The 106,407-nt window shown below is 40.7% G+C and overlaps 3 protein-coding genes across 10 annotated transcripts; 2 read left to right on the forward strand and 1 right to left on the reverse strand.

The window, feature by feature from the left end:
- Positions 1 to 7,130: 7,130 nt before the first annotated feature.
- ppp1r13bb (protein phosphatase 1, regulatory subunit 13Bb) lies at positions 7,131 to 63,488 on the forward strand. Of its 3 annotated transcripts, none has more exons than XM_078406481.1 (17): positions 7,131 to 7,838; positions 22,026 to 22,173; positions 27,254 to 27,373; positions 30,088 to 30,161; positions 40,382 to 40,483; positions 44,372 to 44,546; positions 49,763 to 49,959; positions 51,023 to 51,187; positions 52,550 to 52,751; positions 54,473 to 54,648; positions 54,992 to 55,514; positions 55,620 to 56,350; positions 57,599 to 57,736; positions 57,847 to 57,980; positions 59,921 to 60,087; positions 60,990 to 61,189; positions 62,464 to 63,488. In XM_078406481.1, exons 1-17 carry the CDS (start codon positions 7,830 to 7,832, stop codon positions 62,503 to 62,505), a joined length of 3,303 nt encoding a protein of 1,100 aa, XP_078262607.1. In that variant the 5' UTR covers positions 7,131 to 7,829; the 3' UTR covers positions 62,506 to 63,488. The 3 variants fall into 3 exon arrangements, with proteins under 3 accessions (XP_078262607.1, XP_078262609.1, XP_078262608.1); XM_078406483.1 differs by having other exon boundaries at positions 49,766 to 49,959; XM_078406482.1 differs by having other exon boundaries at positions 52,553 to 52,751; positions 62,464 to 63,487.
- Positions 63,489 to 64,146: 658 nt separating this feature from the next.
- zfyve21 (zinc finger, FYVE domain containing 21) lies at positions 64,147 to 81,778 on the reverse strand. 3 transcript variants are annotated; one of them, XM_078406485.1, is made up of 8 exons: positions 81,653 to 81,778; positions 78,820 to 78,870; positions 77,379 to 77,547; positions 74,018 to 74,093; positions 70,259 to 70,350; positions 69,674 to 69,727; positions 68,159 to 68,301; positions 64,147 to 65,262 (listed from the first exon to the last, which is right to left on the reverse strand). In XM_078406485.1, exons 1-8 carry the CDS (start codon positions 81,776 to 81,778, stop codon positions 65,227 to 65,229), a joined length of 747 nt encoding a protein of 248 aa, XP_078262611.1. In that variant the 3' UTR covers positions 64,147 to 65,226. The 3 variants fall into 3 exon arrangements, with proteins under 3 accessions (XP_078262611.1, XP_078262613.1, XP_078262612.1); XM_078406487.1 differs by lacking the exon at positions 81,653 to 81,778 and adding an exon at positions 81,390 to 81,646; XM_078406486.1 differs by lacking the exon at positions 69,674 to 69,727.
- Positions 81,779 to 82,177: 399 nt separating this feature from the next.
- Positions 82,178 to 101,577, forward strand: xrcc3 (X-ray repair complementing defective repair in Chinese hamster cells 3). 4 transcript variants are annotated; one of them, XM_078407150.1, is made up of 7 exons: positions 83,336 to 83,458; positions 86,088 to 86,225; positions 88,431 to 88,643; positions 93,797 to 93,951; positions 95,961 to 96,173; positions 98,925 to 98,971; positions 100,498 to 101,576. In XM_078407150.1, exons 1-7 carry the CDS (start codon positions 83,404 to 83,406, stop codon positions 100,745 to 100,747), a joined length of 1,071 nt encoding a protein of 356 aa, XP_078263276.1. In that variant the 5' UTR covers positions 83,336 to 83,403; the 3' UTR covers positions 100,748 to 101,576. The 4 variants fall into 4 exon arrangements, with proteins under 4 accessions (XP_078263280.1, XP_078263276.1, XP_078263279.1 ...); XM_078407154.1 differs by lacking the exons at positions 83,336 to 83,458; positions 86,088 to 86,225 and adding an exon at positions 82,178 to 82,331; XM_078407153.1 differs by lacking the exon at positions 98,925 to 98,971 and having other exon boundaries at positions 100,498 to 100,748.
- The last annotated feature ends 4,830 nt before the right edge of the window (positions 101,578 to 106,407 follow it).

Raw genomic sequence — 106,407 nt, forward strand, 5'->3', positions numbered from 1 at the left:
GAGTATAATTACATAGTTCCTTGTAAGTGGCATCACAGGTAGACATGATGGTGAAGGAGTGTTCTGGCACACTGCCTTCATCAGTCAGGGATTTGCATTCAGAAGTTGGGACATAATGTTGCGGTTATACAAGTTGTTTGTGAGACTGCACTTGGAGTATTGTGTTCATTTTGGTAATTCTGCTACAGAAAACATGCAATTGAACTGGAATGACTGCAGATAAGATTTGAGGATGTTGCCTGGACTTGGGGGACTGAGTTAAAGAGATGTTGGGCAAGCTAGGATTCTATTCCTTGAAACATAGGAGACTGGGGGTGATCTTGCAGAGGTGTGTCATGTCATGAGGGGCACAAATAGGGTAAATGCACAGTCTTTTTCCAAGTAAAGGAAATTCAAGAACCGGAGACTTAAGGTGAGAAGGGATAGATTTAATAGGAAACTAAGGGCTGGGGGTGGGGGTGGTTGTAAGGGGGGCAGGAGGGGAGATGAGAGGAAGAATTACAGGGCACCATTTTAGCATGAGTCAGGGCAGCCCTTTTGCTTTTTTTGGCCTTTGCAGGTGTGGATCCATGTGGGCTCAAGCTCATTTTAAGAATAAGGCCACAGTTTAAGAATAAGGGGTAGGCCATTTAGAACGGAGATGAGGAGGAACTTTTTCAGAGAGTGGTGAAGGTGTGGAATTCTCTGCCTCAGAAGGCAGTGGAAGCCAGTTCGTTGGATGCTTTCAAGAGAGCTGGATAGAGCTCTTAAGGATAGCGGAGTGAGGGGGTATGGGGAGAAGGTAGGAACGGGGTACTGATTGAGAGTGATCAGCCATGATCGCATTGAATGGCGGTGCTGGCTCGAAGGGCTGAATGGCCTACTCCTGCACCTATTGTCTATAGTCTATTTTGTCCACTGGTAGCACTTGAGGATTTGTCCTCAGAACTGCAATGAGTTTTTTGTCTTCACCCATGTTGCAAGTGGGGGCATGAACTTATGAACTTTGGTAGTAATAATTGTGTGGTTGGATATTTTTACCCAAATAGTCGTTCTTCAACAGCACTGAAGTCACTGTCTGGGGCAGAGAACAATGATATTGCTAAGAGTTGTGTTCAGTTTTGGCTGAAACACAATATCTAGCATGTGTGGACATGATAAGAAGAACCCAAATAGTAAAATGCACTATAATTCTGTTTCATTAATTAGTTTTTAATCATCTGTCTTTGCACCCCTTCAGCATGTTTGCTTTATACATTGGTGTTTGAGGCAGGGCAGTAAATCTGAAGAAATACCTTGTGGAATTTGAGCATGCAAATTAGGCTAATATTTTAGATGCATCCTTTGAACGACAGTTTAAGTTGAGACTCTAATGTTATACAAGATCCTTAATTGCTATTAGAAATATTTGGTAGATCACTTGCTCCAGTGACAGCACTTCATTGTATGATTAAAATATTCTTTGGACTTTAGAGATACAGCGTAGAAACAGGCCCTTTGGCCCACCGTGTCTGCACCCATCAGCAATCACCCTGTATATGGCACAATCCTACACACTAGGGATAATTTACAATTTTACCAAAGCCAATTAACCCTTAAACCTATTCAATTAGTAACTGGGACTTTTGAATTGAAATCTCCAACTGGTTAGTTGTGGTTCTAAATTCAATAAAGAATGTTAGGCATTGATCATGAAACCTGCTGGACTTTTGCAAAAACATAACTGATTTTCTATCATCCATGGGAAGCAAACCAGTCTCCTCAACATTACTGAGGGTTTATTAACCTGCAATATAAACTATTTATTTATTTGTGGATACTGCATGCTCTCTTACTCCAGCATTTTCTATATGCTTCAGATTACAAGCAGACATAGTATTTTGTTTTGCATCAATCTCCTTCCCATCTGGAGTCACCATATGACTCCAGATTCACACTTATTTGTTGGTTCTCAATGCCCCAACCAATATTAAGGTGAGGCCTATCACAAATTAGTCGAGATGATGCTTCCACCTGGACAGCTTACATTTTGGTGGTATGTACATATCCCACATGCACTCTCCTTTTCCACCTAGATTTCTTCTCCCTTTATTCACCTTTTTCATTTCCCTCCTTACCACCACACCCCCTCCCCCAAAAACATCCAAATTAATCTATCACCTTCCCACCTCTGCCTCTTACATTTGATAATCTTTCCTCTGTCCTAATGCAGAGTCTCAACCCAAAAGTCAACACATACCTTTGCCTTTGAAGATGCTGTTTAACTCACTACCTTGCATTTTCCTATCTTTTTTGCCCCCTATCAAAATGGATTGTTAATTGATTAACAAACATTCCCCATATTCGAGGGTGAATAGAAACAACCAACAATAATTCCATGCTCTGATACTCTGTCACATTTGTCCACACGTCATGTCATTTTGAGCATAATTAATTAGCTTTCAAACCCTTTGGGACATTGAGAATGTGAAGATGATGTGTAAATAACTTTAATCTTGTGAAATGAATAATTCAACAATGACCTTATGGATTTTCCCGAATGTTCTGAAATCAGTCTTTTGGTTCTTTTTGCACAACGATTCATATTTCCAAATTCATTTAATTTGCAGAGGCACCAGCTTGCATTTATCTATCAACAAACATTAGATTTGTTTGAGTGCAAAAATGGAAGTAATGTTAAACAATGGAAGCATGTAGGAATGTAGCAGCTTTGCAAAGTTGTTTGGCAGTTGGAGAGGCTGCCTGGATCATGCGTAGCAGCATCACAAACCAGTGAAATAGTACTTGTTTTCAAGGGAGAGGAGGACTGTTTTATCAAAGCAAATTATTAATGGTGTTAGTAACCAGGAACCAAGAGGCAAATTAATAACAGCAGATGTCTGGTGTAGATTTGCAGAGAGCATTACGAAGTATTCTAAAATATAATTAATGTTTGCATTGTCTGCACTAAATATGAATCAACGTTAGTGTGGGGGAGGAGTGAGTTTTCTCATCTCTGCACCAAAGTGCTTTAATCATTTTGGGGTTATTCTTCATCTTTGTTAATGTTGCTCGTTCCTAAATAATTCCTCATGACTTAATATTGAAGTGTGCATATAAATTAGAAACCATTGAATGAAATGAAGAAATATTTTATTTCCTTGCTGGTGAAAGATTGGCAAGTTAATCAAATGTCCACCAATGACAAAAGATTCAACACGTCATAAATATTTTTGTTTCCAATTCTTCCTCCCCATTTTCAATATGGCAAAACTACTTCATTTTTTTGTTGAGATAAAATGGTAACAGAAGTTGTATTGATATTTCTTTGCCACATTTAGAATCTTCCAGTCAAGGACATTGATGCAACCAGAGGCTGTGAAATCCTGTAAGCCCATCACTGATTGAAATAGTTACAGAAGAAGGAATATCATCTGGAAGAATACTGCACGTTTTGTACAAATGTGATGTCCCCATGCATGTTTATGCAATGAAAATAATAAAATGTTGCTTTAGAGACACAATTTGTTTTTAAATGCGCATCTACATCAGATTATATTGAATGCATGGCATGAAACAAGCTGTACCAACACTTATGTTACACTCCTTTTCTTTTAAATCGAAGAGTATAACTTGTTTTCTCTCATCTTTGTCCTGCCTTGCTTTTCTGATATTATCCTCTGTAAATCTTCTCTACAGCCTCTCCAATACTACCATCCATTTTTAAATATGAGAAACAGAATGTGTAATTCGTAATCATTATCAATAATCTCATCAAAAGGAATTGGCCATATGGCAATTATCATTCATTATCATGGCTGATCTCCTGTTGGGCTCGGCACCATTTTCCTGTTTTTCCTTTAATCACAAATCCCCAAGACCATAAATTTGTTTATCGTACCCTTGAATTTATTCTGGCAAAAATTTCTTGCCTCAGATTTAAATGGACAACTCTTTATGCTGAAACATGGCTGCCACGATCTAAATACGAGAGGAACATTCTGTCTACCATAACTTTTTTTTTTTTTGCCATTGGGGCAAACTAAGTTTATAATTTCCTGGACAAGTTATCTTTCTTCTCCCTTAAATAGAGCTATCTGCTAGTCCTCCAGCATTATACGCTTCTGTCAGGAATTTGTAATAATCTTAGCTCTTTCCTAGATTGTTTTAAAATGCACACATGTAATTAAATGTTTGAAATATTCTCATACCATTATTTATCTTGTGTTTATTGGTCCCATCTTCCTAGTAAAATACCAAATCAAAATTCCCAACCTTATCGCTGCATCTTAAATAATTTATGTTTCTCTTTAGTTTTGAGTACTTGTCTCCTACTCCCTTCGGGTTTTAAATCATGAACTTTGCTGTCATCATAGATTGCCTTTCAACACTTCTGCTTTCCTTAGACAATAATTTTTGATTAATTTCCTCACATAATTGCAGAAGTAGAGGCAAGTTGTAGATATTTGGTTTTGGTTTCCATGATCTTATTGTGCAAGATTGGGTGGGAGTACTTGGGTGTTCTCAATTTCATGCAGCTCTTCACATTGTTCAGCTATTTAAAAAATGTTTATCCTCCACCCAATCCTATTTTTAGCAAAAGATTAAGAAATGTCAGTACAGCCAAAGCTGCATGTGGTTATTGCAAATAAAAATATAACTTTTTTTTTTACAGACACGTTATTTTGTAGGCACAGTGGAGGAGTGTTTGGTTAAGTGTGCTTTATCTAGTCCTTACAAATAAACCAATTTGACCTAATCTGCGAAGGGCACAAAGTGCTGGAGTAACTTAGCGGGTCAGGCAGCATCTCTGGAGAACATGGATAGGTCGAGGCCCTTCTTTAGACTAGGATCTGCCTCTTTCTCCATCAAATATTTATGTACCCTTTTAAAATTCAATCCACTTCAAAGGTTTTTTATTGTCAGGTGTACTAATTAAGGTACAGTGATATGGGGCGGTCGCAGCTCCTGCGGCTTAGAGTTCCCCGAAATCGGTCTCTAACCAGAGACCACGATGTTAAAGTCTATAGACACTCACGGTTGGAGCTCCGAGGTCAATCCCTGGCAAAGGGATCCCGAGCTCCGTGATGGTAAGTCCGCAGGCTCCCGCGGTGGTGCTCCTGGTGGATCTCCAGCAAAGGCCACCAACTCCTCGATTTTAAGCTGCAATGCGGACGGAGATACGATACGGAAAAAAATCGCATCTCCGTCAAGGTAAGTATTCAAAAAAGTTTCCCCCAATTCCCCCCACCCCCCACATAAACAAGCTAAAGAACACTAAAAACATACATTAAACATACGTTTACTATTTAAACACTGAGAACACTTGTATGAGTTTCAGTAAGAGCTTTCCAATTCATGACAATTTTATCTTTGACTCTGAAAACAATTGTGTTAAATTTGTAATTTCAGATTACTTACAGTCTGTTTTAATTACTGAAGGTGTCCCATCTTTATTCATTGTGAGATAAAGTGCAGTTGCATGGAATTAGCTGGGCAAAGAATTATGCCTTGGTTGCAAAGGCAACTGAAATCCATTTTCGTTACATTTATAATTTGTAATTGGGTCAAGTGGAGTTTGTGTTTGTTCTGCATTTTAATGAACAAGAATGAGCACGATCACCAGCTACTTAAGAATTCTACAATCTTATTTTTGTTGTCATTGGGTGCTATCCAGCCAAATCATACATATATGAGTGCAACCAAGTCATTGTATGAGTACAACAGAAAAATACCAGAGTGCAGACTATTGTGTTACAGTTTGAGAAAATGCAGATAAAAGGACTGCAATGAGTTCATATGTAGGAAGGAACTGCGGATGCTAGTTTATATCGAAGATAAGATACAAAATGCTGGAGTAACTTATTGGATCAGGCAGCATCTCCGGAGAAAAAGAATAGGTGACGTATTCTGTGTCTAACTGCAATAAGTTAAGTTGGGGGATCGGAATAACATCCTTAGGGTACGAGAAGACTATTCAGCATTTTGATAATAGCAGGGAAGAAACTTCTAGACTGTGGTGGTAGATGCTTTCCAGCTTTTATATCTCCTGCCTGATAGGAAAGGGGAGAAGAGGGAATGACTGGGATGTAAGTAGTCATTGATTATATTGGCTGCATTCCCAAGGTAGCATGGAGTGTAGATGCAATGTTGGGTGGGGATGGTGTGGATTTTTTGATGGACTAAGCTATATCTACAATTATGAGCAGGTCTTTACTTTAGAGATACAGTGGAAACAGTCCTTTTGGCCTATTGAGTCTGTGCCGACCAGTGATCACCCTGCACACTTGCATTATCCTACATAGGGGACAATTTACAAAAGCCAATTAATCTTCAAACATGTAGGTCGTTGGGCTGGAAACCAGGGCATCCGGAGAAAACCCACGTGGTCACAGGGGGAACAGAGAAACTCCACAGACAGCACCTGTAATCAGGATTGAACATGGCATGGATGCTGTAAGGCAGCAGCTCTACCGCTGCACCCCTGTGCTGCCCAAACCCAAACTGTTTGCCAAACCAAACTAAAAATTCCTCTAACATAAAGACCATTCCAATAAAAGTAGTGTGAATGTTAACAAAACGTCACCAAAGTGCTGGCCCAGAAACAGGCCCTTCAGCCCAACTTGCCTATGCCAAACAAGATGCCTCATCGACACGAATCCCATATCCCCCGAAACCTTCAAGATCCACGTACCTGACCAAATGTATTTTAAATGGTGTTATTGTACCTGCCTCAACTACCTCCTCGTTCCTTATATCCACTACCCTTATCCTCCGCAGATGCTGTCTGGCCCGCTGAGTTACTCCATCTCATTATGTTTGACACGAATTGGGTAGATTTAGAGGGATATGGGCCAAACTCGGGCAGGTGGGACGCGTGTAGATGGGGACGACTTGGTCAGCATAGGCAAGATGAGTCGAATAGCCTTTTGGGCTCCACTGTCTAGGATCCTATTCTTGATTTAAAGTGTCTCCAGACAGCAGATGGCGAGCTGCGTGTCAAGGAGTCGGCGACGATGAGATGTTACAATGCAATTGTTCCTCTGCTTTGCACAGCCCTCCAAACCCTCAGGGAGAAAATTGCTTCACATTCCAGACATGCCGCACGGGTGCGCAATTCGTGGCGGCGACTGGTCTTAAAAAAACCCCGAAACCATCGCCTGCGCAGAGCAATTGGTTTCAGCGAAAAAGACGGGGTGCGGCACTAATCCAATTCTGACGAAGAGTCCCGATCCGAAATGACACCCCCTCTTCCTTTTCTCAGGGGCTGCTGTCCGACCCGCTGAGTTACTCCAGCATTTTGTGTATATCCGGTTTCAACCAAGTGCCTGCTATTCCTTCCTATATTGTGCCGATAAGGCTTTGTGTTGGGAGACGGTGTGAAATGGGATCCGAGCGGCGAGCATTGCTCCCCCTCCCACCTGCCTCCCGTCCGCCCAACTGCCGATGACGCCACGAGCCGGGGGAGGTCAGCTGACCGTGCGCGGGCCTGGCGCCGCCGAGTGTTGGTGCTGAGCGAGGGACATCGTTCGGGAGTGTGCGCGCCTGCGTGCAACCCGGTGGCCGTCGACCGACCGACCGTGAGCGTGAAATCGGAGCTTGTGAGAGGAGCTTCCCCTCGTCCGAACGACGGCTGCTAACCCACTTTCGTCGATTAGAGCACTTACCTTTAATTTCCCTTCTTTAAATCGCCGCCCCCTTCCCCTCCACCTGGAGTGAAGCCAGCAGCGGCCTGGAGTTGGACTCGTGTCCCAGGCAGATCAACCCCTCTCCACCCAGCTACCTGCTGGCGGCCGCTGAGGTCGACCAGGGAACACGACAATTTTTTTTTAAAATTTGCATCGTGGGATTCCACTGAGACCTCCAAAAAAATGATGCCGGTGAGTATTTGACGGCTTGGATTTACCAATGTGAAATGACATGATTGCAGCTTCACAATCCTTTTCCAAAATATTCTCTCACCCACGGAGGTGAGATCAAAGACACGGTGTCTAACAAAAATACTGAGGAAAATAGTATAGAGAACTCCTTTTTTGCTGATTGTTGTCTGTTATTTGGATATCGTTAAATGACTGCCTAGTATTTGACTAAATATTCATTTCAAAAACATTTAAAAGAAATTCACATTCGCCTGCTCTCAGTGAAACCATTTACGGGGTGATTAATGTACTTGTGATCTATTTTCTAAAATGTTTCTGCGTAACTTTAATTTATGAAGATTTTAAACGTTGGACAAAACACTGAACAACTCGAAATAATAACTGGAATTGATGTAAGGTTATTACAGATAGCTAAAACTTTAGGAGTGGAGAAGTAGAAATTATCGATTGCAAGGATTGTAAACTCGTGTTATGATGTTCTTGATATGCGAGCAAATAAAACTAAAATGACTGGTTCTGGTTATCCCTCTGAAGTAGAATGGGAGGATTGTAAGCATTATATCATAATTTATCACCAGGGCCCTGGTGAGACTGCACCTGGAGTATTGTGTACAATTTTGGTCTCCTAATTTGAGGAAGAACATTATTACTATTGAGGGAGTGCAGCGTAGGGTGGGTCGACTGGGCTTGTATTCGCTGGAATTTAGAAGGATGAGAGGGGATCTTAGAGAAACATAAAACTCTTACAGGATTGGACAGGGTAGATACAGGAAAAATGTTCCCGATATTGGGGGGGGGGGGGGGTCCTGAACCAGGGTTCACAGTTTAAGAATAAGGGGTAGGCCATTTAGGATTGAGATGAGGAAAAACTTTCAACCAGAGAGTTGTGAATCTGGAATTTTCTGTCACAGAAGGCAGTGGAGGCCAATTCACTGGATGTTTTCAAGAGAGCGTAAGATTTAGCTTTTAGGGCTAAGGGAATCAAGGGATATGGGGAAATGGCCGGAATGGGTGCTGATTTTGGATGATCAGCCACGATCATATTGAATGGCTGGCTCAAGGGGCCAAATGGCCTACTCCTACATCTATTTTCGATGTTTCTAATTTCTATGGTACGTTATATTACTCTCAGAAATGTGGAAATATCTGAACAGTATCGTAAAATTCATTACTTATGATTCTCTTAATAATATATTTGTAGCCTATGTTTATTAATTTGTTGTGAAATTCAGTAATTTCATTCCTGCATAGGGTTTTAAACCTGAAACGTTAACTCTCTCCAGAAGCTGCCTCAGCTGCTGAGTGTTTTTGGCAGTTTCTGTTTTTATTTTGTATCTCCTTCATCTAAGAGTTTTTTTAAAAAATCATGGACTGTTTGAGGAGCAGATAGTAACTGATCATTTGGTAGTAACTGATTATATAGATAGTAGCTTTTTATAAACAGTGATTTTAATTTGTGCTTTTAGTAAATGGCGCAAAAACAAGTAAAATAAAAACGCCTTTTTTGACGACCTTGTTTATTTAATTTATTTCTCTTTTCTATCTATTTAAAACTGCTCTACCATCACTTCAACAGAAAATTTAGGCAGAGGACAAACTGAACTTCCATTATATTTGGGAAAAGTAGTGGAGAGATTCTATTTGTATACTTTAATGTTGCTTCGGTGTGTCCCTTTTTCTCATTGATTTTCTTCTTGTAGAAGGATGTGGTTTATCTATCTATATTACTAAATCTCTTTGTTATTTGTTATGATGTGCATATGTTCTGATGTATATATATTTGTTATCAGCCGTGTATTTGTGCCCCTGTCACACGATATAGCGCCACAATTTTAGCACCACCTTAATCACTGTCCTGGCGACCGTTAACAACAAGTTTCATTCAAATTGGTGTTGTATATTTAAAGTTAGAGAGATTTTAAAGTTTAAAAATCTCCTTTTAAACTGATTTCATTACAATCTCAGGTGTGTGATGTCACAATGGGGAAACGCACGAGTGCTAGCCAATGAGGGAAGGGGGCCAGGGAGTCGCGGCCAATGAGGGGGGGAGACTGACTTTAACAAATGTGCACTCTTTTCCCCCCCCCCCCCCCCCCCCACACATCGTTCCCCGCAGCTCGCTGACGAACAGTGCTGAACGTACGGGCCAGGACCCGGGGGATGCTCCCTGCCCGCAAACGAGTGCATGCATTGGTAGGATTGATGAGCGCGAGCCGGCGGAACGCCAACGGGTCCGCGCTTCCGCAGTTGGGGCCCGTTGATGTTGAGAGGGGATGGGGTGGATGAGTGGGGAAAAACAATTCAAAATTTTTTTTAAACGTTAAAAAAACGTTTAACGCTTAAACGTTTAAGTCTAACGCTTCACAGATTAGACTTTTTAAAAAAAGGCCATTTAAAAAAAAGTTAACAAACCCGAAGAAAATACATTTCCATTAAATTTATTTAAAAAGAGATCCGTGTGCAGCTCGGGGGGCGGGGGTGGAGTGGGTGAGGGATGGGGGGACCAGCGCCCGTCCTGGTGTGGTCTGCGCCCGATCTTCCTCCCGTGGTGCAGCGGATCGTTAGTTGGGGGAGGGTTGCCGGGGCCATAGGAGTGGTTTGCACCCAACGGGTTCCCACAGGAGAGATTTGGACCTAACGGGTCCATGTCAGTCTAGTTGATACTATTATTTGGGACTGATAAGATGCATAGTTTGTGTATTGCTGACGTTTTATGTTCCTGAGAGCAACAAAAAAACAAACTGTTAGTACAGACTTGATACAATGTTGTCATCTCAAAGATTGACTTCCATTGATGCTGCCTCTCCTGAGTTTCACCAAAAGATTGTTTTTGCATCAGATTACAGCACCTGCAACCTTGTGTCCTTCTTGCATTACTGTGATCCAATCTGTCTTTCAAAAGTATCTATATACAAAAATAGTTTGTCCAATTCTTCCAGAAATCTATAGTTTATGTCAAAAAATGATAACCTATGAAAGTGCATTACAGATGTATCATAGAAAGCATATATGTGGTTGCATCGTAGTTTGGTTTATGGAACAGCTCTGATCAAGACTGAAATTGCACAGTTGTAGATGTAACCCACCCAATCACACAGACCAGACTTCCCACATTTGACTCTGCCCACACCACTCTGCCTCAGAAAAGCAGCCATATAATCAAATTCATGTTCTAGCCCGTTCATTCCTTTTCCTGGCTTCTGTCTGGCAGAAACTTGAAAGTGCACACCACTAGACTTGGGAACAGCTTCTTCCCCCCTGGTATCGGGCTTCCGAACAGACCTTCCCCAAGCTAGGGTATAGTCCAATTTACCTCTACTCCATTGTTGACATTGGACTTTGTCTATAGAACTGATGTGCCACAATGCTGAGAATTATATGCTGCACTCTGTCTTCCCCTTTGCTTGAATTGATTGTATTTCTGTTTAGTATATCTGATCTGTTTGGATAGCATGCAAAACAAAGCTTTTCACTGTATTTCAGTATATGTGACAACAATAAACCTATCCCTAAAGTGAAGGGGACGGATAAGAGATGAGTAGTCTGAGAAAGATGGACGGTCTTTTATTTGTACAGCTGATTTTGTTGGCAGCTAGAATATTAGTAATACCCAATGTTCACTCAAGTTCTGACCTATTCTACAGATTAAATTGCTTCTCCTTGCTGGTCAGTAATGAGGAATTTCTTGCCTATTTTTGTGAGTGATGTGGATATCAAAACAACAGGGAATACTTTCAAGGTGAGAGAGAAAAGGGGTTTAAAGGGGATTTGAGAAGATCATTTTTTTTACAGGCGGTGGTGGAGTCGGATACTAACTATCACTACATTTAAGAGACATTTAGACAGACACTGTAATGGGCAGGGCGTAGAAGTATAACATGCGCTACAATGCTAAGAAGTATATTCCACACTTTCCCTTTGCTCCACCTATCGTACTTCAGTTTGACTTGATTGCATTTATTTATGGTATGTCTGATTTCTTTGGATAACATGCACAACAAAGCTTTCCAATGTATCCCAGTACATTTGACAAGGTTTCTAAGGTTTAAAATGTGGATCTCCTCCAACATTGAGCCATCGTCAAATGTATATGTAAATCTAAGCGTAATTACTTGGTTTGCTTATGAATATAATGTGTTTCTATTTGTGATGTCGATCTAAAACTGGGAAAATTGTTTTGATATTTACTACTAGTTTTGAAGGACATGGTTTAATATTTGCATCAAGATATGTCTTGCTAATTTAGCAAAGACGGGATCAATGAGTGTGCTCTCAAGAATTATTTAATTCTTTGGGACGGAAGTTATAGGAAATGGGTGAAAATTCTACACTTGTTGGCTTTTACTCGCAAATCAGAAAGCTTAAGACTCTGGCACAAATGCAGAAATCCTATATAAGTAGTCTTGAGTTCCACTGGCAATTTTGCTGGCTATACATCAACACTGGACACTGCATAGGAGTCCAACGGCCTAGCATGGACTTGCATAGATTTTTTTCTTCAGTTACACTGGGGAGTTTGTCCACTGTACCATGCCAGATCTAACCTGACAGTCTACTGTGTGCCACTGGTAAAATACTGCTGTGTGTCACTGGTAAAATATTTGGAATGCTATTAAGGAAGTAAGAGTTTTAGAAACTGGTAATACAATTTAAGCAAAGTTGCTTGTTTTTTGAAAAAGGTTTGACCAATTTATTAGACCTTGGAAATGGATCTAGCAGGGTAGTTAAAGAACCAGTGGGTGAACAGTATTTACATTTCTACAATTCATTCATTTGAGGTGCCATAAAAGGATATAGATCACCTCAAGGTTATGAACAGACTTATGTACAACCTGCACATATGAACAGGTGTTTTGGTAGGCTGGTGGAATGCCTGTGACTGCAGAGCTATGTGTATCCTCTGCCACATGAAACTCTGCTTGCAGCTACCTTACTGACTTGGAAACTATCCGGAATATGAAGAGGTCATGGGACAGAACCCTGCTGTATCCTGGGGACGATCTGTACTATAAACAATAGGGACTCATTCTAGTGGAGGTGATCCATTGGCATGTATTTGTTACCTAACAGAAAACAGCTAGTACTGGGAAATGAAATATAAATCTGGTCAAACAGAATCTTTGGAGAGAGAAACAGTTAATGTTTCAGGTAGATGACCTTTCCTCAGAGCTTACTTGTTCAGCCTCTACTTTGTCTCAAAAATTGTTTACAGATTTCAAAAGCTTAATATTGCATTAATGTGCCAAGGTAGAAAATAAGATGCTGTTTCTCAAGTTTATGTTGATCTTTCATTGTAATGTCATAGGAACCTGATTACAGTCAGCATGAATGTTGGAAGGGGAAGGAAGGTTCACTTTGAAAATGGGATGAATAGAATTTTCAATTGAATGTCAAGGATGTGAGTAGGAAGTAATTAATTAAGAGGGTAGAATAAATGGGATAAGTAAAGGCTAAAACAGTAAAGTTATCAGGGTAATCCTGATTGTGGATATTGAGAAGGAAGTGGGTAATGTTTAGTGGGTGTAGAGAACATGTTAGAGGAAAGGAGGTCAGTGGCTGGCAGTGGCCTGATGTTCAGTGGTGAGCCAATAGACCAGAGAGATGTATGAGGAAGTGTCGGAGCTAATCAGTCTTTGCAAGGTTGAAATCAGTTCAACAACAAGAACTATACTGTCTTCATGTGGACTTTTGATGGCCACGTTGAGGCTGGTTTTCTATGACGCTTGAGGGGGATAAGATTGAGGTGAGTGGTTAACTTGAAAATTATCAATATCTTGCAGTAAGCAATGAATGGTTGCAGAGAGAGTAAGAGGCTAGAGGGAGACTTCAGGAAAATTGAGAATTTGGGGGATGGGAGAAAGTTTTCACAGTCTGAAGTGAAAGACAATAGACAATGGGTGCAGGAGTAGGCCATTCAGCCCTTCGAGCCAGCACTGCCATTCAATGCGATCTGGCTAAGGAAGAAAAGGTGGCAGGGCTTCGGAGTCGGAGCAATTTTGGTGCTGCTGGAGTCAGTCAGAGTCGAATACACAAGAAATCAAGGAGCCGGGGCTGGGTGTTTTGGGTATTGACTCCACAACCCAGGGCTGTGGAGTCGGAGTCTGAGTCGGATACACAAGAAATCAAGGAGTCGGGTGTTTGGGTATCCACTCCACAGCCCTGTTGTGTGGAACTCGGAACTAATTGACAGGAGGATTTGAGGAATGAAATGGTTGCCCTGAGAACTGATCATTTGGAATTGAAAGGACAATGACAACATAGCACAAGGCATGGTAACAAACAATCAGCTGGAGGAACTCGTCTGAAGAATTCCTCAGTCTGAATAAGGGTCTCGACCCAAAACGTCACCCATCCCTTCTCTCCAGAGATGCTACCTGTCCTGCTGAGTTACTCCAGCATTTTGTGTCTAGCTGGAGGAAATCAGTAGGACAAGTAGCGTCGGTGGGGGAAGGAATTGTTGACATTTTTGGTTGAAATCCTGCTGTGGGGAGGCTGATGAGACATGGCAATAAATGAAGTATGATGTTGGATAGCCAGATATGGGGGAGGTGTGGAGGTGAGAGAAACTGGCAAGTGGATGATAAATCGAGGCAGAAAAGAACAGATGGTGTTGGTGGAGACAGCGTGGAGGGGTGGGGTGTGGTGGAAGTGATGAGCAGGCCAACAAAGGCTATTGGTGCTGGAATCCGATAAGCAAGGAATGTGATAACATTAACTCCTCGGGGAGAGGTGGACAGGTGAAAGCAGAACCAGATGGGAAAGGAGTGGGAACCAGTGAGTAAAATGGAACATTTATGCCTACATTTTTAAAAAATAAGTCTTCACCATGCAATTCCATGTATTGGAATCCCTAACTTCCTTTTTGTAGCATCTATTGGGAATCATTGTGAAAATCTTTGCACCATTGGTTCTACTTTATGTACTCTATTAGATGAATCTTCAAAGGACTCTAATAAAATTTGGAAATATAATTTCTACCCTGAATCATTTTATTAATTTTCTTAACATATCTTATTTTACGTTGGAAGATTCCATGATGTTACCGACTTCTGATCCCAGGCTAACTGGTCAGTAGCTCTCGGTTTTTTCTCTTTCCCTCAAGTAATGGGATTATGTTTTCTACCCTCCAATCTGTAAATATAGTTAGAGAATCCATAGAAATTTGGAGGAAGTAAACCAAAGTATCTAATATTTCTGTAGGTGCCTCTTTCAAGACAGATGTAGATCATCTGGTCTTTGGGATTTATCAGTTTTGAGGCTCGCAGTTTATTTTGAGCCAATAATTTATTTTATTTCCATTCTTGTATTAGATCATTTGTCCTTCTGAGAGATTTTCAGAAGACATCAAAAATGTTTCTTCAATTTCCTTATTCCCTATAATAAATTATCCATTGCTGTGAAGGACCACATTTGCCCCCGCTAGTCATTTCCTTTTACACAAGCTTTTAATAGCATTTATTTTTCTTAATAGTTTGCTCTCATTCTCTCATTGGATGGGAAGAGATTTGCATTTTAGAAATCAACACATTCTGCAGGAAAAATAAGTAAAGCTTAATGCTCACTTGTATTAAAATAATTCTCAGCTACATTGACCCGACATGTCAGTTAAATGAGGAAAATAGGAAATTATTGTTGAAGTGTTCCTACTCCAAGCAAAATGCGAAATGTATTTGGGGAAAGTAGGTCCTTTTGGTATTACCAGTAAATTGTCCATGGAATTATGCCTTAATTACTGCAAATCAGTCATTTGAGTCGGAAAATCTGTTATCATCACTGCCCCCCATTCAAACAGTAATTTGTCATAGCATTGTGGAAACTTGATGTGTATTCTGATGTAAGTACTTTTGCAATAACATGGAAAAGGGCCTACTTCCCTGCTTTGTTACTTGGTATGCTCCAAATCCACCCCAAAACAAAAAAGTTGTTTCCAGGTATTGTGTACCTGTAAATGTCTGTATATTTAACATTTAACTTGTGTGCTTTTTAAATTCCAATAATCTACAGTATTTGTGTTTAAAGAAAAAGAAGTGAAAGTGAAATTCATGAATACACAAATACTACATACAGTGTTATTGTCAGCTATAGCCGTAGATGATCTAACAGTGCACCTGATTAGAAACTTCTGTTTTTGCTTGGGTGCTCATTTCCCTAATTTTGATTGTTTTAATGAGCTGAAGGATTTTTTCACTTTTCAATTCAGGCGATAGGTTCAGGGTCAACTTCATTGTCAAGCATGAAGTTGACAATGTACATCATGGAACACTGTTTACATGCAGGTAAAGAAATTCAAGTGGAAACTGCTTCATTTGGAGATGTAAACATAATACAAAAAGTAAGGAAATTTGTGTTTGGTAGATTATTTCTTTGTTGTAACAATGCTTCTTGGCAATAAATCTTATACTGTTGGAAAACCTGTTTATTTCCCTTTTAAATGGCGCCACATTTGTAAGGAACATGCATTTGTGGGATGAGCAGCAGAGCTGAGTATATGGGTTGCGCCCATGAAAAATTTGCCAAATCTTCTCTGCCAATGCCAAACAGCTTATTCTGCTGTTGCTATTGACTCTTGTTTTGAGCTTCTGGTACCCCCAGGTGCTGACAATCAGGTGCCTGATTGGCACCTGATTGGCAGCATCTGTGAACATGGGCCCTGCTACAGTAGTCAGTAGGTGTCTGCTCCAAGAATCGGCATGCCACGTTTGACTGATCTGGATAGGGCCAGTGCGATAGGGCAACTTCAAACTGGTGTTCCGCAAAACCAAGTTGCGGCATTATTTGGAGTGAGCCCTAGTAACATCTCCAAAGTGAAGGCCAAGTTCCATATAACGGGGGATGTCAGAGACAGGTTGCAAAGTGGGCGTCCCAAGAAGACGACACCCGAAGAAGACCGTTTCCTCACCCTGTCAGCACTTAGGAACCGTAGGCTGTCTTCTACAGATTTGCAGTCAAGATTTGCAGGACGATATGGCCGACGGCTCTCTGCCCAGACAATTCGGAACAGACTGCACGCAGCCGATCTCCGGTCTCGTAGGGCTGCCAGGAGGCCTGCCATGACTGCCCTTCACCGTCAGGCCCGTTTGCGCTGGTGTCGGCAACACGTGCACTGGAACCTGAACATGTGGAGGAACGTTATGTTCAGCGATGAGTCCAGATTCTGCCTACGGCAGTTGGATCATAGGGTCAAAGTGTGGAGAAGACGCAGAGAACGCTATGCTGATTGCTGCACCGATAGAGTAAAATCTTTTGGTGGAGGCAGTGTGATGGTGTGGGGCGGCATCTCCCTGACTGGAAAAACGAGGCTTGTCGTCATTGGAGGCAATCTCAATGCAGAGAGATATCGAGATGAGATTCTGCAACCAGTGGCAATCCCATATCTCCACAGTCTGGGACCGAACTCTATCCTCCAAGATGACAATGCTCGCCCCCACAGAGCAGGGTTTCTCAGAGACTACCTCCAGAATTTGGGAGTGGAGAGGATGGAATGGCCTGCCAGCAGTCCTGACCTCAACCCCATTGAACACTTGTGGGATCAGCTTGGGCGTGCTGTTCGTGCCAGAGTGACCAACACAACCACGTTGGCTGACTTGCGACAAATGCTGGTTGAAGAATGGGATGCCATCCCACAACAGTGTGTGACCAGGCTGGTGACCAGCATGAGGAGGAGGTGCCAGGCTGTTGTGGCTGTGTATGGCTCTTCCACACGCTACTGAGGCTCCTGTTTATTAAATGAATAAATTGTTAAATTGCCAATATGTCCTGTTTCTTCAGACTTCAATCATCCAATCCACCAAACAACACCGAACAAGAGTCAATGGCAGAATAAGCTGTTTGGCATTGGCAGAGAAGATTTGGCAGATTTTTCATGGGCGCAACCCACATACTCAGCTCTGCTGCTCATCCCACAAATGCATGTTCCTTACAAATGTGGCACCATTTAAAAGGGAAATAAACAGGCTTTCCAACGGTATAAGATTTATTGTCAAGAAGCATTGTTACAACAAAGAAATAATCTACCAAACACAAATTTCCTTACTTTTTGTGCTATGTTTATTTGCTTGTTAAGACACCTAGAAATCTGATTAAAACTCGACTTGACTATGGTCTGTTACCGTTCAAGAAACTCATTGTAGCCTTTAGTCATCTTGTGAACATTCCAAGAACACCATCTTTTAAATAGTGTTGCAAGTCAACAAAATACATTCTGGTGGCAGAGAGAAGAATGGAGGAAATCTGAAAATGTGCTATTTATTCCGTTTTATATATTTTTTAAACTAAAGGACAGAGAATAGTATTTATTTCACATCTGTGATGGAATTTTAACTGCCTGGAATATTTTTCAAATCTACATTGTGACTAAGAATCAGTAATCTTCTCATTTGTGCTGTAACCTGTATGTCATTTGTATGCTGAGTGCATTCCTTGCCAGTTGAATAATAAACTATTCATTTGAAGTTACATTACTACTGGCTGCAATATAGGATTCCAACTTATGGCAATATTCCTTTTGTGAATAAGTTTTTGTCAAGCCAAATTTTATTTAAAGAATTTTCTTTCATTAGGTATACCTAGTGTACAGACAGATGCTCATTTTTGCAACTGTTATAATGCCACCAGAACACTCCACACATGGGGTAGGGGAGAAGCATTTTGCAAAGAGTGCCTTTTTACCATTCACAAGCGTGATGGTTTTAGAACTTGTTTTTAAAGTGTACAAAATTTCAAAAACGGCAGTGTAACATTCCACATTCATGTCTAGCCTCCCATCTTCCACACTCTAATTTAAACATATCCCAATTCTGCCCATGTCCTATTCAATATGCTTGTTACCCCCGTGTCTGCCAACATGAGTAACAGCTTGTTCTTGGTTGTTGACTGTTCTGTTGATAACTATAATTTCTTGAGGCCTTCCATGATATCTGGTCAGTTATATTCATCGTATTTTAGTCATACAACATGGCAAGCTGAGTCTGACTAGCAACCAACCAATTTTTACACGTCCTAGTTAATCCAGTTTTTTACATTTTCCTTTCATCACCAACAGCTCAAAAGCCACTGTCAGCATTAGAGGTTGGGATTGAGCCAGGGGCTCTGGCTCATCGGCTGTACTAATGTGTTGCCCAGGTTTTGTTGGTTATCAAGCTAATTAATCTCGGCAACAGAACACAATCTATCTATATACTAAAACTCTTGTTTGTTCCTGAACTACTGCCAAAATGGTACACGATAGCGCAACAATTTTAGGCCCACCTTACTCACCATTGGTGCTAATGGAAGAAGTTTCATTGAAATCAGTGTTATATTTTTTAAGTTATTCACATTTTAAAGTTTAAATCTATCTCCAAGGGAGGGAGGATAAGGAGGGTTGAGGGGGATGGAGTGGGGGGGAGGGAAGAAGGGGAGGTGAGGGTGCTGTACCAACGCAGGAGAGGTTTGGGCCGAACAGGTCCACTTGGTGTAGTTTTTTCTAAAACTCCATACCCCTTCTTTTCTATTTAGCTCTTTAAAACCAATTTCTTTGATCAAGTTTTATCATCTGCCCAAATACATCCTCATTTTATTTGATAGTATAATTTAGAAGTGTTTTGGGATATTTAACTGCCCTCTATAAATGCAGTTGACATGCAAAACATTGCATATTTTTTCAACGTGAAAGCCAAAGTAAAACTTCTATGGTCGGTCAAAATGCATCTCTTTTAATTTGTGTTTGGAATTCCCAGCCCTAATGTAATTTGTAAAATTGGAACTTAGCACACAATGTGGGACATGTTTATTTTCTTGATATTTTAGTGGTATGATTGTGTACCTCTGGGTTGGGAATGAAGGATCAACGGTATTAGGGCGGCACGGTAGCGCAGCGGTAGAGTTGCTGCTTTACAGCGAATGCAGCGCCGTCGACTCAGGTTCGATCCTGACTACGGGTGCTGCACTGTAAGGAGTTTGTACGTTCTCCCCGTGACCTGCGTGGGTTTTCTCCGAGATCTTCGGTTTCCTCCCACACTCCAAAGACGTACAGGTATGTAGGTTAATTGGCTGGGTAAATGTAAAAATTGTCCCTAGTGGGTGTAGGATAGTGTTAATGTACGGGGATCGCTGGGCGGCACGGACTTGGAGGGCCGAAAAGGCCTGTTTCCGGCTGTATATATATGATATGATATGATAGGTGTTCTGGAGTGCCAAACTACTAGGTTTTGGCTCTGCTATATTTGTTTCCCCACTCTGCAAAACTGGATATTTTTGTTAAACCCCAACATGAGAGAATTTGCTCTTGAGTTTAAAAATGGAGCAAGATTGCAGTCGCCGGTGTCGATGGCGAGAAGCAGGTCGTTGTATACCTTCAACAAGGCACACTGTGTGCTGTGGTGGGCCCTGAAACCTGACTGGAAACTTTCCAGGATGGTATTTTGGTATAGATAAGGCAGTAGTTGATTTAGAACTACCTTTGCCAAGGACTTTTGACAGGAATGGCAGTTTGGAAATGGGTCTGTAGTTGCTAGGCAAGGTGGGGTCTAGGTTAGGTTTTTTCAGGAGGGGTTGGACAACTGCGTGCTTGAAGCAGGTTGGAACAGTGCCAGTGGCCAGAGAACTGTTGATGATAGAGAGGATGCTGGGACTGACTATTGCAATGACATCCTTCAGAAGTGTTTTGTGACTTGTTTTCATGACTTGTTTTGTTACAATAGTGCTCCAGGGTATAAGTTGAGATAGAAATTTTGGCTGAACAAGAAAATTGGACATAAATTCTTTTGAGAGGAAGGGGAATTTTAGCCATGGCAAGATAGAGTGTATGTATTGAGTAATTCTTTGAGCTACTATAATTTCACCTCAAAGTTTATGAATGCTTGCTTTGTCTCGTTGAAATGCCTTCAAATGTAAGTTTCAATTTTTTTATAAATCACCTTTGTCAATTGTTGGCAGTCTTAGAGGTTTGGCAAAGCACAGTTTTAAACAGTGTGTGGTCCTGTTATTGTTCGTGTTCTGATGAATCCTTCATTTTGTGCAGCCTTTGAAGTGTGTGGTGCATTTTAATAATGTCGCTTCAATTTGGTTGAGTTTCCCCTGATTAGTATGCCATCTTAAGTTATGCTGGTATGTGCAGTATTTTCATCCCCTCAGTTGAAAGCCAAAGTGTCATAAATAATATATTTTTGTAATCATCAATTTTCAACATTGCACCTGAAGTGGCAAAAGCATTTTTTTCAACTTTCTATTTCCCTACATTAGAGTTTGAAGGTAGTCAGCTTACCACATAGGATTAAAACTGACTTTAAGCCTCAGCTACCCAATATAGAAATAGTCCAACTTTAGTGTTAATTTCTATTGGCTTCTAATAATTCCTTTTTAATTTGGTTTATTACAAAGAGAGGTGGAATTACAGTCTACGCATTTATTGAATCAAATTCATTCAAACTGATTTTTTTAACGTAGTTTGTATAAATTGCAAATTAAGATAAACCAAACTTACTGATACTGCTGTCTAATGTTACTGAGATCAGATGTTTTGATTTTAAGAAATATATACTTTACAAACTACTTGACTAGAACCAGCCTATGTATCTTTAATAAAATTGTTTTTTGTTTTTGTTTGGTGTACATAATAGAGAGGAGCATTGTTGTTGCAAGTCGCTGCTAATATTAGCATTGCAGTGCACATAAAAGAATGTGTAATTGTTAACTTTTTAGTTGCTGTGCTGATGTACGGGATCCTTTGGTCCTCATTATATCTGTATAAACATTTTGTCAGCATTTAATGCATTAGCTGGTATTAGATGATGTCTGCTGAGCTGGCTATCCTACAGATTTTAATACCTATATAAAAATTACTGGAAGACATTCCCATTTCACGGAAATGTCTTTTGCCGTCCACTTTTAACTTTATTCTTCCAGGTGCATCTAGTTGAAATTAGCATAGCTCTATTTGAGGGAATACAATGGTGTCAGAAAGGGAATGCATTTATGTCAATATAAACTGGTTTGTCAACTTTTTTGACAAGTATATGGGTGCACACTGAATGTATTTCTCTACATTTGATAGCAGTACGCCCTATTTATGTGATAACATACATACATACATTTGTTTTGATATGTTCTGACTTTTTCAATGTGTGGTAGCTTGGTATTTTTCTGAAACATTACCAGAAACGATAAATACTGAATCATGTATTTAAAATTATCCTTTTTGTTTTGCAGATGATATTAACTGTTTACTTGAGCAACAATGAACAGGGTTTCACGGAAGTACCCATAACCCCTGAAACAACATGCCGAGATGTTGTTGAATTTTGCAAAGAACCAGGCGAGATTGGTTGCCACTTGGCTGAAGTGTGGCGAGGGAATGGTATGTTTTGCACTTGTATGCCATTATCTTACCTACATTACAATACCTTTTTATTGTATTTGTTTGCCCCTCTTCCTTCCCCATCCCCTCTTTTTCTTTGGTGATTCACTGTAGATATGTAAATTCTTATAACATGAAAAAAGTTAAAAGAATAGCACATGATCCTCCGACATTTTCGCCACCTCCAACAGGATCCCACTACTAGCCATATCTTCCCATCTCCACCCCTTTCTGCTTTCCACAGAGACCGTTCCCTCCGTAACTCCTTGGTCAACTCGTATTTTCCCCAGCAAACAGGAGATGCAACACCTGTCCCTATACCTCCCCCTTCGACTCCGTCCAAGGACCCCAACAGTCTTTTCAGGTGAGGCAGAGGTTCACTTGCACCTCCTCCAACCTCATCTGCTGTATCCGCTGTTCTATGTGTGGTGTCCTGTATATCGGCTCGGCAATCGTTCCGCTGAACACCTGCTCAATCAGCCTAAACCTATCTGATCTCCCAGTTTCTCAACACATTAACCCCCCTCCCATTCCCACACTGACCTTTCTGTCCTGGGCCTCCATTGTCAGTGAGGCCCAGCACAAATTAGTGGATCAGCACCTCCTATTTCACTTGGGGAGCTTACACCCCGGCAGTATGAACATTGACTTCTCTAACTTCAAGTAGCCCTTTCTTTCCCTCTCTCTCCATCCCCTCCCCCTTCCCAGTTCTCCTACCAGTCTTACTGCCTCATACTATATTTTATCTCTGAACCGTCCACTCCCCTGACATCAGTCTGAAGAAGGGTCTCGACCTGAAACATCACCCATTCCTTCTCTCCAGAGATGCTGCCTGTCCAGCTGAGTTACTCCAGCATTTTGTGTCTATCTTGTAAATTATCAGACCTCTCTCACCAACTGACAGGCAGAGGCTTTAATCAATTCACATGATCAATAGACAAGTAGTATAAGAAAATAACTGCAGATGCTGGTACAAATCGAAGGTATTTATTTCACAAAATGCTGGAGTAACTCAGCAGATCAGGCAGCATCTCAGGAGAGAAGGAATGGGTGACGTTTCGGGTCGAGACCCTTCTTCAGACTGATGTCAGGTGTGCGGGACAAAGGAAGGATATAGGTGGAACTGGGAAGGGGGAGGGGAAGAGAGGGACAGAGGAACTATCTAAAGTTGGAGAAGTCAATGTTCATACCACTGGGCTGCCAGCTTCCCAAGCGAAATATGAGGTGCTGTTCCTCCAATTTCCGGTGGGCCTCACTATGGCACTGGAGGAGGCCCATGGCCGGGGGGGGGGGGGGGGGGGGGGAGGAGAGAGTGCATTTATTAAAGTTTATATACACAAACAAACCAAATGTTTTAGTAATATATTGATAGATAGCACTTATTTGCAGAATTCAGTAGGCACACTAAATTCTCAAGGGGTGGGTCGGCTTAAACTACATAATACTTTGTAAAATTTATTTTTCTACTAATAATGGTAGCAACGTGTAGCTCTGACTGGGAACCTCAAAAGTAGGCTGGTTCCTCAAAAGTAAGTCGTCATTATTCAACAGGATCCAGACAGTGGGAAAAAATACCACGACGCTACTTTGATTTTTCCCCCCATCACATCCAGGCTGGAAAAAGAAGACTCTCTTGGAGCAGGCTGACTGTCTGAAATATCTACAAGCCCATTATACTTCATGTTCTCTGGCCACTAATTTGGGGCTGTATGCGCTGCTTCACTCTTTATGTTAAACTTGTACATCTTCCGTTCTCCTGCTCTGTTTGTACAAAGACAACCATCTGCTAAGAAGAGATACTTGGTCTGTGAAACACTAAACAAGGTGGTATCCAACATTAATGGCCCAAACCATCCCAAAGTGGGGTAGCATTTTTATTTGCAGTCTTTTCAAAAATGAACTTAAATAGGCTATAAAAAATATTAATAGTTCTATGTGATGTAAAAATCTATTGCAGTGCATTTGATGCAAGTATATGCCTCATTGAAGGGAGGTTGATTTTTGTTTATAAAATGCTAGTGTGCTGCCTAAACACGACAGTTCCATTCCTAAGAATAATAGTCAGTGGGGGAAAAGAGAATTAGGTGCTAGAGAGCTTCAGACTCGTAATAATAAAATTATTTTTCCCTACAGGATTTTCAAAATTGTTTTTTTAATAACTAATTTATTTGTTACTGCAACTTACTAAATTTAATGTAAATACGTTTCATTTAATAGAGTAACACTACACGTTACGAAAGAAACAATGGCATGTCAATTTCAGATAGCTCCAGTGAAAGAAGCAACTGTGTTCTTAAGAGACAACAGTGTCTGATCACTGCAGGGAAATAACATGGAAACTCCACCCCCCCCCCCCCCCCCATCCCTGATTTATATTTTATTTGCTTGATGATTTCCTAAGTAACTAGAGTGGTTTTCTATTTCCCAGTCAAAGCCGCCACAGCCAGACATAAAAACAGCTTTTTCCACGAGCAGTAGCTCTACTCAACAACCAAAAGTCTGTAACCTCCTTTTGCTCCAGTATTTTATTTTATTCTTCACATGTTTAAATTATAGTTTTATTCTTAATTATTTACTGTATATCGTGTTGTTACTTGCGAGCAAAGCACCAAGGCAAATTCCTTGTATGTATACATACTTGGCTAATAAAATGTATTCAATTCAATTCAATCACATTATAACGAATTAGTCCTGTGTGATCCAAATGGTGTTCCTAATTCAGCAATTGCGATGCATCCTATTTGTGTTATGGAAACTTGTTATAGGAGAACTACCTGTATCCGGTAGAATATCTATATTGATATATTTAAAACGCTGCCTGAAAATCTAATGGTTTGAGTGAGTAAGAGATTGCTTAAACCAGTTGGCTTCAAATGATCTATATATTGTAGCATTTGTAATGATAATGAACCATGCTTGGGATATGTTTCAGTGTGATTGGAGAAGAGGTAATCATCCAGTACTTCAATCTGATTTGCCATTCTAATGAATACCTTGCATTAGACAATGCAGTCCTTTAGCTTGGAGTTGTGTTAATTGATTCCATACCAAAAGACATTTTGGTAGATATCTTCCTTGCTTGTGTTAAAATACTGTATAGAAGTACAATACAATATATCTTTATTGTCATTGTAAAGTACAATGAGATTAAGAATGCCACTTCCATATCAATGCTATAAAATAAATAAAACACGGCAAAAACAACAAAAAGGGGGAAAAAAAGAAATAAGGTAAAGTGCAAAAGGGTTCATGCAGGGTCAGTTGTGCCAGATGACCATGGGGGCAGAGACAGATCATGGGGGGCACTCAGCAGGTCCGATTCAGAGCAGCTATAGCTCTAGGAATAAAGCTGTTTCTTAGTCTGGAGGTGCGGGCGTAGAAGGCCTTGTAACGTCTACCAGATGGAAGTAGTTTAAACAGACGGTGGCATGCGTGTGTGGAGTCCTTGTAGATACTGGTGGCTTTCCTGAGGCAGCGTGCTTTGTAGATGTCCTCCAGGGCTGGTAGCTGTATCCCAATGATCCTCTGCGCTCTGCAGACGACCCGCAGAAGAGCTCTCCTATCAGCTGCCATGCAGCTGAGATACCACACAGAGATGCCGTATGTTAATATGCTCTCTGTGGTACAGCGGTAGAAGGTCATCAGCAACTGTTAGGGCAGACCAGCCTTTTTCAGCGTTCTCGGGAAAAACAGCCGCTGTTGTGCTTTCTTGACCAGCGCAGCAGTGTTAGTGGACCATGTGAGGTCCTCTGAAATGTGTGTGCCCAGAAACCTGAAGCTGAACACTCTCTCCACTCTGTCCCCGTTGATGAAGACTGGAGCGTATTCCTTACTCAGTGACCTTCTGAAGTTGATGATTAGCTCCTTGGTTTTAGCTGTGTTTGGGGACAGGTTGTTCTCTGAGCACCAGCTCGCCAGGTTCTGCACCTCCGTAGGCTGGTACACCTCCGCAAGCTCTGTAGGCTGATTCATCACTGTTGGAGATCAGCCCGATCACCGTTGTGTCATCCGCAAATTTGACGATGTTGTTGGTGGCGAATGCAAGAACACAGTCGTGTATGAAGGAGTAGAGGATGGGCCAGTACTCAGAGTGGTAGTGGTCGTGGAAGTAACTCCTTAGTGCTGGATGCTTTGAACAAATAGATTCTTGGTAAAAGTCTATTTGCATATATGTACAGTATAATTTGATTCAAGAATACCGATAGTGAAAAGGTATTTTCCATAGCAGCACTAAACATTTTGTTTAGCTATAGAACCTGCTTAATTATTTTGCAATTAGACAATAGGTGCAGGGGTAGGCCATTCGGCCCTTAGAGCCAGCACCGCCATTCACCATGATCATTGGCTGATCATGCACAATCAGTTCCCCCGTTCCTGCCTTCTCTCCATATCCCTTGACTCCGTTATCATTAAGAGCTCTTTCTAACTATTGAAAGCATCCAGAGAATTAGCCTCCACTGCCTTCTGAGGCAGAGAATTCCACAGCTTCACAACTCTGAATGAAAAGTTTTTTCCTCATCTCTGTTCTAAATGGCCTACCCCTTATTCTTAATAAAGAAAAGAACCATAGTCAGTGATGAAAGTACTTGGCTGAAAATTAATAAATTATTTTTAAATGTTGCTTGTTTCCTGGGAAGGCTAGTATTTGCAATATTTTATTTCAAAAATAAATTGCCCGATTCTTGTTTCCGTTGCATCCTTTCTTCATTGAAGTTAAAAGGCTTGCTGTTCATGTGCTGTGTCTGTTCCAACATGTGTTCATAATATTCCCCAGCAAAATGAAAGTTGAGCTTCAGCACTCGAGAAGTCCAGCAAAGAAATAGTTGTTATGTTTTACCAGCAAATTCTTAAATTCCTGCTTTGTAGATGCATCCCAAACTTCTGTTTGCAGGCTAAATGGTGGTGATTCAGAAAATTCAAGCAATTGATGCCATCAGAACCACTTGAGTTACTGGGCTGTAATTTATTTCTCTTGCATTGTACAAGGGAAAGGGTAAAGATGCATTCTGTGGCCAAATACAATTCTCAAGTTTGTTTTTTGCAGTACTTTGGGACTAATGTTCTCTTTTTCCTGTGACAGAGCGTGTTATTCCTTCTGATTATATGATGTATGAACATCTGCAGAAATGGGGGCCTCGCAGAGAAGAAGTGAAATTCTTTCTACGACATGAGGATTCACCTAATGAGATTAGTGAACAAAGTAAGTAAAAACTGAACAGTTTTAAAACTGAATATGAGGTGCACAGTGGGAGCTGAACCTTTTAAGTCTCAAGGCTCTTGTTATGGAGAAGTTTAAAGATACAAGTCACCTGTGTGAATGTTTTGCTTTTATAGAAACAGGCAAGAGATCATTTGGTCTATTGTGGAGTGTCCTGACGCGAAACATCACCTATCCTTGGTCTCTATAGATGCTACCTCACCTACTAAGATGCTACCTTACCCACGGCCTTCTGTCCTTTTATTTGGCCTGTTGTTTACTCTGGTTTTTAAGAGAAATCTCCAGCATTTTGTGTCTACATTCAGTTCATCCTGGCTTTTCACAATGGTGTTTTAATCTGACTTTAGTTACTTTTTAAGATTTTGAATGGAGTGCCTGAGTATCATGTATTTGGGTGATTGTAGCAAGAGAAACACTTTATATTACAAGATATTTTGGCACTTTAGTATAAAATAAATCAAATATTAATGTGAAATGTCATGCCTGTTCATCTTTTTTGTGGTTGATTGAAGTGAAAACCAGATGGGATATAAAATGGACCTCAAATTCCTTTTCTCCAGAGATGCTGCCTGACATCTAAGTCATCCCATTGCTATATCAGAGATCAGAATAAAACAAAGTTGAAGGAAATAACTTGGATCTTTTTCAGCCATTCTGAAAGCTTCATTTCTGAAAGCTTTTTGCATCTTTGTGCTTCTAACAATTTCCAGATTTTTACCTCTTTATTTGGATGATCATAGTAATATAGCCCAGAAATAGGACCTTTGGCCTACTTGTCGATGCCGACCAAGGTTCCTATCTGAGCTCATCTCATTTGCCCCTCCCTCTTTAAACTTTTTCTAAACATGTACCCATATAATTATTTCAATTATCGATCATTTTAGATATATTTTTTTTAGATTTAGAGATACAGCGTGGAAACAGGCCCTTCGGCCACCGAGTCCGCGCCGCCCAGCGATCCCCGCACATTAACACTATCCTACACACTAGGGACAATTTTTACATTTACCCAGTCAATTAACCTACATACCTGTGCGTCTTTGGAGTGTGGGAGGAACCCGAAGATCTCGGAGAAAACACACGCAGGTCACGGGGAGAACGTACAAACTCCGTACAGACGGCGCCCGTAGTCAGGATCGAACCTGAGTCTCCGGCGCTGCATTCGCTGTAAGGCAACAACTCCACCGCTGCGCCATCGTGCCACCATTTTGAGTCGGAACACTTGTATATTCCATCTCCTACATTCTGTAAACATAGAAACAAAATGCGTTTCTGATCTGGAAGGGTTCCGATCCGCAACCTCTTTCTGCAGAGCTGCTGCCTGACCTGCTGAGTTACTCCAGCATTTTGCGTATCTTCACAAAATATAGGAGATGGAATATACTATGTTGGATTCCACATTTGAACTTGCCTCATCACATTGCGATTCAATTTAAATGAAACATAGATCTTTCATTTATAGTTTTTTTATTTTTCACAACTCGTACCATAATGCAATGTCACTTAAATATAGATCTGAAGAACTGGACCAGAGGATTGTTCCTCCAGCAATTTTGTTGGTGCTCCGTTCTACACTGAGGTGTTAACCCAGGTGGAGCCAACGCTCATACATATGTCGTGTTCATGCCTATTTAAGGCAAAAGAGTAGATAGAAAGACCAAGAGTCACGATAGTAGAATGGGTGCCACAAGGATCGTTGCTTGGAGCTCTGCTGTGTGAATTGATGAAGGAACCAATCATATTGAGTAGTGAATTCTGACAAAGATGAGGCATGGGTTGGGTGAAAGACTGAGGACAGTCTGTTAATAGTTAAGTGAGTGGGTGGAAATTTCACAGATGGAGTATAAAGTTGGGTATGAAAATAAATATTTGAATGGATGAAGTCTCTAGAATGTTGCATTGCAAAAGCACTTGGGTATCCTCATTTGTGAACTACAAAGTTAGCATGGAGATTTTGCAAGACCAAAGCAATGATGATATTACAAAAGTGATGAAGCATGAAAAATGAAGTTGCTGTAACTACCATATATTAGCAAGCTTGCACTTGGAGCACCTTTTATGATTTTATCCTCTTATTTGAGGGGGGATGCTCTTACAATGGAAACATTTCGGGCAAGATTCATCTTAGGATCTCTGCTATGATTATCTTGACAGTGAAGATTGGGCCTATATTTACCCGGAGCTTAGAATGAGGAGGCAATCTCATTGGTATAGAAAAGATTCTGAGGAGATTTTCCCCTTTTGGAGAGAACATTTAGAGCTCTGGGCATGTTTCAGAATAATGGGTTGTCAATTAAAGAGCACGCAAGTTGGACTTTTCCCCCCCATATGGCTTGTTTAGCATTCTCTACCTCCTCGAGCTTTGGAGTTCGAATTATTGAATATATTTAAGGTTGATTGGACAGCATTGAGATTTTTGGAGAGCAGGGCAAGAAGATGGTACAGAGGTAATGCTCTGATGATCTGTGATCTTATTCACTGTTGGAGCAGATTTCGGGCTCCTATTTACATTTTAAACATTTGTCAATCTTGTACCCATGACATGAATGTAACTTGTCATTAAAAGGAAAATGTTTATACGTGCAGCTTCTGGTACTAAGTGGCTAAAATTTAAAAAATAAAATATTTGATCACACTTTGGTTTAGCATGAATATTCAAGTCGGCTTATTTTAAAGTTTATCTTTTGTCTTTGTAGGTGAGCGTCAATCTCAAGATCAGTTAAACAGATGGAATGGAATAAACCTATCTGCCGAGCGGTTTGAAAATGGGGTATGTAGTTTCTAGCCCTCGACTTTTTGTTCAAAGATTGGTCAACAGGTCTCTAAAACAAAGATAATGAAGAGCAGCTTGAATGCAAAACTTGGAGAGCAGGAGCCAGGACTTGGTTCTGGCATCCATGATGGGCCGGCAGTAATAACTGTTTGATGGCAAAATAATTTATTAAGATTTTTTTATTTACCCAATACAGATAATTTAGCAGTAATTTATGAAATTGTTCCATGCCTATTTTAGTCAAGTGCGAAAGATTGATTTTTGGAAGGAGCTTTTTGAGCTGCTGACTTCTGAAATGAGTATTGTACAACATCACCAGTTGCTCTTGTGGTTACTTGCTTTATTGGCTCTTCCAAATGTAGCCTAAGCATGATGTGAATTTACGGTTGGAATCATTGATCTATTTCTGTTCTCCCCTAATCCCCAAGACCTGTTAAATATTGTTGACAAAATGTGTTTCTTCTGATATCCAGCAGTAACCGCATTATTTTGTATAACTTAATTGCCCAGATTTGCATCAAACAGGAAAAACTTCTGCTTTTAAACTCTAGTGCATGATGTAATTATAGTGTAATAGCTTGATCATAATGTGGAGATGCTTATAGTCTATTTTAGTTTTGGAAATTTGTGTGGATGTTATCTTGTAATGATCTCTGAAGGCAGCCATTCTGTTTTTGGATCCTCTGTTCTCAGGGGAACAATCCCATTAGTACCAATCCCGTTCCCTGTTTCCACATGCCCTAGGAACTTATTCTCTCCTGCACATTTTATTTCCCCTTTTATTATTCCTGCCATTAATGTACCCAATAGTGTAATTTACAATATCTAATTAACCCAACCAGTCAGCACAACATGAGAGTGTGGGAAGGAAGCAGAGCATGTGGCAAGGAAGCAGAGCATGTGGCGGTAACCTACTACCACAGTACATGTCACAGTGCAGAGACTGCACCTGGGGGACTGAATTCTGGTCCTTGCAGGTGTGAGGTAAAACCTTAATTGCTACTCCACTGCAGATATTTTCAAAGCTTTATTTCCAAAACCAAACTACATGGTTTTACTATGGCTCATTTGACAACATTTTTGCCTTTTTGAGCAAAGCTGGTGGCTTCTTGCCAGGCTCTCTTTGTACCATTCATGAGAATTGTTGCATAATTGAATGCACAAGCACAATACATTGGACTTTGCATGTGGTGCAAATGGAGAATTCGTTTTCTATGATATCCTGAGAGATTTTCTCTGAAATTCAAATTGAATTTTCATGACAGAAACTTTTTCTCCTTCAAGTATTTAAAGGGGGCTTTTAAAAAGTACATCTTGGTTATGTGCAGAATCTGTCATGGTGGTACAGTATTCCGCAGTGGTTTGAGTAAAAGGCACCTCTTGCAAATGAATTCCTCATTGGATTAATAGTGTGCCTTGACCTCTAGTTGTCAACTGTCCCACTACTGTCTTACAAGTGGGAACAATATCTTCCATTTTGTAACCATTCCTATTGGTATAAGTATAAGAAGGGCCTCGACCCGAAACGTCACCCATTCCTTCTCTCCCGAGATGCTGCCCGACCTGCTGAGTTACTCCAGCATTTTGTGAATAAATCGATTTGTACCAGCATCTGCAATTATTTTCTTATACCTATTGGTATCCTGTCAGCCTTGTCTATTCTAGCGAAATGTCCCAGTCTGTTCTTTCTTGATGGTTCTGATAATACCTTTCTAAATCCATTATGTGCTCATGCAGTACTTCCGTAATCCTAAAATGCATTCACCTGGTGTATGGCTCGGATTTATTTTTGTTCTCCCCTCGTATAGCAGCCTGGGTGAACATTCTACCTGCAGAATTTTCCGCGGATTTCCGCGTTGTCCATTTTCTGCACTTTTTGCATGGTTTCAGCGTTTTTCACTTTGCCAAATAAACGGAGAAATCCCAGATCGAAGAAAAGAAGAAAAAAAAAAAACTATGTATAGACTAGTAATGAACACTAGGTTTCGCTAGGGGTTCCACGAGAAATCCCCCGTGCCGTGGAAGTCTTCCCGAAAATGTGGCACCTAGGCTGGGCAAGGCAGCCAATCTCGACCTCATCGGGACTTCCACGGCCGATCGGTGGGTTGAATTTGCAACCTGCGGCCGGGGCTCTGGAACTCCAGCCCAGCTGGAGCCAGCAAATCTATCCGCTTAGCTGAAATCCTTGGCCTGCTGGATAAACCAGCAAAGCTCTGGAACCAAGAGTGCCAGAAAATCAGTGGTGGAACTGTAATGTGTAAATATTAAATTTAAGTGCAAGATTATATAACTAAATTAATTAAGACAGGGTTAAATTAAAATACATCAGAAAAGCAGAAAAACCTTTTTGGGCTGATTATCAATTAATGTGCGAATTTGCTTTCAAAATGTTATTAGTGTACAATGACATATTCACATTATTTTGTAATGTCTGTTTTTACTTTGAAATGCACTAAAAGAGGCTTGAAACTTGTAATTTTGTGTGTAAATTTTTGGCCCCCATTGTACCTCCATCAATTGACCCCCGCAAGCACTCGGATCTTTTCCTGGTTCTTTTTTTGACCTTGCTCACATGCCTGTATCTGCCACCTATAAAGTTCCAGTTTTGCAGAATCAGAATCTGTAAGCCTCAGCTTGTCCTGTGTCCACATGATTTAGCATTCAATTTAGTGTCTGTCCATCAGTAGAACATTTTTGGTCAATAAATTGTTGTAGGAATATTTCAATTTGAAGAACAACTGGTCTCACAGCAGGGGGACTAAGCTGTGCAGTTAAAACATTGGTGTATGAGTTGATCAGATATAATTCTTGAATATTCTGGGTGCTAGGGTGACATTTGATGGCTTGCTTTTAATTTTTTTTTCCTTTTAACAAAATCTTATCCAATTGATATTATTGGAACAATAAGGTAACTTATTTACTTGTAGATGAATGATTTAACAAAACAGCTACCAAAGTAGTCAATACTTTGGAATATGTAAACTATTCTTTGCTGAGGGAGAAATATAGAAGTGTCAAATAAGGCTGTATGTTTGATGTAACCTACATCACATTACATACACCAAGGCATTTGACAAAGTAGTCAAAAACGTAAAATGCCAGGGGATCAAGGGCACAGAGGGAAATTGGATTTAATTGAAGGGAAGAAAAAGATACTCATTTTTTGTAACTGGAATTCAGTTTCCACAGGACTTAGTACCTGCACTCCTGTAATGTATTTTGATCAGTCATACTTAAATGTGGATTGGTGGTTATGATTTTTAAAATAAAGTTTGCCATTGAAAGAAGTATTGACCAAGTGGTGGAAGTTGACACAATGCTTTAGACTATGGGAGATGTAGACAGTTTGGTCAGTTGCTCAGAAAATTGAATTTAATCCAAAGGGGATGCATTTGGGGAAAGATCCAATGAATGGGAAAATTTAGTGTGTATGCCCACAGATGATTAAAGGTGACAGAGCAGGTCAATTAGAGTTAAAAATAAATGGGGAATGTTTTCCTTGAATAGTGGAGGCATAGCAAATAAGCACAGGGGGGTATCCTAACAATAATCAGGATCACAGCCAGTGTACTGCAAACAACTCTGTTCACCATGTTTCAAGAAATATACGGAAGTATCCATTTTTTAAACATAGCCTTTAATTTATTGGTTAAATAATTGACCAGATTGGTTATGATCAGGGTTTACAAAAAAAATGGAAACAAATATTGGCATTCTTTTAGGCTTTTTAAAACAAATGACTGCTAAACACTTGCCAGTGTTCCATACAAATAAATGTTAGACTCTAAGGCATGAATCTTCAAGCCAAATCATTACTTACATGACTATTAATTGAATGCTGGTTGATAAATAATGGATACCTTTTTAAAGAAATGGCATTGGGCTGGAGATTCAGTCATTATCGGCACTGAAATACAACAATGCCTTGAATTTGCCAAATGATCACACATATAAATTAACATTAAACTTAGGTGACAGCTTAATTGTGTAATGAAATGTATCAGCAAATATGATGTTAAAAAAAAACCATTTATCTAAATAGGAAGTTGAAAAAGATTTAAGGTTTAAGATTCTGTAAACCAATGCAGAACAGATTAGATAGCTAAAATATTTTAACTATTTTATCAAATACCTGAGTATCTAACTCTCATGCTGTGGATGTATCGTCATTCATGTTCCAATTTGATCACTGTTTTAAGTGTGGTAAGCTTTGCACGCAAGAGCCACAAGAGTAGTTCCTAGTATTAGGGTACTGGGATGTGAGGAAATGCCAGAGACGAGATAGAGGAATCTAAGAGATGCCTCTCTGCATTAAAATGACAAATAGCATTTGCCTTCTAAATTGCATGTCATGCCTGCATATTAATTTGGTGCCATGTACAAGGGTACACAAATTCCCCAAATACTGGCATTTAATAATTGCTCAGAAGAATGTAATTTTAGCCATCCATTATAGACAATAGACAATAGGTGCAGGAGTAGGCCATTCAGCCCTTCGAGCCAGCACCGCCATTCAATGCGATCATGGCTGATCACTATCAATCAGTACCCCGTTCCTGCCTTCTCCCCATACCCCCTCACTCCGCTATCCTTAAGAGCTCTATCCAGCTCTCTCTTGAAAGCATCCAACGAACTGGCCTCCACTGCCTTCTGAGGCAGAGAATTCCACACCTTCACCACCCTCTGACTGAAAAAGTTCTTCCTCATCTCCGTTCTAAATGGCCTACCCCTTATTCTCAAACTGTGGCCCCTTGTTCTGGACTCCCCCATCATTGGGAACATGTTATCTGCCTCTAATGTGTCCAATCCCCTAATTATCTTATATGTTTCAATAAGATCCCCCCTCATCCTTCTAAATTCCAGTGTATACAAGCCCAATCGCTCCAGCCTTTCAACATACGACAGTCCCGCCATTCCGGGAATTAATCTAGTGAACCTACGCTGCACGCCCTCCATAGCAAGAATATAACACGGACATTGGCCCTCGGCCCAACTGATCCACGATGACCAAGTTGACCAATCAGGCTTGTCCATCTTGCCTGGTTCATATTCCTCCAACCATTTCCTTTCCCTGTAGTGGTCCAAGTGTCTTTTAAATGTTGTAACGTTACCCGTTTCTACCACTTCCTCTCGCAACTGATCCACCCTCTGTCTGGGAAAGGTTGCCCCTAAGATCCCTTTCAAATCTTTCTCCTCGTGTCACCACCATTCACATCCAAATCATTAATATGTATGACAAACAACAGTCAATCCAGCACCAATCCCTGTGGCATCCCACTTGTTACAGGCCTCCAATCTGGAGGGGGGGGAAACAATACCTCTGCCACCATTTTTTCTCCTACCTTCAAGCCAATTCTGTATCTGATTGACTAGTTTACCCTGGATCCCATACAACCTACCATTCCATACCACCTACCATGCCAAAGGCTTTGCTGAAGTACATGTACACAACGTCTCCTGCACTGCCCTCATCAACCTTCAGAACATTAAACCATACTCGTGAAACATTTTCTCCCATGCACAAAGTCATACTGACTATCATAATCAGTCGTCGTCCTGCCAGCCTAGCTGATTGTCCCTAATTGGTCCTTGCCTTTCCATTGTTTTTATTCTTTCCACTGAAACAAATATTTTCATTTCTAATTATTTCTGCTCTAATCTTTTTTCCAGTCTTTCTTTTAGAATTGTATACACAATTTATGTATCATATGTTTTTGTGTTCATCTGAGCCCATGTACCTACTATACTGCTGCAAGCAGGTGGGGACCTGCTTTTAAAAAAACAAGCTTCTATCAATTATCTTACTACTATGGACCTTTTAACCCAGCATCAGACAGTTTCCTGTTTTCCACCTCCCTCTGTTAGTGAATGTTCAGATGAGTGACAATTGCTGCATTGGCCATATGCCTGTCTTACTCTCAGGAATGTAGCATAACCTTACACATCTGCAATTCTGCCAGTGACCTTTGTTACATTGTGGTCAGTTCAGTGTGAGATATTGCATTCAACAATCGTATCCTTTTGGTCTGCTTGTTATCTTCCAAAATATCTGCTGACATGACTGCCTCAGGAAACTGGGCTAATTAACTTAACAGCTGTCATAGGAAAGTTGTTAGCTATTATTAAATGCATTGCAGCAGGACACTTAAAGCTAAAAGTGATTAGCGAAGGCAACATGGTTTTGGCATTCAGTTTATTAAGTTTGTCCACTGTACGTTACTTAATTGCATGAAAATAAAAGTTCATAATGTAGGAGACAACACATTGTCATGGATAAAATGTTGGCTGGGTAACAAAATATATTAGGCAATAAAGGGTATTTTTCTTGTTTAAAAATGTCACGAGTAGATGCCTATGGGATTGATGCCTGCACCTCTTTTTTTACAATCAATAGGTATGGTTGCTAAATTTCCTGTTATCAAGAAGTTAGGAAAGTTGTGAATAGGATATAAAGAGGCTACAAAATAAAACATGAACTGGTTTTGTAAACCAGACAGATGCTGGTTTACGAAAAAGACACGAAGTGCTGGAGTAACTCAGCAAGTCAGGCAGCATCACTGGAGAACATGGATAGGCGACGTTTTGGCTGATGGTAATAGGGGGGAAGTGAAAGTTGGAAGAGATGTGTTGACTAGTTACTAACCATTTTCACTCCCGTTTTCATACCGACTGTTTGCTAACTATTTTCATTAACCTTCCCATACCAACCTTTCTGTCATGGACCCAGTTGCTAACCATTTTAATTCGCGTTCCATTTGCATACTGATGATTTTTCTGTCCTTGGACTGGTTGCTAACCATTCCCCTTCCTATTTCCATACTGACCATTATGCTCTGGGCCTCCTCCATTGCCAGAGTGAGGCCAAATGCAAACTGGAGGAACAACATGTTCCACTTGGGTAGCTTACAAACTAACGGTATGAACATTGAATTCTCTAATTATAGGTAACCAACCAACAGCAACCTTCCTCCTACATCCCTTCCTCCAACACATTTTGCACCTCTTCTCTCCCTATCTCTGTCATATCTTTGTCAATCCTTCTACGAATCAGAACCCCTTCACCTGTATTCACCTATCACTTGCCAGGCTTTGTCCCACCCACATCTCTCTTCCAGCTTTCTCTCCCCTATCCGTCTGAAGAAGAGTCCTGACCTGAAATGTCCTCTATCCATGTTCTCCAAAGATGCTGCTTGGCCTGTTGAGTTACTCCAACGCATTGAGGCTACGAATGAAAATGGACTTAATTTAAGTGAGAAAGATTTGGCAAATAAAATATTTTTGCATGGTGTCCATCGAACTACTGGTCAATGACAAATAGATGGTAAGGAACAGGACAGTTGATTGGAGAATTAAGATTGTAGTTGCTGTTTTCCATCAGGAGGCTCTTTTTTGCAGTGTGTGCCCAAAGGGCTTTCTGGATTTCTGCTCCCCAGCCGCTCCTTGAACAATGGTGGCTAGGAAAATTGAGTGTATAAACTGACTTGCCTTGTCCAGTGTCACAAGAGAGCTTTTAATATTTATAACAGAAATAGATTTTAATTGTGTAGGAAGGAACTGCGGATGCTGGTTTGCACTGAAGATAGACACAAAATGCTCTAGTAACTCAGCGGTTCAGGCAGTATCTGTGGAGAAGATGAATGGGTGATGTTTTGGGCCAAATGGGCCCTTCTTGCAGAATGAAGAAGGGTCTTGACCCGAAACGTCACCTATTCCTTTTTCTTACCTTTTTCACTACCTTTTTCTTCAGAGATACTTACTGCCTGACCTGCTGAGTTTCTCACACATTTTGTGTCTATCTTAGATTTTAATTGTCGGGCTTCTGAACAGCACAAATGTGCTGTTAACTGGCTGACATTTGCTATCCATTTACAGGATGATAACACTGTGAGCCACGTCCTAGAATAACGTCATTGAAATTTGTTATTGCTAACTTTTGAATAGCTTGATAGTAAATGCAGAACTATTTCCCTTGGACACTTTGTGTTATCAGCTGGTACATTCCTGGTGCTTTATCTCCTTTTATAGAATGTGAACAATGCTTGTTAAACTGGCATTGTGAACCTAGAACGTTCTGTCCTGACAAAATGTGAATCTCAATGTTAAACAGTAATCCCTTCAATACTAAATCATTTCAAGGACACCTTCAAACACTAGCAGCTGTATTTAATTGTACGTTGTTTTTGGAATTAATTAAATGGAATATTAAAATTGCCTTCTGATGCTCTTTTTAAAAAAATAAGCTTTTTTGTACAATTGAGTTCAGTCTTATTTTATTTTTTTGAACTTCATGTCAGTCAATAACATTTGTCAATTATACTTTGATTTAATTTCACTAAATGACCTCTAGTGTTTTCTGACCTTTTTGTGTTGGTGCTGTTATAAATGTAATGTTCAGGAGTAAAGACAGCATGTTTAATAGCATCATAAAAGATTACTATTAATCTCTGGTACTTATGCCTGCATAAAAGCAGGAAAGTTGAGTTTTAAATAAAAACAGTGCAAGCACAAGGGCATTTTGGGAATGTTCTAAGATGACAGAAATTTTAGCCAAATAAACCCATTTTAATTTCTCCAAGAATTCCTCCCTTTACTGAAATATTTTTCTGCCGTAAGAAAAAAACAGAGCTGGAGGAACTCGACAGGTCAGGCAGCATTTGTGGAAGGTAGGAAAGGATGGACTGTCAGAAATTATTCTTCAGAATGGAAATGTTCAAAATTAGGGGCATAGCTATAAGGTGAGAGGGTGAAAGTTTAATGGCGATGTGTGTGGATTTTTTTTTTCCACAGGATGATAGAGGCTTGGAACGCATTGCCAGAGGTGGTGGTGGAGGCAGATACGATAGTGGCATTCATGAAGCTTTTGGATAGGCATATGGACGAGCAGGAAATAGAGGAATGTAAATCATGTGCAGGCAGCTGGGATCAGTTCAACCTGCTAGGCATGACGTTTGGCATGAAAATTATGGGCTGAAGGGTCCATTTATATACTGTACTGTCTGTCCAATGTTCTATGAAATGGGCAGACGACGTTTTGGTTTTCCAGGCTGATGTCCCTTTCCCTCCACTGAGTTCCTTCAGCACTATGTTTTGTGCTCAGGATTCCTGCATCGGCAGTCTCTTGTGCTTCTATTCTAAGGCAGTGGTTTATTTTAATAGGTTCTATCATTTAACATCATAGCTCTAACTATTACATTATGAATGTGAAAGTAAAGAACAATATTCTTGATCCCAAGCTTGTATTTGCATGACAATCATGTGCGCATACTTCAGTAGAAATCACCTTTGCCACTCATAGATGCAGTGATGCTGGTCGATCTTTTTCTCTGTGCTTTTCAAAACATGTATCTGATTATAGAATCAGTCCCGTTTCTTTTGAAACCAGACAATTCAACTTAAGTTAAGTTAAACTTAACGGCCCAAACTTAAGTTAAGTTAAACTTAACGGCCCAAAGTTATCAATATGGGGAACTTTCCTTGTGATATACAATACACAAAATGAGGTCATTAGTTAAGAGTTCAAAATTGACGAGTATCATCTTACAGTAATGTTAATCTGAATAGCTTTTAATTAAGGTGCATATTTTTAGCGCTTAAAAAAAAGTCCTATCAGAGTCCAAGTATGGATTATTTAATATTCTCTCATGTAAACAAATGGGAAGCCACAACGGAACAACTCTGAAAGCAGAAGAGTTTCAACATTTTGATGAACATACCCAATATTTTATTTCAAATATTATAATTGAACAGCAGTAAATCATCATGCAAGGGCACAAGGTGGCACAGTGACAGCTGGTAGAGCTGCTGCCTCACAGCACCAGAGACCCGGGTTCAATCCTGACCTCTGGTACTGTCTGTGTGGAATTTGCACGTTCTCTGTAATCATGTGTGTTTCTTCTGGAGGCTCTGGTTTCCTCCCACATCCCATAGACATGCAGGTTGATAGCTTAATTGCCCCTATAAAATAGCATCTAATGTGGAGGGAGTGGATGAGAAAGTGAAATAATATAGAACTAGAGTCAACAGATGATCAATGGTTGGCGTGATCTCGGTGTGTTGACCTGTTTCCATACTGTATCTGAAAACCAAAAAAAATCGAACTGGTCTTGTACTATGAAGTCATACTTAAAATCATCCTTCATAACCAGAGATAAACAACATTTAGAGTTTTAAATTCCAGAATACCTGTAAGAGCTAACAATTTCCTTTTAACACCCTAGAGTGGTAATCCACGGGTAGAGATGACCCTTTCTGAGCTGCAAGAAATGGCTTCAAGACAACAGCATCAGATTGAGGCGCAGCAGCAGATGTTGGTCGCCAAGGTAGAAATTCAAATCCAACTGAAAATATCTCAAAGAAATAATCTTAATAGAAAATATTTGGAATTTATCGTAAATTATTCTGTTGATATTTAGTTATAAAATTATTTTCTCTGACATTTTAACAAAGAAACTGCATAAGATTATGAAAATGTTATTTTATCATCTATAAGTGCAACTTTTACAAGAGCTAACTTTTCCTAAAGTTCCTTTGTGACACTTCAATTAGATTTGACGCCATAAATTATATCAAATCGGGGTGCCCCCATTATTGTGCTTCCGGTGCCGTTATAACTCCTTCAGTTCAATCCTTTTTGACAATTCAGCAATTTGATCGAAACATATGAGCCATTGCAGTCTTTGTATGGAGGATAGCTAATGTTATAACTTTATTTAAGAAGGTCAGCAGGGATAGGACGGGTATCTGGAGGCTAGTGAGTTTTACATCAGTGGTAGAGAAGTTATTGGAGAATATCCCAAGGGATAGGATTTATGTACATTTGGAAAGCCAGAGTCTGATCAGGGCTAGTCGGCCACAAACTTGTCTCTTAACTTCACATCCAAGTTACTAATATATCACCATTGTCATTGCAGTTTTTAGATCCCCAACCCTCCCTGTAGTTGAGCAAGCTTCTTGTTGTCTCCTTCCCAGTTCAGAAAAAGACTCTTTGACTTGAAACAATGGTTCTATTTCTCTTCTCACAAGTTGAGCTTGACCCACTGAGTATTTCCAGCATTTTCTGTTTTTATTTGGGAAAATGTGGCTGTGCAGAGTAGTTTTACCAGGATCTTGTTACAACTGGAGTTATGGGAAGAGATTAGACAGGCTGGGTTTCTCTTTCCTGGAATAAAGAAGGCTGAAGGTTGACTAGAGAGAGAGAGAGAGAGATAAAATTATAAGAGGCACAAGGTACATAATCAGCATCTTTTTTTCTCTGGGAGGAGTAATAAAAACAAGAGGACACAAATTTAAGATGAGAGGAAGGAGTTTTAAAGAGACTTTCAGAGGAAACATCTTCAACACTGAGTAATTGATATCTGGGACTCGCTGTGATGTTTAAGAGATATTTTGACAAAATATAGGATACTGCCCTAATGCGGGCACATGGGAGTTTAGAAGTTTGAGGTAGGACCTCTAAAACATACAGAATTGTGAAAGGCTTGGATAGAGTGGAGGTGGATGGAGAGGATGTTTCCACTAGTGGCAGAATATAGGACGAGGTCATAGCTTCAGAATTAAAGGAAGTTCTTTTTGGAAGGAGATGAGGAGAAATTTCTTTAGTCAGAGGGTGGTAAATCTGTGAAATTCTTTGCCACAGAAGGATGTGGTGGCCAAGTCAGCGGATATTTTTAAGGTGGAGATAGATTCTTGATTAGAACGGGTGTCAGGGGTTGTGGGGAGAAGGCAGGAGAACGGGGTTAGGAGGGAGAGAGAGATCGGTCATGATTGAATGGCGGAGTAGACTTGATGGGCCGAATGGCCTAATTCTACTCCTTTTCCTTATGACCTATGGTTAGTGTAAATGGTTGGTTGAGATGGATGAGATTTCTGAGCAGTACAACTCTGGCACTATTTAATTCACACTGTGCTGCTTTTATGGAAGTGCTAACTGGCAACTAGCTTGTTTCTCGTGGAAAGAATGTGTAAATCAAGAGTTAATCTATGTTGAACCCAAGCAGCAGATTGCCTTCCAAGCTTTTATGTGGGTACCAAAGGAGTTTCTCATTGTACTAAAGTCAAATATGCCTAAATTATGTACATCCTCAATAATGATGAGAACAAAATGCTGGAGTAACTCAGCGGGACAGGCAGCATCTCTGGAGAGAAGGAATGGGTGACGTTTCGGGTTGAGACCCTTCTTCAGGCCCGAAATGTTATCCATTCCTTCTCTCCAGAGATGCTGCCTGTCCCATTGAGTTACCCAGCTTTTTGTGTCTATCTTCGGTAAAAGCCAGCATCTGCAGTTCCTTCTTGCACAAATGATGAGAACAAATCGGGAATAGAATTGAATATTAGAATTCTGTGACCAGAATGTAATCTGCTGTCCAGAAACTCAAGGCTGAGACATGCTGGACTGAGTCACCTCGCCTCTTCCCCTTACCACAAAAAGCATCAAATTTAATGTTTGTCCTGGTTCTAATTCAGATGAAATGTCATGAAGATTGATCTCTGCTCAACAGAAGAAAACCAGGACTTGAAAATTCACATTTAAAAGAACTGCATTTTGATTTTCTGAAGCTTTGCTACAGACCACAATGACTTTAAATTTGGGACTTTCTTTGATGAGATAGTATTTAAAATGTTTAAGCAAATATTGAATTGTTGAACGTTATTTTTTTAAAAATCTGAGCCTTGGATAGTAGTTAATGTTCTGCATCATAAGCATATACATTTAAATCAGTATTTAATGTTGGTTTAAAAGGGAAGTTCTCTTGTTGAGGAAAAGAAATTAGGGAAGTTGATAGTTTTTGGTATGGAATGCTGCTATAGAAATTCTTATCTGCAAAACACAGATTTCCATACAGGATCTGTGTCGTCGTGGCTATCCCTCGAGGTTGAGGATGATGGTCTACATTCCGTTGTAGCGATTGAATCAAGTATTCACCGCTTCCATGCCGGTTCTTGACTAGGAGCTTCCAGCCACCACATGGCCTGCTCCCGTCACCCTTCCCCGATCGCCGAAAGTCTAAAGTGAAGTTTTGTGCTGCTCACTGAACGAAGACGCCTGTGCGTGTGTTTGTTTAACGTGGTTGTTGATGTTGCACTTCAAGAAGGACACGGTCCTTCACAAATCAATCAACTAATTCCAATGGCAAGGAAACCAAGACGATTGGAGCTGATAGATCTGTTGCAGCCTTCATCCGCCTTCACAGCCGTTGAGTTCAAGATAACTTTGTCCGCCTGGTCCGCCGTTGAGGTCTTGTAGGTTGGATCTGTGTATTTATTGTGGGAAACTGATACATCGACAAGGAGACATTTTTAAATGGTTTGGATAGTCCAGAGGGATTGCTGGTGTATTGAAGAAAAAATCCGTTAAAGCTGTCTAAGGGCAATTGAATGTAAAATATAAATGCAGGTGTCTATTGCTGCAGTTAGTAATATTTTTTTGCAAATAGAAAAGGAAATTAATTTGGACAAAATTTAAATGAAACAACGTGTCACAAGATTATTGTAATTTAGATCCTGTCAAATGCAATGACTTGATTAAGAAGGGTCTCGACCCGAAACGTCACCCATTCCTTCTCTCTCGAGATGCTGCCTGGCCCGCTGAATTACTCCAGCATTTTGTGTCTACCTTTGATTAATGAAATTGATTATTCGTATCTCTTTTAAGAGTTACTAAATAAATGATAACTTGATTGTTACCAAGAGAAACAGCATTATTATTTCATTATTTCCCTTTTTAAAATACAAATGTTTAACTGATATATTTTCTAATGCCCTTTGCTAAAACAATGCAATGACCTGTTTGTAATTATTTTACCCATAAGCCTACCTAATCTAGACAAGCTGCTTATAATGGCTTAATGCATAAATGTTTAAACATTTAACTGTGACAAATGTCTCCGTCATATGAAGTTCACAATGACTTCGTAAATTTGCTTTTCCGCTTTCCTTTTATCTCTCCCTCCTGCCTTCCCTATTCTCCATCCCTTCCTCTCATCCCTTCCCACACATCATCACCATCCAAATCACTATATACAGATTGGGCCAAAGGGCCTGTTTCTGCGCCATATCTATAAAGTCTTAAAAGTAAAGTTGGAACTTTCAACATTCCTTTTCGGATGCAAATTTTCTGATGTACAGCAACCAATTGATGTGATATCATCATTGTTACCTGGATACTTTGAACAAAAATGAGTGATTATCTTATTACCTTCCCTCAACAGGAGCAGCGCTTACGTTATCTCAAACAACAAGAACGGCGCCAGCAGCAGTCCATTTCAGAAAGTGACAAATTACAAAAGTTAAAAGAACGAATGGAGAGCCAGGAAGCAAAGCTGAAGAAGATACGAGCCATGCGAGGGCAGGTGGACTACAGTAAAATTATAAACGGAAATCTTTGTGCGTATTACATTTTTTCCCAATAATTAATTAAATGCATTAGTTGAAAGTGGCAATTTGTAATAGACAATAGACAATAGACAATAGGTGCAGGAGTAGGCCATTCAGCCCTTCGAGCCAGCACCGCCATTCAATGCGATCATGGCTGATCACTCTCAATCAGTACCCCGTTCCTGCCTTCTCCCCATACCCCCTCACTCCGCTATCCTTAAGAGCTCTATCCAGCTCTCTCTTGAAAGCATCCAACGAACTGGCCTCCACTGCCCTCTGAGGCAGAGAATTCCACACCTTCACCACTCTCTGACTGAAAAAGTTCTTCCTCATCTCCGTTCTAAATGGCCTACCCCTTATTCTCAAACTGTGGCCCCTTGTTCTGGACTCCCCCAACATTGGGAACATGTTATCTGCCTCTAATGTGTCCAATCCCCTAATTATCTTATATGTTTCAATAAGATCCCCCCTCATCCTTCTAAATTCCAGTGTATACAAGCCCAATCGCTCCAGCCTTTCAACATACGACAGTCCCGCCATTCCGGGAATTAACCTAGTGAACCTACGCTGCACGCCCTCCATAGCAAGAACATCCTTCCTCAAATTTGGAGACCAAAACTGCACACAGTACTCCAGGTGCGGTCTCACCAGGGCCCGGTACAACTGTAGAAGGACCTCTTTGCTCCTATACTCAACCCCTCTTGTTACGAAGGCCAACATTCCATTGGCTTTCTTCACTGCCTGCTGAACCTGCATGCTTCCTTTCATTGACTGATGCACTAGGACACCCAGATCTCGTTGAACTCCCCCTCCTCCTAACTTGACACCATTCAGATAATAATCTGCCTTTCTATTCTTACTTCCAAAGTGAATAACCTCACACTTATCTACATTAAACTGCATCTGCCATGTATCCGCCCACTCACACAACCTGTCCAAGTCACCCTGCAGCCTTATTGCATCTTCCTCACAATTCACACTACCCCCCAACTTAGTATCATCTGCAAATTTGCTAATGGTACTTTTAATCCCTTCGTCTAAGTCATTAATGTATATCGTAAATAGCTGGGGTCCCAGCACCGAACCTTGCGGTACCCCACTGGTCACTGCCTGCCATTCCGAAAGGGACCCATTTATCCCCACTCTTTGCTTTCTGTCTGTCAACCAATTTTCTATCCATGTCAGTACCCTACCCCCAATACCATGTGCCCTAATTTTGCCCACTAATCTCCTATGTGGGACCTTGTCGAAGGCTTTCTGAAAGTCGAGGTACACCACATCCACTGACTCTCCCTTGTCAATTTTCCTAGTTACATCCTCAAAAAATTCCAGTAGATTTGTCAAGCATGATTTCCCCTTCGTAAATCCATGCTGACTCGGAATGATCCCGTTACTGCTATCCAAATGCTCAGCAATTTCGTCTTTTATAATTGACTCCAGCATCTTCCCCACCACTGATGTCAGACTAACTGGTCTATAATTACCCGTTTTCTCTCTCCCTCCTTTCTTAAAAAGTGGGATAACATTTGCTATCCTCCAATCCACAGGAACTGATCCTGAATCTATAGAACATTGAAAAATGATCTCCAATGCTTCCACTATTTCTAGAGCCACCTCCTTAAGTACTCTGGGATGCAGACCATCAGGCCCTGGGGATTTATCAGCCTTCAGTCCCATCAGTCTACCCAAAACCATTTCCTGCCTAATGTGGATTTCCTTCAGTTCCTCCATCACCCTAGGTTCTCCGGCCCCTAGAACATTTGGGAGATTGTGTGTATCTTCCTCAGTGAAGACAGATCCAAAGTAACGGTTTAACTCGTCTGCCATTTCTTTGTTCCCCATAATAAATTCCCCTGCTTCTGTCTTCAAGGGACCCACATTTGCCTTGACTATTTTTTTCCTCTTCACGTACCTAAAAAAACTTTTGCTATCCTCCTTTATATTATTGGCTAGTTTACCCTCGTACCTCATCTTTTCTCCCCGTATTGCCTTTTTAGTTAACTTTTGTTGCTCTTTAAAAGAGTCCCAATCCTCTGTCTTCCCACTCTTCTTTGCTATGTTATACTTCCTCTCCTTAATTTTTATGCTGTCCCTGACTTCCCTCGTCAGCCACAGGTGTCTCTTACTCCCCTTAGAGTCTTTCCACCTCTTTGGAATAAATTGATCCTGCAACCTCTGCATTATTCCCAGGAATACCTGCCATTGCTGTTCTACCGTCTTCCCTGCTAGGGCCTCCTTCCAATCAATTTTGGCCAGCTCCCGCCTCATGCCTCTGTAATCCCCTTTGCTATACTGTAATACCGACACTTCCGATTTTCCCTTCTGCCTTTCCATTTGCAGAGTAAAACTTATCATGTTGTGATCACTGCCTCCTAATGGCTCTTTTACCTCTAGTCCCCTTATCAGATCAGGATCATTACACAACACTAAATCCAGAATTGCCTTCTCCCTGGTAGGCTCCAGTACAAGCTGTTCTAAGAATCCATCTCGAAGGCACTCTACAAACTCTCTTTCCTGGGGTCCATTTCCAACCTGATTTTCCCAGTCTACCTGCATGTTGAAATCTCCCATAACCACAGTAGCATCACATTTTTGACACGCCAATTTTATCTCCTGATTCAACTTGCACCCTATGTCGAGGCTACTGTTTGGGGGCCTATAGATAACTCCCATTAGGGTCTTTTTACCCTTACAATTTCTCATTTCTATCCATACTGATTCAACATCTCCTGATTCTATGTCACCCCTTGCAAGGGAATGAATATCATTCCTTACCATCAGAGCAACCCCACCCCCTCTGCCCACCTGTCTGTCTTTTCTATACGTTGTGTACCCCTGGATATTCAGTTCCCAGCCCTGGTCCTCTTGTAACCATGTCTCAGTGATCCTGAGCTGATCTCGTTGGTGTCACAACAATCTAAAGTAGCTCCCTATCCAAGTCCTTTCTCTACTCTCTTCAAATAACCCTTGTTTATGTTTTAATTTTTACATATTCACATTTGCTTCTACTTTGGGCCGAATCATCTTTGCCTTGTGTTCACCTTTTGTGGATGCCCACATTCACGCTTGCCTTTTGCAGTCATGAACCTCCAAATATAATGCTGGCTTCGCTGCCAGCTCACAAGGTGGAGTGGTCCACAAGCAATGACTAGACCGTTAGCAGTAGACTATCTGATTAGAGACATTTAGAATCTCTTTGAAAACATGTTATGAATTTCCTTGTTATTTAAAAGAAAATTAAAACCCTATTCAACTTCTGTAAATTAATTTAAAACTTTTTTTTAAAGCTGCCTTATTTTTATTCAAAGTTGGTGACTCCATTATAGAAATTGAGGCTCTGTTCTGCTGGATATGTCCATTGTGGTTAGACTATAAGACATAGAAGCAGAATTCGGCCCATCAAGTCTACTCCGCCATTTGATTATGGCTGATCTATTTTTCCTTCTCAACCCCATTCTCCCGCCTTCTCTTCGTAACTGTTGCTCGTGATGGGTGTAAATCTGTGCGGCCAGAAACTTTTGGGTGGAAGAATCATGAGAATTAATATTCATCTTTGAAGTTGATGGGGTAATTTAATACACCAATTAAAACTGTACTAGGCATATTTAATTTGTAAATGGAAACGATGAAAGCAATGGTCGTCAGTCATTCTAAACCTTCTGCCAATCTGGTTGTTCTGGGCTAAAATATTTTGTGAATTTCTGGATAGGGTGTTAAAACTTTGGAGAAGGCACAAGAGGCTGAGGCACTATAAGGCACTGGTCAGGCTACATTTGAAGTATAGTGAGCAATTTTGGGCACCATATCTGAGGAAGGATGTGCTTGCCCTGGAAAGGGTCCAGAGGAGGTTTACAAGGATGATCCCAGGCATGAGCGGTCTAACTTATGATGAGCTTTTGACGGCACTGGGTCTGTACTCACTGGAGTTTACAAGAATGAGGAGGGACCTCATTGAAACCTACCGAATAGTGAAAGGCCTGGGTAGAGTGGATGTGGAGAGGATGCTTCCACTAGTGGGAGAGTCTAGGACTAGCGGTCATAGCCTCAGAATTAAAGGACGTTCCTTCAGAAAGGAGATGAGAAGGAATATCTTTAGTCAGAGGATGGTGAATCTGTGGAGGCCAAGTCAATGGATATTTTTAAAGCAGAGATAGATTGATTCTTGATTAGTACACATGTCAGGGGTTATGGGGAGAAAGCAGGAGAATGGGGTCAGGAGGGAGAGATAGATCAGCCTTGATTGAATGGCGGAGTAGACTTGATGGGCCAAATGGCCTAATTCTGCTCCTGCCCCTTATGACCTGATGACTTGGTTATGTGAATTGGATATCTGTTGATATTCAAAAGGAGACATTTAAGGGAATTTATCAGTTTAAAAAAACATGTGTTCATAAATTAAAACAAGATGGAACTCGTAGAAAAATTGTTTCCTCCAGAAAGGAAGCCTGGAATCAGAGGGCAGATATTAAATAATTGTCAAAACAACCAGCAGCAAGCTGAGAATTCATTTCATGCATGTGGTTAACAGCATATCGGTAACAGATTCCACTGAAACGAGAAAGGCGGTTTTACATTCGCATGAAGAGAACTAATTTACAGGATTATGGAAACAGCCTAACTGTAGGTCTAAATTAAACACCTCTTTCAGAGAACTAACAAAACCGTACGGCGGCGCAGCGGTAGAGTTGCTGCCTTACAGAGAATGCAGCGCCGGAGACTCGGGTTCGATCCTGACTACGGGTGCTGTACTGTACGGAGTTTGTACGTTCTCCCCATGACCGGCGTGGGTTTTCTCCGAGATCTTCGGTTTCCTCCCACACTCCAAAGACGTACTGGTTTGTAGGTTAATTGGCTGGGCAAATGTAAAAATTGTCCCTAGTGGGTGTAGGATAGTGTTAATGTGTGGGGATCGCTGGGCGGCGTGGACCCGGTGGGCCGAAGGGCCTGTTTCTGCGATGTATCTCTAAAAAAAAAAAGCGCATGTTGGGCAATGATGACCACCTATATTGTAGGATTCAGTTATGATTAGTCGTCTGATATGGCTTTCCATGCAAGGACGCTTAAAATAACGAAATCCACCGTCCACTTTCTTTCCCCTCTGCCTTATATTAAAATATGTTACTTCCCGTACTGATAACTGCTGAAGTGAAATCTAAATAATTGCAGCAGATTTTAACAGCTGGCATATTCACACGCTCAATTATTTTTTTAAACTTTATTTCCAGCAGCTGAGATTGAGCACATTAACACTATGTTTCATGAGAAGCAACGGGAGTTACAGTCGGCCGTGTTGAAAGTTGATCAACTGACCCAGCAACTCGATGACCTGAGGAAAGGGAAAACAAATGGGTTGCATTCTTACAATGGACAAGTGCCAGGTCCTACTGCGCTTGAATTAAAGAAGCTATATCAGGAGCTGCAGGTGAAGTGCATAAAATGAACTAAAACCTCTAATGCTATAATTGCAGTCAAAGCAAAAACTGTAATCCATCTGCAAGAGAGTCATGATTCTTAATTGAAATTGTTAGCAATTACTCAGCTAGTAGGGCAGCATCTGTGGAGATTAACAGTTGGTGTTCATGTCATTGGACCCCCAACAGATTAAGGGTCGTTGATCTGCAACATTAACTCTGTTTCTCTCTTCACGTGCTGAATGGCCTGCAGAGTATCCGAATATTTAATGTTTCCAGCATTTGCTGCACTTTGTTTCAAGCCATGAATCCTATGGTTTTGATTTACCAGCATTGCAAGGCTGTCTTAACTGAAAAAAAACATCCATCTTGTCTCAAACTAAGATAAACAGCTTCAGTTGGGCAGCACGAGGGGGCAGAGGTAGAGTTACTGCCTTACAGTGCCAGAGACCCCGGTTCAATCCTGACTACAGGTGCTGTCTACACAGTTTGTACGTTCTCCCGGTGACCACATCTGTTTTCTCCCGGTGCTACGGTTTCCCCCCACACTAAAGACGTGCAGGTTAATTGATTTTGGAAAAATTGTAAATTAGCACTATCCAACACACAAGTGACAATGTACAGGGATCGCTGGTTGGCATGGACCTGTTTCTGCGCTAAACTAAATTAAACATGACAGGAGCTTTTTTGTAGGAGTTTATTTTAGAATTTCTTAATGCTTCATATTACTTTTGTATATTTATGTTAGACAGTGATTAAGAAGCCAGGCAAGAGAAATCGAACAACCAACCAACTGACTCACAAAAAACAGCCAATTGAAAAAAACATTTTTTTAAATGTTAGCCTGGCATCCAGCCTTACCAATCTGGCACCTACAGTTTGGAGTTGGTGCTGACTACACAAAAGAATTGTTGCTGGGTGCTTGCACTGTTAGCTCATGTCTTGCATAACAGAAAAGCAGTAACTGAAAAGTTTTCTCTGTGCAACAAAAGAAGGTTAAGTTGAAGTAAAAGTTTTTTAAAAGATTATGAACCCAGACATTTTAACATTTTATGGATTTGCTGGCCTCTCTAGATTCGTAATAAACTTAATCAAGAACAAAATACAAAACTTCACCATCAAAAGGAGCTGCTTAACAAACGCAACATGGAAGTGACGATGATGGACAAAAGGATTAATGAACTTCGTGAACGCTTGTGGAAGAAGAAGAGCGAAGCCCGTCAAAAGGAAAACATCCCTGTATGGCCCTAATTTTTATTTTACCTTTTGATATTCTGAACAATGCAGTCTTTTCCTTGTATGAAATTAAGCGAAATGTACAGTGTGCAATGATGAAAGTACATCAGTTTTAAAATGCTGTGTGATTTGTCACTTCAGAACCCTTCCTAGCAATTTTTTGTAATATTTTTCAGAATACTCCTTTTCAAAGCGGTGAATGTTTAACTAATTTTACTCCTTTACCACGTAAATGATGATACCATGCCAAGTTGTTGTTGTTGTACTTTAAATTTCTCCGAGATACTCTGCAAACAAAAAAAAGTTGGCATTGGAGCACGTTTTCTGTGCTGAAAGGATTTGCATTTAACCAACCAACATCTAAGTCCATCAGAGGTTATTTTCACTCGCTGAATAGGAAAGGTTTTCAATCGACAACTGCTAAATAATCATTTTATTCACAATTACTCTTCAATTAAGTTGATTGACATTTCAGCAACCAAACTAGCACCAAGAGAGCTGTGTATAAATATGCATAGTCATAGTCAATCATACAGCGTGGAAATTAGGTCCAACTGGCCCACACTGACCAAAATGCCCCATCTAATGGGACTCACCTGCCTGCATTTGGCCCAGTTCCCTCTAAACCTATCCTATCCATGTACCTGTCTAAATGTTTCTTAAATGTTGTGATAGTACCTACATTTAAAAAAATAATTGTAGTCCTGAACAGATGGTTAAGATACACATAGACACGGGAGAAATTCCCATTTTAGGAGCGCAGACCATACAAATACTAGTTTTTTTCATTTGTTGCCATTCTTGTCTAACTGTTCTAGCGTTTACCAGTCTCAGACTGATCTCCGCATGCTTTTTAATCCAAGCCCAGTGATTTTGTTTTCATTTCTAGTCCAACTTTTCTTGCTCTTTCCTTCCTTCCTTCAGTTTAGTTTATTGTTACATACAGTGAAAAGCTTTTGTTGCATGCTGACCAGTCAGCGGAATGTCGATATATGATTACAGTTGAGCCATCCACAGTGTACAGATACATGATAAATGGAATAATGTTTAGTGCAAGGTAAAGTCTGATTAAAGGTAGTTAAAGGGTCTCCAGGGAGGTAGATAGTAGCTCGGGACAGCTCTCCAGTTATTGATGGGATGATTCAGTTGCCTGATAACATCTGGGAAAAAACTGTTCCATCCCATCCCTCTACACTAGCACGGTGTCATCCATTGTAATCAGAGGATGAAAAACTAGCTATTGTAATAACGTTAATCATCAAAGTTGTCAATATAAGATCTATGATAATGTAAAGTTACCGTGATAGAGCAGTTGACCAGGATATTTAGCATTACTTACCTAACAGATGTTTGTTTCCCCTCCAGCAGCTGAGTCAGATTAATGGCACACAGTCATCCCAGACCCACTCTAATAGCTCTGGGCGTGTCGCCGCTGTGGGACCCTACATCCAAATATCTACTGGAACTAGACTAGAATCTAATCAGTCATCACCTGCAGAGATGTTGAAACCTCAGACTTTGACTGTAACTAGCAATGCTGGTCATACTCTACCAAGAGTAAAATCTGGTAAGCTGTGAAGTAACTACTTTAAAATAATTGTGCAGATTTTAAAGAATAACATGATTGAGCTGAAGTATTGAGGCAAGGCTTAATCCATGTTTCAAATTGATGCATTAAATCAAGAACGTAAGCAATTAAAAAAATATAAACATTTGTATTCCTGGACAAAATAACATTGATGGATAACATTGGATAACAATAGGAATTCATGGCAGCATTTATGCCAAATAACCCCACTCATCTCAGTTCCTGTCATCCCATCATTTATTCTGGAATGTATCATGAAGATGATTTGCAGATAACAAGTCTGAAGAAGGGTCTCGACCCAAAACGCCACCCATTCCTTCTCTCCTGAGATGCTGCTTGACCTGCTGAGTTACTCCAGCATTTTGTGAAATAAATACCTTTGATTTGTACCAGCATCTGCAGTTATTTTCTTGCAGATAAGAAGTGTATTCCAAGGCTTGTGAATTCTGCCTTTGAACAGCAACTAGTGTAACATATATTTATTTTCTTTCTACTGTTCTCCATTTTCAACTTTGTCTTGCCTTACTACCTTCAAACAATGCTGAACCATCATAAAATGGTTGCTGTTAGATAAATGCTCATGTACCATCTGGCAAATTTTCAGATTAAATTTAAACTAGCTGGGCCTGTGGTTGTCTCTAGTAAAACAGTTAGACATACATACTGTTGCAGAAAATCACCCTGAACATGCTTAAATTCTGCATCTGATGCAGCATCATCATCTTGTCTGCTTATCCCCTTAGGCATGCATATCTATTTTTACAAAGTTTATAATTACATTCAAAATTCCCTGCAATGAATAATAGGCATTAGTAGTTTGCTCTACAGCTGAAGACCAATCAAAACATGAAGACATGTTGTCTGCAGTTTATTTCTTTATCACTTCTCAATGTTTATTCTCTGGGTCCTTTTTAAAATTGCCAGATTTTCTTGTTCTGATGCTTGTTGAGAATATTGTAGACAAATAAAAGATGTCCTATGCTTTTTGGGAAATGTATAATAAAATTATGACAAAATATCTTGATTGCATTAATCATAAAATTTGTGTAGTCCAACATTTATAGAAACATTTTCCAGTTAAAATTTAACGAATAGAACAACACCATTTTAATTCAGATGCTTTCTATTATTTTATAGCTGTCATTATATTATCTTCTATTCCTCCTTGTTGCTCAATCTCACCACAACAGAATCATAGAAATAATTGTGATTTAATCTACTGTCCATTTCTATGGGCCAATTAAGATATGTTACTTGAATTTATTTGAGTACTGGCAGCTAACCATACAAAATTTGCAGCATTGTTAAGATGCTAATTCAGTAGATTTATGCAAGTTCTTCAAAGTAGATCATTCTTTTTTGTTAGATCATGTGTGTCAATTTGTATCATGTGGCAACTAATATTGCTTGGCATTGTATGCTTTCTGGGCAAATATGAATTCAGTATTGTTTAGTAATGACATTCTCAACTGCTTTCACGTGTCACATATGCGAGTGGTATTGGGGAACTTTTTTGATGATCCCAAAATGGCCTCAAGTGATTGAACAGTACTTGGTACATTTCCTTCCACCCTGACCCACTGAATGGGAAGGCTAGAGTATTTGCTAAAGGGGGGGGGGGGTTGTAAATTTAATTAAAATAAAGTAACTTAAAATCATCTTTTAAATTAATGTATTGCATTTTTTTGTATCCTAATCAGCCAATGATGGGAACTGGCCAACACTCCCTGCGGGATCTGTTACCACAGGGAAACTACCTCCAACAGCAAAAAATGACTGGAAGGAATCCAACATGGATACAGTTTTGAAGCCAGGAACTGTGCCAAATCTGCCCTTGTCCACCACTACAGTAGTTCCAAGCAGTGATAAAATGGTGGTAGGTTTTGCTTGAACTTTGCTCTTCTGAGCCATTTAATTTTTTAACCTTTTCCTATATGCCAAAGGATAATTTCAAGTTTAACTTTGCTTTGTAATGTCCTGTTTCTTCTCCAGGGCACAAAACTAACTTGTTTCCTTTAAGAGTTCAGAGTTTTATTTGAACATTCAGCAGTGCCCATGTTGCTTGAATCATATGATCACACTAGTTATTTTTATGCTTTCAATTAGCCACATATTTTCTCAAATAGCCATTAATTATAAATCGGTTAAATAATGCATAGGGTTGTTTTGATTGTGTAAGATGGTTAAGAATAATTTTAACCATATATTCTTTAACTTAGGGTATTGAAACAGGAAGAGGACCTGCAACAGCACCAAATGCAATAAAGCAACTGCCTCAATCTTATGGACCTCACACAAAATCTTTCTTGGCTATTGGCTCTACAAATTCACTGGAAAGAATAAAAGATACCAGTCAGCCTCGGCCCAGTATGGGTTCTGTTTCTAACATAACTGCAGAAACCTGGCAAAGACCTACCCAGCCCCCAGCACCCGCAAACACATTTCAGACTGGTGCCTCGCAGCAAATTCAGCAGAGAATTACTGTACCTCCGAGTCCAACGTACCAGCCTGTCGGTTCACCAATGTTCCCTTCTGGAGACAACAGATCTGATCCACCACTAGCAGTGGCTGTAAGACCATTCTTGGCTGATAGAGGCTCCAGACCTCAGTCCCCACGAAAAGGGCCTCAAACTGTGAATTCTAGTTCAATTTATTCAATGTATCTTCAACAAGCTACACCACCAAAGAACTATCAGCAAGTTGCATATAATACTCTAAACAAATCGCATACTGTTAAAGCAAGTAAGTAATTTGTTAATTGTTTGATCAAAACTATTAGCTATTATGCAGCTGCTCAGCACTGAATTCTAAGTGCATTTGGTTAACTAAAGTTTTTTTTCTCTCTAGTGTATGGGAAGCCAGTATTGCCATCTGGTTCTGGTTCTGCTTCACCATCTCCATTGCCTTTCGCTCATCCCCAGCCTTTCCATGGTTCCCATCCTCAGGCCACTGATGAAATCCAAACAAATGGAAAAGACCCAGAACACGAGAGCTCGCCAAGTACCAACTCTAATGTTGAGAACATCCCACGTCCACTCAGCCCTACAAAGCTACTGCCCATTGTGCACTCACCGCTACGTTATCAGAGTGATGCTGACCTGGAAGTCCTGAGGAAAAAACTGGCTCATGCGCCAAGACCTCTAAAGAAACGCAGTTCTATAACTGAGCCAGAAGGCCCCAGTGGACCAAATATTCAGAAGCTGTTGTATCAACGCTTTAATACGCTAGCAGGGGGGATGGACAACACACCATTTTACCTCCCAAGTAACTCTCAAGACTTTGGAGGTGTTTTAGCAGATGTTGATAATGGTAACACCAGCCTAGTGGAGTCTGGTTCTGTCCAACCCGAACCAATTACTCAGCTTGAAAACCAACCATCATCGGATGCCAATGATAATCAGCTACCTTCTCCACCACATTCTGAACTAATTCAGACAGATAACGACATCCCCTCTACAGTGGAGGACAACAACAATAATCCCGCTGTTATTCAGACAGAGCAGCTACCAAGCCCTGAACCAGAGACTTTGTCACCAGAAGATGTTCCTCCACCATCTGCTCTCCCACCACCCCCTCCTGTAAGTTTTGCTACACTATCAGTCTGAATATGTGGGTGGTGTTTTTAGGGCTGCAATTCTGAGTGATTTCACAAATTAGAATATTGTCCTTTGAGCTGGGGAGGAACTCCGACTGCAAAATGAAGGATCTAACTATTTGGGTCAGAACTGATGATGTAGGACAATAGAAGAAGTTTGGCTGAAAGCATACAGTGATGCTAGGATCTACATTTAAAATATAGAACCACAATTTTAATAAACTGGATTACTATGAGGTTGCAGGGTGACTTGGACAGGTTGTGAGTGGGCGGATGCATGGCAGATACAGTTTAATGTGGATAAGTGTGAGGTTATCCACTTTGGTGGTCAGAATAGGAAGGCAGATTATTATCTGAATGGTGTCAAGTTAGGAAAAGGGGACGTACAATGAGATCTAGGTGTCCTAGTACATCAGTCACTGAAAGGAAGCATGCAGGTACTGCAGGCAATGAAGAAAGCCAATGGAATGTTGGCCTTCATAACAAGAGGAGTTGAGTATGGGAGCAAAGAGGTCCTTCTGCAGTTGTACTGTGAGACTGCACCTGGAGTACTGTGTGCAGTTTCGGTCTCCAAATTTGAGGAAGGATATTCTTGCTATTGAGGGCGTGCAGCGTAGGTTTATTAGGTTAATTCCCGGAATGGCGGGACTGTCATATGTTGAAAGACTGGAGCAACTAGGCTTGTATACGTTGGAATTTAGAAGGATGAGAGGGGATCTTATCAAAACATATAAGATTATTAAGGGGTTGGACACGTTAGAGGCAGGAAACATGTTCCAAATGTTGGGGGAGTCCAGAACCAGGGGCCACAGTTTATGAATAAGGGGTAGGCCATTTAGAACGGCGATGAGGAAAAACTTTTTCAGTCAGAGTTGTAAATCTGTGGAATTCTCTGCCTCAGAAGGCAGTGGAGGCCAATTCTCTGAATGCATTCAAGAGAGAGCTAGATAGAGCTCTTAAGGATAGTGGAGTCAGGGGGTATGGGGAGAAGGCAGGAACGGGGTACTGATTGAGAATGATCAGCCATGATCACATTGAATGGTGGTGCTGGCTCGAATGGGCTACTCCTGCACCTATTGTCTATCCAAGTAGTTTCCAAATTGGCACAGCAGAAATTAGCTCTGAGAATTAAAAGCATGTTTAGAAGATTGGGAGGTTGCAGGTAGATGGTTCTTAGAAATCGAGTTACCAACATCTTTCCTGAATTGAATTTTCTTCTATCTTTCCTTAGATTAAACGTACAAATTTAAAAAAGCCTGATTCTGAGCGAACAGGATGCGGAATGAGGGTAAAATTTGATCCCCTTGCTCTATTACTGGATGCTTCTCTGGAAGGAGAATTTGATCTTGTGCAACGCATCATTTATGAGGTAGCCTATCTCCATTCATTGCATTGTTAGTTGCATTTGGTGTGTGAATTTTCTACTTTAGAATCTAATGTCATTTGATATGATTAGCATTCAAACTTTCTTTTGGCCAGGTTAACGACCCTAGCAGACCCAATGATGAAGGGATTACACCATTACATAACGCAGTCTGTGCTGGACACCATCACATTGTCAAATTCCTTGTTGATTTTGGTGTGAATACAAATGCAGCAGACAGTGATGGATGGTAAGATGCATGGAAATTGAAGTTGTTTATTCTTTCGAGATTGTGTTATATTGGTTGAATACTTCTGTAATTTTGGGTTTCATTCACCAAGCTGATTGGAATCGGCCCCTGTTTGGAACATAATTAATGTTGTCTAAATTAGATATAATTTTATAAGCCTTATTATCTTTCTGTGAATTTTCTGTTTCTAACCTTTTCTGTTCCTTGTTTCAGGTGGATGACTTTTTATACTGTAGATAAAATTGTATTATTTGGACTCAAAACACTTTTTCTTATTTCTTTCTCTATCACTGCCTTTCTCTCCTCCCTCCCTCTCTCATATGCATGCTTAAAATAATCTCAGCCAAGTGTTGGAGTATCTGGCATCAATTTCGTCCATTTGTTTTTACCCACTAATAAAGATATTTTCCTTTTGTGAAGACGAAGCGTTTCGCTGTACGTCATCAAAAGTTTCAATTTTATTTTATAATAAATTACGAATGGGGTAAGATGATGTTCAACTTCATGCACATTCTGTTCTGAGCACATACAGAAGATATTTGTGGGATATATCCAGCTTGAGTTATTTTTTAAATATTGGAATTGATTGCAACAAGTTACTCTTTCCACTTATTGTAACTAAAATGTAGTTGTACTGGGAAACAGGTGTTTACAAAAAACACTAGATGCGCCATATTTTGGGAGTAAACTGTTCTGAAATTATGGTTGGCTGAGTCACAGAGCACTCTAAAGCAAATGAATGTTGAAATATGATTTTTAATAGATAGTTTGCTGAAGTACACGAGCAGAATAATGACTAATGAAACTATGATCACACTCTACTTTTAGTCTGGCCAAAAACATCAGATATTCAATTGCCAAAGTCAAAGAAGAAATGTGTGGCTATATCCAAAATGACACAAGTGTAAATCTCTAGTGCCAAGGTTTCTAGACCATTACCTCCTGTTATACTGGCAGATAGGGGGCAAACTGGCATAATCAACCACAGATTTTGTCAACTGTTAAGATGTATCTTGTGTTTTGCCTCAGTTATTCTTAGGGTGAGGGATTTCTGATTTTTGGTCCTCATGGTAGAGTTGTTCTCATCTTTAATTAACAGGAGAGAGGCTTTAGAGATACATCATAGAAACAGGCACTTCGGTCCACTGAGTCCGCGCTTACCAGCGATCACCTGCTAGCACTATCCTACAAACTATGGACAATTTACCATTTTTACTGAAGCCAATTAACCTATAAACCTGTGTGTTTCGATTGTGGGAGGAATGCGGAACACCTGAAGAAAACCCACGCAGTCGCAGGGAGAACGTGCAAACTCCTTACAGACAGCATCCTTAGTCTCAGGTGCTGTAAGGCAGCAACTTTGCTGCTGTGCCACCCTGGGATTTGAAAATGATCAACATCAAGTCTGAATAGATAGAGTATACATACTGTAATAAGTGAATAAAAATTACAGTACTGTTCTGGAAATAAAGATAGCTTTGCATTTTTTTCTTTCCCCCTTAAGTGATATTTCTGCATATCTATTTGCTAACAAATCAATTATGATAACAACTGAACTGATCCCATGCATCATTAACACAGAACATGTCTCCAAAGACGTACAGGTATGTAGGTTAATTGGCTGGGTAAATGTAAAAAAAATATTAAAAAATTGTCCCTAGTGGGTGTAGGATAATGTTAATGTATGGGGATCGCTGGGCGGCACGGACTTGGAGGGCCGAAAAGGCCTGTTTCCGGCTGTATATATATGATATGATATGATATGTTGGGAAATTGTTTGTGTCATTTCAACAATAGGGAAAGCTCTTGTGATTAAACAGTTATGGCTTCTGCATGTGAAGTCATGATTTACACTCTTCTAGGATAGTTTGTATACCTTGGATTATGAATGGCGCTTATTTTTTGTAGATTTACCTCAAAACGGGATGCTTTCTTTCTAGGACACCACTGCACTGTGCTGCTTCTTGCAACAGTGTCCAACTCTGCAAACTGCTTGTGGAATCCGGTGCTGCTATTTTTGCCACGACAATCAGTGATGTTGAAACAGCAGCAGATAAATGTGAGGAAATGGAAGAAGGTTTTGTACAGTGTTCACAGTTCCTTTATGGTAAGTGTCTGCTGTTGTCTCCTAAATGTGTATCACAGTCAACCTCTTTTTAAACTTTGACTAAATAATCTAAGTTGTATTTAATATTGCAATAGATTTCTCCACTATTTGACCAATCTTCTTGTTCCACTGTGCACCATCTCTTTAGATACAGAAAATGTTGGAAATACTCAGGTCAGGCAGTATTTATTTATGCATTAGTTATAATGACAGGTCATTGACCTGAAAGGCATCCCCTTTCCACAGATGCGGATTGCCCTTGGATATTTACAGTATTTTATGCTACTGCTGTGCCATGATAGATTCAATGATACTTTGTTATTACATCCTGTTCAGTCTCTACTTTGATTCATGTTTGTGTTCAGAATTCATCATTTGGGATACAGCAGCTTCAGAGATTTTGTTCCCGGATCTAGTACTGCCAAGATATCTCTGCCATTTATTATTATTTTATATATATGTATCGTTTGTGATAGAAATGTAACTGAATTACTAAAGTAAATTGGTGTCATTTTTTCAATAACCTTAGAAACAACACACAGCAAAAAATAATTCATTGTTAGAATTATATGTGGCAGTTTAATAATTCCTCGGGGTGAAGGTTGTATTGAGGCCACTACTTGTTGCTTGAAATGACACTAATAAGTAATTCCTTTTTCTTGTATTCAATGGATTGCCAGTTGATCTCGGGCTACTATTGAGAGAGAAGCAGACTTGTTTCCATCCATTTCCTTTCTCGAGCAGCATATGCCAAGGGTTTAAAACCATGTATGTTTCTGAAAAAGGTGGGGAAAAATGTGCTTGACCTGTAGGCAAATCCATATAACAGATGTTCTCTACAATGACCTGTGCAAGTGTGATAATATCTGAAATCATTGAGAATTATTTTCAACCCACAATAGGAGTACAAGAAAAAATGGGTGTGATGAACAAAGGTGTTGTTTATGCTTTGTGGGATTATGAAGCCAAGAACAGTGATGAATTATCGTTCCAAGAAGGAGAACCTCTGACAGTTGTGAGGCACAAAGATGATGTTGAAACAGACTGGTGGTGGGCTCGATTGAATGATAAAGAAGGCTATGTTCCCCGTAATCTGCTTGGGGTAAATATGAACTAATTATTTTGTGACTTTATAATTTTGTTCATGTTTTTTCAATAAAATATATTGCCATTGTAACAAAAACTAACCAAATATTGCTCATTCATAAAACAGTTTGGTGCACTGTCCAAATATAAAAATCCAACAATTTTCCCAGTGCACGCTAATTTCTTTGAGTTGTAGATGCTCTGTTCATAGGTTCTTTGAACTCGTTACTCAGATTTTAGCACTGCGAGGTTTAGTACGGAGTACAAAATCTATCTCTGTTTTGAAAAACAATAAATGACCAAGCTTCAGAGGGAAAATAACTATAGACTCACCATCTTTTCATGTAGAAATGTTTCATCAGTTGTCCTAAATGGCGTATCCCTTGAATTAGGAGCCTGTTCTAGATTCCGTAGCTAGGGGAAAGAGTGCAGGGCTTTTTAAAAGTTGTTTCTTTTTTTTTAACTGTAAAGAGGCCTTGTCAATGTAATCAATTGATGTTAAAATGTGGATGATTTACATTTTAGTGTTGAATCTGATGAAATTGTAATTTGTAATTTTCTGCATTTTAAACCAACAATTTTAACCTTATTTGTTTTTAACATTCATTTGATTCATAATAGAAAAGATTCCTTATTATATTGCAGTGAATTTTTCGATTTAGGAAACTTAAGATCGATTAGTTGTTTATAATAATGAAAAAATTGATTATCAACACCATTTAAGCACTAACTTTAGGATTATCCTATATTAAATTTAATTGAGGTCATCTTTCATATATGCTGCAGGCCTAATGTGATGATGTAATATTTTTGACTGAGCAGGTGAGGACAGAAGAAAATTAATTGGAAAATGTTTCTTCACCCATTCCATTGCTTTCCTGTTGGATTTGCACTTTCTGTCCTTCACTTTAGCATTCAAGACTTATGCTTAGATTCTAAACCAAATCATGTCCTGCCCACACATCATGCTCTGTTAATTGATCTACAGTGGTGATCCGCCAACACCCCAATTTTTAAATTCTCATCCTTGTTTGAATCACTTTTGTCTCACTCCACATGTGACACTCGATGCAGCCCTAAAACCATTTAAGAATACAATTCCAGACATGATATTTTTTGTGATTACTGACTGTAACTGTCCATAAGTCATCAAATTATTTCTAACTTTTCTTACCTTGGATTTTTTATAATGCCATAGTAATCTGATCCAGAGCAGCATCAATGTATGCACAAAGCAGCTTGAAGTGGTAAATGAAATAAATAGTAAAAGCAATTTATTTTGTTTTACAGTTGTATCCAAGAATAAAGCCTCGACAGAGAACTCTGGCTTAAGATTAGTATTAGCCTACTCATCAAAACCTGGAGCCAACACAATACTCTTCACAATGGAAGTATCCTCCACCCGGAAGAGAAAGTAGATATTTATGTGCTATGATTTGGATATGCAGTAGTTTCCTTTATGGTGCTTTTTCTTTGAACGAAGTCACATTGCTACTTCCAAAAACAACACCTACATCTACATGCTGGCGTGTGCATGTTTGCACCAGACACAAGCTAGCATGTGCTTGCCCATGTGCTGACGCTCATGGCCCCACAGTGGTCTCGGATGGAAAGAAATGGCGTCAAAGGAAATATTTAATGCAAGTTTGGTTTCAGTAAAGTTAATTTATAGAATGGCTGTGGTTGGACTCAAATTGAATTTGTTTTTTTGATAAGCAAGGAGTTTGGAATGTATGCTTGAACATGAAGGAAAAATTAGTTAATACTACAATTGAGATGAACAAGAGTTTTTGCAAGATGAGATGAACTGCCGAGATAAAGGAAGTGTATGTGATTAATGGAACGATGGATGTGAGAAAAACACGTGAATGTTGAAATCCTTTAACCTGTGTCGTCAATGGAAATGATGCAATAACGTTCCCTACATTTTGTTGCAGAACACTATAGCACTTGTAATAAGTATTCAAATATTTCTATATTAAAGCCTTATTTTTCCCCCAATAATATTTCTTTTTTGAATTCTAGTTACAATAAGCTTAACAATCTTTGGTTCACCAAATTTCACATTTCGTCATTTAAGTTCTGTTAACTAAGCACGAGTATTTAATGTAAATATTGTGTGTTATAAGATTTTAATTAAGTGGGCTATTATGTATGTGACTAATTTTTTTCATAGTTGATAGTTATGCACTGCTTAACAAGTTATGTAAACTTGCACAATAAAATACAACGGCATGAAAGGTAATATTCATTACAAGTTTTATTTGTTATCAGCTTGTTCTGGCTATTTTGGATTTAACGATTGGCCAAAAACCAGGAATTAAATGAAAATATTTGAAATTGTGTGCTCTCCCCTCTACCGCATATCTACCACAAAACTAATTAAGCAGCTCTAATTCCTCGATCAGAAAAGCATACCATGCAAAAATCCAGTTAAAATCATGAGAAATGCTCATTACCCATCACAATACTTGGTTAATTGGATGGAAGGTTTTTTTTTGTTCTACACTGAAAAAAAATGACTAAGGCCTTAACTTTAATACTATCACTGAACAGGAATTTAGCTTGAGGACTCTTGTTTCACCATAATTATCTGCTTTCCTTCTAAATCATCAGATCTGTTTTGAAAGAAACCTTACAATGCCACCTTGGATGTAGGTGTATAAGGCTTGGGGGTGGCATATGGCACAACTGGTAGAGCTGCTGCTTCATAGCGCCAGTCCCCAGGTTTGAACCTGAGTTGTTTACACGTCCCCCCAGAGCATGGGGGTGCTCTGGTTTCCTCCCACATCCCAAAGACGTGCAGTTTTGTAGGTTAATTGTCCCTCGTGTGTAGGGAGTAGATGCAAAAGTGGGATAACATTAAACTAGTGTGTTGGGTGATCCATAGTCTGTGTGGACTCGATGGAACAAAGTATGTTTCCATTCTCTCTCTAAACGAAACCCTTGTACCACACAATTGATCCTCACAGAAATTTGCAATCGCATTTTATTTTTTTTATACAGAAGGTGCTTGCAATTGATCCAAGATGTATATATCTAGCATGAATACATAAACTAAAAAATGCACTTTCAAGATCAGTCCTCCATATAACCATAACTTCAGTAATATTCATTTGGTCCAGAAAACTGAGAAGTTGGTGCACATTTCCCTCTTCCTCCCTTTTCCCCACCCTGTGTGCATCAAATACATATTTCAAAATTCAAAGTGATTATTCTGGAATATTTCATACAAAAGAAAGTTGGGTTGATACACCAAGGGTCTGTTCTCAGAACACTTCTCTCAACAAGCTAGCATCTTAATAGCCCATCTGTATGTATCTCTATCCAGGATCCACAGCTTTGTTTTATCATCTAATTTTGGTTTCATGCACAGTTGCTGCAGACTTTTACAGAACCACATATTTAACTGATTAAAACAGTTGTATAGTTCCCTAATAACTTTCTTAGACTCAGTACATAATTGCAGGAAGAGGCAGGGTTATGCAAAGCATCCACTATGGGAGTATTTCCTTTGGTTTAATCAGAATGAAATTTCTAGGGAGGGGAGGGAAAAACATCAATTTAAAATCCAAGCAAACTGATGGCACTTTGTGGACTCTAGCATTTCCTGCTATTAAAAATTAAGTGTAAACATTTTTATTTCAATCATTTAGGTCAAAAACCACCTGAATACACAACAAAAGTCTTTACACAGACTATTTTCCACTTTTGCAATACAATTAGAACTTTTATACCTCAACAGTAAAATAAAATCTGCAAAACTTTGCAGTGCAGTTCAGTTAGTAATTAAAAAATAGATTAATATTTAGCAAAAGTTTAATTTAAATGTGAAAGGTTACATTTAAAACATTGTAAATTTTATATTGCACTATACTTAATATTTAAATGCACCAAAAACTCCTGATATTTGCTGCATTTAAGTGTTTTCAGAAAAATCACTAATACAAAAGTACTAAAAACTGACTATATATCAGAGCAGGAAAACAAATGTTATTTTTTCCATTCCTCTTCCGGCTGCCAGCTGCATATGTTTCAGGAACTCTGAAATAGTTATTGGTCTCTTGATTCATATAGAAGCTTGGCTGCCTGTGGATTGGGATAGAGGGAATTGTGGTTGGTGGGATGGGGGAAAATAATGGAAATGGAGGGATAACAATTAGTCCAATTCAATTCTCACTCAAGCAGTATAGTACACGGTGCAGAAAGCACAGCACTAGCAATCTACAGCAATGAAGATATAAAACTAAACTTAGTAGTTCCATACCTTTAGTACTCGTACTGTACCTAAATCCTGTCAAAGATGGTGAAATAAGTCTCCATTCTGCCATGTAGAATATGCTATGAAATAACTGGACAATGTCCATACAGTAAGCTGAGGCTGTCAACAAGTATTAACAATTTCATACAACCTTGTCCATGTGCAACTTGAGTGAGTTATGTTGGCAATATTGACTGTTACAATACAGGTTCAACTGAATATCTGAAAAGGTATGTATGTAGGAAACAGGACTGTCAAGCTGTACTGATCGCAAACACAAATAACCTGACAATCATCTGGGAAGGTAGGTGTGGAATTTACCTGGTAATTTAAGGAAATTAAACCCAGGACATAGTGAATGACTGGGCCCTGGGAAGTGTTGTACAACAGATAACGGGCTACAAGTACAAAGTTTCCTGAAAGGGGAAATGACAAGGTGGAGAGGGTGTCATAACCCATTTGCCTTCATAAGACAGGGCACTGAGTACACACACTCATTGGAACGTTATATTCTAGCTGTACAAGACTTTGAGACCACACCTGGAATAGTGTGCACAGTTCTGGTCACCATACTACAGGAAGGATAATATTAAACAAAAGGTACTTGAAAGATGGTACTGTGACAGTTTTCCCTGCAGCAAAGGAGGTTCAGGGGTGACTTTATGGGTCTATACAGTAAGTTAGTGTCAATCTTTTTCCTGCAGGATAGAGGGAGTCTAAACCTAGATAAGCAAAATGGTGCCCAAGCCAAGCGACACTGCTTGCTGCTTCCAGAAGTGAATCTGCAATCACTCATTACAATCGCTCCACTCTTAAACGTCTACTCCAACAGCAGCATTACTTACTCTATTCTATCAAGTATCTGTACACTGGATGGCATGATTGTAATCGTATATAGTCTTTATGTTGACATTTGCATGCAACAAAAAGCTTTTCACTGTACCTCGGTTCTGTGCTGCATCGCTCTATAATAGCAGCATAGCTGATTCAGGCCAGATGTGCACCCCCAACAATTGAAACATTTAAAATGTCAGCTTTTCCATTCTGACACATACTATCAGATGAAAACCTCCCTCCAAATAAATAAAGGAAAAACCAAAGCCAATCTTCAGTCCTTGCACAAACCACAAGGCAAATGTTCAAGATTAAATCTGACCCATTACATCCGTTGCCTCATATTGGACCCAAAGGGAACTTACTGTCTACCCTTTTTGATGGCTGTGGTTTGCATTTCTGACTTCTTGAACCATGCGAATGCTGTGCCGTCAGCCATGATTTCAACTTCTGGTATCCCAAATATACTAAAAGGCTACTTTCTGTCCAGGCTAAATATTCCGTCCTGCTATTATGTGGCTTGTTTGCCAAGTCTTCGGAAGCTCTTTACAATACATAACCAAGTCAAATTTATTAAATGTTGTTAGTTTATCATTTTTACCCATTACCATTCTAAATTTGGCTAATCGGCGGTGCTGGCTCGAAGGACCGAATGGCCTCATCCTGCACCTGTTTTTTAATAAGCACACCTTTACTTTTCCACCTGCTATTTATCCTCTTTTCTTCAAGAATGTACAACATTTCTGATAACCATTGGACAGATTCATTCCTCAACTTTATTCCCCTTGCCTTATTCTTAACTTTTTCCAATTCTTGAAACAAAGTTTTCATTCCTGTCGCTACAATTATAATATTATCTTAAGGTGTAGCATTTTAGGAAGTCTAACATGGGCAGAACCTACAGCAGAATGTTATAGACAATAGACAATAGGTGCAGGAGTAGGCCATTCAGCCCTTCGAGCCAGCACCACCATTCAATGCGATCATGGCTGATCACTCTCAATCAGTACCCCGTTCCTGCCTTCTCCCCATACCCCCTCATTCCGCTATCCAGCTCTCTCTTGAAAGCATCCAACGAACTGGCCTCCACTGCCTTCTGAGGCAGAGAATTCCACACCTTTTATAGAGCAGAGGGATCCAGGAGTGCAGGTGCATGGTTCATTGAAAGTCGAGTCGCAGGTAGATAAGGCTTTTGGTACATTCGTCTTCATCTGTCAGAGTATTGAGTATACAAGTTGGGAGGTCATGTTGCAGTTGTATAAGACGTAGGTGAGACTGCATTTAGAGTATTGTGTTCAGTTCTGGACACCATGTTATAGGAAAGATGTCAAGCTGGAATGGGTAGAGAAGATTTACATGGATATTGCCAGGACTAGAGGGTCTGAGCTGTAGGGAGAGGTTGAGTAGGCTGGGACTCTTCCCTGGAGCGCAGGAGGATGACGGGTGATCTTATAGAGGTGTATAAAATCATGAGAGGAATAGATCGGTAGATGCACAGAGTCTCTTGCCTAGAGTAGGTGAATCGAGGACCAGAGGACATAGGTTTAAGGTGAAGGGGGAAGGATTTAATGGGAATCTGAGGGGTAACTTTTTCATACAAAGGCTGGTGGGTGTTTGCAACAAGCTGCCAGAGGAGGTAGTTGAGGCTGGGACTATCCCAATGTTTAAGAAACGGATCAGGCAGATTTGGAGGGATAGGGACCAAAGGCAGGCAGGTGGGTCGAGTGTAGCTGGGACATGTTGAACGGTGTGCGCAAGTTGGGCCAAAGGGCCGGTTTCCACACTGTATCACTCTATGACTATTATCGCTCCTAACAAAACAAATCATTTGCTCCAAATTGAAGAGACTCAATAGTAATAAAGAAAGTGAAAGACATTATTAGGCTTCACCTTATGCATGGCAGCCAGCCAACCAACAGACATCTTCTTGTTGCTGTTGAAGTCATCGGATACACTTAGCTTCAGCTGTTTTGGCTCCTGGGACCCCAAAGTTTTGTATTGGACCAGCATACCTGTGGCACGTGTGTTGCCGCCTGAAATTTACAGAGCAGTCTGCATTAAAGTTCTGTTGAAAAGCAAGCTGCTAAATAAGTTCGCTCATCATGTTATGCAACATTCCAACTTCACCAAAACACTCATTTCACTAGAGAACATTACAACACCACTAAAACTTTCTTTGGAGGCATTAAAAAAAAACTTGCACGAACATTTGCTTTGCTTGTTGTCGTAACCGCCCTGGTCAGCATCCCCCAGAACACAATGACACAAAGACGAGAGGGGGAGAAACAACAATCGCAGACAGGAAACCCACACAACTGTTTCCTCGACATTGTGGCTAATGCTTCCTGTGATACTATTTGTATCTCTTTTACATACCCCTGCAAGTCAAAAGCAAGTGATCCAATGCGTTTTCAAAGACAAATCAGGATTTTGAATTGATTTGAATCTAACAAAATCTAGCATAAAATGTGATTCAACTAGCAAATTAATACAAATAATTTGCTCAGATTAACTAAAACCATCTGTATCCAATCAATATTCGTATAATTTTACAGGATTAGGCGCCAAAGAATAAGGTTGCAAAAAGAACTGTTTCCATAGTTCTTTTGAGTAATTTTTCCAAATTAAAAATGGTCAAATATAAATGGCCACCTTTTAATATCCGAAGAGGAGGGCCGTTGTCGAAAATAATTTAATGGACTTTGTGCTTTCCCCTTTCATCTTGCCCTCAATTTGTCTGTGAAAGTTGGAATGAAATTCACTAGTTGTAGGAACTCTGACTTTTCCCACACCCCACCCAGAAATGTTTTTAAAAAATCTTTAATCCTCACCAGAAATTTGGCTGGTGTTGAGCAAGTTATTTGAGCCGACACTATTTCAGCATCGCACTAACACATGTGAAGCTAACATGAGGTATGAATCCAGAATCATTTCAGGTAAATTTTCAATTAAGCAGATCTTGCCTCTTTGCATTAATAAAATAGTATTAAATTTCAGATAGACCAAAATAACTGCAAAATGTTCAAGTCATTGGCACCACTATACTAAGGAATGATGAATGAGGTGGGAATGCATTTGATGAATACAAGTCACTAGCATAGTATTCTTGGAAATACAATGCTACTATTTCTGACTGCAACAAAGAGCTCATGCAAACTAAAAGCAAGCAAGGAGGGAAAGGGCACAATGCTTAGTTTGGGAGGAGTTTGCCTTGGAATTTACAATGCATCACAAACTCAGCACCAACAACTGATTTAGTTCAACTGAAGCTCTACATAGGTTATTCTTCACAGGAGAAGCATCACTCACAAAGCAACTAGCAAAAAATAAATTTAAGGTCAAGCTCTGAAAGACATTTAGGAAAATTAGCACACTGTTGGTTAATTTGACAATCATACTTCTAACCTTCAGTAATGTACGGATTCTCCAGTAGGCTGGTGTAAGTGTGAATATCTTTCTCTTTTTCAAGATGATAGGCAGCAGCAGCAGGCATTGAAAAGAAGGATTAGTTTCAGGCCATTCTAAATCAGGTAAATATGCCCTCCATCTAATTCAATGCACAAATACCACTAACTACATGATCATTATTTTACAGCACCAAACCAAATTTAATTTTAAAAACTTCCAATTCTACTTTGCATGATTTAGAAAACAAAGCTAAGTTCCAAAGTTGTTAAGATCATCTACAATGGACACAGCATATCAACTATTCTTTTGATATTTCAAATGGTCTTTATACCAAAACTCTGACCTATACATCTTAACAATGGAACTTGATCCAATAGCAATTCCCATGGTGGACAGCACTCTGCTATTTCTCTGTAAGAATCAACCTGGCACTTGGTTTTCCTCATTAAGTCTGGACGAATCCCATTCTGTTCCAGCAGAGAAATCTATTCAATTTTATGAATCAATAACTTTAAAGCAGTAATTTTTCTGAAATTAGTTGTAAGGATGGTTACTTGTATAATTAGTATGTACTCTTATTACCTCCAGGAGTAAAGCCTTCAGTTAGCACCTGAACATTTATCATTCGAGCAACTTCAATTTCAAAGTGATTTTCTCCATCCAGATATAGATACCTAACAAAAATTGGAAATTAATATTTTAATGAAAAATATCAATTAACTATTTCTGAAGACTGCTGTTATAATTTATTCTCTATATAAAGCATCTTAGACAATCAAAACACATCCTGGTGAATATGTACACGCTGGTCTTAAATAGTGCATGATACAAGCCAATATTTTCTTCAGATTTAAAGTATTGATGCCAACTTTAGCAGCCTAACCACTTTTGCAAGTCAAAATGCTTGTTGGTAGTTAGGGCTCAAGAATAAAAAGGGAAATAGAGAAAAAAAATCACACTTCAAACCACGAATGAGATACCTAGGAAAACCACAGTCAGTTAACACGCACCATATGATGTTCCTGCTCATCTAATTAATATGATTTTTCCTAGCAATAATAACTTAATAGCCCAGAAAAAAAAGTTGTCTGAATTATTAAAGCAGAAGCAAATACAGCTACTCATGGGTTTCTAAAAATTAACTCTTCAGGTCTATATTAAATTTGCTGTTCCTGCTGAATTTCAAAACTCACAATTGTATGTATTTCAGCTAATATTTACCATCGGAAAAGGGATCATATTCGCATTTACATTTGAACCAATAAGCTTTCAGTGGTTTGTCTTTCTTCTGAAAAATAAAATGCAAAAAATGTTTGCAGCCAACCCTCACAAAAAGGTCCATGTCGCCATTTTCCATAATGCAAAGCTGCATTATTGCACACGAGTTGGAAAAAAAAGTGTAGGAAAAAAACTGCAGATGCTGGTTTAAATCGAAGATAGACACAAAATGCTGGAGTAACTCAGCGGGTCAGGCAGCACCCCAGGAGAGAAGGAATGAGGGACACAAAATGCTGGAGTAACTCAGTGGGTCAGGCAGCATCTCGGGAGAGATGGAATGGGTGACACAATATGCTGAAGGGTCTCGATCCAAAACGTCACCCATTCTCTCCCAATATGCTGCCTGACCCGCTGTTACTCCAGCATTTTGTGTCTACCTTGGAAAAAAAGAGCAATTTGTTTAGATTTATTTGCTTTCTCTCCCCACACATGCAAATTCAGAGGGTAGATTTTATTCCATATCTCCAATAATTGTGAATTCTGTAAAGGGGAATCTCCGTAACTTGGTATTCACTGTTGAGAATCAGCAATTTTGCCTCTATTGGTGTATACCGGACTCCAAAATCCCGAAGGCACATATTAGCGAGGATACACACAATTTCAGTAAATATAATCTATGGCTGCTGTTAACATTGATGCAGGTTTAACAACAAAATAACAGATTCATGCTTTTTCCAAAGTAAGGCTCTCACCTCCCCATTCCCAAATTATTTCTCGTTTCTAACAAACCTCATGGGTGACAAAGAACCATTTGCAATCTCAGTCCGAGTACAAGACGGTGTTGAAACGGATCTTTCAGCCTACAAAGTGTGTGCCGATCATCAAGCACCCATTTAACCAATCTTACACTAATCTTTTTCCATATTCTCCTCACATTCCACCAACTTTCCCATTTATAGTGGCCATTTGAAAAAACAGGGCACCTAGGGAAAACCTACACGGTCACAGAAAGACATTTTAACTCTATACGTTGCCCAAGATTTCAACTGAATCAGTCTCTGTCGCCATCAGATAACAGTTCTGCTTGCATCATTGTGCCACCCAAAGGATAAAATTTGGAGTGTTGCAGATGAGATGATAAAGGTAGATTTTAAGGAGGATTTTAAGAAGAGGAAATATGCAGGAACAGGCATTTACAGTAAAGGGCAGAAATTCATGCACACTTAAAACCTTCCTGGAGGAGTTGGCTGCGCCTAACGGCTGCGGCTCTCTGGCAGTCTGTTGTCTTTTTTTCTTTTTTTTTTGTTTGTGTCGGTGTTGGGATGGTTTTTGTTTCTGTTTTTGGCTGTGTATGTGTGGTGGGGGTGGGGGGTTGTGGGGTGGGGGGGGGCGGGGGGAAACCTTTCTTTTATTGGGTCTCTTCCCCGGGGCGCGGCTCGGCTGTGGGCCTTAACATCGCAGGCTCGGCTCGGCCGCGGGACATTTCAGTGCCCGGTGCGGCTCGGCCGCTGGACTTAACATCGCCCGGTGTGGCTGCGGGACGTTTCAGTGCCCGGTGCGGCTCGGGTGCGGGACGTTTCAGTGCCCGGTGTGGCTTGGCCGCTGGACTTAACATCGCCCGGTGTGGCTGCGGGACGTTTCAGTGCCCGGTGTGGCTGCGGGACGTTTCAGTGCCCGGTGTGGCTGCGGGACGTTTCAGTGCCCGGTGCGGCTCGGCTGCGGGACGTTTCAGTGCCCGGTGTGGCTTGGCCGCTGGACTTAACATCGCCCGGTGCGGCCGCGGGACGTATCAGTGCCCGGTGTGGCTCGGCCGTTGGACTTAACATCGCCCGGTGTGGCTGCGGGACGTTTCGGTGCCCGGGGCGGCTCGGCCGGGGGGCCTTCCATCCCCTTGCGGGGGCTGTGCGTGTCGTTTGCCTCGGTAGGGGTCGAGCTGCCTGTCCGTGGGTGCGGGGGGAAGAGAGGGGAAGTTTTGTTGCCTCCATCACAGTGAGGGGGCGTTTGGAGTCACTGTGATGGATGTTTGTGTTGGGGTCGGGTGTCCTGTGTTCTTTTCTTTTTTGCTGTGTTTTGTGTGACTGCTGAAATTTCGCTCGGTGTTGTGCCGAGTGACAATAAAGTGTTGTTATGTTATGTTATGTTAAGGCATGGGAGGTATGGTCCTAATATAGGAAAATAGGATTAGTGTAGATGAGTAAAAAGGTTAGCATAGACATGGTGGGCAGAAAGGCAGTTTCTGTTCACATGGGGAAACTACCCCCAATGATGTATTGGAATAATGAATCCAATAATAATTCAAGATCTCTGTTCATTAAAACCGAGGATCAAATTCCATTCAACTTGGCTGCAGCTGTCACTTTACGCAGTAGAAACAAAGCTGCCCTTTCTAAAGCAATTACTAATGCAGTGAGGCATTCCGAGCCCTACGAGAAAAAAAACAGTAGGTGCAAATAGGGGACACCTTCCCATCATCCCCTCCATAGATTAGCTTGGAAGGGGGAACGAGAAGGGATCTTGGCTTTTGTTAAAGGAGGACTTCACCTTGTCTAAACAAATTCAGAGCACAAGATCATCTTAATTTTTCAACTACAGCTCACATCTCTGCATAGGTTTGATTTAACAGAAAAATCCAGTTAAGGAATGCAAGACCTGTTCTGTCTCAGGCCAATTCAGAATCTTGTGATTCAGTGTAAAAATATACTAAAGATAGATACCAAAGTGCTGGAGTAACGCAGCGGGTCAGGCAGCATCTCTGGAGGAAAAGGATAGGTGACATTTCAGGTCAGGCCCCTTCTTCAGACTGAAAGTAAGGGGTGGTGGGGGGGTGAAACGTTGGAGGTGAGAAAAGACCAGGACCAATCAGGGCCAGCAACAAATGGCCTTCCCTTTACACCATCAGCAATGATTATATTTAGTACCCATACCTTTAGGGATACTAAATGTGCTGTTGTTGATGGTATGAAAACAACACTATATTTCATCATATAAACATGATGGAATGGCTTTTATCTTCCACATGAACGTACAAATTAGAAGCAGGGCAATCAGCCTTCTAACATGCACGGTGCAAACCATTTTAAAACAAGACATCTTATTGCAGCATTCAAAGTCAATTGTACTTACCTGTGGTTATTTGACAGCCGGCAACTCACTGTCTCACCTTTTTCTGAGGAACTTGAAGTTACAAGGAATGTAGCCCCTTGGCAACAAATAGTAAAGTGTGTGAATGGTGGAACATTGCCAAAGACATCCAATAAACAGTCCTCAAAAAGTCAGAATGTGTAGGAAGGAACTGCAGATGCTGGTTTACATAGATACAAAAAGCGGGAGTAACTCAGTGGGTCAGACAGCATCTCTGGAGAAAAGGAATAGGTGATGTTTTGGGTCGAGACCCTTCCCGGAGAAAAGGAATAGGTAACGTTCCAAATAGGACTCAACACGAAACGTTACCTATTCCTTTTCTCCAGAGATACTTTCTGACCCACTGAGTTACTCCAGCTTTTTGTGCCTATCTCAAAAAGTCAGAGCTGACCTAAACAAATGCAAGTGGATTTTTGACAGCATAATTGCTACCAAAGCAAGCTCTCCAAAAACTGAAAATTGAAGGGTTTTTTAGAAGCCTGAAGTCCCATTCCTTCAAATTTGTTTTTAAAAATGTTTTTGGAAGATTTTCACCATTTTTTCCCAGAAGATTTTGGAAGGATCTGCTGGAATTGCTGCCTCAAGAAAGCAGCTAATATCATCAAAGACCCACACACTGGCCACACTTTCATCTCGCTGTTACCAACAAGATTTTATAAATGCATAAGGGGGAAAAGGGTAACTAAAGAGAGAGTGGAACCTCTCAGGAATCAAAGTAGTCACCTCTGTGTGGAGCCACAGGAGATGGCCAAGGTCCTAAATGAGTATTTCTCCTCTGTATTTACCGAGGAGAAAGACAGTAGGACGGAGGAAATTTGCGCAGTCACTGGAAGTGTCTTGAGAGCAGTCAGTGTTACCGTCGAAGAAGTACTGAAGGTACTGTCATGTTTGAAGGTAGACAAATCTCCAGGGGGCCTGATCAGATATATCCGAGGACAATGCGGGAAACTAGAGAGGAAATTGCAGGAGCCCTGGTTGAAATTTACGTGTCGTCCTTAAATACAGTAGAGGTGCCGGAAAACTGAAGGGTGGCAAATGTTGTGCCTCTTTTCAAGAAGGGCTGCAGGGAAAATGCTGGGAACTCTGGGTCAGTGAGCTTAACATCTGTAGTTGGTAAGTTACTGGAGAGTATTCTGAGGGATGGGTTATACAGGCATCTGGATGGGCAAGGGGTGATTAGAGATAATCAGCATGGTTTTGTATGTGGGAGGTCGTGTCTCACAAACCTGATTGATTTTTTTGAAGACATGACCAAAAAGGTTGATGAGGGCAGAGCTGTAAATGTTGTGTACATGGACTTCAGGACGGCATTCAACAAGGTTCCGCGTGGTAGGCTGCTCTGGAAGGTGAGATCGCATGGGATCCAAGGACAGATAGCTAATGGATAGCAAATTGGCTCCATGGAAGGAAGCAGACAGTGATGGTGGAAGGTTGCTTCTCGGACTGGAGGTCTGTGACTAGTGGAGTGCCTCAGGGTTCGGTGCTGGGCCCGTTACTGTTTGTCATCTATATCAATGATTTGGATGAGAACATACAGGGCAAGATTAGCAAGTTTGCTGATGATACAAAAGTTAGTGGTTTTGCAGATAGTGAAGATGGTTGTGAAAGATTGCAGCAGGATCTGGATCGATTGGCCAGGTGGGCAGAGGAATGGTTGATGGAATTTAATACAAAAAAATGTGAGGTGTTCCATTTTGGGATGTCGAACAAGGGCAGGACCTACACAGTAAATGGTAGGCCTTGGGGTAGTGTTGTAGAACAGAGGGATCTAGGAGTATAGGTGCATGGTTCCTTGAAGGTCGAGTCGCAGGTAGATAAGGTGGTCAAAAAGGCTTTTGGCACTTTGGCCTTCATCAGAGTATTGAGGATAGAGGTTGAGAGATCATGTTGCAGTTGTATAAGACGTTGGTGAGATCGCATTTAGAATATTGTGTTCAGTTCTAGGCAGCATGTTATAGGAAAGATATTGTCAAGTTTGAAAGGGTTCAGAAAAGATTTACAAAGATGTTGCCAGGACTAAAGGGTCTGAGCTATAGGGAGAGGTTGAGTAGGCTAGGTCTCTATTCCATGGAGCGCAGGAGAATGAAGGGAGATCTTATAGAGGTATACAATATCATGAGAGGAATAGTTCGGGTAGATGCATAGAGTATTTTGCCCAGAGTAGGGGAATCGAGGACCAGAGGGCATAGATTCAAGGTGAAGGGGAAACGATTTAAGGGGAAACGATTTAATACGAATCCGAGGGGTAACTTTTTCACACAAAGGGTGGTGGATGGAACAAGCTGTCAGAGGAGGTAGTTGAGGCTGGGACTATCCCATTGTTTCAGAAACAGTTAGACAGGTACATCGATAGGACAGGTTTGGAGGGATATGGACCAAGCGCAGGCAAGTGGGACTAGTGTAGTTGGGGGATTGTTGGCCGGTGTTGGCCAAAGGGACTGTTTTCCATACTGTATCACTATGACTAAGTCTGAGAAACATTACCTCGAGGTTAAGGAACAGCTTCTTCATAAACCATCAGGCTCTTGAACCACCCCTTGAACAACCCTAATCATGACACAACACTACAATAGACAACTTAGATTGCACTACATATTTTGGCTTGTACCATCATGATCTGGTTTACCCAGAATAACTAATAGTCTGTTGTATGTTATAGGTTGTGTTTAATGTGACTGCAAAGCTGAAGCACGTGAGAATTTCATTGTCCCATTACCAATTCATATGACAATATTCTTGAATCTCAATTGGTGATAAATATTGAACACACCCCCAAAATATTAATGGCATCCTTTTAGATACAACATTATTCAGGAATAGCTGCACCACTCATCGAGTCAATGTAAAGCTTAACTCAGCTGCGGTAAAATTGCTCTTATAATCCTGGGTTAAAGGTGAAACTTTCCTTTCACTTCTGATGTCTATCAGTGACTTTTATAATTACGCACATTGTGATATCAGGTTGCACCTGATATCACCTGATGTTGCACCTCAAAAGTCCGAATTTCACAGTAACAAAATGTCTCCATGGAGTACACAGAGAATGATTAGTGTTAGCCTAAAACATAACACGAGGGAGCTGTCAAATTATTTGAAATATATTTGAAAGCTGAGTCAAGTTTATTGTCACATGCACAAGTACAAGTATAATGAAAACCTTGCTTGCTGCAGCATTACTGGCACAGACTCAGGGAACACTAAGCATTTTTTTTTCATTTAAAAATAAATTACACAGAAGTCATATTAATTCCATATATAAATGACAGAAGTACATAGAAAACATTTTAGTCACATTTTAAGTCATAAATAGTCTTCTAAACATATTCGAGGTAGCTATACTTACCATTTGCAAGCACCTTAATCTGTTTGTCAAAGAACTCTGATTCCTTCTGGGAGATCAAAGCACATTCAGCACATTGTCGCACTGGGTCTATGAAGTACATCCGTGGAAGAGGTACTTTTTTACTGCAACATTTGTCACAAAAGCATTTGCCACATCTCCTACAGTGATGCTTCCAATTTCAAGATAGTTCCACAAAAAAAAAATCAAAGATGTTGTTAGAACTCACAAATTCTGGCAATTTAGAAATAGAAATAACATTCCGGCACACGATACACCAGTTTAAAGCAATTATTTTCTAACTCTGATAATTGGAATTGTCAGTGCTTTCATTCAACAGAATACAATAAGGGTTGCTGACCGAGTATTACAGTACTCAATTAAAAATAGAAACACCAAGCTCTGTGTAAAAATACCATTAAGAAGATGATCTCTAGTCAGATTGCCACAGGATAATATCAGGATTTAAAGTACAGGTATGAATAGATTAATATTTGAATGTGCTATTTTATCTTCCAGATATAATTTTTAATGGTTACCTATAGACAAAGCCAAGTTTCAAGCAATATTTAGACTTGTTTATTTACAAATATGGAATCTGTCAACATGCAGAAAATTAAGCCAGAAATTTGTGATTCATTTTGTAATTCGTAAGTCTGAGATAATGTGGATTGTGAATATTGTGAATGGAGACCACACATTCTATTTCCTCCTTATTTGTTCCCGTTATCTGGTTTCATAACACCAGGTATGTTTGAAAGAACTAGATGGACAAATAATATGTACCAATTGTGATATTAATGAAACAACAAAGAACAGAGTTGATACCAAAAATAGACACAAAGTAACTCAGTGGGTCAGGCAGCATCTTGGGAGAAAGAGGATGGGTGACATTTCGGGTTTGAGGAAGGGGCCTGACCCGAAATGTCACCCATCCTTTTTCTCCAGAGATGCTACCTGACCCACTGAGTTACTCCAGCACTTTGTGATATTAATGAAGTCAGGTACAATTGAATAGGCTAGTAATGATCATTTCATCCTATATTCACAAAATGCTGGAGTAACTCAGCAGGTCAGGCAGCATCGCAGGAGAGAAGGAATGGGTGACGTTTTGGGTCGAGACCCTTCTCCAGCATCTGCAGTTATTTTCTTACATTTCATCCTTTATGTACCCTCAAACAAATTGTTGGGCGTTGATTTTTTATGTCCATTTGCATACCAGAATGCTGACATGATACGAACATTGTGGAAATGGTGTCGAAATATCACATTGCCAAGTACTAGAACCATATAAAAGATATTGTGCCAACTGAATATTTATCCCATTGAAGCAAATTCACAGTTTTCTTAGATAGTGCATTTTTCTTTCTTTTTTTTTGCCAGTGAAAACCACCAAATAAAAACCAAAAAAAGCAATAAACTGATAAGAAATAAAATCTCTTACTTTCCTGGTAAGAAAGTCGAATTTTGCATCACACTGCATACATCTGGGGCACTAGGAATAGAAATACAGATGATGTCAGGAACAAGAGTTATGTCAATAGTTTACTACCAAGTAGTTTTATTTCTGATTGGAATTTCGGGAAGTTTTATATTTATTGCTTCAATTTCTTCTGTTCAAAGGCAACAAATCCAGCCTATCCAGTCCCTCCTTACGAGGTGACATACTCCACCCCACTAATTCAGGCTAGTTTCTGTTGCACCTACCTCCTGGTACTGCCACCTTCAGGGATCCCAAGATGTGCACAGTCCAGTGTCTCTGTTCTTTAATACTCAAAACTCCACCCTTCATTTTGTGCCTCATTCATGCTTATCAAGATTAAATTCCATCTGCAATTGCTCTGCACATTTAACCAACTGATTAATAAATGTTTCAATCCCCCAACTCCCTTGCTATCCAGTAATCTATCATTCAGTTTTAAACATCTCAATGTCTCCTTTCTGAGGTAGAGAATTTCAAGAATTCAGCAACTTTTGAAGAGATCTCTAATTTCAGTCCCAAATCCTCATGTATCCCTAATCCAGACATTGTGGTCCCTCTCCAAACCAGGAGCAAAATCTAGCATCTCTGGAACTCTGAGAGTTTCCATGAGATAACTTGTTCTTTTAAACTCTGGTGTGGAGGCATAGTCAACTCAATCGCTCCCCAAATGAGAAATCTATAAATTCATAAGACATAGGAGCAGAGTTGGACCATTTGGCCCATGGAGTCTGCTCTGCCATTCGATCATAGCTGATCTATTTTTCCTTCTCAGCCCCATTCTCCTGCCTTCTCCCCATAACCTTTGACACCCTACTAATCAAGAAACTTACTAATCCAACATCACTGGAACATTCTCAGAAAATCTTTTTACTGCATTCCCTTTATAACAAGAATAGTATTTTTTAATAAAAAGAAAGGCACGAGGATCAAGCTATATGTAATATTCCATGATTGCTGTTAGAAACTTTATTTCTGATCACAATCCATCTCACAATAAAAGCCATCAACCAATTGCCCTCTCAACTGCTTACTTCATCTGAATGTGGATGCTACGATTTGTTCACATGTACCAACATTTCTTTCAGCGTTTTCCAATCTGTCACCATTCAAAAGATAGGTCTTTCACACAGCAATAAATAGTTCTATTATTTTGGAAATGTTTGAATTAAAGGAATCCAACTCAGCAACATTCTCAGAAAAAACAAACACCATTACAATTTAACCATTTAAATTAACATACAAAGATGTCCGTTTTATTTTTTGTTTGGGGTGGGTGTGTAAGGGGTAGGGGAAAAGAGTTTACTGCCACACGTGAAGTGGGTTCTTTTTTCTATGCTGTTATTACTCTAGCAATATTTTGGTATACTCTTCATTAAATTTCAACTGCATTCACCAGTTTTTAAAAAAAGGCTTAACATAGGGATGCCAAGTCTGGTATTTCCATCTAGAACTAGGGTCAGCACCTCAAAATCATTGGACTGTTATAAAGACTCAGACAATACTTTGGAATTTTCCCCAAATAAATTATTTTGGATTTTCTACCCAAGGAGCTCAATCATGGAGCAAGTACAGGATAATCAATAGATTTTGGGGTACTGAGGAAATTAATTGTCATTTTGAGAAAGTGCACCAATAAATAGCTGTGTAGGCATGCTGAGTTGAATGGCCTATTCTTGTTTCTATTCCATTTTTGTAATACAAATTATTACAGGGGGAAATTCATCTAACATTTAAATACCCCACATGAATTTATAATACTATCAGCATGTTTACATAAAAGTGATGTACAGTCTTCCATCAACGAGTGCACAACAAAGGATTATATAGTAAAGTATGTTTTAGTCATTTGCATTTCAACTCAAATTCAAAGCAAAGGGATGGAATCAATTTTAGCAGAATCAAGGGATATGGGGAGAAGGCAGGCACGGGTTACTGATTGTGGATGATCAGCCATGATCACAATGAATGGCGGTGCTGGCTCGAAGGGCCAAATGGTCTCCTGCACCTATTTTCTATGAATGGGATTTCTATTCTGCAATTACACTGGCTGTTTGAATTTATATAGTTAAGAATTTTAACCGATAAAACTGTAAAACAAATGCATATATATTGACACTAAATTGGCATGATTCACCCAGAAGGATAAATAGAATGATGTAGGAGAGGGGTTAATCTCGGTTGAGCGGGGCTAGGGCAAATTTTGAACTGTAAAAATCAATTGGAGTATACTGTACAAAATCCAGTGTAAACACAAGTGTTTATTCGCCAGATCATAGTTCATTGGAATTTAAACAGAAAACAGGTGCTTCGGTTTCTAAAATTTCACCAGCTTCGACATCACAGCAAACGTTAACAGATCTCAGTACATCTGTCGTTTTAATCCCCGGGCCATTTACTTGCCATCCTGTATGCATCCACCCAATTTCGGTTCGATTAACCAACCCCCTAATATTTTTAGCTGTGTCAACACGATAGAATCGATGCAAAAACAGTCACTCGATAAAAAGACTGAAATTGCTCGAAGTACTCACGCCACGTCAAATCTTTTGCGGCAGCAACAACGTTGACATCTCAGGTCGATGCCCTTTTACTGAGAACCCTATCACAAATTATGTTCCGTGGTGTTTCTGCATTCCACACATTCCACCTCAGTTCTCCTCACATCAATAAAACGTCGATTTTTGCGAGAGTTCAGGATATTCCGAGTACTCAGCCGCTGCCCTGCCCCAGTACGAACAACCACTAATGAAAACATCCGCTCAGTCTCCAGCCATAACACTCAGAAGCAGTTTACCTCTTTGTCAGGAACCCACTGAGGCTCATCAAGTGAGAAAGGGCTGCAAAAAGCACCATTTTCTGGTACCATGCGAAGCCCACTGGGACTCCGCACCAGTTTCTTCCCTTCGTTTGTAGCCGCCATGTTGTCTGAGTGAACGTCCCACGCTCGCCAAGGCCAATCCCCATCGGCTACCATCCCACAGCAGCCAATCAACTACCAGCATTCTGACAAGTGTTCGCCTCAGCCTATTAAATAACGGGGTACAATATTAGCCTATCAGACGCGACCCACGCCCACTGCATGGTTTTTATATCAACCAATCATCTGAGAGAAATCGATATTAACCAATCACATATCAATTTTCTCCCGAGCAACGCCAAAGCCTACCGAAAACAATTGATCAGCCTATGGTCTCCTGCCTCTTGCAGCCAATGACGGGCAGGGAAAGCAGAGACTCGGACAAATTCACTTGGATATATTTCTGCCATTCCTGTGTGTTGCACACTTCCTGACACCATCCTGTTTGTAGGTTGGCAAATAAACAATAAAGGGATGTGCAAGAAGCAAAGTGCTGGAGGAACTCACCGATTTGGGGCAGCAAATGTGGAGGGAAATGGGCATTCTGAAAACACTGATATTTAGGATGGGGAAAAAGCTTAAAGACACAAAGCGCCCGAGGAACTCTGCGGTCCAGGTAGCAAATGTACTGTCACAAAACAATAATATTTAGAACTAGACCAAGTGGACCCGTTGGGCCCAAACCTCTCCTACATTGGTGCAGCATCCTCTCCTACCCCCCTCCCGCCCTCTTCCCCTCCTCCCTCCTCCCCCCCTTCTCCTCCTCCACCCCCCCTCCCTCCCCCTTCCCCCTCTCCATCCCCCTTATCCTCTCCCCTCCCTCCCTCCCCCCCACCTCCTTTCCCCTGTCCCTCTCTAGGAGATAGATTTTAACTTTAAAATGTGAATAACTTAAAAAATATAACACCGATTTCAATAAAACTACTTGCATTATCACTAAAGTGACAATGGTGAGTAAGGTGGGCCTAAAATGATCGTGTACCGTTTTGGATGAAGTTCAGTCGCAAACAAGATAACAAACGAGAGTTTTAGTATATAGATGCTTAAAGATACAAAGTGCTAAAGGCACTCAGTGGTTTCGGCAGCACATGTGGATGGAAATGGACAATGGCTAACCAATTATATTTTGCATAGCTGTAATGCTTAAAGACACACTGCTGGAGGAATTCGGCGGTTGATGCAGAAAATGTGGAGGGAAACGGACAATATCCAAACAATCAGTCTGAAGAAGGGTCTCGACCCGAAACGTCACCCATTTCTTCTCTCCCGAGATGCTGCCTGACCTGCTGAGTTACTCCAGTATTTTGTGAATAAATACCTTCGATTTGTACCAGCATCTGCAGTTATTTTCTTATAATATCCAAACAATGGTGTTTTAGGATGGCTGTAATGCTTGCGGACCATGGAATGTAACTAAACGAGTTTCGACCAGAGTATGTGGCTCTGCTGTCAACACAATATCCTGTGAATTTAGACAGAATGAGCTGCAGATGCTGGTTTGCAAGGAGAGAGGTAGAGCGCGGCAGTAACCCGCGGGTCAGCCAGCATCTGCGGGGTGGCGACCTTTCGGCCCGAGACCCTTGGCCCGCGGATTGGCGGAGAGCTCGCACGTGACGCGGCAGCCGAGCCAGCGCGCGCTGCGGCCGTTAGCGATTTGCGCGGGGGATCAGGACCGGGCCGGGCCCGGGATGGACTGGTGGCGGCTTGACCTCAACCCCAAAGTAGTAGCTGCTGTTAGAAAAGGTCAGTGCTGCTCACTTTTGTATAAACGATTGCTGGAAATCTGAGGCGAAAAGTAGACCGAGGTAGTGGAGGTTGAATGGAATGGAATGAAAATAGTTACAAGGCAGCATCTAAAAAGCATCAGGTTTAGGTTTAGGTTTATTCGTGTCACACCTACCGAGTGTTGTACCGTGTAGGAAGGAACTACAGATGGGTTTGGGGCTGGTTCTGGTTCATAAGTGGTTATCTTGCGCAGGTTTACACCGAAGATGGACACAAAATGCTGGAGTAACTCAGCGGGACAGGCTGCATCTCTGGAAATCTTCTTCAAGAAGGGTCTCGACCCGAAACGTTACCCATTCCTTCTTATCCAGAGATGCTATCTGTCCCGCTGAGTTATTCAAGCCTTTTGTGTCGATCTTCGTACCTTGTATTGTCACAGGCTTTGGTTTATTATTGTCGCTTGTACTTGTACCAAGTATTGTACTTTGTATTATCACAGGTTTACGTTTATTATTGTCATGTGTACTGAATACTATACCATGCATTGTCACAGGTTTGGGTTTTATTGTCTTCAACCATCAGAATGTTAAACACTACAGCCTCCAAATAAGCTCCAAACTACATAGAGTTGAGGGCGTTGTTTTTGTCTTTGCTCCATTTCGTGACATAAGATGATAAAACACTCTTGCCTCTCGATTGTCACTTGTACTGAGCATTGTACCTTGTATTGTTACTTGTGCCTAGTATTGTACCATGTATTTTCACAGGTTTAGCTTATTATTGTCTCATGTACTGAGGTACCGTGAAAAAGCAATGCATTACATGCTATCCAACCCGATCAGATATACCATACATAGACAATCAGCTCAAACTCAAGAACAATAGATCGAGCAAAGGGGAAGATATAGGGTGTAGAATACAGTTCTCAGTATTGTAGTGCTTCAGTTTCATAGACAAAAGTCCAATGTTTACAAAGGGGTAGAGGTGAATCAGACAGTACCCTAGCTTATGGAAGAACTATTCAGAAGCCTGATAACAGGGGAAGAACCTGGTGGTGTTTCTGAATCTGGTGGTGTGCACTTTCAAGTTTCTGCAGGTGCTGGTTTCTGCACCTTCTGCTGAAGCTTAAATGGCGCAAATTAAAGTGCAAACACAAACTGGCACTGATGTGGACTGTGTCTGCGACCAAACGGTGTTTCAATCTGTAACATTGAGTAGATTGATACAATAAGGAAGCACAATAAAACATTTTGTAAATCAAAGGAGATGCGGGAAATCTGAAATAAAAACAGAAAAATATTGACAACACTCAGCATCTGGTGGTGCCAGTGTTAAGAGAAATGGGGTTAATATTTTGAATTGAAGATTCAAAGACTGAAGGATCTTCAATTTGAAACACTATGTTTTGGATTTCACAGATTTTGCCTGACCTGCTGAGTATTTGAACTTAGTATATATTAAGATTTTTGAAAGGATGATTAAAAGGGATGTTTAGTCGAGATATATAATGTTATGACGTCCATATAAATAGAAGAGAGAAAAAGCATATTGCTGAGTAAATTAGGGTAGAAGAATTTGAGGTAAAAGGAAAAGGGTTGAATTTTTTCCCCTTAATAAAGATCTGGAATTTGCTCCGTGAAATGCACAATGAGAGGCAGACACCACCATGGTACTTTGCTGTACAACTCTTAAGTGCGAATAACAGACCACATCTGTGCTGACCCACTTTGTCCATCCACACTAACCCTATTTGCTGACATTAAATCGATATTATTTTAGGTCTTGACCCAAAATGTCACCTATCCACCATCTCCAGAGATGCTGTCTGACCCGCTGAGTTACTCCAGTACTTTGTGTCCTTTTGTGTATTAACCAGCATCTGCAATTCTTTGTGTAGGAAGGAACTGCAGATGCTAGTTTAAACCTAAGATAGACATAAAAAGCTGGAGTAAAAAGGTTTTTTTCTCAATTGCTCAGCCTCTTTTGAACCAGTGAAAACAAATCCAGCCTATCCAATCTCTCTTCATAATTAAAGCCCTCCAATCCAGGCAGCAGCCAGGCAAATAGGCGAATCTCTTCTGCACACACTCTCTAGCTCAACCACTTCATTCCCAATGTTTTGTAATTCCACTTTGGAAGTGTAAATATTACTTTGGGAGACATTGATAGCCTGTTAGGAAATAATGTGTTAATGTATTTTACTTGTACTGAATGGACCGACGCATTACAGCGGTTTGGGTAAAACATCATAAATACTCCCAAAAAATTGAGATATGATTGTGGAATTAATGTAAGAAAAAGTAATTAAATATAAATAAACCAAACGATGAAAGAAACAACACATTTTGCCAATTGTTATCAAGGGTTGGCATTACAGAAAATTATGGTGAGGATGACTAAGAACATGCCCCCTTCATGTGTAAGAAAATAACTGCAGATGCTGGTACAAATCGAAGGTATTTATTCACAAAATGCTCGAGTAACTCAGCAGGTCAGGCAGCATCTCAGGAGAGAAGGAATGGTGATGTTTCGGGTCGAGACCCTTCTTCAGACTGATGTACTGTAGATTACCTTTGCTTTTAAATATGATCATTGTAGTCATGTGACTTGCAATGCTTTTTGCAACGACCTATCTTTTTTCCTGCAGCAAACATCCAAACAATGAAAGAGATCTTGTGCTTATCGGGACCGGATCTGCAGCGACTTACTAAACTGTCAAATCGCGATGTGCAGTATTTGCATAAAACTGTTGCTGTGGCAACAAAGAGTGATCCAGTCGTAACTGGTGGGTAAAAAAATAAATAGTACACCTCAAAATCTTTGTAGGATTGAGATCAAATATCACTGACATTTTCAAGATGAACATATGATATACATTTAAAATATCAATATTTTCAGTGATTTATTTTTATCTTGAACCATGTAGTTTGTTTAAAACTGCTAAACAGCACTTTGTTTTAAAGTTCAGATAGCATTTTATGAATGTTCCCTTATACAGGGAATGGCAAGAGCTATTCTAGAGCCTGGCTGTGAGGTGTTGTTTATCTTTCTGTAATTGAAGAAGATTTAAGACTTTAAAGGTACTAGGTTTCAAAGGTCTTTTATTGTCACATGTACCAATTAAGGTGATATGCTAATTACCATACAGCCATACAAAAAAAAAGCAACAAGACACACAACCAAATAAAAGTTAACATAAACATCCACCACAGCGGATTCCCCACATTCCTCACTGTGATGGAAGGCAAAAAAGTCCAACATTCTCCCGCGATCGGGGCAGTCGAACCATCTTTCGGGACGATCGAATCTCTCGCAGCCGGCGGTCGTAGCTCCTACGTCGGGGCGATCGAAATACCCGCTTCCGGGTGGTCGAAACTCGCAGCTTGGAGTTCCCGAAATCTGACCAGAGACCGTGGGGCTCCATGATGTTAAGTACCCACGGCTGGAGCTCCGAGGTCGATCCCTAGCAAAGGGATCACGGACTCCGCGATGTTAAAGTCCCGTAGGCTCCCGTAGTGGAACTCTCAAAATCAGTCTCCAGCAAAGGCCGCCAACTCCTCGATGTTAGGTCGCAGTGCGGACGGAGATACGATATGAGAAAAAATCGCATCTCAATCGAGGTAAAAGATAAGAAAAAGTTTCCCCCACCCTCACTCCCCCACATAAAACAAGTTAAGGAACACTAAAAACATACATTTAACACATACTATTAAACACAAAGAAGGAAAGGACGGACAGACTGTTGGCGAGGCAGCCATTGCTGGCGCCACCTGGTGGTCACGAGACATGGATTGTATTTGTAAATAGAAATAGATTGTTAAATGAAAAGTGAACAAGAAACGAGGGAAGGCTTGTCTCCAAAATGCACTATTTAAGGTATTATTCAACCGTGTATAAAGTTTGAATCAATCTGCTCAGTAAGTCAAGTCAGTAAGCAACAATAAATTGAGAGCTACAAGGAATCCTGGTGCCCAAGCAAAATGCGGCTTCATCAACAACTGTTTTATTTTGATAGCCTTCTATGAACCGCCACATGGATGTCAAGAAATAATTGGTTGGGCTCAACAATGTCTTCTCGTAGTTTAGTAGACTTCTGCAATGTTCACTGGGAAATTATATTAACTTTAGATTTCCTTATGACATTGAAGGAGGGCATTTAGCCCATCCAGTTAATGCCAGCTCACAAAGCACACCTCCAATCGATTTGCTCCACTCATTTCCCTGCAATCTATTCTACAAACACCCTCCCTGATTCTGCGGCCAATATAAATTAGTCAATTTGCTGTGGCAAATAATCTACCAATTAATGTCCATAAAATATAGAAGTAAATCAGGGAACTTGAAAACTCAACCATTTGCAAGGAGAACATGCAAACTTTACAATACATTGGAAGGTTCCACCTTCAAGGCTGAGATAGGAAAATGGAAAGAAATGATGGATGGAACAACCATGTTGGATAAAACATTAAAATTTGTTTTGTAACAGTAATAAATTTGTGGAACAGATTCCCTGGATAAGGTACATTCAGTAACGTTTTCCAGTATTGAGGGTTATCAAAGTACCAATAAATGTAAACTGGAATAATTAAATACTCCATGATAGACTTTGGTAAGTGTCTCTGGAGTAGGGAGAAGAACTTAACCCGTGCTCCAGAAGTAGCAAACTGATGGAGGTATGCAATACGTTCAGTAACCTGGATTATTTATCCAAAACCCCAAATTAATTGCATATTGAAACATTCATGCAAGCGGTTTAGAGGTGGATCTTCTACAAACACTTATTTCTCTTGAGTTTGTTCATTCTTCTGTAAGTGGGGAATTAGAAGGCAGAAGGGAAGGAATCTTACCTAGTGAGTTGTTTCTTCGGTCTTCCAAACCTAACCAATACACAGATTATTTGCTTTTCTGCATATTCTCATGGCTGGAAACTAAATGTAGGGAAATGTAAATAACAAGGAGGTATGTAATGAAACAGATGTTCATTCTTCAGCCCTCCAGATGTACAATGGACAATGTCCTTTTCCAACCCAGAATCAAAGACTTAGCATGGGTTGCCCAATATTGGACTTGCTACTGGGAGGTGGAATTCCATTCATGGGAATTACAGAAATTGTGGGAGAGAGTTCAGCAGGGAAGACTCAGATCTGCATGCAACTCTGTCTGTCTGTACAGTTCCCATATAGTTATGGTGGACGGGAATCAGGTAAACTTTATATCACATTCTGAAACGATGAGTTAAATAAAGCAAAATAAGATACATTTATTTTCACTGGGATGTAAAAGATTTAAAAGGAAAACGTTTGTTCTGTATAATTGTTACAAAAGTAGTTTGAACTGAATGTTTGCTTAAAATGTTGCTTAATACATCCGTAAAAAAAATGTTGCTTAATACATCCGTTAATAATTGCTTTATTAAATCTTTAAGAAATACAATTAATTATTTTAAAGTAGTTCCTTGAGTTATTTTTTAAATTAGAGTACAGGTGTGAGAAGAAATTATTCTTTTTTTTTCAAATTTCTTGTTAACTAGGAGGCTCCCTTCTAGACCTTTCTAGTGTTGGCAATAAAGTAACTTTTCCAGAGCAGCTTTATTGCCCAAGGCAATACGTTTGTCCATATTGAGCAACGTTTCTAATTGCCTGATCAAGAAATATCTTTGTACAGAATGGAAATATAAATTTAGGAGCATCACCATGGTTTGCAGGTTTTAATAGCCCCAGAATGGCTAGGTCCTGTCATATCTCCATTAGGAGGTAGTGATCATAATGTGCTAAGTTTTAATCTACAATTTGAGAGGGAGAAGGGAAAATGGAGGCATGAGGGAGGAGCTGGCCAAAGTTGACTGGAAAGAGACCCCAGCAGGGAAGACAGTGGAACAACAACGGCAGGTATTTCTGGGAATAGTACAGGTGCAGGATCAGTTCATTCCAAAGAGGAAGAAAGATCCTAAGGGGAGTAAGAGGCGACTGTGGCTGACAAGGGAAGTCAAGGACAGTATAAAAATAAAATAGAAGTATAACATAGCAAAGATGAGCAGGAAGCCAGAGGATTGGGAAACTTTTAGAGAGCAACAGAATATAACTAAAAGGTAATACGGGGAGAAAAGATGAGGTACAAAGGTAAGCTAGCCAAGAATATAAAGGAGGATAGTAAAAGCTTCTTTAAGTATGTGAAGAGGAAAAGAGGTCCCTTGAAGACAGAAGCAGGTGAATTTATTATCGGAAAAAAGAAATGGCAGACGAGTTGAACAGGTACTTTGGATCTGTCTTCACTAAGAAAGACACAAACAATCTCCCAGGTGTACTAGTGGCCAGAGGTCCTAGGGTGATGGAGGAACTGAAGAAAATTCACATTAGGCAGGAAATGGTGTTTGGTAGACTGATGGAAGGCCGATAAATCCCCAGGGCCTGATGGTCTGCATTACAGGGTACTCAGAGAGTTGTGACTGTGGAATTCTCTGCCTCAGAAGGCAGTGGCGGCCAATTCTCTGGATGCTTTCAAGAGAGAGTTAGATAGAGCTCTTAAAGAAAGCGGAGTCAAGGGATATGGCGTGAAGGCAGGGACGGGGCTACTGATTGTGGATGATCAGCCATGATCACAGTGAATGGCATGCGTCCACAATTTCTAGCGCCAAATCTTTTTACAGGATCTTACTCTTGCGCAAGGCTCATGCAGTTCATGTCTTCCATGCAAAATGAGGAGGAGATTGTCTTTCCAGTTCCTTGAACTTGGTGCAGAATTTTCCAATGAATGCACTCAAAGGGCACTTAGTTAAATAAACCTCCCTTGGATTCATATAATTAACGAGTATGAAAACAGAATCTTCCACCCAACTCAATCAAACCAACATGTCTATATATATAGTATAAGAAAATAACTGCAGATGCTGGTACAAATCGATTTATTCACAAAATGCTGGAGTAACTCAGCAGGTCGGGCAGCATCTCGGGAGAGAAGGAATGGGTGACGTTTCGGGTCGAGACCCTTCTTCAGACTGATGTCAGGGGGGCGGGACAAAGGAAGGATATAGGTGGAGACAGGAAGATAGAGGGAGATCTGGGAAGGAGGAGGGGAAGGGAGGGACAGAGGAGCTATCTAAAGTTGGAGAAGTCGACGTTCATACCACCGGGCTGCAAACTGCCCAGGCGAAATATGAGGTGCTGTTCCTCCAATTTCCGGTGGGCCTCACTATGGCACTGGAGGAGGCCCATGACAGAAAGGTCAGACTGGGAATGGGAGGGGGAGTTAAAGTGCTCGGCCACCAGGAGATCAGTTTTGTTAATGCGGACCGAGCGCAGGTGTTCAGCGAAGCGATCGCCAAGCCTGCGCTTGGTTTCGCCGATGTAAATAAGTTGACATCTAGAGCAGCGGATGCAATAGATGAGGTTGGAGGAGGTGCAGGTGAACCTTTGTCTCACCTGGAAAGACTGTTTGGGTCCTTGCATGGAGTTGAGGGGGGAGGTAAAGGGACAGGTGTTGCATCTCGTGCGGTTGCAGGGGAAAGTGCCCGGGGTTGGGGTGGTTTGGGTAGGAAGGGACGAGTGGACCAGGGAGTTACGGAGGGAACGGTCTCTGCGGAACGCAGAGAGGGGAGGGGATGGGAAGATATGGCCAGTGGTGGGGTCCCGTTGTAGGTGACGGAAATGTTGGTGGATGATATGTTGGATCCGCTGGCTGGTGGGGTGGAAGGTGAGAACGAGGGGGATTCTGTCCTTGTTGCGAGTGGGGGGAGGGGGAGCAAGAGCGGAGCTGCGGGATGTAGAAGAGACCCTAGTGAGAGCCTCATCTATAATGGAGGAGGGGAAGCCCCGTTTTCTGAAGAACGAGGACCTCGGAAGCCCTAGTGTGAAACACCTCATCCCGGGCGCAGATGCGGCGTAGACGGAGGAATTGGGAGTAGGGGATAGACTTTTTGCAGGGGACCGGGTGGGAAGAAGTGTAGTCCAGATAGTTGTGCGAGTCAGTGGGTTTATAGTAAATGTCCGTCACTAGTCTGTCTCCTGTGATTGAATGGTGAGGTCCAGAAACGGGAGGGAGATGTCAGAGATAGTCCAGGTATATTTAAGGGCAGGATGGAAATTGGAGGTGAAGTGTATGAAGTCAGTGAGTTCTGCATGGGTGCAAGAGGTAGCACCAATGCAGTCGTCGATGTAGCGGAGGTAGAGTTCGGGGATGGGGCCAGTGTACGTCTGGAACAGGGATTGTTCGACGTACCTGACAAAGAGGCAGGCGTAGCTAGGGCCCATGCGAGTGCCCATAGCTACGCCTCTGGTTTGGAGGAAGTGGGAAAAGTCAAAGGAGAAGTTGTTGAGGGTAAGAACCAGCTCTGCTAGGCGGAGGAGAGTGTTGGTCGATGGGGATTGGCTGGTTCTACGGTCGAGGAAGAAACGGAGGGCTTCGAGACAATCCTTGTGGGGGATGGAAGTGTAGAGTGACTGGACATCCATGGTGAAGATGAGGGAGTGGGGGCCTGGGAACCGGAAGTTATCAAGGAGATGGAGAGCGTGTGAGGTGTCTTGGACGTAGGTGGGGAGGGATTTAACCAGGGGGGATAGGATGGAGTCGAGGTAGGTAGAGATAAGTTCGGTGGGGCATGAGCAGGCAGAGACAATGGGTCTGCCGGGACAGTTATGTTTGTGGATTTTGGGTAGGAGGTAGAATCGAGCCGTGCGGGGCTGGGGAACTATGAGATTGGAGGCACTGGGGGGTAGATCGCCGGAGATGATGAGGTCAGTGATGGTGCTGCTGATAAAGGTCTGGTGTTTATCGGTGGGGTCATGGTCCAGGAATAGGTAGGAAGAGGTGTCTAATAGTTGACGTCTGGCCTCGGTCAGACCAACATGTCTACCTGAGCTAGTAAATTTTCCTGCATTTTGCCCTTATCCCTCTAGACCTTTTCTATCATCCTGTCCAAATGTCTTTTAAACCACTATGCTGTATTTCCGCTCTTGCTCCCCTTCCTCCGGACAAAACAAGGTTAGAGTCCCCTGGTCCACACCATTCACCCCATTCGCCTCCGCATCCAGCGCATCATACTCCCAACATTTCTGCCACGTTCAATGCAATCCCACCACCAGTCACATCTTCTGTTCCTCCCCCTTTCCAATTTCCAGAGACCATTTCCTACGGAAATCCTTGGTTTGCTAATCCTTTCAAACTCAAGCCACACCCTCCCTAGGCACTTTCCTCTGCAACCACAGGAGATGTAACACCTGTCTCTACATCTCTCTCAACTTCCATCACTGTGTGAAAAAATTGCCCCTCAGGTCCTCTTAAGTCTTTTGCCTCTCACCTTAAATCTATGCCCTCTAGTTCTAGACCCTCATGCCCTAGAAAGACTGTGACTATCCACCTTATCTACACCCCTTGTGATTTTATAAACTTCTATGTCATCCCTCAATCTCCAATGATCAATGGGAAAAAAATTACACCCTATCCAGCTTCTCACCCTCCACTCCTTGTAACATCCTCGTGAATCTTTTTTTGCGTGCATTCCTGCTTAATAACAATCTTCCTCTAGCTGGGTGATCAAAACTGCACATAATGCACGTGTGGTCACATGAATGACTCAAACAGTTGTAAAATGATATCCTAACTCCAGTGCTCAATGACTAATGAAGACAAGTATGCCAAATGCTTTCTTTACCAACCTGTCTACATGCGTCACCACTTTCTGGGAACTATTGCCAGTAGTTCCCTGGCTTGTAACCCTTCTTAAATAAAGTCTAAAAAAAGCCACTTTCTTGACTTTCTGGTACATCATCTGTGGCTACAATGAAGCAAATATCTCTTCCAGTGCCACTGCAAATGTTTCCCTTGCCTCCCACGGATAGACTTTATCAAGCCCTTGGGATTTAACACTGCCAACATGGGCCATCTCATATGTTCCAATACATTACTGTTCATTTCCCTTAGTTCCTTAATTCCCATGAACTCTACGGTAAATTCCTATTGAGAAATATTAATGTAATGATCTTACCCATTTCCTGTGGCTCCGCATATACAGTAGATGACTACAACAAGCCATAAGGGAACTTATTCTTTCCCTATTAGTTACCCTCTTGACACAACTCTCTTGACATACTTATGGAATTGTGCAGAACTCTGAAGGGTTCAGCATTAGAGTGCAGAATACATTTAAACAATTACAAGTGCAAAGGTTTTGAGAGCATTATAGAGTTCAGGTATGCAAAATGAATGTGTTACTGCACTTTTTAAATTCAATTGATTTCATCAAACATTGTATATTCTGCATTCCTATGTCTAAATATAAAGTTATTTTTTTGTTTTGTCAGTATTTGCTTTTCATTACATTTCCCCACAAACACTTGTGAATTTTTGAATCTCGTATTCTAGGAGCTGTTTATATTTGTACAGAGGATGCTTTTCCAAATAAACGTTTGCAGCAATTGATTGCCTTTCAGCCCATGTTAAGAGCTGATGTACCTGCTGACGTTGTAAACAATATTAAGTTTGGTAACAACATCTTTATTGAACATGTTGCTGATGTGGTAAGTAACGTCTTTATTTAACATGTTGCTGATGTGGTAAGTAACGTCTTTATTTAACATGTTGCTGATGTGGTAAGTCCAATATGAACAGTAGATTTTACTATTATATTTTCCATACAAAAATAATCCGCCTAGAGATAACATGATACAAATAAAGATTTGAAGACACCTAATTTTCTAGCAATATGTGAACAAGTATAAATGTGCCAGTACTTGGTACTAAAGAAATGAATAGGTGTCTGATTAAAATTTTGTACTGGGAAAGAAAACATATGTTGAAAAATTGCATCAAAGTCCATGAAATAAATATTTTGACTTTTATTTTGTGTGAGAAAGTAAGTCCATAATATTGAATAAATGTTGACTTTTAAAGTTAATTTGTATGGGAAAGATAAAAAGCAAGTTCACAAAGGTTTATTTACTCTCTAAACTTTTAGAATGCTAATCTCACTTAATTTAAACCCACCTATATTGGTCTTCAAGATAATTCAACTGAAATATTTGAGCTATTTATTCACAAAACGCTGGAGTAACTCAGCAGGTCAGGCAGCATCTCAGGAGAGAAGGAATGGGTGACGTTTTGGGTCGAGACCCTTCTTCAGACTGATGTCAGGGGGCAGGACAAAGGAAGGATATAGGTGGAGACAGGAAGATAGAGGGAGAACTGGGAAGGGGGAGGGGAAGAGCTCCGCTCTTGCTCCACCTCCCCCCATTCGTAACAAGGACAGAATCCCCCTCGTTCTCATTTTCCACCCCATCAGCCAGCATATCCAACAAATCACCCTCCAACATTTCCGTCACCTCCAACGGGACCCCACTATTGGCCACATCTTCCCATCTCCTCCCCTTTCTGCGTTCCGCAGAGACCGTTCCCTCCGTAGTTCCCTGGTCCACTCATCCCTTCCTACCCAAACCACCCCATCCCCGGGCACTTTCCCCTGCAACCGCAGGAGATGCAACACCTGTCCCTTTACCTCCCTCCTCAACTCCATCCAAGGACCTAAACAGTCTTTCCAGGTGAGTCAGAGGTTCACCTGCACTTCCTCCAACCTCATCTATTGTATCCGCTGCTCTAGATGTCAATTTCTTTACATCGGCGAAACCAAACGCAGGCTCGGCGATCGTTTCGCTCAACACCTTTGCTCAGTCCGCCTTAACCAACCTGATCTCCCGGTGGCTGAGCACTTCAACTCCCCCTCCCACTCCCAGTCTGACCTTTCTGTCATGGGCCTCCTCCAGTGCCATAGTGAGGCCCACCGGAAATTGGAGGAACAGCACCTCATATTTCACTTGGGCAGCTTGCAGCCCAGCGGTATGAACATTGACTTCTCCAACTTTAGATAGTTCCTCTGTCCCTCTTCCCCTCCCCCTTCCCAGTTCTCTCTCTATCTTCCTGTCTCCACCTATATCCTTCCTTTGTCCCGCCCCCCTGACATCAGTCTGAAGAAGGGTCTCGACCCGAAACGTCACCCATTCCTTCTCTGCTGAGATGCTGCCTGACCTGCTGAGTTACTCCAGCATTTTGTGAATAAATACCTTCGATTTGTACCAGCATCTGCAGTTATTTTCCTACATGAAATATTTGACCTGTTCCTCTGCTAATTCTTGTAGAGAGATGTGATTCAACTTTGCTTAAACATAACTCTCTTGGTGTGTATAGGCATGTGAATAATCCAGCTTCTGCTACAATCCTGGGTTTCCCTTAACAAAAACTATCACTGCTAGAAAGAGAACAGATGCTTTATCCAGTGTGATTTTGGATTTACCTGGTAGATTATTTTAAGTATGTGTGTCTATTAAAATCAATGATATTAAATTGCTTGCCATGGTCTTTATTGGTTTTGTTGCCTAGATTTATTCTGACTTGCATCTTCTAGTAATATACCTGGACTTACTGGAGAAGTGCAAAATGATCAATTGTTTACGTACATTAAATATTAATACTATCATTCAAAGATCATTGATTTAGAGATAATTAAATGCCTGCATCTGTTTTGTCGATTTGATAGGAATCCTTCAATCACTGTCTTAGTAAAAGAATACCAATATTACTATCACGTGGCTTGATACGTCTGGTAGTGATAGATTCGATTGCAGCTTTAGTCAGATGTGAATTTGGAGCTGCTGATTCCATTGTGAAAGCAAAATGCCTTCAGAAGTTTGGAGCTATGCTCCACCACCTCAGCCATAGTTTTTGTAGCCCCATCATCTGTGTCAATCAGGTATGACTTTCCAATTAACAGAGTATTGTTCTTATTTAGCATTTAGCAATACATTATAATTTTTACTTACTCTTGTCTTCTTCGACCTAGAAGGACAAAAACAATGATGCCTGGGTTTACCATCGCTTCTACATTCTCATCCAAAGCATACCTATTCTGACTCGTTTATTGCTGTTTGAAAATGTCACCTCTCATCTTAAACCTATGCCCTCAAGTTCTTGATTTCCTTTACTCTGGAGGAAAAAAGATATTTCCTATTCACCCTGTCTATTTCCCCTCATGACTTTATGCACCTCTACAAGATCACTCATCTGAATTAAACTACACTTGCCAGCTGACCACAATCCCACTGTAATTCTTGATGACCGTCTTCACTATCTATGACATCATCTACTTTAGTGCCTACCTCTGATTGGACTAAATGACCTGCTTCTCTGCGGGTTCTCTTAAGTAACTTTATTTTATTGCTTATTATGTTGAGAATTGAATACAAAAGTAGGTTGTTTTGTTTCATTTATTGCACTGGTGAGTCCATTTCTAGAGGATTGTGATGATCACCTTATCACAAGATATTAATGAAATGGAAGCAGCTCAGAGAAGGCCTGCTCGAGTAACAAGTACAATAGGTGGAATAAAGGGGAAGGATACAGAATGCAGATTATAGTTAATGTCAAAACATTTAGAAATGGTGCTATACTTACAGACAGAAAAGAGATTTAAAACAGTAGAGCAGTTGTATTGGATGATAACAGATACTTCTCTGGGAAGAGCATGCCAGAATCACCACATTCCTAAACCATCATCTAGCTCATCCCACAGATATGCGGATAACTTAAATGCCTATGGTAAATTATTCCAGTTAATGGCAAAATAAATCTATGGGGAGTCACTGGATACATGTAAGAGTCTAATTTGCGGAAATATGAGGAAATAGAAGGAAACTGTTCCTCTGGAGTGATGTGGATCCAATGGGCCAAATAGTGGCCTTCTGTATTGTGATAAGTCTTATGGGGAAAGATTGAACAGCCAAGACTTGTATCTGATGGAGTTGAAGGATGTATGATGACTGAAACATGCAGGATTCTGAAGAGTCTCGACTAAGTTGAGGGAGTTTGGGGAGGTGGTTGTGGAAAGGCTATTTCTTCCAGGGGGACCTAAAACTTGAATTCATTGTTCAAAAATAACATGCCACCTATTTAAGATGGAAGTGATTTTGTTTTTAGGTATGTTGAGAGAAAAAGATTAGTAAAGACAAATATGGATCCCTTGAAGGCAGAAACAGGTGAATTATTATGGGTAACAAGGAAATGGCACAAGAGTTGAATAGGTACTTTGGTTCTGTCTTCACTAAGGAAGACACAAACAATCTCCCAGATGTACTAGAAGATGGAGGATCTACAGAGACAGAGGAACTGAAAGAAATTTGCATTAGGCAAGAAATAGTATTGGGTAGACTGATGGGACTGAAGGCTGATAAATCCCCAGGACCTGATGGTCTGCATCCCAGGGTACTCAAGGAGGTGCTCTAGAAATCGCGGATGCATTGGTGATCATTTTCCAATGTTCTATAGATTCCGGATCAGTTCCTGTGGATTGGAGGGTAGCTAATGTTATTCCACTTTTCAAGAAAGGAGTGAGAGAGAAAACGGGGAATTATAGACCAGTTAGCCTGACATCGGTGGTGGGGAAGATGCTGGAGTCAATTATTAAAGAGGTAATAACGGCGCATTTGGATAGCAGTAAAGGGATTGGTCCAAGTCAGCATGGATTTCTGGAAGGGGAGATCATGCTTGACTGATCTTCTGGAATTTTTTGAGGCTGTGACAAGTAAAATGGATGAAGGAGAGCCAGTGGATGTAGTGTACCTGGACTTTCAGAAAGCCTTTGATAAGGTCCCACATAGGAGTAAAGAGGTCCTTCTGTAGTTGCACAGGGCCCCAGAGACAACATCTGGAGTATTGTGTGCAATTTTGGTCTCCTAATTTGTGGAAGGACATCCTCACTATTGGAGCAGTGCAGCATAGGCTCACGAGGTTAATCCCCGGGATGGCGGGACTGTCGTATGAGGAAAGATTGGGCTTGTATTCACTGGAGTTTAGAAGGATGAGAGGGGATCTTATAGAGACGTATAAAATTATGAAAGGACTGGACAAGCTAGGTGCAGGAAAAATGTTCCCAATGTTGGGGGAGTACAGAACCAGGGGCCACAGTCTAAGAATAAAGGGGAGGCCATTTAAAACTGAGGTGAGAACAAATGTTTTCACCCATAGAATTGTGAATTTGTGGAATTAACTGCCACAGAAGGCAGTGGAGGCCAATTCACTGGATGAATTTAAAAGATAGTTAGATAGAGCTCATGGGGCTAATGGAACCAAGGGATATGGGGAGAAGGCAGGCACAGGTTAATGATTGTGGATGATCGGCCATGATCACAATGAATGGCAGTGCTGGCTCGAAGGGCCAAATAGCCTCCTCCTGCACCTATTTTCTATGTTTTCCTGAGTGAGGGAGCAGAGTCTTTAAATATTTGTAAAGCAGAAGTGAATGGATATTTGATTAGCAAGGTGGTGAAAAGATGAAACCATAGGTAGACAGTAGTGCAAAGGTTACAATTAGATCAGCTATTAAATAGTGGAGCAGGATTGAAGAGTCCCACTTCTCACTTCTATGTTCAAATCTTTAATATACAGAACATCAATATATAAACCAAAGTTTTAGTTTTTTGAGAGAAAGTGTTTTTCTGTTTTGCAGGTAACAAGTGCAGTCAGTGATTCTCATTTGGCTCATAGTCAACTTGGGCAAGTAGTATTTGTTTTGCCTACTCAATTGTATTTTAAATAATGAGTTATTTTGTGCTATAAAAAAGAAACTGTAAGGGTTCAAATCGAGTAGAAATGAAAAGTAAGTGCCGATTTACAAATAATTGAAAAGTAGCAGTACAAAGTAACAAAATAGTGGAATAACAGAAAATGAGACATTCAGAAGGTCAGGAGCATCTGTGGAAAGAGAAACATTTAGATGACACACTTCATCACATTCCATTTGTGGAGGAATCAAATTCAAAATGGGGGAACGGGTTAAATTTCCATAAAGTCTTGGTTATACTAAGGTTATGATGAATCATAGAATCATCGCGCTGAACAGCACGGCACAGACCCTTTGGCCTGCCCTGTCTACGCCAACTAAGTTGGCATACTGGGCAGTTCCCTTTTGCCTCTATTGGCCCATCACTCTCTAAACCCTTTCTACCCTGTCTGTCTAAAAGTCCTTCAACAAAATGATAAGCATTGGATAAAGTGCAAAAAATGTTTACAATTATATGAGAATAGGAAACTACTGTTAAGCAGGTCAAACATAGAAGTTTCTTTGAAAGAAAAGCCCCAATGGTGATCTGTTTTATAAATTTGATAGAATGGAAAAACTAATTGTAGAGCAGAGGGAATCCAAAACCAAAGATCATAAGTATGTGTTGCTAATAAATCCATTATGCAAAAATCCAAACAGTAATAAGAATGTGGAACTTATTGTCATATGGAGGTGATTAAATTATTGACAGATGTATTCAGACGCAAATTTAAGAAAGTAAGAGGAAGGATTAGAGAACATGTAGGCAAATGGGATGAGGTTTGCTTGGAGCGTAGAAAAAATATGCATTCACATATTCGACAGCCTGTTTATGTAATACAAAATATTTGATGTCAAACCCTCTATCTCTTTCTTAAAATTGTCCAATTGTAGTAGAACAATTAATAGCTGGTATGTCTTTAGATTTCCACCAGAAGCTGGTTCTCTAAAGTGGAATTACTTATGCACTTTATAAATGTATTATTTAGAACAAACCTAAATATAATTGGCAGTGGCGGTTTCAAACTGTGCTATGGAGTGACAGAAAAGCTGTAATTAACTATAATTCTTTATAATTCTTTACAAAGGACATCAAATTGCATTCATTTGGCAACCTGACTAAACATTGCACATGAAAGTGCCATGAAACAAAATGAATCTTCGAGATGCTAGGTCAGATGGCCAAATACTTACTCAGCTACATTTTAGACAACATATTAAAGAATAGAGATATAGAGGCTTGGGGAGGAAATTCAGAGCTGAAAGCATAGTTACCAGAGATGCAATGATGAAATTAGCATTGTGTTGGAGGACAGAACTAGAGGAGAACAAAGATTTTGGCATATGTTATCACATTTTAAAATTATGCAAATTGTTGCATAGAATTCCTTGAATGAGTGATGTTTTTAATGTGCTGGAATTTCATTTTTGTGGCCTCCGATGTTCTATAGTTATCTAACATCCTGTTGTTGTTTTCCAGCTTGTTGGACAGAAAAGTATTGCCAGCTCTAGGATTGACCTGGTCAAATCAACTCTTGATGAGGCTGATGGTTTGTCGGACACATATATGCATAGAAGGAAAGCTTCCTGAAGGCGAAGTTTGTGCCTCAACTACTGGGACAGTTGTACGAAGAATGGAAATTATTTTTGCCCCTCATCTTCCCCAATCATTCTGCAACTATATAATCAACAAAGAAGGTGTAAGGGGAATGAAAGGAACAGAAGTATAAATAGGCCTGAAACTGCCCATTTTTCTCCCTGTGATAGTCTCCTCTAATTAGATTCCCAATATAGTTAACTCTATCCCCAACCCCATTCCAAATCATCGGTTGAATATTCCATAATTTTGTAATCATTATTAGTGTCTTATAATGCTTTCTTACCCACTGCAGCACCTTTTTATTTTTCAAAATCAGTTATCAGAATACTGGCTGGACCAGCTTTCCCCAAAAATTCACTTATCTGGCTGACTGTTCACAAAGTAATTAACAGATTTGGACAATTTAAATTAATTTGGCAGCCCATGACAGTCAGAACTTGTAACTTCCGAACATCAGTTTTATCTTTCTGCAATTGAATCTTTTACAACGAGGAAAATAATGAGCACATTTTAAAGGATTTTTGAATGTTTATCAAAATATCAAAAAAATTATTGGGTTTACGAAGTTTTTGTACATCAATGATCTCTACTTTATTGTTCAGATTTTTTTAATGAATGGTACACTGTTGGATACCAGTGTAAGAACAATGTTCATTGAAACATCTTTGACAAAATTTCAGGGATGGGGACTTAACTCAAGATTTTTTTAAACCCATGAACAATTCTTGTAGTTCACCTGTGGCTTGGGAGTCATAGCCTGTTCAATTGCTGAATGTTATAATTATCATTATTGTATAGCTGCTGGATAGCAAAATAATTGATGGTTGCAGGAAGTTTCAAGTTAACAAGTGATCTTAATACTTAAAATTGTAACTGTTTTGTAATTTACAAGCCTCTGAAACACCCAAAACAAATTTCTACTGTGTAGATTATGACTTTATAATAAAATATGTCTTAAAATAATTTTGATAGGCAGATAATTTTTACGTTGTTCTTGGATGATGGAGAATGTATGATTAATAAATACAATTAACTGAAAGAGGAATGATCAAGAAACAGTGAAGTGGCTATTATACCATATTCAGAACCCCCAGAATTCCAAAGAGAATCCAAAGGACAAGTATGTGTGCAACTTTAAGGCGAGACAACAGTAGGTTGGTGAATGGTACAAGGAACTGCAGATACTGGTTTACAAAAAAAATGCCGAGGTAACTCAGTGGCAGGCAGATTCTCTGGAGAACATGGACAGGTAACGTTTGGGTCAGAGCCCTTCAGACAGATTGTGGTGGGGAGGGGGGGGAAGCTGAAAGAGAGGAGGGGCAGGATAAAGCCTGGCATGGTCACAGATGAGGGTTTTTTTTAGATAGGCAGATGATTTCACATTGGATGTAGATGGGAATCTTAAAAAAGAACATCTCTTCTACCCTGGAGCCCTTACACACACCCTTTTTCTCACATTAACCCCCATCCTCGTTTATTTTCCCCCTTCCCCGCATTTTTCCTCCCACTAGAACACACCTGCTCCCCTAATACCCATTCCTCCTTTCCCTGTTGTTCCCATCTTCCACCACCCCTCATTCAGTTCATTTTTTCACCTACCTTTTTTTAATCAGATTCCTGAATCTACTTTTCCAATTTACCAGATGGATGAACATGCTGCGGGCAAATTGGATCCATTTGAATTAGTACAGCTGCTTCTGCACCCGTAACACCTGAAAGTTGCCAGGAACCTAGCCTTTGCTGGATCCAGTGTGAACAGACACTTCTTGGTATCATGTGTATTGATTTAATCTAGCTGGCCTCTCGGCCGGTAAAGATCCCAAGAGGCTAAAATGGATTATGCATGTAGCACTTTCTGCTGACACGAATGCAAATACATGAGCCTTCCACCATATCCGTGGTGGGCTCCATCAATGAACATAGGAACATTTACAGATCAGCATCTTCGTTGTTATTGTCCACCAGCATTAATTAACTGAAGCAGCATTACACAGCTCAATTCTGCCAAAACATGCATGTGTGCATTCTAAATTGTCACTTCATCCAGTTGGTGCCTCATGCTGCTCTTTATACGCCTTTTTATACCCTCATTCAACAAAGCTTGCTACCCTGACCTGGCAGAAATGGTAAACTGATGTACAAAATTACAACGTAACTGATTGCTGTGGGATTCAGGCCAGTGGTCATAGCTTCCATCTCTAATTAGAAAGATGCACACCCCATTTAGGATTTCTTAAAAGGTTCCTGTTATTGCAAGTAGTTATAAAGTCAACTAATATTTTTTGTGAATTGATAAGCTTTCACTATCAAATCACACTGATACCAGTTTTCATTATGCATGTGAAGAAAGGACATGATTTTAAATGGCTTTTGTAAGTCAAATGGGGAGAAACAAACACCCATTCTAAGATATGGGCTCTGTGGTGTATTTACCATTTGAGTTTTTGTTGTTTTGGCAGCTGAGCCTTGCCGTAGTTCCGGGTATAAAGCATTGTGGGATACCTGTATTTGCTCGCTGGTGGTGTTGAAGTAAAGCGGCCATATGTTGTATGCTAACCCGTCTCACTCGTCGATTCTTATCATAATACACCACAGTTAAAGTTGGCGACGAGGATAAAACAAGCAGAAAATGCCTATCATAGGTTCCATAGGGGAGTTCGCCCTGAAGACGGAGTCTTGGTCGGCGTATGTGGAACGTTTAGAGCAGTTTTTTTAGGCTAACGACATTGCAGAGGAGAAGCAAGTGGCTACTCTGTTAAATGTGATGGGAGCATCTACATATGGTCTGTTAAGGAATCTGGTGCAGCCGCTGAAGCCAAAAGATAAGTCCTACGGCGACATTGTGAACATTTTAAAGACTCATTTTGAACCCAAGCCGTTGCTTATTGCGGAGAGATTCCGCTTTAACCGATGCAACCAGCGGGCGGACGAGTCTGTGACCAGTTACGTTGCGGAGCTGAAACAGTGTGCAGTTAACTGAGTTTGGAGCGACGTTGAACGAGACGCTTCGTGACCGTTTTGTCAGTGGGATTTGTAACGAGGCAAGCCAGCGCCGGCTGTTGTCGGAGTCCAACCTGACTTTTGCACGGGCATTTGAAATCGCCCTCAGCATGGAGACTGCGGAGACACGCAGCAGCTGCGGGGACACGAGGCGCGTCCGAACCAAGTGCATAAAGTGGATGCGCACACGGCCAAGCAAACGGGGAGGAACTGCCACAGATATAACGGCAAAAATCACAGCCCACAGGTGTGTCGCTTTAAAGACGCAAAGTGTTACAACTGTGGTAAAACCGGGCATATTAAAAGAGCATGCAGAGGAAAAGTGGCGGCGGCACCGACACAGAGCAGATATAAACGACAGACTGATAAAAACACAAAGTATGTGGAGGCAGAAGAAATAGTGTTGCCCATGTTTTCATTAGTAAATGGCAAAAACTGTAAACAAGCATACAGGGCATGTTTTGTGGTTAATGGCAAAGAAGTCAAACTAGAAATTGACACCGGAGCTGCCATGAGCATCATCTCAGAGGAGCTGTTTCAGACCACCTTTTTAAAGCAACCACTTGGGCTTGCTGAAGTCACACTGAAGACATACACAGGGGAGGTTATTCCTGTGTTGGGACAGTTTGAAGCCACTGTCAGCTATGAGAGTCAGAGTAGGCAGCTACCAATGATTGTGGTAAAGGGAGCAGGACCAGCTTTGTGTGGAAGGAACTGGTTAAAAAAGCTCACCTTAAACTGGAAAGAAATTAAACATGCCAGTGACAAGTCTCATCAGGAAGACATAAAGCATATTAAGGAAATGCCTCACCTGACATCAATACAGGATGTACTGGAGTTACACTCTGAAGTGTTTAAAGATGAACTTGGCACTCTGCGTGATGTCAAAGCAACAATTCTGGTGGAACCAGGGGCCCGCCCAAAGTTTTGCAAAAGCCGCCCACTGCCATTTGCCATGAAAGCACGGGTGGAGGCTGAATTGGACCGACTGGAAAAGGCCAACATAATTACTCCAGTCAAACATAGTGAATGGGCAGCACCCGTTGTTCCTGTTGAAAAAAAGGACCATACCATTCATCTGTGTGGAGATTACAAACTCACTGTAAACCAAGCTGCCACCACAGAGACTTATCCCTTGCCACGGATAGAGGAGCTGATGGCAACCCTCAGTGGAGGAAGTGTTTTCAAAGATCGACCTCGCCGCAGCGTACCAGCAAGTACTTCTGGAGGATGAATCAAAAAAACTGTTGACCATTAACACACACCGAGGCTTATTTGTCTATAACAGACTGGCTTTTGGTGTGAGCGCAGCACCCTCCATCTTCCAAAGAATCATGGAGAACCTCATGAAAGATCTGGATGTAGTGGTGTATCTGGATGATCTCCTCATCACAGGAAAAACTGAACAAGAGCATCTGCAAAACCTGCATAAAGTGCTACAGAGACTGCAGGAGAGTGGACTGAGAGTCAGGGAGTCAAAGTGTGAGTTTGGAAAGAAACAAATCGAATACTTGGGTCATGTGTTAAACAGCCAGGGCATCCAGCCGTCACTGGAGAAAGTCAGAGCAATAAAGGATGCACCAGCCCCCACCTGTGTGAAAGAGCTGAGAGCTTTCTTGGGACTAGTGAATTATTATGGATGGTTCATGCCCAACCAAAGCACTGTGCTTGCTTCCCTGTACAGGTTGCTGAAAGACCAGGTGTCGTGGGAGTGGAAAAGTCGAGAGCAGAAAGCTTTTGACAAGTGCAAATCGCTGCTCACAAGTGACAAGATCCTGGTGCACTATGACCAAAAGCTTCCTCTCACTCTGGCTTGTGACTCCTCAGCGTATGGCATTGGAGCTGTCATACAACACAAAATGCCTACAGGGGAGGAGCGCCCCATCGCCTTCTCATCACGCACATTATCCCCTGCTGAGAAGAAATATTCTCAGATTGAGAAAGAGGGACTGGCGCTCATTTTTGGTGTAAAGAAGTTTCACCAGTACCTGTGGGGGAGGAAATTCAAACTTGTGACTGATCACAAACCCCTGCTAACACTGTTTGGAGAACACAAAAGCCTGCCCACCATGGCTGCAGCTCGAATCCAAAGATGGGCAATGATTCTCTCTGCCTATGATTATCACATTGAGTACTGTGCTTCAGAGAAACATGGTAATGCAGATGGCCTCTCAAGAGTTCCGCTGCCTGACACAAACGACGCTGGGACCACAGCCGTCACTGACAGCGTATACACACTGTTAACTGAACATCTTGAGCAGGCGCCACTGAACGCAGACCAAGTGGCACGTGCAACACGCACAGACAACGTGTTGTCAAAGGTGCTGAAATTTGTCATGGACGGCTGGCCGGCTGAAGTGGATGAGACTCTGAAAGCTTTCCACACGCGTAGATGTGAACTTTCAGTAGAGCGAGGATGTGTCCTGTGGGGCACCAGAGTGGTGATTCCTAAAAAATTGAGAAAAACTGTGTTAAAGGAGCTGCATTCTGGCCATCCAGGAATTGTGAAAATTAAAGCACTAACACGCAAGTACGTATGGTGGCCTAAAGTTGATGCAGAGGTGGAGCAAGTTTGCAGAGCATGTGAGTCATGTCAATTGGAGCAGAGGATGCCTCGTCAGGTGCCTTTGCATCCATGGGAATTTCCTGGCCAGAGCTGGAAAAGACTACACATAGACCTTGCTGGTCCATTTTTGGGACACACTTTCATGTTGGTGGTGGATGCTTACTCCAAGTGGTTGGAGGTGTTTAAAATGTCTAGCATCACATCACAAGCCACTATCACACGAC

The sequence above is a fragment of the Rhinoraja longicauda genome, chromosome 10 (genome assembly GCF_053455715.1).
Source record: "Rhinoraja longicauda isolate Sanriku21f chromosome 10, sRhiLon1.1, whole genome shotgun sequence".
In the NCBI taxonomy this organism is placed as follows: Eukaryota; Metazoa; Chordata; class Chondrichthyes; order Rajiformes; family Arhynchobatidae; genus Rhinoraja; species Rhinoraja longicauda.

Excerpts from the sequence above, each read along its gene's own strand:
- ppp1r13bb (XM_078406481.1), top strand. Across the intron at positions 49,960-51,022 it reads AGCTATATCAGGAGCTGCAG|ATTCGTAATAAACTTAATCA; the intron begins GTGAAGTGCATA and ends TGGCCTCTCTAG. Across the intron at positions 54,649-54,991 it reads CAAGCAGTGATAAAATGGTG|GGTATTGAAACAGGAAGAGG; the intron begins GTAGGTTTTGCT and ends TCTTTAACTTAG.
- zfyve21 (XM_078406485.1), bottom strand. The coding sequence starts at position 81,778 with ATGGCGGCTACAAACGAAGGGAAGAAACTGGTGCGGAGTCCCAGTGGG. Across the intron at positions 77,548-78,819 it reads TCGACTTTCTTACCAGGAAA|CATCACTGTAGGAGATGTGG; the intron begins GTAAGAGATTTT and ends TGAAATTGGAAG. Across the intron at positions 68,302-69,673 it reads GAATCCGTACATTACTGAAG|GCGGCAACACACGTGCCACA; the intron begins GTTAGAAGTATG and ends TGTAAATTTCAG.
- xrcc3 (XM_078407150.1), top strand. The coding sequence starts at position 83,404 with ATGGACTGGTGGCGGCTTGACCTCAACCCCAAAGTAGTAGCTGCTGTT. Across the intron at positions 96,174-98,924 it reads CCATCATCTGTGTCAATCAG|GTAACAAGTGCAGTCAGTGA; the intron begins GTATGACTTTCC and ends TCTGTTTTGCAG. Across the intron at positions 98,972-100,497 it reads TTGGCTCATAGTCAACTTGG|CTTGTTGGACAGAAAAGTAT; the intron begins GCAAGTAGTATT and ends GTTGTTTTCCAG.